The sequence below is a fragment of the Antennarius striatus genome, chromosome 4 (assembly GCF_040054535.1).
Source record: "Antennarius striatus isolate MH-2024 chromosome 4, ASM4005453v1, whole genome shotgun sequence".
Lineage (NCBI taxonomy): Eukaryota > Metazoa > Chordata > Actinopteri > Lophiiformes > Antennariidae > Antennarius > Antennarius striatus.
In genome coordinates this window covers 611,755-755,000 of record NC_090779.1, presented here as the reverse complement: position 1 = coordinate 755,000, position 143,246 = coordinate 611,755, and the positions used below count along the sequence as shown (strand labels likewise).

At 47.8% G+C, this 143,246-nt stretch overlaps 5 protein-coding genes across 12 annotated transcripts in view; 3 read left to right on the top strand and 2 right to left on the bottom strand.

Moving 5' to 3' along the window:
* carmil2 (capping protein regulator and myosin 1 linker 2) overlaps nucleotides 1-19,528 on the top strand; it is a 58,758-nt gene extending 39,230 nt beyond the window's left edge. For 2 of the 6 annotated variants that reach the window (XM_068313510.1, XM_068313508.1), the window contains exons 29-36: nucleotides 3,862-4,672; nucleotides 4,898-5,002; nucleotides 5,449-5,485; nucleotides 5,818-5,886; nucleotides 10,572-10,834; nucleotides 13,091-13,226; nucleotides 15,858-15,947; nucleotides 16,336-19,528. In XM_068313510.1, the coding sequence (XP_068169611.1) occupies nucleotides 3,862-4,672; nucleotides 4,898-5,002; nucleotides 5,449-5,485; nucleotides 5,818-5,886; nucleotides 10,572-10,834; nucleotides 13,091-13,226; nucleotides 15,858-15,947; nucleotides 16,336-17,099 (2,275 nt within the window). In that variant the 3' untranslated portion in view covers nucleotides 17,100-19,528. The remainder of the gene's footprint in view (nucleotides 1-3,861; nucleotides 4,673-4,897; nucleotides 5,003-5,448; nucleotides 5,486-5,817; nucleotides 5,887-10,571; nucleotides 10,835-13,090; nucleotides 13,227-15,857; nucleotides 15,948-16,335) is intronic. The other 4 variants (XM_068313513.1, XM_068313511.1, XM_068313512.1 and 1 more) reach the window with 4 other exon arrangements.
* A 12,646-nt stretch (nucleotides 19,529-32,174) lies between these two features.
* On the bottom strand, nucleotides 32,175-52,098 carry ric8a (RIC8 guanine nucleotide exchange factor A). The gene is made up of 14 exons (XM_068313710.1): nucleotides 51,918-52,098; nucleotides 45,495-45,542; nucleotides 44,457-44,667; nucleotides 42,908-43,023; nucleotides 42,753-42,833; nucleotides 41,618-41,717; nucleotides 37,181-37,371; nucleotides 36,757-36,851; nucleotides 36,536-36,686; nucleotides 35,416-35,511; nucleotides 35,192-35,336; nucleotides 34,068-34,212; nucleotides 33,494-33,613; nucleotides 32,175-32,454 (listed from the first exon to the last, which is right to left on the bottom strand). The coding sequence occupies exons 1-14, from the start codon at nucleotides 51,999-52,001 to the stop codon at nucleotides 32,313-32,315; spliced, it is 1,725 nt and encodes a 574-aa protein (XP_068169811.1). The 5' UTR covers nucleotides 52,002-52,098; the 3' UTR covers nucleotides 32,175-32,312.
* Nucleotides 52,099-59,632: 7,534 nt separating this feature from the next.
* ppp6r3 (protein phosphatase 6, regulatory subunit 3) lies at nucleotides 59,633-95,735 on the top strand. Of its 3 annotated transcripts, none has more exons than XM_068314104.1 (25): nucleotides 59,633-59,820; nucleotides 68,877-69,021; nucleotides 69,145-69,378; nucleotides 72,410-72,596; nucleotides 73,819-73,956; nucleotides 74,923-74,988; nucleotides 76,704-76,816; nucleotides 77,046-77,159; nucleotides 78,308-78,434; nucleotides 79,326-79,478; nucleotides 79,925-80,074; nucleotides 80,235-80,299; nucleotides 80,385-80,500; nucleotides 81,331-81,416; nucleotides 81,546-81,632; nucleotides 84,198-84,244; nucleotides 85,430-85,484; nucleotides 85,789-85,919; nucleotides 87,867-87,982; nucleotides 88,080-88,275; nucleotides 88,364-88,461; nucleotides 89,668-89,890; nucleotides 91,261-91,368; nucleotides 93,079-93,147; nucleotides 95,097-95,735. In XM_068314104.1, exons 3-25 carry the CDS (start codon nucleotides 69,152-69,154, stop codon nucleotides 95,146-95,148), a joined length of 2,724 nt encoding a protein of 907 aa, XP_068170205.1. In that variant the 5' UTR covers nucleotides 59,633-59,820; nucleotides 68,877-69,021; nucleotides 69,145-69,151; the 3' UTR covers nucleotides 95,149-95,735. The 3 variants fall into 3 exon arrangements, with proteins under 3 accessions (XP_068170205.1, XP_068170204.1, XP_068170203.1); XM_068314103.1 differs by having other exon boundaries at nucleotides 84,165-84,244; XM_068314102.1 differs by having other exon boundaries at nucleotides 84,147-84,244; nucleotides 95,097-95,734.
* A 3,508-nt stretch (nucleotides 95,736-99,243) lies between these two features.
* Nucleotides 99,244-101,959, bottom strand: tmem170a (transmembrane protein 170A). Its single transcript, XM_068314106.1, has 3 exons — nucleotides 101,768-101,959; nucleotides 100,832-101,002; nucleotides 99,244-100,073 (listed from the first exon to the last, which is right to left on the bottom strand). Exons 1-3 carry the CDS (start codon nucleotides 101,907-101,909, stop codon nucleotides 99,943-99,945), a joined length of 444 nt encoding a protein of 147 aa, XP_068170207.1. The 5' UTR covers nucleotides 101,910-101,959; the 3' UTR covers nucleotides 99,244-99,942.
* Nucleotides 101,960-110,691: 8,732 nt separating this feature from the next.
* Nucleotides 110,692-143,246, top strand: part of LOC137593462 (complement C3-like) — a 258,735-nt gene continuing 226,180 nt past the window's right edge. The window contains exons 1-2 of the mRNA XM_068312167.1: nucleotides 110,692-110,764; nucleotides 111,528-111,726. Coding sequence (XP_068168268.1) covers nucleotides 110,694-110,764; nucleotides 111,528-111,726 — 270 coding nt within the window. The 5' untranslated portion in view covers nucleotides 110,692-110,693. The remainder of the gene's footprint in view (nucleotides 110,765-111,527; nucleotides 111,727-143,246) is intronic.

Genomic DNA, 143,246 nt, shown 5'->3' with positions numbered 1-143,246 from the left:
GAGGTAAGCTGAAGAGAACCAGATCTGCAGTTGTTAACTGGTACAGATTGAGTTTGATCATACAGATATGATTCAATCCATCTCACAGCGTTGTGAGAGAAGTTGAATTTTAAGAGTGCTTTAATGTATCAAATGCTTTCCTGAGGTCCAAAAATACCGCCCCTATAACTCCACCCTTGTTGAGAAAAGATTTTGTTTTCTCAATGAGGAAAATAAAATGTGTATTAAGGTAATTTAACAAGGTTTTCAAGTATTGAAAGAAAGAGAAACTGGGTTCTTGTAGAAATACAAGAACTCACATCCCGATGTGCAGCGTTGAAGGGGTCCGATTATGACAAACACATTTTATCAGGTCTCTACATAAACGTTGTGGTCCTCCCTAACCCTACCAACTCTTAGAATCTGGAAAACAAACGCTTTCTGCATCATTAAATAAATGGAATTTTGTGCCAGACAGCTGCTATCAATCCATTTAGTCACAGCTCCCGTTGATTGACAGAGTGATTGACGTATCCTGACACATATTTGATTGACTGACGTGTACTTACCCCAGATAAGGGCGTGGTCATCCCCAAGGTGGAGTTTGTGTTCAGGCTAAGGGAGCAGTGTGTGGTAACGACCTGGATCAGAGCCACACACTGACAGTTCCTCACAAGCTGTTGAAGTCAGCTAGCATTTAGATAACTAGTTAGCTCCACTTCAATCAGGTGTGTGTGTGTGTGTGTGTGTGTGTGTGTGTGTGTGTGTGTGTGTGTGTGTGTGTGTGTGTGTGTGTGTGTGTGTGTGTGTGAGTGTGTGTGAGTGTGTGTGAGTGTGTGTGTCTGTGTGTGTGTGTGTGTGTCTGTGTGTGTCTGTGTGTCTGTGTGTATGTGTGTATGTGTGTGTGTGTGTGTGTGTGTGTCCACATACGGCATATCCTCAGCGTACACACACATACACACAGATATTTTTATCGTATTTATTTATGACTGAGTAAAGTGCTAAATCGATCTCCGAAGCTGTTTAAATCTATCCACTGGACTTTAAGAAAGTTTCTTGAATACGTTTCTCCTCTCATCCAAGAGTCTTCTTCAGTTCTGGTGGTGATTGGTCTTGTCTTGAGACTTTCCTAAAGTCCAGTGGATGGACTTAAACAGCTTTGGATAACCATGACCTGGATAACTGAGAACCTAAACAGACATCTTGCTATATTGATACTATCAGGGAATTCTTCCTGCTAAATGAGAGTTGCTAATTCTCAGAAGAATTATAAGTTACAAACGTATAACTGTGATCAGTTATTCCTCTTTAATACATACATAGGGGTCAGAGTGATGCTCACACAGTTGTTACAGCAAAGTGTTCTTTCATACCTGCTTCAAGCCCATCCCAACAACAGATTTACATTTTATTGCACAAAAATGTTCACCTTCTAGTTTCCTGGACTTGCTCACTTCTTGGCCCCCCTGCAATCCAGGATGGGTCATCACCTGTTGGGGTCAGAGACACGCCCCTTACTGTATTTACTCAGGCCCAAATCATTTCAACCTGAAATAGCACAATGACTCTGAGAACTTTAATGCAAACATTTCTCACAATACTTTAGTGATCCCGAGAGGGGAACTGCTTTTCGTACTAGTTGTACTGCTCCAGAAAAAAACAGATTGTCAGAATAAGGAAAATTTAAGAATGAAGAACTAAAAGGACCATTATGAATACCGAATAGATAAGAGAATTCAAATGTATACTCAGATATGTACAGTTTTTAGTGCCCTAGCTTCTACTCATCCTCCTCCTCATTGAGATGTAGGTTTAGTGGACAAAGGTAATGTAGGGACGGCGTCCAACAGCCAACAGTTCAATATAGTTCACGAATACAAGTAAAGAAACTCCATATTTCATTTAACCTCTCCAGTAACATCCCATGTTTCATTAGCCTGTGTTAGCTTAGCTTCCTGGTGTTGTTAGCCAGCGGTTTCTGTCCCATTTGTAAACACTATGTTTTTCTGGACAAATCCTTTGTGATGGTTACTGGCTGGTCTCAGTTCTGTCAGCCATCATGTTCACACATCGAGCACGAGTCACGTTCAGCTGACTGCTCAGCACAGAAAAATGAAGTTATGAATGAAAAACAGGAGAAAAAGAAGAGGGAAATTCGTAGTAAGATCTAGACTAAATAAGTGCAAGCGACGTTAGCGCGCACATGCACGTGGCCAATGTGAACAACATCTGGGGGGCAGGGCGGGGGCAGGTGTCGACAGACAGAGATCAGAGGCCAGCCCCTTTAAACGAAGCCTCTGTACCAGAAGTGATTTGATCAATATTCAATCAAAGATATTGGAAAGACATTTCAAATACAGTGTAGTCGTACATCTGGCAGCTGAATGACATGAATTAAAAAAAGCAGAACATGGAACCTTTAAGATTAAAAAAATTAAACTCCCAACAGAACCCTCCAGAGCATCAGAGACAGCGGCAGGGAAAAACTCCCTCATTGAGGAAGAAACTCCGGGCAGGACCCAGACTCTGGAGGGGGGTCATCTATTAGCCTTGACCGGTGTGGTGGGAAAGGAAATATACTGGGGACAGACGGAGACGGAGTGGCAGATATGTCAGATAGGATTTTCAGTCCAAATGGTGCTGTAGATGCTGAAGTGGGGGCGGGACTTCCAGGCCTTTGGATTTCCTGTCTACTTCTTCCCCACCTGTCGAGCAGGAGCACAAAGACAGCAGCAGTATCTTGTAAGCATTTGAAAGGTATAATTTAATATTAGCAGGAAAAACAAAGAAAGAGAAGTGACAGAAGCTCCAAAGTAATTAAAGTAATTAAAGTAATTAAAGTAATTAAAGTAATTAAAGTAATTAAAGTAAGTCCCTTCAATGGTAGAGAGAGAAATACCCTCATCAGTCTAGACCGATAGCAGCTGATCTAGAATCTGTGTTGTTTCTGATTGTAGGCTCTATCAAAGAGGAGGGTTTTTAGTTTACTCTTAAATAAGCTAAGCCCCCCCCCCCCCCCCGGACCGAGGCTGGGAGGTCGTTCCAGAGTAGAGGGGCAGATAGCTGAAGCTTCTGCCTCCTGTTCTACTCCTAAAAACCGAAATCCTGCATCCTCGGATCGAAGAGCCCTGGGGGGGTGATACACTTCAATAAGATATTCACTGTAAGATGGAGCCTTACAGCGGAGAGCTTTACATGTGATCATGAGGATTTTTATTTTTATTCTAGATTAAATCAGGAGCCAAAGTAAGGACAGGTGCTCTCTCCTCCCAGTTCAAGTCAGAGTCAATGCGGTTTGCAGAGACCTGTAATACGCTGGATGGGATAACATCATCACAACCGGTCACAAACCTGAAGCATCAGCATCAGTAGCACCTTCTGTCCACTGCATGGATTGATTAATAGAATGGACCGGACAATCTCAACACCTCACTGCATGCATGAGTCATGAAAATCCAGAAGGTTCACTGCTAGGAAGCCCTCCTTAACCCTGCAAATCTGATGGATATCTGCGTTTACATGTAGCTGTGTCATGCATGCAGTATAAGCTCGAGTTACAGACTCAGGATCAAGCAGGATGTTCTTTTTATGGACTAACCTCAACAAACTCAAGAGGCAACCAAAATAATAAAGCGACCATGACTTTCAAGGCCACATTTCACGGTTACGTGAGCAGCAGTGACGCAGGTCTGTGGTGCAGACCACCGCTGTGAGCAGATGAGGGACAAACTGACACCAGGAGCAGGTTTTTGGTTTCTGTGCTGTTTGCATGATGGTTCTTGTTGTGTTCCTGAGCTGAGCATGTCTTCTGTCCTGTAGCAGTAGTTCAGTATTGAGTGTCTCTTCTTGTCTGTTGCTCTTTCTGCTGTCTCCCTGCTGCAGAAAAGGCCAGTGGGAGGAGTCAATCCCTGTCCAGGCCACTCCCACAGAGTCGAGTCCCACCCCGTCAGCTTTGACCTCCCCTTCATCTTTGTCTGACACCATCACTCCTATCATCATGACTGTGACCTCACCTGTCCCATCTACTGACACCCCCCCCCCCTCCACTGAGGTACCACTGTCTACATCCCCAACTCCCCCTCCCCCCTCCCCTGTCACCATCACCACACCTCCCACCAAAAACATCAAGAAGAAGTTTGGTGACTTCTTCAAGAAGGCTCGAGCCACTCGAGCCCCCAAGGCAGGAGGGGGGGTAGGAGGAGAGGGCGTGAAGGTCAAAAGGACCTCCATTGCAGACCTCATTCGACCCCTCCGTGAGGCCAAAGAGAGGGAGAGGGACAGAGAGAGGGAGAAGGGGAGAGAGGCGTGGTCGGGGGACGATGCTAACCTTTCTAATGATGCCACCACCACAGAAGGAACCGTTGCTACCACCCACCATCTCACGGACGATGTACGGGGGGCGACGACACCTGCATTAACCATGACGACACCTCCCAGTGAGACCATTCCCCCTCACCCTGCCATCAGCAGCAGCCGTGACATCACCACCGCTACGCTGTCCAACCCGGAAGAGGAGGCCGTTTCCGTTCCAGTGGTCACTTCCCCCCCAGCTGAAGCGGACAGGCAGGGGGGGGCTTCACGTGGAGACCCCAGGCTGAGGGTAACCAAGAAGTCTCTGAGGGAGGGCAAAAGCCAGAGTCTGATACTCCTGACGGGATCAGAACCTGAAGACAAAGACAGCACACACAGCAAGGTCAGTCAGTCCATGTGGGGGGGCGGGGCGTGTCTTTCTACTTGAGTACTGTAGATATCCAAATACTGCTTATTAACTGGAGAAAGACCAGCGTGTGTGTGTGTGTGTGTGTGTGTGTGTGTGTGTGTGTGTGTGTGTGTGTGTGTGTGTGTGTGTGTGTGTGTGTGTGTGTGTGTGTGTGTGTGTGTGTGAATGCTGGTCTAATGGTCATGTATCATCTTCCAGAAGTATGCGTCGGAGAGCACGTCTACTTTTGAACAAAGGCTTCAGGTAATGCTACAGAGAATGGGCGTGGCCAAAGCCCCACCTGCAGACACCAAGACCAGCCAGGTAAGACGGATGGGGGGAGGGTTGTACTTGATGCTACATCAGGTAATAAATAATGTGTGCTGTCCCACAGTGATGAAGGAAAAGCCATAAAGACATTTCGTACACTCATACCAGTGGAATATAGAGCGTACACACAGAGCGGTCACCTGATCATGATGGTTAGAACCGATCAGTGATGACATCATATCCATCCAGTCCGTGCCAACACAACGCCAGATGACACAGTCGTGGACACACTAGTGTGACTGTGGTATTGTGACTGACCACAAGGATGGACACAAATCATAAACTGACTGCATCTATATTAAGGGACTTCTGATCAATCAACTCAGTGTAAATAGAATATCAATTTCCATTCACTGTATTGTTAGAGAATCAAAGGATGTGATCATTACAAAGTACCAAACCAAGTTGTTGATTAAATGTTGTGTCTTATTGTGTTGTAGAGTAAAGATGAGGAGCTGAGAAAAGCCACTTCTGAAGGTGAGCTGAAATTGTAAACTTCAACCACAGCAGTTTGTTTTTACTATAATATTTTACTATAACACCTTTTGAAAAACACATTTTATGTTTTCCATGCTCTGACGTGTTTTGCCTACCAAAAATTCGCAATGAGGTGAAGTCACGAGCTTTGGTTCACGAATGTATACAGGGCAGCTTCGCACAATTGCACATCAAAGATTGCCTTAAATGTATCTTCTGAAGTTTGGTGCTGGATAGTTAGATCCATCACTCTCAGCTACGTAACGTCATTACAATGCTTTCAGGTGGCCAGTCCACTGGATCTGACTGTTCTGCTCTCTGCCGTCCCTCAGGTGCCATCCTGGATAATCCTGAAACACCCCCCACATACCTGAAGCCCAGGACTATGTCCACGTCTTCAGGTACACACATGGTCTGATGGTGGGCTGTGTTGGACCTCGTATGTTCTTCATTGCTGCGCACACACACACACACACGCACGCACGCACGCACACACACACACAGACACACACACACACACACAGACACACACACAGACACACACACACACACACACACACACACACACACACACACTGCAGTGTGTGCCATCAGTTTGGCACAACTTAGTCAGCAAACACACCTTTTACACTATGAGCCCAGTTAACAATAACTTTAATTAATAAGTATTAGTACATATTATAGTATTAGTACATATTATAGTATGGTCTGTACCACATGTGTCAAACTGTCAATCTATCAATGGGGGCAGTGTCTCAGCGGTAGAGCGGCTCGTCCAATGTTCCTAAGATCCGCGGTTCGATTCCCACCCAGACACCCGGAGTGTGAGCTGACAGTGGGAGGTGTCAGCTCACCTCCACAGCACTGCCGAGGCGCCCTTGAGCGAGGCGCCCTTGAGCGAGGCGCCCTTGAGCGAGGCGCCCTTGAGCGAGGCGCCCTTGAGCGAGGCGCCCTTGAGCGAGGCGCCCTTGAGCGAGGCGCCCTTGAGCGAGGCGCCCTTGAGCGAGGCGCCCTTGAGCGAGGCGCCCTTGAGCGAGGCGCCCTTGAGCGAGGCGCCCTTGAGCGAGGCACGGTCCCCCTTTACAAAGTTTCTCATTTGGGGTGCACCATGTAGGAGCTGTTCCCCACTCTACCCCCCCTGGATGCCAACAGGCCTCCTCGTGTGTGTTACAGGGGCCTGTACACACTAACATATAGATGCATGTGTTTGTTCAAACTAGAGTGTACTCTTAATTTCCCTTAAGGGATTACTAAAGTATACTAAATTAAAAAAAAAAAAATTAAACTCAACTTCGGGGGCCAGATGTGGCCCTCCACATCATCTTATGTGGCCCACAAGAGCATAAAAGGTTAAAGTGTCTAAAAATAAAGAGGTCAAAAGTGTGCTTTGACCAAAACTACATTTCCCACAATGCCGTTGTTCAGCCCATTTTAACTCTGACTAAACGTAGTGAACAAAGTTAACGTCCTAACTTGTGTCTGATGTTATTTTTCTTTATTGATTGATAGTTTGATCCTTGATTGATGGAGTTCTGTGGGTTTAATAACCTGACAAATGAAAAGGATTTATGTTAGAACAGAGAAACAAACAAACATGTTTTTTCTGTCTAACTGTAATGTTTGGAACTAGAATCAGTCAGAAATTCAGTTATTTAACATTAAGGAGTAGTTACATTTAGTTACATTACACTGAGTTACATTTAGTTACATTTATTAGTTACATTAAGGAGTAGTTACATTTAGTTACATTACACTGAGTTACATTTAGTTACATTTATTAGTTACATTAAGGAGTAGTTACATTTAGTTACATTACACTGAGTTACATTTAGTTACATTTATTAGTTACATTAAGGAGTAGGTACATTTAGTTACATTACACTGAGTTACATTTAGTTACATTTATTAGTTACATTAAGGAGTAGTTACATTTAGTTACATTACACTGAGTTACATTTAGTTACATTTATTAGTTACATTAAGGAGTAGGTACATTTAGTTACATTACACTGAGTTACATTTAGTTACATTTATTAGTTACATTAAGGAGTAGTTACATTTAGTTACATTTATTAGTTACATTAAGGAGAAGTTACATTTAGTTACATTACATTGAGTTACATTTATTAGTTACATCTGGCTCTTTGAGGACAGCCGTGATGCTGATGTGGCCCTCAGTGGAAATGAGTTTGACCCCCCTGGTCTATACATACTATAGTATGGTCTATATATATTATAGTCTTCTTCTTCTTTTCCTTTCGGCTTTTCCCTTCAGGGGTCGCCACAGCGAATCAATTTCCTCCATCTAGCCCTGTCCTTTGAATCCTCTTCTCTCACACCAACTACCTTCATGTCCTCTTTCTCTACATCGATAAACCTCCTCTTTGGTCTTCCTCTAGGCCTCCTGCCTGGCAGTTCAGAACTCGGCATCCTTCTACCAATATATTCACTATCTCTCCTCTGGACATGTCCAAACCATCTCAGTCTGGCCTCTCTGACTTTATCTCCAGAACCTCTAACATGTGCTGTCCCTCTGATGTACTCATTCCTGATCCTATCCATCCTGGTCACTCCCAGAGAGAACCTCAGCATCTTCATCTCTGCTACCTCCAGCTCTGTCTCCTGTCTTTTCCTCAGTGACACTGTCTCTAGACCAAACAACATCTCTGGTCTCACCACAGTTTTGTACACCTTTCCTTTCATTTTAGCTGAAACTCTTCTATCACACATCACACCTGACACTTTCCTCCACCCGTTCCATCCTGCCTGGACACGCTTCTTCACCTCTTTTCCACACTCTCCATTGCTCTGGACTGTTGACCCTAAGTACTTCAAATCCTCCACCTTCTTGATCTCTTCTCCCTGTAACCTCACTCTTCCACTTGGGTCCCTCTCATTCACACACATGTACTCTGTCTTACTGCGGCTAACCTTCATTCCTCTCCTTTCCAGGACAAACCTCCACCTCTCTAGCTTCTCCTCCACCTGTTCCCTGCTCTCACTGCAGATCACAATGTCATCTGCAAACATCATAGTCCATGGAGATTCCTGTCTGACCTCGTCTGTCAGCCTGTCCATCACCATAGCAACAAGAAGGGGCTCAGAGCTGATCCCTGATGCAGTCCCACCTCCACCTTGAACTCCTCTGTCACACCTACACACACCTCACCACTGTCTTACAGTCGTCATACATGTCCTGCACCGCTCTAACATACTTCTCTGCCACTCCAGACTTCCTCATACAATACCACAGTTCCTCTCTGGACACCCTGTCATCAGCTTTCTCCAGATCTACAAAAACACAATGCAGCTCCCTCTGGCCTTCTCTGTACTTCTCTATCAACATCCTCAAAGCAAATACTACATCTGTAGTACTCTGTTTTGGCATGAAACCATACTGCTGCTCACAAATGTTCACTTCTGCCCTTAGTCTAGCTTCCACTACTCTCTCCCATAACTTCATTGTATGGCTCATCAGCTTTATTCCTCTGTAGTTGCCACAACTCTGCACATCTCCCTTGTTCTTTAAAATGGGCACCAGCACACTTCTCCTCCATTCCTCAGGCATCTTCTCACTATCTAAGATCCTGTTGAACAACCCAGTCAGAAACTCTACCGCCACCTCTCCTAGACACTTCCATACCTCTACAGGTATATCATCAGGACCGACTGCCTTTCCACTCTTCATCCTCTTCAGTGCCCTCCTCACTTCATCCTGACTAATCTTTGCTACTTCCTGGTCCACAACAGTCACCTCTTCTAGTCTTCGTTCTCTCTCATTTTCCACATTCATCAACTCTTCAAAGTACTCTTTCCATCTTCCCATCACACTACTGGCACCTGTCAATAGACTTCCATCCCTATCCTTAATCACCCTAACCTGCTGCACGTCCTTCCCATCTCTATCTCTCTGTCTTGCCAACCGGTATAGATCAGTCTCTCCCTCCTTACTGTCCAACCTAGCATACAAGTCATCATAAGCTTCTTGTTTGGCCTTTGCTACCTCTACCTTCACCTTACGCTGCATCTCCCTGTACTCCTGTCTACTCTCCTCAGTCCTCTCAGTGTCCCACTTCTTCTTAGCTAACCTCTTTCTCTGTATACACTCCTGTACCTCCTCATTCCACCACCAAGTCTCCTTATCTACTTTCCTTCCAGATGACACACCAAGTACTCTCCTACCTGTCTCCCTGATCACATTAACTGTAGTTGTCCAGTCATCTGGAAGCACCTCCTGACCACCCAGAGCCTGTCTGAACTCGTTCCTAAAAGTCATGCAACACTCTTCCTTTTTCAGCTTCCACCATTTTGTCCTCTGCTCTGCCTTTGCCCTCTTCATCTTCCTCACCACCAGAGTCATCCTACACACCACCATCCTATGCTGTTTGGCTACACTCTCACCTACCACTACTTTACAGTCACTGATCTCCTTCAGGTTACACCATCTACACCAGATGTAGTCTACCTGTGTGCTCCTACCTCCACTCTTATAGGTCACTCTATGTTCCTGCCTCTTCTGGAAGAAAGTATTCACTACAGCCATTTCCATCCTTTTTGCAAAGTCAACTACCATCTGTCCTTCTGCGTTCCTCTCCTGGATACCAAACCTGCCCATCACCTCCTCATCACCTCTGTTTCCTGCACCAACATGTCCATTGAAGTCTGCTCCAATGACAACTCTCTCACTTCTAAGCATGCCCCGCATCACTTCATCAAAGTCCAATCAGAATTTCTCCTTCTCCTCCAGCTCACATCCTACCTGTGGAGCATACCCACTAACAACATTGAACATCACACCTTCTATTTCTAGCTTCAGACTCATCACTCTATCTGACACTCTTTTTACCTCCAGGACATTCCTAACAAACTCCTCCTTCAAGATAACTCCTACTCCATTTCTCTTCCCATCTACACCATGATAGTCTATATATATTATAGTATCGTCTGTATATATTATAGTGTTGTCTATATATATTATAGTCTTGTCTATATATATTATAGTATGGTCTGTATATATTATAGTATGGTCTGTATATATATATATATATAATATTATGGTCTGTATATATGTTGTCATGGTTTCCAGTAGACCCCAGGCATCCTGTGACACCCCTGGACCCTCTCCGTCCAGACCCCCACCTTCACCAGAAGCCCACCCCCCCTGAACACTCAGCTGGCTCCCTCCCACCAAAACCTGCCATCGCTGCTAAGCCTTCCATTCCAATCCCAGCTGCTCCCGTGGGAGGGGGGGTCCGTCCATCATCTGCCCCTCCATCCAGCAGCTCAGGGGTCAGAGTTCAGCTCAGACGTCACACTCATGACGGCAGCCCAGTGGAGGTGAGAGCACAGGTATCCTGACCCCCCCAAACAGACTGACATTAAATCCACTCTGTGCCCACTCCCCTCATCAAGTTTAACAGTTTGTTACTATTATGATCCTACCAATTGCAAATTAAATGAAAGGTTAACAGGTACGAACTACATGAAGCCAGCATATAAACCAGTTAGTCACCGGATATAAACCAGTTAGTCACCATATAAACCAGTTAGTCACCATATAAACCAGTTAGTCACCGCATATAAACCAGTTAGTCACCGGATATAAACCAGTTAGTCACCATATAAACCAGTTAGTCACCGGATATAAACCAGTTAGTCACCGGATATAAACTAGTTAGTCACTGCATATAAACCAGTTAGTCACCGCATATAAACCAGTTAGTCACCGCATATAAACCAGTTAGTCACCGCATATAAACCAGTTAGTCACCGCATATAAACCAGTTAGTCACTATATAAACCAGTTAGTCACCATATAAACCAGTTAGTCACCGGATATAAACTAGTTAGTCACTGCATATAAACCAGTTAGTCACTACATATAAACTAGTTAGTCACTACATATAAACCAGTTAGTCACTGCTAAAGGAGGTCAATCCTCCAATAGTTTATTTAATATTAAACCTCTGTAATTTTCTCCATTTTTGCTTCTATTCTTAAATGTTTAGTTTGTGTTCAACATAATGTAAAGCTGTTATATATCAGTGTATAGAATACAAAGCTGTTATTCTGTATATTAATGCATAGAATACAGCTCTGTGTGAAATAATTACACAACAGTCCAACAGAGGAAACCCACACAAATCCACACACAAGGAAGTGTGTTAAGAGAGCATGGAGCTTTAGCTATAGCATGATGAAAGTCATGTGACTCAGAGTAGCATCAGACTCCGCCCTCTAATACACAACTATCACAAAACTCTTCCTAAAACAATCATCCCTTTGACGTAGACTGGAGTTAATGGAATCACTGGTGCAGAAGTAGCTCATCAATAAACTGGAATAATGCTAAATCAAGACCTGAAACATTCATTCATTCATCTTCTTCATCTTCTTATTCCTCTCTGTGGGTCACGCGGGTTGCTGCAACCAATCAGCGAGAAGATTTGAAACATAGAAAGGCATAAAAAAACCCAGATCCATTTTCATTGGCCAATGCTGATGTGGCATTATGGGAAGAAAAACAACAGACTGAAACTCATACGACATGAAATCAGGTCACCTGACCGTGTTCAACAGCAGCAGTGATGGGGGGGTGGAGCCACACGAGGAGTCACTGCAGAACCAGACAGGAACTCCTGTGTGCTCATGTCTCACCCCTCCTGTCTCACCCCTCCTGTCTCACTCCTCCTGTCTCACCCCTCCTGTCTCACTCCTCCTGTCCCACTCCTCCTGTCTCACTCCTCCTGTCTCACCCTCCTGTCTCACTCTTCATGCCGCAACACCCCTGTCTCACTCCTCCTGTCTCACTCCTCCTGTCTCACCCCTCCTGTCTCACTCCTCATGTCGCACCACCCCTGTCTAACTCCTCCTGTCTCCCTCCTCATGTCTCACTCCTTCTGTCTCACCCCTCCTGTCTCATTCCTCCTGTCTCACCCCTCCTATCTCACTCTTCATGTCTCACTCCTTCTGTCTCACTCCCACTGTCTCATTGCCCGTCTCACTACTCCTATCTCACTCCTCCTGTCTCACTCCTTCTGTCTCAGCCCCCCTGTCTCATGCTCCCTGTCTCACTCCTCCTGTCTCATTCCTCCTGTCTCACCCCTCCTGTTTCATCATTCCTCCTGTCTCACACCTCCTGTGTCACCCCTCCTGTCTCACTCCTCCTGTCTCACTCCCCCAGTCTCATTCCTCCTGTCTCACTCATCCTGTCTCATTCCTCCTGTCTCACCCCTCCTATCTCACCCGTCCTGTGTCACTCCGTCTATCTCATGCTCCCTGTCTCACTTCTCCTGTCTCACTCCTCCTATCTCACCGCCCTATCTCACTCCTCCTGTCTCACTCCTTCTGTCTCACTCCTCCTGTCTCACCGCCCTTGTCTCACTCCTCCTGTCTTATTCCTCCTGTCTCACCCCTCTTGTCTCACTCATTCTGTCTCACTCCTCTTGTCTCACTCCGCCTGACTCCACCATCCTGTCTCACTCATCCTGTTTCACTCCTCCTGTCTCATTCCTCCTGTCTCACTCCTCCTGTCTCATTCCTCCTGTCTCACTCCTCCTGTCTCACTCCTCCTGTCTCACTCCTCCTGATGGTCTCTGTCCCCAGAACAGCAGCGAGGACGGTGGACAGGGTGCAGCCAGAGTTCCCCCCCCCAGGACGGAGCAGCTTCCATTGAAGTCATCTCCATGGAGGGGCCCCAGCACACAGGGCCGCTCTGACAAGGCCCAGTCGGTGACTGATGGTGAGTTCTGGTGACCTCAGCTGAGATGTAGTCACTGCACAAGGAAGGAAAGAAAGGAAACGGGTTGATTTAATCCTGAGTTTATCAGAGGGGATATTTAGTGTAGGACTTTAATAACTTCGTAAGTTTCTCCCGACTCTGCGACGCGGCACAGCGGTGCAATGGGTATCGCAATCACAATCCTTTATTAATCCCCTGAAGGGTAATTGTTTTTCATCACAGTCACTCCGCAGTAGAACAATCACCCTCTGCCTCACAGCAGAGCGGGTTGCTGGTTTGAATCCTGTTCTGTGCAGAGATTGCTGTTTCTCCAGTGTCTGTGTGGGTTCTCTCCGGCTTCTCCCACCCCCAAAAACATTAAAAAGAAAACTGATGGATGGATGACTCAGGGACAAACCGGATGGAGTCTGAGTGATCAGACATAAACGCGCCCTTAGGACTCGTTCACACTGGTCTCCTATATCTGATTTTCATCCCATCCAGATTGATATCAGATATCTCGTTTGTAGTCTGAACAGTCCCATACCACATGATATCTGATTTTTGCGGGACGGACTGAAAGCAGATTCTGGAGGTAGTTTCATATCAGATATGGACAGATGCGTCTCAGTCTGAACAGCTCCAAACACTCTGATTGGATACGGTGGACCGTGATGTCATATCCGTGACGCGAGAGCAAGGAGAAGAAAGAGTGTCGCGTTACGGAGCGGTAAAACACGGAAGAAGAAGTTGATGATGTCTGGTTTGTGTGTGTTTTCTCCACCTCTACCAACATCCCATCCAGATAACAAAATAACAAAACTTCACGTTCGTCGTTGTTGTTCCATCCCGCTTCACAGCGGTGATGTCTTGTTACCGTCAGTGTCCGTTTGTCCGTTAGTCACCAAACATCTTCACGACCGTTCAGATAGAAAGATGAAACAAAAGCTCATGACTCAGGCAGCAGAGGGGATGAAAAGGAGATGATGACCTTGACCTTGAGAAAACTAGGTCAAGGTCAAATTTCAACTTTTGTACACTCAGGAACCGGATAAGATAGAAAGACGAGGGAGAAGGCCAGTGTGAGTAAGACCATAGATCAAAACTACAGGTAGTCGTCGACTTACGACCTATGCAACTTACGACCGATCGACTTTACGACCACAATGTCCGGGTAGGGCGGGGCATTCCCTCCAGCCACAGTACTCACGCTCTGAGGCTCCCGCGCTCTCTTCAGTCCCCACGGCGCACACACGCTGTTCAGTCACACTGAGATCAGCAGCCCAGCCCACTACTGATGGGCTGGGCTGCTTAGGAGGCTGTGACGGAGAAATGTATGAATGGCGTATGGAAAAACTGTCAAGCGTTACGTGAACTCTTCTGCTGGATTTGAAAGTGACGAAGAACTTGATCAGATTCGGGAGAAAATAGTGAAACTGGCAAAAAACCTCTCCTTGGAGAACTGACGAATGATCGCGCTGGAAGAAGAACTGATCGCGCTGGAAGAAGAAAGAGTGGAAGAAGAAGAGAGAAGAGAAGCAGAGAAAGAAGAGGAGGAAACAGAAAAAATGTTCACCACCAAAGGCTTGTCAGAAGGCTTTTCCCTGTTAAATAAACTCCGTGCACACTTTGAAGAAATGGACATAGAACATAGAAACATTTGCAAGGATTGAACGGATGGCAAACGACGCTTTCCGTCCATATCGTGAAATTTATGAGGAGAAAAAGAAACGAACAATTCAGACAAAGCTCACAATGATTATGAAAAGATGGTCTCCCGCTCCCACCAACCCACACGCTGCCCCAGCTGACGATCCGGACGACCCCCAGCCAAGAACCAGCGCTGCTGGATTGAATTTTTACGTAAGAGTCGATTTACGACCAAGTCGAGTTACGACCGATCTGTCGGTCCCAATTGCGGTCGTAAGTCGACGACTACCTGTATTGCTTTATGATCTGTATGATCTGAGATATTTTTTATCCTGAGATATTTTTGCACATATCTCAGGAACCGGATCAGATAGAAAGACAAAACAAAAGGCGTTACATTCAGGGGGGTAAGGGGATGACAATTAAACCACAACCTTGACCTTGAAAAACTAGGCCAAGGTCAAATTTTCACTTTTATACCTTTTTGGCTACACATCTCTGAAACCTCAGGACAAACAGAATGCACCAGGTACACGTTGGATCAGGGGTCTTTTATTAAATGACCCTGACCTATGACAGAAGTTCAGGGTAAAATGTTGAACTCAGGGGTGTCGCGGGATGTTAGTCTCTGACTGCCTTGTTGCTGTTGACACACAGATTACACACACTGAACGACACCTCCGCCCCCAACGTCATTGTCACGACAAATGGTCAATAATGAGTCCCAGTCTGAACATTTGGACACTTACTAAAAACGGTGTGAACAGTCATCCCTAAAAATTGGATATGGAAGGAAATCTGATATGCCTGCAGTCTGAACACAGTTCGCTGTAACAGTCATCATCTGAATGGCAGCACTACCACCAACCAAACAACAGAATTATGTGAAATGAAACGTCAGCCATTTGTGTGTGTGTGTGTGTGTGTGTGTGTGTGTGTGTGTGTGTGTGTGTGTGTGTGTGTGTGTGTGTGTGTGTGTGTGTTTGGTTTGCATACTTCTAGAGAGTCTTCTTCAGCCGTGCCATTACAGGAAGTCCGTTCCACAGCGCAGAGCTGTTTCTGTCCATGAGGACGCGATGGCTATGACACAAGGTGAGGTCTGAGGCCCCTGAACCCCCCCTGCAGAAAGTTTCAGTTGGACCAAGACCCGAGACACACGGGCAGGTCTTCAGATGTCCTGCTGTTCAGGTCAGGTGTGCTCCTCTAGGTTCTATTGAACCAGGTTCTCTCAAGACCACCAGTTAGAAATACCGTGACACCAAACCCATGACCAGTTCAGCTTACAGGTCAAATGGCTCCAAATGGCACCTGAGGTCAGGTGACCACCAGACCTCAGGTGCAGTTTCCAAAAACAAGACTTTCACCATTATCCCCTGAATCATCCTGGAGACCAGCTGGACATGCAGCCCTCCTCCACTGGATCAACGGAGGTGAGCTCTTGTCTCACACGAGTCCCTCCATCTCTACCTCTGTCTGCTAGAGCTGAAGGCGGTGTTGCAGAGGTCACCCATCCGGAACCGGGGAACCAGAGCTGAGCTGCCCGTCTGCACCGAACACCCTCCCAACGTAGAGGAAGCACAAAGAGCTGACAGAGGTCCACCAGGCAGTGTCACCTTCATTTCTATTTGGTCTTTTCACCCGTGTGTTGTTTGTCCTCCTGCAGTCTACTTCCTGTCTAACCCTCCATCTCCATGTCTTCTCTTCAACCACCCAGCCAGCCACGCTGGGAAACAGACCACCAAAGAAAAGGAGGAGGTCCAGAATGAGCAGCTGATGGCAGACGGGGGGAGGATAGCCTACAGAAGGACATCAGCTCAGACAAAGCAGCCCCCTCCAGGAATGGATGACACCTCACAGTCAACGTGTCCCGCATTGACAGCTCAGGCGTCTTCACTCTCCAGTCCTTATGAAGTTCCATCCCACCTGGAAAGGCCCCCAGCCCTCACCCCATTCCTGGAAAACCCTCTTTTTACCTCCACGTCCCACAAGAAGAGCCCCAACACCATCCCAACGTGTTCCCAAACTCTAGAACAACTGCTGGTGTCCTCCCCACCCCAGGAAAAGGTCCTCAGCACAATCCAAGATGTTTCTGCATCCGCAGAAAGCCCTCCAGCGAGTCCTGGGCCCCAGAAGGACGAGGCCCCTGGAACAGGTTCAGCCACGGTGGATTTGAGACACGCGTCACCGGACAGAGGACAGGTGGTGCCACCAGACCCAAGAACTGAACCCCCCCTGTCTGAGTAGAACCTGGAACTGACTCACATGAGGCCCCCCCTTCGGAAGAGAGAGGAGGACGAGTCTGACACCACTGGTCTGAGAGTAACGTGAACATCGGTCCTGGTAGAAACAAGAGTTGTGGGCGGTTCCTGACCTTCGCTGGTTCTGACCTGGGGGCCAGCAGATGTGGGTGTTTGTCGGAGCTCAATCACACCTGTTGAGGTCCTGGAAGCGTGATTTCTGTCAGAAGTGACAAACAGGAAGTGTCCAGACGTACCATGTAGCTCCTGACCAGGTGTCTCCAGCAGGTCCACAGATCATCTTCACACTGCTGGAACTAAATTAGCACAATAGCAGATATTTTTCTACAGGCTATTTTCTCATGTACAGATATTGATCAGATTGAACCTGATCAGATTGAACCTGATCAGATTGATCCTGATCAGATTGAACCTGATCAGATTGAACCTGATCAGATTGATCCTGATCAGATTGATCCTGATCAGATTGATCCTGATCAGATTGATCCTGATCAGATTGAACCTGATCAGATTGATCCTGATCAGATTGAACCTGATCAGATTGAACCTGATCAGATTGATCCTGATCAGATTGAACCTGATCAGATTGATCCTGATCAGATTGATCCTGATCAGATTGAACCTGATCAGATTGATCCTGATCAGATTGAACCTGATCAGATTGATCCTGATCAGATTGAACCTGATCAGATTGATCCTGATCATCAGGCTGTGGTTTTATTCTCACAGGAAACATTTACCTGATTTAAGTCCTGACGACATTAAACCCCCCAGCACAAATACTTAGACACCACCAGGCTATTCCTGCTGTCTGATCACACCTGTAGACACCACTAGGCTCTGTCTCACACCTGTTGACCCCAATGGGCTCTGTCTCACACCTGTTGACACCAATGGGCTCTGTCTCACACCTGCAGACACCAATGGGCTCTGTCTCACACCTGTAGACACCAATGGGCTCTGTCTCACACCTGTAGACACCGCTGGGCTCTGTCTCACACCTGTAGACTATAGCGGGTGCTGGGGTTCTGTTAGCACACTGTGACATCACACAGGTATGATGTCATCATGTCATTCTGTCTACACTGTGTGTGTGTTGTGTTATGTGTGGCGTCAACTGGTTCTCTCTACACACCACACACAGGTGTAATCACCACACACAGGTGTAATCACCACACACAGGTGTAATCACCACACACAGGTGTAATCACCACACACAGGTGTAATCACCACACACACAGGTGTAATCACCACACACAGGTGTAATCACCACACACAGGTGTAATCACCACACACACAGGTGTAATCACCACACACAGGTGTAATCACCACACACAGGTGTAATCACCACACACAGGTGTAATCACCACACACAGGTGTAATCACCACACACAGGTGTAATCACCACACACAGGTGTAATCACCACACACAGGTGTAATCACCACACACAGGTGTAATCACCACACACAGGTGTAATCACCACACACAGGTGTAATCACCACACACAGGTGTAATCACCACACACAGGTGTAATCACCACACACAGGTGTAACCACCACACACACTCATGGTGAAAACGGTCCTATAGGTCCACGATGTTAAAGGTGAGGACAATATAAGATGAAATATAATATTCAATAGTTCCCAAACAGAATATTGTGTTTGATGAATGAACTGAAACATGACTGATAGTTTTCAATCACAACTGTTAACGGGCATTTTTTATTTTTTTAAAACCTGTTTTTCTTTAAACTGTCTGGAGCGGCTGACTTCACCTCACTTCCTGTCTGATTGGTTTCCCTTCATGTTCACTAAATATGCAAGAATGTATAACTGTTGTTCATGGATGAGCCACAGGTTTGACCACACACTCAGTGTTAGCATCACATCAGCCCACTGAAGGTGTGTTACCCTGGAGCACAATGGGGGCGCCTGCTGGACCCGCCCTACATGCACGTAACTCCAGACATGGTTCCTACCTGTACATTAGCAAAATTATGGTTGGCTCGTCGGTTTAGCATCTTATGGGGAGACTTCAGAGGTTATCAGTGTCTGATTGATCGATCCCGTCCCTGATCACGTTGGGGCCGTGCACGCTGTGCACCAGATGACGTCCAGACGCACGTCTGACTCTGATGAAACAGAAGAACCCATCGACCAAACTCAGGGTGGTTGTGGTGAACGGTGTGTGCTCACGTCAGAGCAGACCTCCGATCAGCGCCTGTGTCCTCAGGGACCTGAGCCTCGCTCCAGGGAAGAGTCCATTCTCTCATGACTATCGCTGCCTTGCACGCAGAGAATATGTACAGAACCTCACACGACGCTATGGAGGGTGTGAGCAGAGAGTAAATCACACCTATGCTTGTTAAACAATTAAAACTACCAGCTGTCATCATCTTGTTTGCATGGTTTTCATTTGGGAGTGGGTTTTATCATTGTGTCCACACACTGAGCACTTTGTCAAGTCTCAGAAACTAATGAGGTTGTTGCCATGGTGACGTCACAAGGCTTTCATTAGTTCTGAGTCAGACTCCAGATTATATCCAAAAATGCTGTTATCACTGAGGACGAGCCTGACACACTAACAGGAGGAGGGCTGTCTCAGCCGGCCCCCGCCACTGGAACCACCCCCGGGACAAAAAGTATTGAGTTACCCACTGACAGTGATGGCTGGTTGTCCCACCTAGAAAGATAAGTGAGGTCTTTAATGATCATCATAGCTACACTCCAACTATGAGACAAAATGAGAAAAAACATCTAGGAAATAAGATAATAGGATTCTTAAACTACCTGTAAATTATGGTGAAGCAAGACGCCTGGACCTTCTCCCCCAAGAAGATGTGGAGTAATGGACCCTGTCTGAACTGGTGTCTGGATGGATGGATGGATGGATGGATGGATGGATGGACGGACACTCGAGAACTTCATTCATTAATGAACTCTTCATGTCTCGTTCAGCTACATCAGGCCTCAGCTTCCTTCAGCGCCATCCTCCTCAGGATCGGCTGCAACAGAAGCAAACCTGACCTGTACATCCTGTAGTCCTCAGAATGCCAGCATGTTATTTAAACATGTTTATTACTGTATTTAAACATGTCAGCATGTTATTTAAACATGTTTATTACTGTATTTAAACACAGCATGTTATTTAAACATGTTTATTACTGTATTTAAACATGCCAGCATGTTATTTAAACATGTTTATTACTGTATTTAAACATGTCAGCATGTTATTTAAACATGTTTATTACTGTATTTAAACACAGCATGTTATTTAAACATGTTTATTACTGTATTTAAACATGTCAGCATGTTATTTAAACATGTTTATTACTGTATTTAAACATGTCAGCATGTTATTTAAACATGTTTATTACTGTATTTAAACACAGCATGTTATTTAAACATGTTTATTACTGTATTTAAACATGTCAGCATGTTATTTAAACATGTTTATTACTGTATTTAAACACAGCATGTTATTTAAACTTGTTTATTACTGTATTTAAACACAGCATGTTATTTAAACATGTTTATTACTGTATTTAAACATGTCAGCATGTTATTTAAACATGTTTATTACTGTATTTAAACACAGCATGTTATTTAAACATGTTTATTACTGTATTTAAACACAGCATGTTATTTAAACATGTTTATTACTGTATTTAAACATGTCAGCATGTTATTTAAACTTGTTTATTACTGTATTTAAACACAGCATGTTATTTAAACATGTTTATTACTGTATTTAAACATGTCAGCATGTTATTTAAACATGTTTATTACTGTATTTAAACACAGCATGTTATTTAAACTTGTTTATTACTGTATTTAAACACAGCATGTTATTTAAACATGTTTATTACTGTATTTAAACACAGCATGTTATTTAAACATGTTTATTACTGTATTTAAACATGTCAGCATGTTATTTTTTCAGTGCACGCACCACTCCAAGGCCTGCTGACATCCCAGCTGACTACTGAGGAAAACGCACCAATGTTTATTTATTCAGTTTATATTTCTTTCCAGACATGTTATTACAGTGTGTTATTACAGCAGACATGTTATAATAACAGATGTCACCTTCATCACATTTACAACTTCAACAAAATCATCCACACAAGGTAAGGCTGACGGGTAGAAGCCATTTGGTTTGTAGAATTCACGTCCCCAGAATCAACAACACGTCTCTCAGTGCAACACGTTATCAACCAAATTCACACATTACATTTAACATGTGATTCGTTTTGCACATTGCTGTTTTGAACCGTCCATTAAGTCCAACAGACGTGTGTGTTTACGTATGTGTGTTACAATGGACATGTGTGTTTACATCTGTGTGTTACAGGCTGTATGGAAGAAACAGGGTTAGGGCTAGGCGCTATACAAATAAGGGCGGAAAATGTAGTTTGCAGCATCACATGTGATCTGGACAGATGTTAGTTTATCTATGATGCGGTCTTTAACATGTTGAAAGAGTAGTGTTAATGTTTTTTATGGTGTTAGCTCTTAGTTTATCAGACAGTGCTGTGCTTTGTTTCAATGTATATACTGTACACATTTCAATATGCTGTATATATTTACCTGCAACATACACATATCTTGGATCCAACACCTGACACCTCAACATCGTGATGTGCATAGGTCAGAAAGATCACTCAGACACGCAATGAAATTATGTTACATCATCGTTAATCTGAAGACAGAATATTTATCCTTATGTCTAAATTTAGTTTCCTGGAATGTACACGGCATACTCTCACAGACAAAAAGAATGAAAACTATGGACTATGTCTTCAAAGGAAAAGCAGATATTCTCCTCCTACAAGAAACACATTTACTACAATCTGAAGAAAAATGTCTCACCGGTCCAAACTATAATATCATCTTTTCATCTTGTTATAACAAGACAAAGAGGAGTCTCTACTCTAATCCATAAGAGAGTTCCTTTCACTTTAAACAGTACAGTTACAGACCCTGAGGGCAGATACATTATTATTCAGGCAACAATCTTTGATAAACTATACACAATCCGTAATCTATATGCACCCAATAATGATGATCCAGCCTTTTTTCCATACAGTCTTCTCTCATTTAGCTGACCTATCAGCTAACTCAACAACTGTTATTGGAGAGCACTTCAACATAGTTCTGAATCCCTCAGTGGATCGATCTAATATTTCAATAATACAAGTAAAACAACTACAATCAGTTAAAGTTTTACAGGATTACATGAAAGATTTTGAATTAGACGACATTTGGAGACTTAAAAACACAACAAAAAAGGAATACACTTTCTTCTCTGCGGTGCATCAGTCATTCTCAAGAATTCCCTCAGGCTACAAACACTTAACCACCATAAACCTCCACAGACTTGGTGATTCAACATTTCTCAGCTTAAAGATCCAGAATTTGATAAAATAATAAAGCAAAATGCGCAGCATTTTTAAAATATAATGAATTCCCCAATTCCTCCCCTTCCTTACTTTGGGAAACTGGGAAGGCTGTAATCAGGGGTAAAATAATATCATACTCCTCATTCAAAAAAAAAAAACAGGAACAACAAACAGAAATTGAAGAAAAACTCAAACGTCCAATTGAGGATTATGCTGTAAATCCAAATGAAAAATTATGGTCTGAACTACAAAATGCAAAAATAAATCTTCATAACATCCTGTCAAAGAAAACAGAATTCTTACAACATCAACTAGATATAACAATTTTGAGCAGAACAATAAATCAAGCAAATTTCTTGAGAACCAACTCCAACGCAACAGAGAAAAATCTTTAATATCAACAATCCAGGATCCCTCTGGTCAGTATTCACCATCACCTCGAGAAATGAATGACGTCTTCTATAGATATTTCCATAACTTATATTCAACTTCTGTAAAACCGAACAAAGAAGATATCCACAATTTCCTCGCCAACCTAAACCTACCCAAACTAAAATCTGAAGACACAGACATCGTAGACGCTCCGCTTACTATCAGTGAATTACAGAGTGCGCTAGACAGTATGCCAGCAGGCAAGGCACCTGGTCCAGATGGTTTCCCTGCTGAATTTCTCAAACATTTCTGGTCAGTGTTAGCCCCTCTCTTCTTCAGAGTAGTAATAGAAATTAAAAATAATGGTTATATAAGTGGTTACATGAATACAGCCACAATAAAATTGTTATTAAAACCAGATAAAGATCTCACTCATCCTTCTAGCTATCGACCTCTTTCACTAATCATCACTGACATTAAAATAATATCTAAAGCACCTGCCTCCAGATTGGAGAAAATTATTCCTTCAATAATTCACAGTGATCAAACAGGATTTAATAAGGTTCGACACGCTACCAACAATATTAGAAGACTACTCAATCTGATTAGCTTGACACAGCGCAACAACAGGAAAGCAATTGTTATACCACTTGATGCTGAAAAAGCCTTTGACAAAGTTAATTGGACTTTTCTTTTCACATTGCTTCATAAATCTGGCTTTGGTGGGTCATTTATCCGGTGGGTATCAACCTTATATAACTCACCTAAGGCCACAGTCACCACTAATGGGATAGTTTCACCAAATTTCACTTTAGAAAGAGGAACCAGACAGGGATGCCCTCTATCTCCCCTATTGTTCACAATATTTATTGAACCACTGGCAGTAGCAATACGTCAAAACCTGAATATTAACAGTATCTGCTCTCAGGTTTTGGAACACAAAATTAACTTACTGTATATGCGGATGACATTTTACTTTATCTAGAAAATCCAAATACATCAGTGAGGGAAGTATGAACACTAATTACAACCTTCTCTGGTCTTTCAGATTATTCCATTAACTGGTCAAAGTCAATCACACTTCCATTAACAGAGAACTCGTGGAACCCTGCAGTCCACAACTCACTTTATTCTTTTCCCATGGATGATATTAGATATCTGGGTTTAAATATTTCTAATAAACTCTCTGATCTAGTCCACTTGAACTTCACCCCACTTTTAGAAAAAGTCTCTGGTGATCTAAGACGTTGGAACAACCTCCTCATCTCCCTTCTGTTAAAATGAAAACATTACCTCAAATCAACTAGCTTTTTTCAATGATCCCATTTAAACCGACATCAAAGTTGTTCCAATCATTAGATTCTGCCATTGGTAAATTCTATTCAAAAAACAAAACAGCTCAAATTAGCCTGACAACTCTCCAAAAAAATAAATCTGAAGGTGGTCTGGAGGAACCCAACTTTATGCAGTACTACTTAACGAACCAACTACAGTATCTGATCAAGTGGATCCTTCCACATGAGGACTATAACTCCTGGCTGGATCTAGAACAGAGAGACTGTAATCACATCAGTCTCTCCGATCTTCCTTTTACAACCACAACCCTTCATTCCCGTCGCCGTCATTCCCCTCTGTGTTGCCATGGTGGTGCGTCTCTGGGTTGTTGTTGTTGCGGGGCGGGTTGGTGGCTTGGGCCGGTTGCCAGTTGGTCAGTGATTGGTGGTCATTGGTAGCTTTGGGGGGCACCAGGTGCCTGTGGCCTTACCGGGGCCCTGGTGGTTGTGGCCGGGCCGGGTTGCGGGCTCGGGGTGGTTGACCGGCTGTGATCCTGGTCCCCCTCATGGCCCTGTTCATGTGGGCCAGGCCCCCACCAGATTGCCTCCTAATGTTCACTACACATATCTCACACTGCAGTATACAGGTAGTCGTCGATTTACGACCGCGATTGGGCCCGACAGATCGGTCGTAACTCGACTTGGTCGTAAATCGACTCTTAGGTAAAAATTCAATCCAGCAGCGCTGGTTCTTGGCTGGGGGTCGTCCGGATCGTCAGCTGGGGCAGCGTGTGGGTTGGTGGGAGCGGGAGACGATCTTTTCATAATCATTGTGAGCTTTGTCTGAATTGTTCGTTTCTTTTTCTCCTCATAAATTTCACGATATGGACGGAAAGCGTCGTTTGCCATCCGTTCAATCCTTGCAAATGTTTCTATGTTCTATGTGCATTTCTTCAAAGTGTGCACGGAGTTTATTTAACAGGGAAAAGCCTTCTGACAAGCCTTTGGTGGTGAACATTTTTTCTGTTTCCTCCTCTTCTTTCTCTGCTTCTCTTCTCTCTTCTTCTTCCACTCTTTCTTCTTCCAGCGCGATCAGTTCTTCATACAGCGCGATCATTCGTGAGTTCTCCAAGGAGAGGTTTTTTGCCAGTTTCACTATTTTCTCCCGAATCTGATTAAGTTCTTCGTCACTTTCAAATCCAGCAGAAGAGTTCACGTAACGCTTGACAGTTTTTCCATACGTCATTCATACATTTCTCCGTCACAGCCTCCTAAGCAGCCCAGCCCATCAGTAGTGGGCTGGGCTGCTGATCTCAGTGTGACTGAACAGCGTGTGTGCGCCGTGGGGACTGGAGAGAGCGCGGGAGTCTCAGAGCGTGAGTACTGTGGCTGGAGGGAATGCCCGCGTTACCCAGACATCGTGGTCGTAAAGTCGGTCGGTCGTAAGTTGCATAGGTCGTAAGTCGACGACTACCTGTACATGATAACTTTTAGGCACTTGCAGGGCACAGTTAGGGCTTTGGGAATGGATGGGGGTGAGGGCAGTGGGCATGGTTGTGGGGCGGATTGCAGTGCTCTAGGGTGCTGCATCCTCCCCATGTACGCCTCGCTTGTCCTCCCCCATCCTCCAATTTTAATGCAACACACACAAACACACTTTGGAGGGGGCCCTGCAATGTCTGGAGTCGTCTGGACAGTGCTGGGCCCCCCTTCAGACTTTTAATGCACCACATCCCACAAAGGCTAGCACAGGAGCACAGGTTCGGGGGGTCGCTTCCTCGTCAGGGATCGAGGAAGCATAATAACAGGGAGGGTAGCAGGGAGGGTCTGCTTGACCTGGGCCTGCGGCTCCGCTTGGGCTGCTGGGGGTTGGGCTTGGTTGCGGGCTGTTTATGGCGACTGAATGGTCGTTGATGGCTGCCGGTTGTCGGTCGTGGCCGTTGACTCCCCACGCAGCGATGGTGACCGGGGATGTGGCGCTGGGGTGCTGATGTGGGGGTGGGGCGATGTGTGGGCCATCTGGCCTGGCCTGGGGGTTGGGCTGCAGGGGGATGGCCCGTGGGTGCGGGGGTGGTTGGATGGTACTGAGTCGTTCATTTGGGGGCGGGATGGTTGCTGGGCGGCTTGGCTCCTCCCCCGCGGACACGGTCTCCCATCTACCTGCGGGTGATGCACGGCTCACCTGCAGGCCTATCGGGGGGGGGGGGGGGGCACGTTAGGTCGGCTTTGTGGCATGTGCCTGGCCACCGCTGTTAGTCGGGGGGCAGGGGTTGGTGGCCGGCGGTTGTTTTACTTTGCTGGGTGCTGGGGGGTGGGATGGCGTCGCCATCGGTTTCCCAGTGGACCTGGGCAATGGGCGGGGCACGAAGTGGGGGCACCTTTGGGCAGGTTGGCTGCGGTGGGCCTCTGATAGGGCCTGGCATGGGCTGCCAAGGGCGGCCGGCGGTGTGTGGGGGCTGGCTGCCTCTGGTCGGCTTTCCTCTGGGGGCGGCGGCGCAGGGGGGCTTGCGGCCCGCTGGGGATCTCTGCCGTATCTAGAGGATTGGTGTGTCCCCTGTCTCTGGTCTGCCCGCGCTTGCAGGAGGCATGACGGGCATGTGGGGTTGCAAGACCCCATGTCCGGTCAAGGGGGGCTATGTGGGGGGGTGGGACACATGTCGCCCGGTCACTGCGGCTGACCCCTAGTGCTGTGGGGGGCATTCCTGTCTCCTGGGGTTGGGGGATTGGGCGGGATGTGGGCGTGGCGGATGGGGGTGGGGGGTTGGGGGATGTGGCGGGGGTGCGGTGGGTGGGGCCCCCCTGCCCTGTGCCCCTTGGGCCTGTCCCGTGCGCCCTGGTGGTGGCAGCCGTTGCCTCCTCTGGTCTCTGGGTCTGCTTGGTTCTCGGTGCCCCCGGTGGCTCTGTGGGTGATGGCGTCTGGATGCTCCTGGCTGCCGGGGTTGGGGGTACTCAGCTAGCGTGGCCCTGTTGAGTTCTGGTAGCCTCTCTGGGTGTTGGTTTCATCACACATGCATGTTGGGTCAGGGTTTACCAGCTCCTGTCGAGTCCAATTATTGAGAACCGTTGGGTCCTGTCAGAAGGTGATGAGTCTCTCTTCAGACATCACACCTATCTCAGGCCCTCTGTCTTCCTCCTACACTGGTCTCCTCTGGTGGTCTATTCTATACTGTCAGGACCTCCACTAGTCTGGTGTTTTGTAACGTTGGTGTTGAGATATCAGTTCTAAGATAGAATAAAACAGCCCAAACCTTTTTCACTCCAACAGCACTGCCTGTCTATCCACTACCTTGTTTGTGTTTTCTCTCCCTGTCTCCTTTTGCTCCCCCCTTACCTCACAGAGGTGCAGCACCCCCTCTCTGGCTCAAAATAGGAAATTCTAATAAAGACTGACAATTTAGTTCCCAGAGAGGACTGGTGACGGTCACATGTACACATTAAAATATATAAAAGATTTTGCTGCAAGACTAAAACAAGCATTGATCTGATAAAAGGTTGACCCCCTTCTATGGGGTTAAACTATGAGAATACATGCAGACAAGACAACAACAAAAAAGAAACAGTAATCAATCTATTTGTACCTGCATATATTTGCTGTGAATTGTCATCCTCTTCACATCATCACCTTCATTATGTGAGGGAGCCTTGATGGGAATATGGGTACCATCTATGGCAGCGAATTACATTGGGACATCTGAAAAGACATTAATGTTACTAACATTTCAGCACAATATCATTGAGAACATACTTTCAAATTGATCAGATTTCTACATCATTCACCTGCAGTCCTGTGGAACTCCTCCTTGATGATCCTGACGGGTTTCTCTCCAGGGAAACAGAAAAACTTGGGTCAAAGTTTAAAGGCGAGACGCACTGAGCATCTCTCACATTATATAGGAAAATTACCGTTTGCTAATAAAAAATGAAAAACTTAACGGAGCGATCATACAGAGAACTGTCTGGATATGACGGGACATCTGAACGCGATACATCTTTAATTCTCTGTGAATGAATGCAGAGACTCCATCAAGGGGCTCCACGTCAAACGGACATGACATGTTCGCCTCTAAAACACCTCTGAAATACAGAGTTATTTATTAAACCTTACGTCGGTAAAACTCTCCGTCCGACAGAACCAGGAAATGAAGCCGCGCGAGCGGCGTTGAAAGGGGGCGGAGTCAAAAGAAACCCTGGGTATGTGGAATAAAACCTTCTCCCGACCAGGTTCAGAGAGTCTGTTACTGCGGTAACAAATCCAGAGGTTCAGTTTACCTCACTACGTGAAACAGGCCAGGGTTACTGCTCTAACTCTGGGTTAAGTTACCTCCCTTTGTGAAACCGAAAACCCTGGTTTTCCCTGATTTCAGGGTTAACTTACCCAGAGTTTCCACTGAACCTGCTTCGTGAGGCTAGCTTCAGAGTCTGTTACTATGGTAACAAACCTAGAGGTTTACTCTACCTCGCCTCGTGACACAGGCTAGGTTTACTCCTCTGACTCTGGATTAACTTACCTCCCTTTGTGAAACCGAAAGCCCTGGTTTTCCCTGATTTCAGGGTTAACTTAACCAGGTTTTCCACTAAACTGGCTTTGTGAAATGGGCCCTGTGTTAACGTCTGTATGTTACTACAGACGTGTGTGTTTACGTCTGTATGTTACAACAGACGTGTGTGTTTACGTCTGTTACAACAGACGTGTGTGTTTACGTCTGTATGTTACAACAGACGTGTGTGTTTACGTCTGTATGTTACAACAGACGTGTGTGTTTACATCTGTGTGCTACAACAGACGTGTGTGTTTACGTCTGTATGTTACAACAGACGTGTGTGTTTACGTCTGTATGTTACAACAGACGTGTGTGTTTACGTCTGTGTGCTACAACAGACGTGTGTGTTTACGTCTGTATGTTACAACAGACGTGTGTGTTTACGTCTATGTTACAACAGACGTGTGTGTTTACGTCTGTATGTTACAACAGACGTGTGTGTTTACGTCTGTTACAACAGACGTGTGTGTTTACGTCTGTATGTTACAACAGACGTGTGTGTTTACGTCTGTATGTTACAACAGACGTGTGTGTTTACATCTGTATGTTACAACAGACGTGTGTGTGTTTACATCTGTATGTTACAACAGACGTGTGTGTTTACGTCTGTATGTTACAACAGACGTGTGTGTTTACGTCTGTATGTCACAACAGACGTGTGTGTTTACGTCTGTGTGCTACAACAGACGTGTGTGTTTACGTCTGTATGTTACAACAGACGTGTGTGTTTACGTCTGTATGTTACAACAGACGTGTGTGTTTACGTCTGTATGTTACAACAGACGTGTGTGTTTACGTCTATGTTACAACAGACGTGTGTGTTTACGTCTGTATGTTACAACAGACGTGTGTGTTTACGTCTGTATGTTACAACAGACGTGTGTGTTTACGTCTGTATGTTACAACAGACGTGTGTGTTTACGTCTGTATGTTACAACAGACGTGTGTGTTTACGTCTGTATGTTACAACAGACGTGTGTGTTTACGTCTGTATGTTACAACAGACGTGTGTGTTTACGTCTGTATGTTACAACAGACGTGTGTGTTTACGTCTGTATGTTACAACAGACGTGTGTGTTTACGTCTGTATGTTACAACAGACGTGTGTGTTTACGTCTGTATGTTACAACAGACGTGTGTGTTACAGGCTGTATGGAATAAACACTGTTGACCTCGACTGAAGAGGCTTTTGGTGGAGGAGGGCAGCCTGGGGTGGTGGTTCCTCTTTTTCAAAAGGGGGACCAGAGGGTGTATGCCACCTGCAGGGGCATCACACTCCTCAGCCCCCCTGAAAAGTTGACTCTAAGGTGCTGGAAAGGAGGGTCCGGTTGTCCAATCTCAGTATGAGGAGGAACAATGTGCGTTCCATCCTGGTGGTAGACTTGGAGAAGGCGTACAATCGGGTCCCCGGGTGTACACTGTGGGGGGTACTCCAGGAGTATGGGGTGGGGGGGGTGTCACTCAGGGCCATCCAATCCCTGAAGGGAGAAACAAAAAGCTGTCTCTACATGGGAGGGAGACCATAGGACCTCTCCATTTCCATCTCTCATGTCCACCAAAAGGTGTTCGATTCCAAAGCCTCTTCCTCCTCTTCCTCCTCCAGTATACGTTCCTCACTGGGATCCTCCTGTGTCCATGATGACTCATTACTGAGAGTCATCAGAGGGATATTTCTGCTAGCAGGAGACTGTAAATGTGTGGACCATGTCTGCTGTAAACTAAGATGTCACTTCATCGCTGGTCCCAGAGAAATCTGATCATGTGTCAGGATTCCTCTGATCAAACAAATTTTCCTTGATCACAGTAAGCCTCCACTCACCAACTGGATGTATGGAAGGTATGTTAATGCAGGAGTGTGAACACCGACAGGGTGTGTGTCTGGGCTGTGGGGTGATTGTGGGTTCATTTAAGGGGCGGTGTCTTGCTGCAGACAATGAAGATTATGTTTCATGTCAGCATTATTGTATATAGTAATTTATTGTATATCATATACATACATTATATAAAGACATATTATAGTATATGAAAAATATGTGGTTATAATGGGAGTCAGTTGGGCCATTTTTGACAATGGTAGCTCTTGTGTGCACACAGTGAACATGTATTATATACACTTCCAATGACAGGCATTAAGGACTTTAGAAAACAAAGAAAATTACCCACAAATATATTTAGCCTTTTGACTAATTTATTGCAAGAGAAACATAAAAACAACAAAATTGTCAAACAGTCCCTGAGAGTTAAGGATCCTGGGGGGTCCTGTTCACGAGTGAGGTAACAATGGAGTGTGAAATTGGACGGAGAATTGGGGCAGGAGGAGAGGTATTGCAGTCGCTTGACCGTCGCTTTATGAGCGATGGGTCAGACCCAGGACCAGGTGGAGGGATTACATCTCAACACTGGTCTGTGAACGCTTAGGAACCCCCCAGTCAGAGCTGGTGGATGTGGGGTGAAAGGGAAGCTGCTGCCCCCACGACCTGACTATGGATGAGTGGATGAAGATGAATAGATGGATGGAGTTGGTGGATGGATACATCAGCTGAGACAGGATCTCTGTCATTGGTGGAGTAAAGACGTAGCTCATGTGTTCTTGTGATTTCTGGGGCTTTTTCTTTGTTAAGGTAACTTAAGGTAATTTGTTAGGGTAATTTATAATTAATTATACACAGGTGAGGTTTGCATGTCCATTGGTTGATGTTTTTTCATAATTTATTGGGTTTGGGGCTTTTTCACAAGGCTGGAATGGATTAAAATGTTATTTGACTTAGAGCTCAGTCACAGAACAGATTCAACTCGTTTCTCCAGGTTCTACTGTAGACCACTGGCAGGCCGTGCATTTCACAACTAGCCCTTCAGTGATGCCCTAAGTCAAACTAGCATAAATGCATCCCATAATATGGTAAGCCCCTCCCACCGCTGCCATCAATGTAACATTCAGGACTGAGGTGTTTGTAACGACTCTCAAATGGGACAGGTCATCTTGTTCTGGGATGACCAAATCTTCATTTTGTCCTCCAGTGTTGACATTTATATTTTTTATTCTATAACATTGTGAGAGGCAAAGTCCTAGTTCCTGTGCTTTGACAGCGCTATTGTGACTGAAAATATAAATACCATCAGCTCCTTTAGTAACCGTCTTTGGGCCCATCAGAGGGTCCAGTCAGGATCACAGCATCTTGACCACCTGACAAACCAGAACCTGACTTTAACTACAGCCACAAGGAGGCCTTCATCTGAACATGTTTGTTAGAACTGACATTCAGTAACAATACACTGTGGGAGCTGTTAAGGTTCTGTATTACTGCATTTCAGGTTAGAATCACCTCGCATTAGAATCACGTTTTACTGTAATTTAATGTTACACTTTGATCAACCTGCTATATAATGTGTGATTTAGAAATACTTTTGGAGTGACAAAAGAAAAAAAACCGAATTGTTCGTGCAATTAAACAACTAGAAACATGGATGCATTTAAAAGACGAAATGACCTGCTTCCATCATCAGTTTATTTCATGGTGACTTTGAACACGTTCCTACTCTCTGCAGGTTTGCTGTCAGAACAAGTGTAAAGGACAGGATATGACATCACTCAGCATCCCGTCTGCTTCACTAAGCCTCATCTTCACTGCCTGAGTCAGCATCATCATCAGGAGGGAGCAAAGGATTGTGGGCCACTTTCTGCAGATCCTTTGAAGTCATCTCTCTCATCTTGCCATCCATCCCGAGCTGCATGGGTTGGATCACGCTGGTCCTGCAGGTGTAACGTGTGTGTGAGTGTTAACACACCAAACATTCTGAATGAGTGGATTCTCTGAGTCACCTGTGACGCATGAGGAGATGCTTACCTCGGTCACATGACCACCTTCTTAAAGGGGCCGCTCCGGCTGCTAACAATACTTTACCGCTAATCTCAAACTCCCAAGCTTAAAAACCAACAACAACAACAAAAGACTGCAATATCCCGCGACACCCCTGAATTCAACATTTTACCCTGACTGACACATTTTTGTGCCCCAGGCTTCCTGAAAATGTTGCTTTTTGTTTTGTGATTATATCTCAACAGGTTTCAGAGATTTGGACCTAAAAATTAATTAAAGTGAAAATTTGACCTTGACCTAGTTTTTCAAGGTCAAGGTTGTGATCCAATTTTTATCTCCTTGGCCTCCCTGAATATAACGCCTTTTTTTTCCGTCTTTCTATCTTATCCGGTTCCTGAGATATGTGCAAAAAATGTACAAAAGTTGAAATTTGAACTTGACCTAGTTTTCTCAAGGTCAACATCTCATTTTCATCCCCTTTGCTGCCTGAGTCATGTGCTTTTTCTTTCATCTTTCTGTCTGAACGGTTGTGGAGACATTTGGTGGACGAACGGACCACCAGCTGACAGTAACAACACGCCGCCGCTCTGAAACAGCTTGAATCTCCGTTAATGTGATTGAGTGCTTTACAAATAAAAGCTGATCATTTTATTTTGTTGCATTTCTCCACCACACCTTAAAGAACGGTCCACAAAAACATGGACATTAAACCGGTTCATGATGCAAAAAAGGTTGGGGGCAGGTAGTCTAGACCCCCCCAATGAATACCCCAACACCCAGACTGTCAGACCGGTGTTTGTCCAGACGTCTGACGCAGCTTCAGGTTTCACTGTTTGAACTTCAAATTATAAAAAAGTCCACAATTATTATGATGAATTAATCACTAAGCATGGGTTTGGAAGTAAATACATTATTTAGTAAATAATGCGTGATGTGTGTGTGTGTGTGTGTGTGTGTGTCCAGCTCTCCAACCTGGACAGTTTATCCAGCATGTTGACCAGTTTCATGGCTTCATATTCCTTCTGCTCTTCTGTCATTCCCTCCATGGGGTCGGGCTGCTCCTCCTCTACCACACCTGTGATCAGGTTAATGCTGGAGAAGAAAACAGTTTTAAAGAAGCAGCTGCTTTAAGCTACATGGGTCTGCAACGGGTGCTTTTTATTCATAACACTGAAGTTACTCCTGACTGAAACAATCTACGTGAATTTTCTGGGGAAGAGTCCCTACAAGGAAGGAAAAAGAAAACCAGTAACATTAAAGGAACACTGAAGCAAAGGGAGGACAAATCACAGCAGGCAGCCAACAAACAGCCAACAAACAGGCCTGTTTACGACCCAGAGCCACGGCTAAAGGCAGCACATGTACAGCCTACACAAAACACATGAAATAGCATTAAAGTGGCTAACAGCTAACAGTAATCACTGGGATCATTGGGTACACCCGAGACCAGCGTTAGCGTCCTTCACCACATGTGACCTGTGTCTGCCCTAGTGAACATGGTGACACTGACTGGCCCAGGGCTGAGGAGAGACCCGTCGGTCCTGACCTGTCCTTGGCCTCTCGGTACTCCTCTGTCTCAGAGTCTTCCTCTTCAGAGTAGATCCCAGAGTCTCTGCCCCCCCTGAGCAGTCCTCTGGCAGCCAGCAGGCCTGCAGCGTTACCATACCCGGTGTACTTGATGAACCTGGAAACTACAGAACAGAAAATAGTTTAACAATCTGAACAAATATCAAAATTATACAGCTAAAGGGTCACATTTATAAAAAGGACTTGAAATAGAGTCCAGTGATCCCTCGTTACCCGCTGTTAATGCAGTCCAGGAAGCACCTGGAATAGAAAAACTATCTTATTACTCTGTTTAAAACACTTTTGTGTGTCATGGAAGTCAGACTCATGGAACGTAACGCACTTCAGGATGTTGTCAGCCAATAGAATGTGTGTACGGTATCACATGACTACCTACTAAAAATCCACGTTGAGGTGAAGCCATGCATGTTGAAGCTTTAATACACGAGGGATTACTGTACATCAACCCAACCAGTGGTGCTGGTCCGGACAGCAGCAAAGGTATTCAAACCTTGTGCTGACCAACGTTCAACAAGCCCCCCCCTCCAGAAGTTAACCTCCTCCACCTAAAGTCAACGGGCATTGGTCCATTAAGGAGAAACCAACAGGACAGTCTCAATCTCAGTCTCACAGGTCATCAAGTGTTCCACAGGCTGGGATTAAAACCAGTGCTTTCACAGACTGGGATTAAAACCAGTGCTTTCACAGGCTGGGATTAAAACCAGTGCTTTCACAGGCTGGGATTAAAACCAGTGCTTTCACAGACTGGGATTAAAACCAGTGCTTTCACAGACTGGGATTAAAACCAGTGCTTTCACAGGCTGGGATTAAAACCAGTGCTTTCACAGGCTGGGATTAAAACCAGTGCTTTCACAGGCTGGTCCTGAGTCTCTTCTGGACCAGCCTGCAGGGATAACGTCACCAGCATCAGGTTCACTATTGATGGGGCGGATCAACAGAAAACCACTCACACAGCTTTAAATTGTGATCGGTCATTTTTTGTATACATTTGTGTCTAGGTTGTTCAGGATTATACTAAATAAGCATAAAACAGGAAATGTTCAGTGTAAGGCCTTCACCACAGCGGTTCACTAGTGTTCTCACCACTTTCTTTGCAGAGAACAAAGAGGAATTCAGCAGCACAGTCCTTGACGTCGGTGTCGATGTGAGTCATGAGACGGACCAGTTTATTCCTCAGAGAATCGCCCACCTCTGGTCGGGTCTTCACGTCACGCAGGGGGGGCAGCACCTACATGAACACACGGACATCTGAGTCATGAACACAAGACTTCCTTCCTGATGGGGGACTCTTTCAGCCTAACACTGACCTTTGACCTGAGGAACTTCCTGGTCTCCCGATGGATGCGGGAACTCTCAGTCAGTAAATTCAGAGCTGGGATCAGGGTTTCCTTCAGCTTCTGTCCCTGGTGGACGAGCAGAGAAACACAATCCAGCAGGGCCAACAATATGAATGAGTCTGGTTCATCACACTGGTCTCATTTCACATGAACAGAACTGCAAAATGTCCGAGTGTGGACTCAGTCACCAAGACAACTTTAGAGGAGAAAGGCTTCTCTTGACGGTGTCTCCTCGTCTGTAGAAGAGTTAAAGAATGTTAGGAATCTAAACTGATTCAGAAGGTTCTGGAAGAAATGAGGCAGGAGATGAAGCAAACAGAACGAAGGAAAGAAAGACTGGCGCTTTGTTGTGTTGGAACAGAGTGGAGAAACGTGTTCGTATGAATGATGTGTCGACCTGACGCCGACCTGACGCCGACATACAGACACGTCTGTTGGGATTGAATGGACGCTTTGAACAACAATGTCCCACAATCACCGTCAACATTTATGGTATTTATTATAGGAGTTGGTTGAAAACGTGATGAGGACTTTGGTTGATTCTGGGGACAGGAGCTACACAAACCAGACGGCTTCTACCCATCAGCCCTTTTTCTGGATGTTGGTGTCACAAATGAGATGAAGGTGGTGAAGTCTGTTGTAATGATATGTCCAACAGATAAACCCGGGAACATTGAGGAGTTGACACAGACTCCTTTTAAAGCTCCAGAATGCCAGCTATGCTGAATAAAGGTAAGGATGTGTGTTGTTGGGGGGGTCCAGTTTAAACGAGCCAAACAGGGGAATTTATTTAGATGCAGTTTTATGATAATGGTAATTAGCTTTATTTCCACTACTACCTGTTAGATGTCTGTGTGCATTGACCACTGGCTTAACAATCAATGGCCTTTGCAAAATGTGCACTTTAGAAAACTTTAGGAATCATTCAATCTGCAGCAACATCCAACTAAACCTTAAGATAAATAGAAAAAGGTTTGCCCCACTGCAGTCAGAAGAGACTTTAATCCAAACACATTTACTAGTAATAATAATCCGTCCCTCAATCTATCAGAAGTATTTTTTGGCCATTTAAGACTTGTAGAACACTCACTCGATCCAGTCTTCTCTCCATGAACTCCAGCAGCATGTGGACGGCGTCCATGTTGACCCCCAGGTACTCTGTGGAGCTCTGCTGCACCTTGGGCATCAGCAGCACGTCCAGACAGGGCAGAGGGACGTTCCCCAGCAGGTTGATGGTGTGGCTGGAACAGGGGGGGAAGGGGGTGTCAGGACACCATGTGGACTGTACCAGTCAGCTGTGTGCCGGCCAACCTGTGGAACTCCTCCGTCCGCTCCTCTCCGTCTGCACGACTCAGGAGACAGTGTCTTAGCATGGCCCCCACACGCCTGAACCCCGCTGCCTCCTCCTATAACGTCACACACGTCCACACACACATACACACACACACACACGCGTCCACGTCCACACACACACACACACGCGTCCACGTCCACACACACACACACACGCGTCCACGTCCACACACACACACACACACACGCACACACACACGCAGAGCAATATCTGGATGTTAATTGGAATAACTAAACTTAGTTTCATTCTAGTTAATACAGTTGGATGTGTAAACCACAAGAGAACTTTTCTGGAGCCCTGACACACGTTCTACTGCTGAGGTGACAGAGGAACAAAGATTAGATAATAATTCTGGTGACTGCAAATGCAATTCTTTAGTACCTCGTCAATCTGCTTCCGTGTGTTTGTGTCAAATGTGACATTAAACATAATTTTCAGTATTTCCATGGCTAGTTCCGTCTGCTCTCGGGTCAGTGGGGGCAGGTCTTCTGGTGGAACCCCCTCCAATCCAGCCCTGGCTGTCTCCAGAGAATCTGGCCAAGACAAACCCAAAGTGGCCTCCAGATGATTGCCTAGAAAGACAGAGCGACACACCACGTCACTGAACTCTGACATTGGGGAACCATTGGGGAACCATTGGGGAACGGGTTTTCCTGGTCCTGACGTTTGTTCAGAGTCATCCATTATCTTCTGTCCTCTAACAGTTGGTGGAGGTCTTACCTGCATCACTGCAGACTAACATACCAACATTCACTTGTAGACAATATATGAAACTCATGTGAGCCGCGTGTGGGGGCTCCCATGAGCCTTTGCTGCCATCCAACCTCACATTGTTCACCCCATTTCCTCTCAGCTGTCTCATCTAAAAAAACAAGTCTAAAAAGCAATGTTAAAAACAAATCTTGTTAACTGGCATCCGTGCTCACACCACAAAGAACTGGTGTTTCATCTAGGGTGTACCCCACCCCTTGCCCTTAGCCAGCTGGGATAGGCTCCAGCAGACCAGTAAGGAGTAAACGTGGCTGAAGACGAATTGATAATTGTCTAGATGGAATCTGCTCTGTATTTGGTCTCGATGAGTCCTTTAGGAAGCGAATGTAGCCACAAGAGGACACAAACCAGTGTCTTATTGTGCCGGTCCCAAGCCCGGATAAATACAGAGGGTTGCGTCAGGAAGGGCTTCCGGCGTAAAACTTTTGCCAAATCAAAGATGCGAATCAAACCTATGACTTCCATACCGGATCGGTCGAGGCCCGGGTTAACAACGACCGCCATCGGCGCTGTTGACCTACAGGGCCCCCGTGGAAATTGGATTACTGTTGGTCGAAGGAGGAAAGTGCGTTCGCTCGAAGAAAGAGGAACACCAAGAGTATAGGACTAAGAGTAGGGACGTTGAATGTTGGAACTATGACAGGAAAAGGTAGAGAGTTGGTTGACATGATGCAGAGGAGGAAGGTAGACATACTGTGTGTCCAGGAGACCAGGTGGAAAGGTAGCAGGGCTAGAAGTTTAGGAGCAGGGTTCAAGTTGTTCTATCATGGGGTAGATGGGAAGAGAAATGGAGGAGGAGTTATCTTGAAGGAGGAGTTTGTTAGGAATGTCCTGGAGGTAAAAAGTGTCAGATAGAGTGATGAGTCTGAAGCTAGAAATAGAAGGTGTGATGTTCAATGTTGTTAGTGGGTATGCTCCACAGGTAGGATGTGAGCTGGAGGAGAAGGAGAAATTCTGGTTGGACTTTGATGAAGTGATGCAGAGCATGCTTAGAAGTGAGAGTTGTCATTGGTGCAGACTTCAATGGACATGTTGGTGCAGGAAACAGAGGTGATGAGGAGGTGATGGGCAGGTTTGGTATCCAGGAGAGGAACGCAGAAGGTGGTTGACTTTGCGAAAAGGATGGAAATGGCTGTAGTGAATACTTTCTTCCAGAAGAGGCAGGAACATAGAGTGACCTATAAGAGTGGAGGTAGGAGCACACAGGTAGACTACATCTGGTGTAGACGGTGTAACCCGAAGGAGATCAGTGACTGTATAGTAGTGGTAGGTGAGAGTGTAGCCAAACAGCATAGGATGGTGGTGTGTAGGATGACTCTGGTGGTGAGGAAGATCAAGAGGACAAAGGCAGAGCAGAAGACGAAATGGTGGAAGCTGAAAAAGAGTGTTGCGTGACTTTTAGGAAGGAGTTAAGACAGGCTCTGGGTGGTCAGGAGGTGCTTCCAGATGAATGGACAACTACAGCTAATGTGATCAGGGAGACAGGTAGGAGAGTACTTGGTGTGTCATCTGGAAGGAAAGTAGATAAGGAGACTTGGTGGTGGAATGAGGAGGTACAGGAGTGTATACAGAGAAAGAGGTTAGCTAAGAAGAAGTGGGACACTGAGAGGACTGAGGAGAGTAGACAGGAGTACAGGGAGATGCAGCGTAAGGTGAAGGTAGAGGTAGCAAAGGCCAAACAAGAAGCTTATGATGACTTGTATGCTAGGTTGGACAGTAAAGAGGGGGAGACTGATCTATACCGGTTGGCAAGACAGACAGATGGGAAGGACGTGCAGCAGGTTAGGGTGATTAAGGATAGGGATGGAAGTCTATTGACAGGTGCCAGTAGTGTGATGGGAAGATGGAAAGAGTACTTTGAAGAGTTGATGAACGTGGAACGTGAGAGAGAACAAAGACTAGAAGAGGTGACTGTTGTGGACCAGGATGTAGCAAAGATTAGTCAGGATGAAGTGAGGAGGGCACTGAAGAGGATGAAGAGTGGAAAGGCAGTCGGTCCTGATGATATACCTGTAGAGGTATGGAGTGTCTAGGAGAGGTGGCAGTAGAGTTTCTGACTGGGTTGTTCAACAGGATCTTAGATAGTGAGAAGATGCCTGAGGAATGGAGGAGAAGTGTGCTGGTGCCCATTTTAAAGAACAAGGGAGATGTGCAGAGTTGTGGCAACTACAGAGGAATAAAGCTGATGAGCCATACAATGAAGTTATGGGAGAGAGTAGTGGAAGCTAGACTAAGGGCAGAGGAAAGTGTCAGGTGTGATGTGTGATAGAAGAGTTTCAGCTAAAATGAAAGGAAAGGTGTACAAAACTGTGGTGAGACCAGCGATGTTGTTTGGTCTAGAGACAGTGTCCCTGAGGAAAAGACAGGAGACAGAGCTGGAGGTAGCAGAGATGAAGATGCTGAGGTTCTCTCTGGGAGTGACCAGGAAGGATAGGATCAGGAATGAGTACATCAGAGGGACAGCACATGTTAGAGGTTCTGGAGATAAAGTCAGAGAGGACAGACTGAGATGGTTTGGACATGTCCAGAGGAGAGATAGTGAATATATTGGTAGAAGGATGCAGAGTTTTCAACTGCCAGGCAGGAGGCCTAGAGGAAGACCAAAGAGGAGGTTTATGGATGTAGTGAAAGAGGACATGAAGGTAGTTGGTGTGAGAGGAGAGGATGAGAAGACAGGGTTAGATGGAGGAAATTGATTGGCTGTGGCGACCCCTGAAGGGAAAAGCTGAAAGGAAAAGAAGAAGAGAGTCCTTTAGGAAGCGGGCACACAGACACAACGTTCAGGTTTGGATGCAGTCATCAATGTTTGGCACACCTTGTTCTCTTCAGTATTTCAGGTTAGGCATTATGCCTTTCTGCCAACATAATTGTTCAAATCTGATTTTTCAACCTTTAGACATCATCGCTATGCTGACATGATGCTCTGCATGAGATTGACCAATGTAACTCCTTTCAAACGAGATTGAATGAACTGCTGTTCTTTGAAAATTAAAAGGACAAATTACAATATTATAGTGACTAAATCAGTGGTCCCGAACCGGACCGGCTTCATCTAGTAGTCTAACAGAAAATTTAAAGTAAAATGCAGACAACAGTCAATAAGCCTTTTTTTCCATAAATTGATAATGTAAATAATTATATTAAAATAATTATTAAAAACTCAATTCAAGTGACTGCACTGATGGTTTATTATAGTATAGAGACTTGCAATCAGCACATTCAACCTACATTCAAATAACAAATTAGGTTCTGAACTAGCTAGGTTTTGATTTAACATAAACATTTATATATTTATATGCTTTGTGTGCTTTCAATTGCCCCTTGGGGACTTAATAAAGTTTTTTGAATTTTAGGAGAAATACTGATCATTTCGATAAAAGGGTGAACAAGTCAATCAAATAATAATAATGACAATAATGAATTAGTGGTGGGGGGCCTCTGATCTCGGGGTAACGGAGACAATGACACTTGAAGTGTGTTCAGACGTCCGGTCTACTCCAGTTTGGTTTTCTTTACGGTCACTGCAGAAAATCCCACTTGACAGAGACAGGAGGTGGAAATGGAAGCAGGGATTAAGATTCTTTTTGGGGGATCTCAGGATAATCTACCTTGACTTTAATCCAGAACACTGGAGCAGTTGTGGGCGCTTCATTTAGGGGTAACGGCTGGTAGCATTCACCTCCGTGTCATTCAGCACAGATGTCACTTTTCAAAATAAAACATCTTTAGACCGATAATCAAATAAAAAAATTAAAACGTTTTGTGCCGCCCGCTCCCTAACGGTTCAGTACCTAACGGCCCACAGCCCAGTGGTTGGGGATCGCTGGGCTAAATTCTAGAATTTACTAATACAACTGTTCCATCTTTTTGGAATTTGTCTGACACTGACAACCCTGAGCATTTGGAGGTCAGCGATACAGATTTTTACTGAATGTTTAACTTTGAAAGTGATCAGACACTGCTACAGTGAACCGGTAGGAGACTTGTCTTGTTGAATTGAACAGACACTGGTCTCCTCTGTACGTAGTTCCACAGGTAGTGTTCTACCTAGCAGACTGATGCCGGAGAGCTCCTGAGCAAGTTGTGTCCTGATGTCCACTCTCTGGGCCGTCAGCAGAAAGGTGAGGCGCAGGTCAAAGAAACGCACCTGAGCAGGAGACAACAGCATGTGATGAGTACTCACAAAAATGGAAATAGAAGTTACCCCTTGGGGGACTAAAAGATCTTTAAGCAGACACCCACCTGCAGCACCTGAATCACTACAACCAAATGACATTTGGTCCTGCTGGGGTGTTAATTCACCATTTCTTTGCCCCTATTGTTCACTTGGTGGCAGCTGTCCTACGTCCAAATTAAAGGTTTAAAGTCTGTTTGAAATGCTCTTCCTTTCATAATTAAACAAACCTGTGGTGAACTTCTGATTTTTTTATGATCTCATTAAATGAAATATCTATGCTTAATGTTCAGTTTTATTAACTCTCAACTATTTGTTTAGTTAAATCCAGGTGACCTTTCTGAGGGCTAGGCAGTGTACTGAATATTACAGTATGAAGTGCCAAAGATGTTCAATTACATCACAAATAACTTCACACAATCAGGACCCTGTATTCCTTAATTGACCATTTCCTACAGTGGATTGATCAGATCTATGATCCTAAAAAAGTGCAAACCTACCAACGCTAGAATTAAACCTTATGGAACCACATAAGCACCAATTGTTAAATTCTTTCATGTCTTTTAGTAGTTCTCTTAACATACTTAAGGGATTGTCCTCAAGTCACATTTACACTGAAAACACTCAGTTTGGGCAAAGTCTTGGTTTGAGCTGAGAAAGCATCAACATAATTGGATCTGAGAAGAGTGTTACTGTGAATAAAAACGGCTCAACCAGAAAACACTCAATCAGTTGGCTCAGCAGACACGTGGTCTACATTTAAGGGTAGGCTTGAAAAATCCTTTTAATGAAGTTTATACTTAAGGCTACTTAGCTTTGCAGCTATTAGTTTAGACAGCTGGTAGACTTCCCATGATGCACAGAGCTCACCAATTCCTTTCACTAACAACTTCTTCCAGAGTCCTTGTGCTTCATCATGAAGCAGGTTAACAATCTAATGCTGGGAGGGTAGGTGACATGCACTGACATCATCAGTTGTCCTCACGGTTATCACGTTCTAGTCTTTACCTCGTGGTTCCAGGTGGGGTCATTGCACTGCTTCATCCTCTCTGCCACTCCCTTAATCAGCTGGAGCTCTGCTGCTGCCGCCTGTCATCCATCCAGAGATAAGAATTACCTTCTGCTTATACATGAGGGACAGATGGAAATGGACAGCAACTGACCAGTCCCGTTTCGTTGTGTAGCAGGATGTTACAGATAGACTTCAGACTCTCAACAATTACTTCCTGGTCAGCGCTCTTTGAAGGAGGGGCAATTTCTTCCACCGCCTTACTGCATACTAGCAAAACAAAGAATATCAAAGTCAAACATAGTTTAAGGATAATTCTGTAATTTAAACAAGGACTTACACGCTGAACTGCTGAAGGTCTAGTGTTCTTCTGTTTCTGTGATACCGCTTTAGATTTTTGGCCAAGCCAGAACGGACGACATGGGCCCAACCTCTGGTGGACTCACCACCCGCCGAGGAAACCGTAGGGGGCGCAGTGTGGATTGGGTGGCAGTAATCAGCATGGGGCTTGACGACCCAATCCCCAAAGTCTAGCTCTAGGGACATGAAATGTCACCTCGCTGGGGGAAAGGAGCAAGAGCTTGTGAGGGAGGTTGAGAGGTACCGACTAGATATAGTCGGGCTCACCTCCACCCACAGCTTGGGCTCTGGAACCCAAACCCTTGAGAGGGGCTGGACTCTCCACTTCTCTGGTGTTGTCCAAGGTGAGAGGCGGAGGGCTGGTGTGGACTTGCTTGTGGCCCCCCAGCTCAGCCGTCATATGTTGGAGTTCACCCCGGTGAACGAGAGGGTCGCGTCCCTGCGCCTTCGGGTTGGGGACAGGTGTCTCACTGTCGTTTCAGCCTACGGGCCAAATGGCAGTGCAGAATACCCGGCCTTCTTGGAGTCCCTGGGAGGGGTACTGGATAGCGCTCCGACTGGGGACTCCATTGTTCTATTTGGGGACTTCAATGCTCGCGTGGGCAATGACAGTGAGACTTGGAGGGGGGTGATTGGGATGAACGGCCTCCCCGATCTGAACACGAGTGGTGTTGTTATTGGACTTCTGTGCCAGGCAGTTTGTCCATCACAAACACCTTGTTCATCCACAGGGATGTCCATCAGTGCACATGCCCACCAGGACACCCTAGTCTGGAGGTCGATGATCGATGATTGTCGTATCATCAGACCTCTGACTGCGTGTGTTGGACACTCGGGTGAAGAGAGGGGCAGAGCTGTCAACTGATCACCACTTGGTGGTGATCTGGATCTGCTGATAGAGCAGGAGGCCGAACAGACTCGGCAGGGCCACACATGTTTTGAGAGTCTGTTGGGAACGTCTGGCAGAACCCTCAGTCAGTGAGGTCCTCAAACTCCCTCCTCCAGGAGAGCTTCTCCCAGATCCCGCAGGAGGCTGGGGACATTGAGTCAGAGTGGACCATGTTCTCCACTTCTACTGTTGAAGCGGCTGCTTGGAGCTGGATACTTAAGAATATGGATGTGAATGTGTCTGTAGTTGAGTAGACCTAACTTATACAGTAGTTGGTAACTAGTTTTGGGATCAACCTGCAATTAAGGCATGCAATATAAATCAATTTATTTTTATTTCATCTATCCACAGCCCGTCTGCTACATGCAGTTGATGGGACACAACATAAGGAGATAGAGACATGGAGGGTCCACATCTAGAACTACATCCTTGTCCCTCAGTGACCAGAACTGACCTTCACGCTCCACCAGTTGGCATTGGTTGCAGACAGGTGTGTTCAAAAAGATGCCAGCATAGTAAGCCAGAGTGGACATGGCAGAGACGCTAATGAAGGGATCCAAGCAAAGTTTGTCTCTGGACAGGATTCGAACAGTTTCCAGACAGGCCAACTGACAGGAGGGCTGCAGATCCCTGTTCAGAAATGCAAACACCAACTCCCCCAGATGCTGCAACAAAAGAAATGTCATTTGGAAATATCATTTATGAATACCTCATGTAGCAAATTTTCCAGTTTAAGATCAATAAAGTTTATGTCAATTTAGGATCCTTTTTTATATACAATAAAAGTAGATCTGAATTTTTGATTTCTTCAAATGTTGAAGTGTTTCTCCACCACATACTCACTGGATTTGTTCTAGGAAAATACAGAAAACAGTGAAAGGCATTACTTCAGTCATACAACAGTCACACCTGTTCTAAAGGTAACTGTGGCCAACTCCAAGACAGATGACCAGTCTTCCCATTCATGTTCGATTCCCTGGTTTTAGCCTGTTAATCACTACCAGATTAGTTCAATCTCTTCCAAAGACAACTGTAGGATCAGACCTTCAGTAACGCTCATGTGACCGTCAGGTGGTGTGGTAGCATGTCAAGTGAGTAGGAAGCCTCTAAATGCGAGTAGATAAATATAACTCGAAAATATTCCCATCATAAGTTTAGGACAAATAGTTTTACTATTACAACACTGTAGGATATACATTAGCCTCAAGTGTCCAGACAAAGACGTCACTTCTGTAAACTCTGGCCACTGATTTAAGGACTAACATGTTGCCGATTGCTCACCATTTGTGCCGTACTGTTAGTTTGATTTTTAAAGCACATACAGGCAGCACATTGTAGGTATGTGCTGCTTAATGCTGGGACGACTTTCCATGTGAGCTTTATTCAGTCCATACTGTTCTGTTTACATCGGTTATTTTTTTTGCAGAACATATTGTTTTTTCCAGACGCATGGAATTATGTCACTGATTTTAGATAGCAATGTTAGGAATACCTGTCTGTCCAGCTCATCATCTTTGTTGAAGGTAAAGCACTGGTTCATCTGAAAAAGGAAACAAAGCAAAAGCAGAAAAGAATAAACTAGTACAGGAGAGAGGCAGAGAAAGAAAATCTAGCTGGAATGTGTGACAAAGACTAAGGACTCAAGTTTCATTACAATCAAAATATCTCCAAATCACAAACATGTCTGATTGAAAATAGCATAAATACAGGAGACATTACAAAAGCTTGAAAAAGAAAATGCGTCATGTCTTTTTTCCCGACTGGAGGTTCTCAGAATGCTCCAGACATTTTTTTGGGTGATGAGTCCAACTTCCAGAGCAGTTTAGGCACCAGGCTCTGTCACTGTGGAGTCATGCTATTGTCAAAGAAGGAGAATGTGCGTCATTGTTGAAACCAACATGGCCTTCTCTCGAAAAAGTGGCAAAATATTTTGCTTCAAAAACTAAACATAGCTCAGCATTAACCCTTTCCTCCATCTTGGGTTACCACCCTACATGAGTTTCCCCATGTGCATGAGTCAATACGGCTAATAAAGAAACATCCATACCCAATAATTATTAAAATAACTAAATTTGAACATTAAACTCCAATTACAGTACAGACCAAAAGTTTGGACACACCTTCCCATTCGATGAGTTTCCTTTCTTTTCATGACTGTTGACATTGTAGATTCACACTGAAGGCATCAAAACTATGAATTAACACATGTGGAAATATGTACTTAAAAAAGTAAAACAACTGAAAATGCGCCTTATATTGTAGTTTCTTCTAAGCAGCCACCTTTTGCTCTGCTTACTGCTTTGCACACATTCTGCATTCTCTTGATGAGCTTCAAGAGGTAGTCACCTGAAATTGTTTCCACTTCACAGGTGTGCCCTGTCAGGTTCAATAGGTGGGATTTCTTGCCTTATAAATGGGGTTGGGACCATCAGTTGTGTTGTGCAGAAGTCAGGTGGATACACAGCTGATAGTCCTACTGAATAGACTGTTAGAGTTTGTATTATGCTAAGAAAAAAGCAGCTAAGTGAAGAAAAACGAGTGGGGGGGTGAAATGAAGGTCAGTCAGTCCGAAAAATGGGAAAACTTTGAAAGTGTCCAAGTGCAGTCGCAAAAACCATTAAGCGCTACAAAGAAAGTGTCTCACATGAGGACCGCCCCAGGAAAGGAAGACCAAGAGTCACCTCTGCTGCGGAGGATAAGTTCATCAGAGTCACCAGCCTCAGAAATCGCAGGTTAACAGCAGCTCAGATTAGAGACCAGGTCAATGCCACACAGAATTCTAGCAGCAGACACATCTCTAGAACAACTGTTTAGAGGAGAATGTGTGAATCAGGCCTTCATGGTAGAATAGCTGCTAGGAAACCACTGCTAAGGACAGGCAACAAGCAGAAGAGACTTGTTTGGGCTAAAGAACACAAGGAATGGACATGAGACCAGTGGAAATATGTGCTTTGGTCTGATGAGTCCAAATTTGAGATCTTTGGTTCCAACCACCTTGTCTTTGTGCGATGCAGAAAAAGTGAACTGATGGACTCTACATGCCTGGTTCCCACCGTGAAGCATGGAGGAGGAGGTGTGATGGTGTGGGGGTGCTTTGCTGGTGACACTATTGGGGATTTGTTCAAAAGTGAGGGCATACTGAACCAGCATTGCTACCACAGCATCTTACAGCGGCATGCTATTCCATCTGGTTTGCGTTTAGTTGGACCATCATTTAGTTTTCAACAAAACGATGACCCCAAACACACCTCCAGGCTGTGTAAGGGCTATTTGACCAAGAGGGAGAGTGATGGGGTGCTGCGCCAGATGACCTGGCTTCCACAGTCACCAGACCTGAACCCAATCGAGATGGTTTGGGGTGAGCTGGACCGCAGAGTGAAGGCAAAAGGGCCAACAAGTGCTAAGCATCTCTGGGAACTCCTTGAGGACTGTTGGAAGACCATTTCTGGTGACTACCTCTTGAAGCTCATCAAGAGAATGCCAAGAGTGTGTGAAGCAGTAATCAAAACAAAAGGAGGCTACTTTGAAGAACCTAGAATATAAGACATTCTCAGTTGTTTCACACTTTTTTGTTAAGTATATAATTTCACATGTGTTAATTCATAGTTCTGATGCCTTCAGTGTGAATTCACAATTTTCATAGTCATGGAAATGAATAAAACTCTTTGAATGAGAAGGTGTGTTCAAACTTTTGGTCTGTACTGTACATTTTGGGCTCATATGCAAGTGTCTGGTGCCCGGGCCCCTGCCCACAGGACCCGGTCAGACATGAGTGAACTCAACCGCCAAGGGAACTGTAGGGGATAGGTGCAATGGGGATTGGGCGACAGTCGACGGCAGGGGGATCGGTGATCCAATCCCTGAACAAAGAGACTGGCTCTTGGGATGTCACTTCGCTGGGGAATAATGTTTAGTATCTTTTTCAGTCATGTCATTACATCAGTCTTGACCACCTTCATCTCATTTGCAACATTAACATTTGAAAATAAGGCTGATGGATGGAAGCCTTTGGCTTGGGTAGTACCCGTCCCCAGAATTCAATTCAAACACTTCTCTCATCACAATGTCTTTAAACCAATTCATACATTGAATTGACAGTGATTGTGTTGTTTCAAACTTCTATTCCCTTATCGGTGTAGTCATAACATCCTACATCCAGTTTTCTCCAGATATTAGCCTTTGTCCAGATGTAACCCACCGCTTAACCATGTCCACAATCTTTGTAGGAACAGTTAGGTTAATCTACATTTAGTTGGGCTAACCACTCACAGCTTGAGCTCTGGAACCCAACCTTCTGGCTGGACTCTCCACTTGTCCTTCTCTAGCCCCACAGCTCTGGCAGTGCATAACACCTAGCATTTTTGAGAGTCCCTGGGAGGGGAGCTGCATAGTGCTCTGACTGAGGACTCCATTGTTCTTTTGGGGGACTTCAATCACAAAAGTAGTGACGGTGAGACTCGGAGGGTGGTGATTGAGATCAACGTCCTCCCTGATCTAAACGCAAATGGTGTCCTGTTGCTGGACTTCTGTGCTTGTCAATTTGTCCATAATTAACACCTTGTTCAAGCACTCCTGGGACTCTGGAAACAGCCAATGTGTACCTGCAGGCCAGGTGTATCGCAGCCTGAAAAATCAGGTCTGGAAGGAGTTTGGAGGAGGCCGTGGTGGAAGACCATCAGTCAGCCTCGCCTCAAAAAATTTTTGGCGAAGTGTTTGGCACCTCAGGAGGGGAAAGCGGTGCACACTGTGGAGGCAGAGTGCTGCTGACCTCAACTGGGAATGTTGAGTGGTTGAAGTCATAATTTGAGGACCTCCTCAATCCTACTACCATGCCTTTAGGGGAAGCAGAGACTGAGGTCTCTGAAGTGGTTAATAAGCTACTCAGTGGCACGGCACCAGGACTGCATGACCTTCACCCTCAGTATCCAGGGTCTCTGGATGTGCAGGTAGTGTCTTGGTTGACACTTCTCTAACATCCCATGGGTTTCAGGGACAGAACCTCTGGACTGGCAGAGCGGGATGGTGGTATTCAGGATACTCGAGGAATAAACCAATGGACTCTTGGAATCAGAAGGAACACTGAACATGTTTCAGCTCCCTGAACCAGGTTTTCCCTATATGAGCGTCACAAATTGTATTACCGCCATTTATCCATCTATCCCATCAGGGATGAAAAAATCCCTTTGTTTCAAATCGGTCCTCAATATATTCAGGTAGACAGCTTATTGTTTATGTAGCATTGATGAACCTAGACCGCGCTCTAGACCCAAACCTAATTGATTCCTGATTATTTAAAGGGTACATCTGGATTCAATGCACTCGAGTCCAGTACTCCACTCCCTAGACAACTGAAGTCTTTATTTTGATTAGCCTCACCAATAAATGGTTTTTCTAAAGCTACACTGCTGTTCTTTGTTTTCTTTGCATTGAAAAAGGTTCTTTAATTTTCAAGACAGTCGGGTGTTATGATCTTATTTCCGTTTATACTTTCCTCATTATTTTGTCCAATGTTGGAAGGTATGTTGTTAAGTCCATGAAAATTAGGGCCAAATATGGATTAGATAAATTAGAGGGGGAAAAAGTTTAAGATGGTCAATGTCTCGAAATGAAGATGCACAACAAAAAGGATTAGTAAAAAGACAGAATTACCTGGTACTCATCATAGTGGATGAGATACATTGAGCTTAGAAGACCACAGGGTCTACAATAGTTTTTCTGGACATTGTGTTTGGTCTGGACTTCTTGAGCTTGCCCTGCCAAAGGAAGGGTCAATCCATCTAGGACTTGGGACAGGGCTAAAAGCACTTCAGACTTAAGTTCCAGCAGGTTACAGTGGTTTAATCTGACCAACTGATTTATTCTCTCCCCTCTAAAGGTTTTAGTTAGATCGCCTCAGCGTTGAGTTTAATAGTTGATTAGTTACAACAATTTGATTTAATTTGTATTTGAATGCAGATGATTTGTTCCTGTTAAATCTTATTGAATTTCCTGCATTTAAAGGTTTAAAAGTTCTAGACACTCAGTCATGTTTTCTCCATCAGTGAGTGTGTTATGTGATTGTGTCCATCACCAGTGTCAAACTCTAAAAGTTCACTACTCTGAGGGCTGCTCTTCACAGATCGTACTGTGGTGACATTTCACCAGTTTGTTACGTCGCTTACAGCATATTTAGGGAACTGAACTACATTGGTCTCAGAGTTACACTCTAAAAACCACATGGTAGACTGAATAGAAGTGTATATACCTGACACCAGGCATATAGTACAGCAGTTGAATGACACATGAAGCTCTTCACAGAGCTTTGAAGAAGTGTAGGATTTGGCTATTATGTCGGACTCTATTTCTGTATCAGAGAATCTAATCCTATTGCCTTGAAGACCAACGTCCCCACAGCTGAGTGGACACACAAGCTGATTTAAAAATGCCCTGGAAAAAGAACAGCAACAAAGTAGTGACGTGTAACTGGGCAACTTGGCATTAAACTATAAATCAACGTAAAAATGTGATTCTAGAGCTTTATGCTGAAAAGTTAACTATATTTTTAACTTTTGAGAACATCGAAAACACAGAAAAACCAAACATGTACCTCAGCAGAGGAGCAATCCCCGGCTTTGAAGCTCATCTATAATTATAAAAGTGCCACTGACTTTCTTCATTTGTACATCATTCTGAGTTGAAGACATGCATTGCTATTGTTAGCTGTCCACTGGCCATGATGAAGTCTTGGTTATGTTGACTAATCAAAGCTTGTGGTTCATCCTGTCGTAACCACAGCGTCCCCGTTAAGCCGGTTGGTGGTGGAGGGCTCCATGGTGATGACATTTGGCCAATAGCATCATCAGGCGTGCCATGGGAGCAATGGCTTCATTTATTCGTGGAACCCAACAGTACTCAAGATACTTGTTTGAACATCTGGACACTCCAAGGACAACAAATGGAGTTAATAGTCATTATACTCCAACAATCTATTTTCTTGAAGACGAGACGACCGACATCGTCTCGTCTCCAGCCACCTTCCTGCCATGCGGGTCACAGGTGACGCTGGAGCCTATCCCAGTGTGCTATGGGCGAGGGGCGACGTACGCCCCGGATGGGCTGTCAACACATCATGGGCATCATTGTACTCTCCAGTTATTTATCAATGCTTAACAGAATTACAACTGTTTAATCCATTTGCAATCAGGATGTACTGTATTCTTCTAAGCAGGAGTTTCTCATACTTGCCAATACCTAGAAATGAAACATTGCTGCCTAACAGTCTGTCCTGACCAGCTCTAGGAGCTACTGTTAAATAAAACTCCACAGTCTTGTTTCTATAAGTATTACATATATAAGGGTCCACACTCATGTTAGACAAAACAAATGGAATCTTCCAAAGTGCCACATCTGTTTAGTATAAACCTGGAATTTTTTCATTTTATTTTCATCACTTCTACTTCCCCAGTCCTAGACTTGTACTACCTGTAACTACAATTCATTTCATTTTTACATTGTGTTAATGGTTTTCAAAACTAAAAAAAAAAAACCTTGAATGCAGTAAAAGCTATTTTTTTTACTTTAAAAATATGAAGTCAAACCTTGTAGCTTGAAAAAATGACAACAACCATGTCTTGATGTAAAACTATATATGCTGAAAATCCCATTTCAAACAGAATAAACTCAGCTGCTGCTTGATGCTGCTTGAGGACAACGCCTCGTTTCACACCTTTGTGATGCAGCTGTCTCAGAAATGAGAATCACTGATTCAGGCTATGAAGTCAGCATTTCAATAGTATTTTGTTGTGAATTTACATTTATTCTGAATTGACCTGAAGGAATCTCATTTACTCTTCTGGGTCACAACCTCACGGGGAGACCAGATCTCCCCCTGCCCTCCTGCCCCCCTCCTGCCCTTCCCGTCCAGTGCGACTCTCACCTCCTGGTTGTAGCCCCGCAGAGCCGCCAGAACACCGTCCTGGTCTCCGGTCTCCAGACGCTCCACGATGGCGTTCAAATCCATCTCCAGTGGCAAAACTGAGGTTCTGGACCCGCGGTGTGAACAGGACTCACCTGTGTGAACGAGACTCACCGGTGTGAACAGGACTCACCTGTGTGAACGAGACTCACCGGTGTGAACAGGACTCACCTGTGTGAACGAGACTCACCGGTGTGAACAGGACTCACCGGTGTGAACAGGACTCACTTGTGTGAACAGGACTCACCGGTGTGAACCTGTATGACTGAGCAGCGGCTCCACACCGGCAGCTTGATGTCTTAATCCCGTTCAGCCGGTGAGGCGATTAGCGGACCGGATTGGTGGCAGAGGACTGGTGCGTTCACGTGTCCCTGAGAAAGTAGGACGAAACGCTTTCCTCAAACCAGTCTGTTCCATCCCGCCTCATAGCGGTGATGTGTTGTAATGTCAGTGTTCATGTGTTTGTCCGTTACTCCACCAAATATCTTCACAACCGTTCAGATAGAAAGATGAGACAAAAAGCACATGACTCAGGCAGCAGAGGGGATGGAGATGAGATGATGACCTTGACCTTGAGAAAACTAGTTTAAGGTCAAATTGTAACTTGTACACTCAGGAACCAGATAAGACAGAAAGACCAGAGAGAAGGCCAGTATGATTAAGACCATAGATCAAATCTAGTGCTTTGATCAATGACAGTAGGTCAGAGCACTAGCTTTGATCTTTGACGGCACGGTGACGTAGTGGTTAGCACTGCTGCCTCACAGCAAGACGTCAGGGGTTCAAACCCCATCATTTCCAACACGGCCTTCCTGTGAAGAGTTTGCGTGTTCTCTTCGTGTCTGACTGGGTTTTCTCCGGTTCTCCGGTTTCCCCCCATTATCAGGAAAAACATGCATCTAAGGAATATTAGCTCATGTTGGCCCGTAGTGGCGGCGCACCCAGGGTGCAGTGGCTCTAGACCGACTTTCCATCTGGCCTTTCAATTTCATTGTACCATCCCTGTGTATAATGACAAATAAAGCTCTTTGTCTTGTCTTGTCTTAACCTATGCAAGTAGGTCGGGGTAAAATTTTGAATTCAGGGGTGTTGCGGGATGTTGCAGTCTGTGACTGCCTTGGTTCTAGTTGGACTCGTGGAAATCCAGGTGATGCCACTGTGCACTGATAAAGGTGATCTTCTGGCTTCCAGCTGACAGCTGCTTACATCTGGATGATTGTGTCGTGGTCAAAATGTTCATGTCAGAGCGGCCCTGTCTCTGTACCATCCATACACACCTGTGCAACCAAGTTGTCCAATCAGCATCTTGTTTTACCAACACCTGCTCAGTGGTTTTTATCATCTCTACCTTGGATAAATGCTCACTGGTACAGCTTTAAACAATGAGTGAACACTTGAGGGGAATAAACCTTTAGCATGCAGAGACATGTCTGGGATGCAATTCAGGGAATGTTGGAGCGGACATTTGTATTTTAAACATACAGTATATTAAATGTATACACTGATTTAAAAAGTCAAAGGATCATTTGTATCACACATTGGATCTTGATGAGGAAGTTATTCAAGAATACAAGTATAAATAGTCAAAAACAAATATCATCAACCTACTGAGGGCTGGATTTAAAATCACATCAAAAATCAAGGAAAAATCCACATACTTGTTCTGTCCGTAACACCAACCAAGGAGAATCATCTTTGAACTGACTTAGATAGATAGATAGATAGATAGATAGATAGATAGATAGATAGATAGATAGATAGATAGATAGATAGATAGATAGATAGATAGATAGATAGATAGATACTTTATTAATCCCGGAGGAAATTGCATATATCCACTGCTCAGGCATTAAATAACAAATAATACTGGATAAACACCAGGAGAAAAGGAAACATTGACATCACAGGACATACCACAAGACATACATTACACTAACAGACAGACACATGCAGCACTAACAGGACTTATATACTAAACTATAACTAAAATATAAACAGTATAAAATTTAAAAATATTACAGTATTAAAATATAAACAGTATAAAATAAAATCTAAACAGTATAAAATTGAATTAAAATATAAAACAGTATAAAAAATAAATAAATTATATATATATATATATATATATATATATACAACAGTATAAAATTAAATTTAAATTAAATTAAATTAAATCCATATTCAACCCCGTGCTGACCTCGCCACCTCCCCCCCGCTCCTCCTGAGAGAGTCATTGTACCCCCTGATGGCACGGGGCACGAAGGAGGACCTCAGCCTCTCTGTGGAGGCGCTGTGTGACAGCAGTCTGCCGCTGAAGGTGCTTCTCTGCTGGGAGAAGGTGGTGTGTAGGGGGTGCCTGGTGTTGTTCATGATGGCCTTAATTTTAGACATGGTCCTGCTCTCCAGAAGCATGTCCACAGAGTCCAGGCTCAGCCCGACCACTGAGCCCGCTCTGCGGATGAGTCTGTTCAGACGGTCCATATCTCTTTTCCTGGCCCCCCCACCCCAACACACAATGGCGTATGACAGCACACTGGAGACTACGGACTGATAGAACATGAAAAGGAGCTTAGGACAGATGTTGAAGGAGGCCAGCCTCCTCAGGAAGTACATCCTGCTCTGCCCCTTCTTGTACACACAGTCCGAGTTGAGTGACCAGTCCAGTCTGCTGTCTAGCTGCAGTCCCAGGTACTGATAGTTTCCTACCACCTCCACCTCACTGCCTTTGATGATCACCGGCTGTGGAGAGGGAGGTGCCCGCCGGAAATCCAGAACCATCTCCTTTGTCTTGGAGACGTTGAGTTGGAGCTGGTTCTGTTGGCACCACTCCACGAAGTCAGCCACCAATCCCCTGTACCCCCCCTCATCACCCTCCCGGATACATGCCACTATCGCGGTGTCATCGGAGTACTTCTGTATGTGGCATGTATCCGAGTTGTGCTTGAAGTCTGATGTGTAGAGGGTGAAGAGAATGGGGGATAGAACGGTCCCCTGTGGCGCCCCCGTGCTGCTGGTCACCATAGAAGACAAACAGTCCCCCATACGGACGTACTGGGGTCTGTCCGTTAGGTAGTCCGTAATCCAGCTCACGAGGTAGGGGTCCACAGCCATGGAGGTCAGTTTATCCTGCAGGAGCTGGGGCTGGATGGTGTTGAAGGCACTCGAAAAGTCGAAGAAGAGCACTCTGACGGCACAGCCCCCGGCGTCCAGGTAGGAGAGTGTGCGGTGGAGGAGGTACATGACAGCATCGTCAACCCCAACCTTGGCCTGATAGGCAAACTGGAGAGGGTCCATAGCACCCTGCACCTGTGGACGCATGAGCTCCAGGACCAGTCGCTCTAGGGTCTTCATTACGTGGGAGGTAAGAGCGACCGGTCGGTGGTCGTTGAGCTCAGTAGGGCGTCCTTTCTTGGGTACAGGGACAATGCAGGAGGTCTTCCACAGTGACGGGACCCTCCCCAGCCGCAGACTGAGGTTGAACAATTGTTGCAGGGGGTCCCCCAGTTCCGAAGCACAGGCTCGGAGGAGTCTTGGGGAGACCTTATCTGGTCCAGCCGCCTTGTAGGGACGGAGCCTCCTCAGCGTTGTCGTCACCAGGTCTGCAGTGATGATGGTCTCGGTCGTGGTGGGAGCAGGAGGTTGTGGCGAGGTTGGAAGTCCAGTGGTTGAGGTGGGGCCGTTGAGCTTCGCAGTTCTTGGAGTGGGCTCGGGAGAAGTGGCAGGGGTGGAAGGAGAGGAAGCACAGGAGGAGGGAGCATCAGTGGAGCGGTGTGTAGGGCCAGGAGAGGCCTGTAGGCCAGGAGAGGTCTGTAGGCCAGGAGAGGCCTGGGACGAGGAGCCGGAAGTGGTGGGGGAGCTGAACCGATTGAAAAAGCTGTTAAGTTCATTCGCACGTTCAATATTCCCCTCCACAGTGCTGCGCCCTTTCCCGTGTCCGGTGATGGTTCTCATCCCATTCCAGACCTCCCGCACTTGGTTGCGCCCCAGCTGCTTCTCCAGCTTCCTCCTGTACGCCTCCTTGGCCTCCCTCAGGCAGAGTCTCACTTCCTTCTGGGCCTTCCTCATCTCCTCCTCGTTCTTGCTCCTGAACGCCCGCTTCTTCCTGTTCAGGACAGCCTTGACTTCCTTGGTTACCCATGGTTTGTTGTTGGGGTAACACCTGATTGTCCTGACAGGGGCCACGGTGTCCACACAGAAGTTTATGTAGTCTGTAAAACACTGAGCTGCCCCCTCAATGTCCTCCCCATGTGAGCCCACAATAACATCCCAATCGGTGATCTGGAAGCAGTTCCTCAGCATCTCCTCTGTTTCCGGGGACCACCTCCTGACCTGTCGTGTTGTTGCTGGCAGCCGTTTCACCAGCGGGATGTAGGTGGGCTGTAGGTACACTAGGTTGTGGTCTGATTTACCTAGTGGAGGGAGGGGGGTGGCGGTGTATGCCTCCTTAGCATTAGCGTAGAACAGATCGATGGTTCTGTTCTTCCGTGTGGGACAGTCTACACACTGGACCATTGTGGGGAGAGATGAGTCCAAGGTGACGTGGTTAAAGTCACCGGTGATGATGACGACTTGATGACGACTTGACTTCATTTATTCAACTAGATGAAAAACCTATATATAAATAAATGAATAAATATCAAACATAAATAGCAAACAGATCAAATTAATCATAGATTAGATTTATATAGCACTTTTCTGGACACTCAGAGACACTTTACATTGGATTCATTATTCATCCACTACTCATTGGTACTTGGTGATGGTAAACTACGTGTACCAAAAGCTGCCCTGGGGCTGCCAATCCATGCCTACTCCAGTCACCACCTGAACAATCACACACATTCACACACCAGTGAGTCCCTCCCTGGGGGCCAGGAGGATAAGGTGTCTTTCCCAAGGACGCAATGACAAGGGGAGCAGGAGCGGGAATCGAACTGCCAACCCTACGATCATTGGACAACCTGCTTCACCAACTGAGCCAATGCCCCCCGTGTCAATGTGAGTCTTAATGCTTCCTGTGTTTCTTTACGGTAGAAGCCCTGCCCGTTCTGACGAGGATTATGGATCCAGATAGTTTAGCTGCTTCAGCTGATCCACATACAGGAACTGATGATGATGATCTCTAGTATGTCTATTCCTATTGGTTCATGTTAATATTATGTGTTTTTGGTTTTTATTTTAAAAAAAACTTGAATGGGGTAAGAGTGGAGTTTCTTACTACTTTGGCAGATAAAGTTAGAATTCTTTCATATTGATAATTTTAAAACATAATAGCTTTGAAAAATGAAAGCAAATATACAGTATAATGATGTAAAAGCTGACTGAAAATGGCATTTTAAAGAAACTGTCTGCATTAAAGCCAACTTACGTTCTATGACATAGGACAAAAAGTTAGGAGAGCTAAGTCTAAGTCAAACACTGGTAGGGGCTTGTTTTTTGGGCGCTGGGCCCCTTTGAGTCATTGAACAGAATTCTTAATTCTTCAGTATACCAAGACATGTTGCCTCCAACATTGTGGGAAAGGTTTTTCTCTTTCCCAGCAAGAGCTCACTGCATGAAGTAATTTCCATAAAGACGTGATGAGTGAGTTTGATGCGTAGGAACTTTGCTGGCTGTGACGTGGGATGAACAGGCGGTGCCTGTCTGACCTCACAGATGCTCCTCTAATGGTCTATAATCCCCACACAGGCGCTCCACAGTTTTGTAGAGTTTCTTTCCAAAAGAAAGGAAGTTGTTACATCTGCAAAGGATAGAAAAATGATTAATAAATGTGAACATAGAATGTTGTAAAACTTCCTTGTGTAAGAGTGAGGTGTCTTAATACTTCTTTATATTATTTGTACATATAATATGTATTTTCAGAAAAGCAATTTTCACTTGACAAAATTCCTTCACATGACTTTGTTTACATCATTACATAATTACTCTATCGTCAGCTGCACGGTCTGCCCGGTCTCCACGGTTCGGTTATAAAAGTTACAGATGATTCATCTGCATCAGTGACATGCAGTCAGGGGAGGCGGGGGGGGGGGGCACGGCCTGACCTGCCATCATTAAAGACAAAAAATGGAAATGGAAGAAATAAATTAAATGGTTATATTTATTCAGTGAAGTGAATTATATAGTTATTTTCCATACATTATTTTTACTTAAAATGGCTGAATTTCCACATTTACCAGACACGGGAAGGGCATACAAACTCCACATAGAGCGGAACTCGAACCTGGAACCACCTTGCTGTGCGGTGACAGCGCCATCTGCTAGACCACCGTGTGAATAAACATGTGTGTTTGTCACAGCTTCATTGTGATATGATCCTGAGATTGTATAATTATGGGGAAAGTGTGTCAGGCGAAGGCATAAAACCTGCAGTCCATCACTGAACTTCAACCAGACTTGTGAACATAGTAATACACTATTTGGATCTTGATTGACATACTTTGTTATTGGGCGGCCCGGTGGCACAGTGGGTAGTGCTGTCGCCACACAGCAAGGCGGTTCTGGGTTCGACTGACCGTCCAATGCTGTGCGATTGGTTGGGCGGTAGAGGGTGGAGTTAAAACGTGACACCGTGAGGTTTTCAAGTGAGCTTATTCAAATATATAGGTGACGAGATGACACTATGAGTAGAAAAACAGTAATATTGATATCCACCCATCCATTCATCCATTTTCAACTGCTTATCTGGGGCCGGGTCGCGGGTGGAACAGTCTCAGCAGGGATGCCCATACTTCCCTCTGTCTGTCCGGCCTCCTGCTCTACCAGCAGATCCAGCTCACCACCAGGTGGTGATGGTTGACAGCTCTGCCCCCCTCTTCACCTGAGTGTCCAACACCATGGGTCATGGGTCTGATGACACAACAACAAAGTCGATCATCGACCTCCAGCCTAGGGTGTCCTGGTGCCATGTGCACTTATGGACATCCCTGTGGTTTTATAAAAAAAAGAAGAAGTTTGATTTAATAATTTATTTATTTATTTTTTAAAAACCTTTCAAGTTTGTTTTAAAAAAAGTTGGAAAAGACCTTTTTTAAAAAACATTTTGGCAAAACCGTGAAATGCCTGAAAAAAGGCAATTTCCAAATTTTATGCGTGAATAAAAGTGAAAGTACTGAGATGAAATGTAAAATGACACAGAGATCTACGTCCATGAATGGATCCATGTAATAATTTTAACTCGACCTTGGCTCCAGATGTATGAGGATAACACTGAAAACTGAATGTTCCAACCATCTTTGCATAAAAAATATTGTTTGGTGCAGCCTTTCCACATCAGGGACCTCTGAACACACACACACACACACACACAGACACACAGAGACACACACACACAGACACACAGAGACACACACACACACACACACACACACACACACACACACACACACACAGACACACACAGACACACACAGACACACACACACACACACACACACACACACACACACACACACACACACACACACACACACACACACACACACACACACACACACAGATAAAACGCACAAAACAGGCGCACAAAACTGTATTTTTATCTCCATTGAATGACGTAAGGGATTGGCATACTTCGTAGCCAATCAAACTTCAAGGCTAGTGTGAGCGACGGGACTGCAGCCAATAGCGTTGTAGGACGCGTTTGATTGATAGGTCTGTACTGTGTGGGGGAAGGGGCGCTGAAGTTGACGGAACCGCCATCTTGAAAAGTGACCACCGATGTTCTGCCTTTTCGCGCCTGTCAGACCAGTTTTAAACGTTTAGTTTTACTCGCCGGAGGTTCGAGCTGTGTTCCTGCTTCCTGTTCAGGCCCGGAACCGATGGTGGAATAAGCTACATGCTGGAGACCCGCCGGTTCCCGCTGTCGGTGGGTATCTGGTCCATGTTGAGACACGATTAGCCGTCAGTCCTCACGCAGCCGGCTAATGGCTGCTAATGGCTGCTGAGCTAGCAGCTCCTCCAGCGTTTGGCTCACTGCTAGCGGCTTCACCCTAACATGAGGACGGGAACGTTTAGCTCACTGCTAGCGGCTCCACGCTAACGGGAGGACGGGAACTCCTCGTTAGCGTGTTGCCGTGAGGAACCGGTGATGTGTAGCTGCCCGTCTTTAGCTTCATTAGCTTCACCGCACTCAGACCGGATCGCTGGTCAGTAGCTAGCATCGGTAGATACTGACGGTAGCTGAGCCAGTTTAGCCTAGCCGGGTTAGCCTAGCCGGGTTAGCTGAGCCGGGTTAGCTGAGCCGGGTTAGCTGAGCCGGGTTAGCTGAGCCGGGTTAGCCGGTGTGTCCCTGGAGCAGCAGCCTGATCTCAGGCCTGGGGGGCCAGCGTTACTGCGTTACTCTGACGTTACTCCAGACGGTACAGGAGTACTAGTTTGTGTTCCTGTTTAAAAGCCAGAATTAGTTACGTAAACTAGGTTGACCTCAGATCCACGTCAGAATCGTTCCCTGATGTTGTTCTGATCCACATCAGACCATCAGACCTGCCGTCAGGTGAGTGTTTGGGTCCATCTGACAGCAGGTGAAGGACTTGTTACCTGCTGATAGCGATGCTGTTTGGGGCCTGAGACTGTGAGCAGCTCCCTCTTGGAGAAGGAATCACTGCAATGAATGATTTCAGCGTTAAGGAAACAAGCTGTGTGGAGTTACGTAAGGAAAACTTTCTGTGTGTGTGTGTGTGTGTGTGTGTGTGTGTGTGTGTGTGTGTGTGTGTGTGTGTGTGTGTGTGTACAACACGTAGATACGTTATAGTCCATTTCTTCCATGTGCGACTGTGGGTCAGACACTAGTGCCCGTTGCTCACAGGCGTGAACATCAGTGATCTGATCTGATCACTGGACAGACACCATCCAGCAGCTCAGACCTGCGTCACGACGGCTTGATCTCAAGTCGGCTCCTAAAATAATTCACCAGTAATGTATATGACTGTTTAACATGTTAGAAGGCGAGATCATTCAGACAACGTTTCACAAAGTTAAGAATTTTTCTGGTGACTCAATTACTCACAATCTTTTCTCTGGTGGCTTTACTTGTTCTCCATCAAAGATGTGAGAGAGCATTGGTTGTAAAGTTGGTGGAGCTTATGAAATCCACAGATGGAATCTACAAGGTCGGCTGGGAAGACAAAAGCAAATTTACCGACCTATTCTCTTTGGAAAAGCCATCATTAATAAGTTGTATTCCTGGCCTTAAACCAGGAGCCAGTATGACTAAGGCCCCGTCCACACGATGACGGATTTTTAAAAAATCTTTTCGTCGCAGGCAAGATGTCAGCGTTTTTAAAAAGTTGCGGATACCCCGTCCACACGACAACGCAGACCCAGCGTTTTTAAAAAAATGCACCTCGGCCAGCGTTTTCAAAAAGTTGCGTTTTCGTTCCAGATATCTCCTTTGTCGTGTGGACGGAAGGCCTAAATGTAACAGAAAAGTTGCATTTTCAAAAAGTTCATGCATCGTGTGGACGGGACCTAAGCCACTGGGGCTTAGTGTAAACGAATTGAGTAAGCCACAAAAAGCCACAGTCTGTGTCCAAGACAGCAGCTTGCTATAATAGCAAGTAAAACTTACAAGTAAACATTGAGTGATATTTTGTATGACTTTATCTTCACACAGTGAATGCAAGTTTTCAATTGTTGGGTGGTGTAAAACCACACCTGTCGTGGAGGGGAGTGTGTGGGGGGAGCCCCCCTGGGAAATTTTTTATAAAGTGGAGTTGTTTTCCTGCATTCTGAGGGCAAAATCTTCAGTTCAGTTTATGTACAAAAATACACTAAAGTCAATAGTTCAAACTTCAGTCAGACTAGTTCAAACTTAACTATCTTTATTTCTGTCCTACTTTATGCAGGTATAAATGTGAGATTCAACAATTGAAAACTTGCATTCAATATGTGAAGATACAGTCATACAAAATATTACTCAATGTTTACTTGTAAGTTTTACTTCGACTAGAAGACATTTTAACTTTGACTTTGATTGACACTTTGATTTTAATAAATTTGATTCCTGGTATTACTCAATGTTTACTTGTAAGTTTTACTTGCTATTATATCAAGTGAGGTGAATACACGTTTACATGCATCGCTGGTTATTTCTGCCGGTCATAGTGAACAAGATTCTAAGAGTACAAAAAAAGTATTGATAATATTTTTACCTTCTGATCGGTCTGTCACCACTCCTACCCCCTCTCAGCATTCAACATTTGCTGATTAATTAGTATTTTTACACAAACTCTACTGTATGACACTGGATTCTTTATTTAGATCGATCGTCCTCGCCTTGTTGTACACCAATTCACGGGCTTAGCTTATAAAAAAAGAATCTTTTTGTTTTTCATGGGACGAGAGGAGGTTATGGCCAGAGTGCATATTTAATGATCGGGAGCGTTCGGGTCACTTCGGCTATTTCCTTCGGCATGCGGACATAGCGGCGCAGGCGGAAATAGCGGCGCTAGTGAGCGAAAAAGTTTTAAGTTTTAGCCTTTTTTTCTGTAAAAATAAGGACGCCACTGTGGCTACACAGTCTAAAAACCTTGTAGCCAATCTGGAATTTATTTCGCCTATGGCGAAGTGGCGAATGGCTAGCGCAAGCCCAGGATTCAATGTAGAATTTACAAGAGAAGTTAATTTAAAAAAAAAATTGTATATACTATATTAATCCCCAAAAGAAAATTAGTTGCACTCTTTCACACGGCTAATTATTAGTCTATATATATATATATATATATATATATATATATATATTAGTGTGTGTGTGTACAGGCTCGTAATGCACACAATTAGGGAGCCTGTAGGTGTGCAGGGGGAGATAGAGTTGTGGTCAGGTCCTGCCTGGTTCGCCTTAATGAGCAATTTGTAAAGGGGACGGCACCTTGCTCAAGGGCGCCTCGCTCAAGGGCGCCTCGGCAATGCTCGGGAGGTGAGCTCACACCTCCCACTGCCAGCTCATACTCGGGTTGGCTGGGTGGGAGCAGGAATCGAACTGCCGACCTTGTGAGTAATGTCTGATTTGGGATGGTTGTCCTCATCGGCAGCTGTCAGCGTTGTGTCAGTTACTTTATTTTTTCAGGGAATGTCTCTCTGTTCAGGATGTGTGTTGAGTAGGCAGTTCCATACCGTAGGGGTGGCTGTTTCTCAGTGGTAGCATGGTCTTCATCTTACCAGTGGATTGGTGGTTCCACACCCTGCTTATGTCCTTGGGCAAGATCCTGAATCCATATCCTCCCAGTGGTGTGTGAAGGGTCATTGGTCCTGCTAAACACGTGTGAATGTCACCACTGTAATACTTTGTGTGAATGGGTGACTGTTGGCTTTTGAGTGGACAAACTAGAATAGTGCTATGTAAGTAAATTCCCTTTTATCATTTATAATGTCAAAAGAATGTGGCATTAAGTAATATATAACATCTCTCCATGTTTGCAGAGTGTTCTCAGTGTGTTTTGGTGCGTTCACACCTGTATTAACTGTGCTGTGTGTAATCAGTCAGGGTGGATCTTGGACAGACTCTCAGGCGCTATGAAATTATAAAAGCTGTAAATGTTTTTTTTCTTGATGTTCTGGGGGTGTGTGTTACATTTGGCCTCTTCAGGATTTCTCAGTTGTGTTGTTTTCACAGGTTTATTAAGCTTTTGTTATGCTACAGGAGGGATGATTATGTCTATTGATTTGGAATATTTAAAGACTAGCTGTGTAATTTCCACGATAAAACAATATCAGACTTCATACCAAACATATGAAAACAAATGTATTGGTATTATAAACCAGGCGCACCCATTAGAGTTCTCCACCAGGGGGCAATGCATCTCAGTCTGACCCAGAACTGGTGTCAGCGTCTTTGGTGACGGACGTGAATGAATGAATGAATATATAAACTTTATGACTCATAAAGAAAGAAACAGACGAATAAATATCCAACCGTTAGCATGTTTATCAACGCGTCTTCGACGTGGAGCTGTTATACGTTAGAAAATAGCCGGTTTTAACTGTCCATTCTGTGTGTATATGTAGACACGGGTCACACACACTGATGTCACAGCGGTTTTCGTCGCAGGGAGACGCCCCCCCCGGGTAGAAAAAGTTTCGGTTACGGCGTCCACACGACAATGCAGACCTGGCATTTTCAAAAAACGTTGTCCAGGTTTTCCTCCCGGATATCTGCGTTGTTGTGTGGACAAAAGGTGTAACGAAAACAAAAAGCCTCGCTGCCTGATGCCTTACGCCATATTGCCTTACACGCTGATTGGTTTGGTGCTTGATTGACAGGTAGTGGGTGGAGTTAAAATGTGACACCGTGAGGTTTTCAAGTGAGCTTATTCAAATACATAGGTGGGAGATTTGGTGTGATTGTGGAGTTGTTGTTGAACTACCTGTCACTGCTTGACACCTTTTACTTAGTGCATCTTGCAGAGGAAGACATTTCTACCTGCCTGTAATTCATCTATTCTGAGGACTGTTCATCTGATCTTCACCCAGAGAAGCACATTGTTGACTTTGGTGCAGTTTAAGTGTGTGACAGGTTCTGGATTAATACACTTAGAGTAAACAGGCTAACAGCACTCTGCACAAGTGGTTGCCGGAATGTGTTGATGTAAGTGAAGGGATCAGTAAGAAATATGGCACTTCACCAGGGCTGCAGCTATTATGTTCTGAATCGACCGATCTATTCATTACATTATTGCATTATTATGGCACATATTTAGCAACTTCATGTAGGTTTAGCTGAAGGGTTAGGGTTGTTGGAAGACCGTCCTTCGTCTGCTGTTGTGTGGACCCACAACCATTTATCTTCTTAATGTCTTTAATAGGTAGGTCTTCAACTGTCCCTTGCACACTTGTGTCATATTTAACTCAAAATTTAGCTTCCAGAGTCTTGGGTCAAGGGTATCTGCAAAGAGACGTAGGTTGTCTCTGCTGAGAAGATGCTCAGATGCTGGTCTTTGTTGTTCCTTCTCCTCCTGGGCTTATTTGAAAATTACTTTGCAGTCTGGACCACTGCTGTTGTTAAGTGTTTGCTGACTCTTGTCCTCCAAGGTTAACAGTATCCCATTCAAAAGATTGCTAACCTTGCACCATGTGATCTATGTTCACGTCGAAGTAACGTTGGTCCCTCTTGGGTTACTGCATGATAAAAAAGAGTTGCAGTAATGGCCTTTGCGTTCCAGGAGTCTCCCTACCATGTCGTATGTGCCGTTCCATCGTATGCTGTCTTACTTGCGGGAATCCTTGGAAATTCCATGATAATGTCAGACTTCGTTTGTTTTGTTTTTTTCTTCATCACAAGAAAGCAAACTACTGTGTCCGGCGAAGCCATGACAGACGAAAGCGAAGACGAAGGCCGCTTCGGCATTATGGTCCGGCCATCCGGGTAGATGCCGGCTTCGTGAGTTCGGTCCTGGTAAATAAACATCGGGGTTTCCGACACGACAACGTGAGGTCCGTCACAATCAGAGAATATAAACCGCTATGTTTGACAAAGACAGAACGGCTCCATAAGTGAGAGACATGGACAAATGTGAAGACCAGAGCTAACTCGGCTAGCGGCCCCAACTTCCGGGTAGACACCGGAAGCGTGACAGCGTGAGGTTTTCAAGTGAGCTTATTCAAATATACAGGTGGGGATACTAATAATTTGGAAGTTTGTGCACTGGTGTTTTCATTTGCTCCTATTTCACCTTCAGCCTTGTATTGGCCTGCTTCCTTCTCCTGAAGCGATCCACAAATTTTCTTGCATCAGCTACAGCTCTGGTGATGCTGGGTTCTGTTTTGAGAGAACTGTAAACTAGGAGCTGGAGAGTGTGTCCAGTGCAGCCAGCAGTGGTTGATTTAAGTTGTTCTTCCAGCATTCACCTAGGGTCATGAACAACTGCTGGCCTAGTGTTCGACTCACCAGCAAAGTGGATTGGTAGAAAAAAAAATCTACTGGCCAAGCGTGTTATTAAAGTATAACTTTATTGACAGAGGTTCCGTCAGGGAAATTGACATCTCCGTCACACACAGCACAACGAGGACATAACACAAAGAAAAAGCACACAGAAAGCACCAGCACATAGAAAGTAGTACCAACACCAAATATAAAGAGTAATAAATCACCCATCAAGAATATATAAATAGAAAATCATAAGTAGGCATAGAAATAAAAAAATAAACAGGCCTAGTTGGGTATGGGTAGAGTGAAATGTCTATAGTGTTGTATTACCAGCCAAAACACTAAATTGCCTTTTGTATTCCATGTACTTTATTTTCCAGACATTTCATTGAGAAACTTAAATGTGAAATACAAACTTAAAGGTTTGTCATGGGTCCCTGAACAGAGCTTGAGATGCTTCATTATTTAATCTCCATCTTCTGATCTGGCTCTACACTCTCCTTCTTCTGACAGTCCTTTTGCTCTGGTGTCCTGGTGCTACAACACCATGGCTTTTGTTGGATCAGAACACATTCTACTTTAAAACATTGATAATGGTAGGTTACTAGTATGGGACCAGAGTTAAGTGATGACATTCCTGATTAGCTGTCTCAATATGTCATCCAATCAGAGGCAGAGAAGGAACGAAAGGGCAGCCATGACTGGCTGGTCTGCTGCTGTGTGTTTGTGTGCTTTTGTCTTGGGCACATAAATGTCCCATTACGCAGTTTTACCTGCCATTGGTAAAAATGTTGACCTGCTAGTGAAGCAGATAACCTCCACAATCTACTACTGGTAGGCAAGATGTCAGATGTATTACCTCCTCCATCCATGTCTTCATGCTTGCAGCTGTACGCCTCTCATCCAAAAGCAGGTGGCAAGATTCAAACTCTCCATCTGTTAATCTTCACTGATGAATTTGCAGGACACTGTAAGGTGTTTCCGTTACATTAGCTGTCGACCTCTTTCATGATCTTGTTTGCCTTTTTTAAAGAAGGTCGTCTTGAACTTGTTGAGATGGGAATAAATCAATACGCTTTTATTTGTAAAGCGTTTAATCACATCCGCAGATGTTTCAAAGCACTTTAACAGACAGAGAAACCCAACAGAACCCTCCAGGCAAGACCAAGACTCTAGAGGGCGGTCATCCTCATTGACTGATTGGGTGGAAAAGAAATAGAATGGAGATAGAGACAGGGCACGAGAAAGAGAGACAGGCCAGATTGAGTCACTGTCTTCATAGTTAGTCAGGAGTTTTGATCCTGACATCCAAGCATTCAGTCAAATGCCCCTCCCCCACTAGATGTTACTGATTCCGTAGGGAAGTTCTCTCAGGCCCCGTCCACACGTAGCCGGATCTTTTTGGAGTGCATCTTTTTTCCCTACGCATAGAAAAAAATTTGCGTCGACACGACATAGTTTTCAAAAAAAATCTCTGTCCACACGTAACTGTGTAAGTGTTTTGATCAACACATTTAGGAGCAGAACAACAACAGGAGAGAGGACCGGGACGTATGGAAATTCACACTGTTCCTCCTGGAGGACGACCTCCATCAGAGTGCTCCACCAGGGGGCAGCGCGTCCCAAAATCTCCGACTTTCATCTGATCAGTGTGAAGCAGCAGCATTTAGGTATGAAAGAAGAATGAATGAAAACGACCGGAGAGTTGTTGCTGCCAACACGATTTGAACTCCGTCCATTCTGTGTGTACATGTAGACACAGGTCACACACTAACGTTACTGCGGTTTTGGTCGCAGAGAGACGCAACCGGACAGAAAAACCTTCGGTCACAGCGTCCACACAACAACGCAGACCCAGCGTTTTCAAAAACTCCTGTTTTCGTCCTGATATCTGTGTTGTCGTGTGGATGAATTGCCTAGCCGGAGGATAAAAGATGCATTTTCAAGAAGATCGGGCTACGTGTGGTTGGGGCCTCAGGGGAGGTGGGGGTCTCTGGGTTTCACCCGTGTCTGACAGGGGTGGGCCGCCCTGCTAGCACCTGGGCAGTTGCGTATCTTCGTCTAGGACACATCAGGATGTAGACTGGCTGACTGGGGCTCCAATCACCAACTTTCCGATAAGTGAATGACGTTCTCAACACCTAAGCCACTCCTACCCATTTTATTTTAATTACAGTGTTCATCACCACTCTTGTGATTTATTTTTTTCTTTCATAAATTCTGTTGAATATTAACTTGGTCAGGGCTTTCCCTTATTGTGGAGAACATGTCTCCTTTTGCAGACAGGCATCCATTGAACCTTTTCTCTTCTTGTGACTTCATGAATTTGAAGTATTTTATTACATTATGCAACCCATAGTTTTTGGTTTTGAGTGCAGTCCTACCCTCAGGTAGACGCTCTTGTCTTTCTGTAATTTTACAGTATATAGAGTGGTCTTTGGCGCATGTGTTCATTAACCTCATGCTATATTTAATTATTCACACACACACACACACACCCAGATATGTACGCCTCGTGTATGTTTGTGTGAACAGGAAACTAATTGGATCCCTTTATCCTCCAAATAACCAGTAGACAGGCCACAGCCTGGAACCTGAAGGGTTAAACTGAAACCAGGCATTTCTTCTTTTTTTGGTTTCTCTTGAGCTTGGAGACGATGTATGGATGTATGGATGGATGTATGGATGGATGGATGGGTGGATCTAACCCGAAACTCATCCAGATAATTTAGCTGAAATAAGCAATAACCCAAACATAGGATGTCTGAGGCGTTCTTTAAAGTATCCCTGGCCCTTCACTTCCTGCAAACAGTTGTCTTATAAATAGAAATATGAGATTTGAAAGTTTTCTTTTAATCTAGAAAAACTTAGAATGTATTTAAGACAAAGACACACTGACCCTAACCCAGAGGGGAATAAGGTAGCCAGTGAAGTAATCCATTGTGTGAAATTTGAAGCATTCCAGACTAGTAATAATCAGGATGACCAATGAAATTATTGATGAAAAGCAGTGGAATTTTCCATTTTAAAGATCTCCATCTGTGTGTGTCCTGCTCTCACAGGGGTCTGCTGCTAAACTGCTGTATTTGTGCTGTATGTCAGTCCGTCCATCACCGCTGTAGCCTGGAATGGGCCACGACTCCCAGCGACTAGAACACACCTCTTTCTAACCCGAGTTCTGCTCTCTGGACTCCGACATACTCACAGGTAGGAAGTCTTGTTTATGAGACTTAACGATGACTGTCAGTTCTTTTCTGTATCCTCTAGTGAACGTGATCTTGGACCTCACTGATGAGTTGTTGGTGACCTCTGCACAACCTTTTTCTTTAGAGCCATCATGTTTTGGAAGTTCGACCTCCACACCACATCACACATTGACACGCTACTGGAGAAGGAGGATGTGACGCTGACAGAGGTGATGGACGAGGACGACGTCCTGCAGGAGTGTAAGGCCCAGAACCATAAACTGGTGGAGTTCCTGCTGAGACCCCAATGCATGGAGGACCTGGTTACGTTCATCACACAGGAACCCAGTACTGACGTGGAAGAGAAGGTTAAATACAAGTAAGACCAGAGTGTGTGAAGGATAAGAGGGCCAATAATGTGGTGTAGACATCTCTATAAAACTCATGCCACTCTGTGAATCTGGAATAGACATGTTTCACACCTTTTGCTCTCTTTTTGGCAGCGTTTGCTTTAGGTTTTGGATTTCTGGGTTACACCACGGGGTTAATGTCTGTTTTTCAGTCATATTCTCTTTTAGAGCAGCAATAAAGTGTTTCTGAGTGCGCCTGCAGCACTATCAACACGATTAGTTTGGAGGCGACTTAAGGGCAAATTAGTCTGTTTCTAACAAAATTAAAATTTGGGTCAGGGTTAAGTTGAGATGTTAAACGAGTGCTGGAGAGTACGAATCTGTCAAAGCCGTGATGTTTGGAAGGGTTTGTAGAGGACTTTCAATATGTTCTTGATGGGACATCATATCTGAGCACTGGACCGGCCTTTGAGGGTGTGGCGGATAAACACAATAAAATAAAATTACATGACAGCATAAAAACAGCTTCATCTCTTTCCTTGAAGGCGTAGGTTCTGCTGTCTCCTCTCTGCCTCCTTCACCCTGCGCTCAGACACTTTTACGCATTTTTCTTGCATTTCAATTTTGCGGTAACGTATTCTATTTTTTGGCTATAGTGGCCCCTTTAATAATATAGTCATGTGACCGAGGCGGTCACATGATGTGGAGCGGAGAAACTGGTCATTTTATAAAACAAACCTTTCGTTCAGAATCAGCTAAAGAGTAAAACAGAAACCATGTAAATTCTGTATTGTTCCTGAGCAGCCCAGTACCAGTTGACACACGGACTGGTACCGGTCCACGACCCGGGGGTTAATCACCACTGATGTACAGTAATCCCTTGTTTTTCACGGTTAATGCATTCCAGGACCACCCATGAAAGATGAAATTCTGCGATAAACTTTTATTATTTATGGTAATTTAAACGTTTCTGAACACTCCACATACTGATATTAAACCACCTCCTATCTTTTACCTTCAAAACACTCTGATAGACTGCTTAAAGCACTTCTGTGTTAACGAAAAGGCCCAGGAGGAACCGTGAGTCTGAACGCAGCGCACACGTGGAATCTGTCTGCCAATAGCATGCGTGTATGTTATCACGTGACTACCTACTAAAAATCCGATGTAGTGAAGCCATGCATCTTGAAGCGTGAACAAGCGAGGGGTTACTGATCGCTCTCCATCCGTTGTGGCTGCAGCAGAACCCCCTAGCGTGACAACAGACTGTTGTGTTGGCCACAGGGTGAAAATGGGGTCTTTGAATGGTGTCTCATCATCAAAGCTGTTCCTGGAATGATCTGCAATGATAAATATATTCATGGTCCTTTTTTCTTTCAGTTTTGATAACATACTGTTTTTCTATTTTTTTTTTTACATTTAACATAACGTTCCTAATATATTCTACTATTTTATGTTCATGACCATTCCCATAAGTGCATATATGTGAGAACTGGATGTTGTTAAAGTCAATACAACCTGTATAGACTTGCTTTAACTCTACAGCCCCTACAGTATTTCTGTCAAGGCCTACTGTAAATTTTCATGAGGGCTCTATTCCACCAGGCTGACTGACAGTTATTGAAAATACAAAATAAATAGACTTGGCATAAATGAAAAAAAAATGACTGAAATGCAAAACGTGCATGTTGGAAAGTAAAAAAGTAACTATCAGAATGATGTGACGCTTGTCAGAATTCACTGATACTGAAGATGAGCAGCATGTTGGACAGGGCTCGAAATTGCGACCATCTTGGTCGCATATGCGCCCAAATTTATATCAGTGAGACTATTAAATATATTTGGGAGCACTGGGAGTCGTCTGGGTCTCACCATCTTGCTGTGATTATTTCCCAGATTCGCTGATGTCTTTATTTATTCTTTACATTTGACATCGAGCTTAATTTGCCAACAAAACTAGACCGACTGTTGGCTTGCGGCTGCAGCGCACCTTGCTCCAACATGAAATGAAATAGAAGAAGAAAAAGAAGTATACTTTATTAATCCCTGCAGGGAAGTTACATTGTCACTCAGGTGTATACATGTTTTTGTGTTAGTTAACAGTCAGTGTATACACAAATAAGATGAATGTACATTGTTGTGATCACTTGTGATAAGATTTACTTGTTTTATGTTGAGGGGTTTCCCAGTGGACTTTAAATTAGTTTTGGTGCTGTTGTTCAGTATCTGTCTGAAAAGAGGAAAGGGATGAAGGTACAAGCAGAGAGGAAGACAACAAATACAATCACTGCTGATTAATGTATACTACTGTGCACTAATGCATTTAAAGCTATTAATTATTCATCTTATTACCTACAATAGAAATTAGGGAAATTCTTTTTTTTCTCTGAAAGCATTGTGATCCAGTAATTAGTACTGTACCTCAGAGCTGTTTGCATGTTGTCAGTGCACATAGACGTACGGGTCTGAGCAGTTCTTATGCATGAAAATTTACGTGACCATCACCATTAAAATAAGTGATTTTAAGCGCTGAATTGGCTAAAGAAGACATGACTGATGGATTAATCAGTGAAACGTGACCATTTGGTACAGCCCAGTTGATTATTTGATAAGAACAGTGGAACACAGAGGCTTCTTTTCTCACTGGGATTGTAAGAGGACAGGAACAGCAGGTAAACCAGGAATACTGCAAAACACAGAATTTCCATCCGGAATGGGCTGAAATTCTTCAACACCACAGGAAGCTGGTATTCAGATGTACTTTAGGTTTGCAGCATCTTTAAAGGGTTTCTGCAGAGAACTGGAGACACTGGTTGATGAGGTTGGATCGTTAGAGACTCCAGTTGGCACAAGAGCTTTGTGTTATATTTTGTGAAAATACTTGATGTGATGTTTAATGGAACTATTTTTTGGTAACCGCTTACGAGTATGGTAGCATATTTTGACATGACATATAAAGCGCTTTGGGGTTAAATAATTTTTTTACCAACTGTAAAATGGCCACTTGTCTAGCATTTTAACATTGTAGAAATCTAAGGAATGGTGTTTTTTCTCTTTCAGGTATCCCAACATATCCTGTGAGCTGCTAACGTCAGATGTGAGCCAGATCAATGACAGACTGGGAGAAGATGAGAAACTGCTCCTGAAACTCTACGGCTTTCTGCAGAACGAGCCTCCCCTCAACCCTCTGTTGGCTAGTTTCTTCTCCAAGGTCCTGTCTATTCTAATAGGACGGAAGCCTGAACAGGTGAGTGGCCGATAAAGGTTCTAACTGGGGGGGGAAAGTGGATAAAGGATAAGAGTTCTACTAAAGTTACAGTATCCCAGAAATGGCAAGTCCTCTCTACACAATGTAAAAGATCATCGTATTTTTGTTTTCTCTTGCTGTTAATACTTGATTTTTGTATATAATTACTTATCAAAAAGTAAGGGATATTTGGATTTCAGTCAATTTATGGAAGAGGTCATGCTACAGTGATATTGTATCATGAAAATAAGGCACTTAAATAGAAGCACGCAATGATTATCTCAGTCTCAAATAATTTATTGAAATAGAAGCCAACAACAGTGGAGGATATACTGTAGCACAACAGACTGTATGAATGTCTAAATAATGTGTCATGTGATTTTGAACATCAACAGCTTGACAATAGTGCAGTTCACTAGTCAGTGTATTATCTGCTGTTGAAGGCCCTCAGGTCATTGGGTTATGAGCTCTACATGGTGACTCAGCTGATTCCTGGGTTTTTTAGGGGGTTCAGGTCTGGAGAAAGTTCTGAAGAATAGACACACCTGCCCACACTAACACCCCCACCACCGAAGGCTGATCTGGTTCAACAGCAGCTGAACCGTGTAGCATGTGGCATCTTCATCTCTGGCAGCATCAGTTCTGCTACATGTGGATCGTCTTCGGAGAGCAGCTCTGGGGCCCACTGACCCCTCGTCCAGAGTCGCTCCTAGCCCTCACACACCCATGACGCCTGTGCCTGGTGGTGTGTTCAGGTACCCTTGGAGGTTGTCTAGCACACAGACCTCGCTGATGTAAATGGTTTTCAGATGGTCTGATGTGACACTTGGGGGGCCTCTCCCCTCCCTGAAACGGGCCTGGAGTTGACTGACATCATCTGGTTCTGAAGGGCACTGGTCTCAATGAAGGGGTCATCAAGGCGGGATCTGGCCAAAGGATGTCCACTTCTGTTGTCCTGACTCTTCAAGTCTCTGATGACACTTTGTGGCCCTCTGAGCACAGGGGACAAACCCAGGACAAACCCGTTTGAGGCGTTCAATATGGACCAAGGATCAAACACCTGCAGTGAACGTTGTCCTGAAGCTCCTTATTAGAGAACAGCAAGTTGTTCAACAATGACAGAAACATTGAACAGTAGGAGATGGGCATCCCAACGTGTAGAGACGGATATTCAGTCCACTTCCTATGTGCTGGTTTGATTTCTGTTTTGTTTGTCTTTTAGATTGTAGATTTTCTGCGAAAACAGGAGGATTTTGTGGATTTGATGATCAAACACATCGGGACGTCTGCCATCATGGACCTGCTCCTTAGAATGCTCACCTGCATCGAACCACAACAGCTACGACAGGACGTCCTCAATGTCAGTAGTGTCACATCCTCCTAGTGCTGTCCAAAGACAAGGGGACTTGTCATTTAGTCAAACTGTTTTGCTTAACTTCATGAACAAAATGAATTTATACAATGTGGTTACAGAACACGTGGTTATGTAAGACATGACTCTTCTGAATTATATGCCACTAATGTTTTAAAATGGTTGGAACAAAGGGCAATAAATGTCAGAGGAGATTGTGGGGAGTCTCCCAAGCACCTTTGGACCAGAGTCATTGCTGATGTTATGACTCGGTTGTTGTTTTGGTGTCATTCACCAACGGGACCAGGTTCACCACTCTTTCACAAGTACAGATTGGTTGAGGATGATTGGTTCTTGTTATATATATTTTACATCCAACTTGGACCACTGTTTTTTACCCCGAGATGAAAATGACAAGTGTGTTACAGTATCTTTCATCATGCTTCTCTCTGACGCACGTTGTGTGATTCATACATATTTTTTCACCTTGATATGTAAATTTTAGTTGTGCCTTTTGGTGTGTAGATTTTTTCTGCAGTTTTCCATTGAAACTTTTAAAGTGATTCTAAAGCTTGCTCATTGTCTCCAACGTGAGACCCATTACCTTAAATCAGAGGTCATCAACCCATCAGTCGCAATTGACCAGTAGATCTTTGAGTACTTCTCAGGAAATGATGCATTCTCCAAGACCATGAAGCATGATAAAGTCCCATTTATTCTCCAGTGCTGCAGCAAGAGTGTGGAGTTGATCCAGCATTCTGTGGCCGGAACCAGAAACACGATTTTTATTTAGAGCCCTCAAGCCTGGATTGGTCAAAGTACACTGACACAATGAAATGGGTTTTATTAGTTAGGTAATACAGACTTTCTACTTTAGGGCAACTACCAATCAGAAGTAATATATCCATTTGACTTTGAATTTAAGGCCTGGTGTCCTTGATTTCTGCTGTCCTGACCATCTCTTTCCTCTTTCAGTGGCTGAACGAGGAGAAGGTGATTCAGAGACTGGTAGACATGGTACATCCTTCACAAGACGAGGATGTGAGTGTCACTTTACTGTGGATTCGGTGGATCACCAGTTTTTCAACGCTTTTGATAAACCACAGAAGGTTTTGTTGGTGTTCACTAAATTGTTAAGAACATTCTATTGAATGTTCTTAACAATTAGGATTTGTTGAACAATAGGATTTTTTTCTTCTTTTCTACATGGTATTTACAGTTAACACATATTACAAAGAAATCAGCTTAACTAGACAGCACCAATAATGTTCTGTGTTTACTGTGTTACAATGGCTTTGTGGGGCCTTTTGGTAGGTGTGTTCAATCAATTCATTAACTTTATTTGTAAGGCATTTAATCAGACATTCAAGCGCTTTAACAGACAGAAAAACCCAACTGAACCCTCCAGAGCATAAGCGACATTGAGGAAGAAACTCCAGGCAGGACCCACTCTTTTGGGCAGTTATCCGCCTCGACCGGTTGGGTGGAAAAGAAATAAAGGAAGATCAGGACAGGGTCAGAGAGAGGGATAGAGTGTCAGACAGTCCAGATAGAGTCAGTGTCTTTATGGTTATAGTTAGAATATTTGATGCAGGAGCTGAATTGGGGACCAGAAAGTCGGGCTGTGTTCACCGACTCCTGGGTTGTTGTCTTCATACATGTTCTCCATCATCACCAGTAGGCCAGCATGTTAGGGGGTGCAGAAATTGCTGAATTTTGGTAACACTGTCATGTGTTTGAGATCAAAGGTGAATCTATGTTAGGTCATGATTCTGTCACTGCAGTGTTTTCATTGGCTTAGCTTAGTCAGCTTTTGTTCAAAGGTGTAAACTATTGGTGACAGAACTTGACTGATGAGAGAACCCCCTTGTGGAGCGTCACACAGCAGTCTGGTCAGACTCCAGACGTGTCTTCTGTTGTGGAGTTATAGTGACATGAGATTGTGGGAACCTACAGACGTCCTGGACAGCAGAGTGTGTGTGTCTGATGTGTGAAGATGACTGAGGACCAACACTGAATGGAAAAAGAAAATTCATGTTGGTTAGTGGAATGGGAAGCCCAGCTTGATTGCATTTTAGACCAATCAGATTTGTGATAGATTTTTCTTTACTTACAGTATTAACTGTCTGTATTCCTGAGATCTGAGTGGAGACTGATCTCCAGGTTTAGCTACAATGACCGGATGATGAGACCTTTACAAACTCTAACATGGGAAATGTCTGCTTTTCTTTTTTCTTTTCTTTTCTGTAAACCTTTACGGGTGTTTAACTACATGTCACAGTTCCATCTTCAGTGAAATGGTATTGATTGGTGATCAGCGTGTCTGTTAGTCTGTCATCATTTTAATATCTGAGCACAGTTCAAGGACCATTGGACATATATTTTAAAAGACATATTTTCACATTTAAAAATGTCGACTCTTGTCCACATCAGGTTAAGTCCTGAAAACAGATGAAAGTCATTTGACAAACGTTCTGGAGTAAAACTCTAAAAGCAAACCGTACCTTCTGATGGCTGATGCTCATTCAATCATGTTAACGAACTGAGAAGGAGATGGATTTTCCAGAAATTCTTCCAGAGCTTCCCGATGCGTAGGCCTGGTCGAGGTCAGCGTGTCGGTCGTCAGATGTGAGGCTTTCACTAAATGGATGCAATTCAGAATATTGATCATCTATTAACTATCTGAGATTGAAAAACTGAACACACAAAATGATGAATCCAGGTGAGTCATTGTTCTTCTCCTTTCTGTCTGACAGAGACACTCCAATGCCTCCCAGTCCCTGTGTGAGATCATCAGGCTGAGCAGAGACCAGATGTTCCAGGTCCAGGGCTGCTCAGAGCCCGACCCCCTTCTGGCCACGCTGGAAAAGTAAGAACTCAGTTCACAACCTCACCAGACACTGAGATCAGGTCACAGGGCCTGACTTCTGATGACAGTTTTCAACATGCTGAGAGAATTAAATGTTCCTTTTTCAGTACATCAAACAGATGACCTGTCTGGCTCACTATTCATTTTTTTAAACATGTTTGTGATAACCTGCTTATTCCAAACACACGGCCTGTCAGAGCTCTTCTCTGGTCTTCATTCCATCCCCCAGGCAGGAGACGGTGGAGCAGCTGCTGTCTAATATTTTCGACAAGGAGAAGAACGAGTCGGCGATCGTCAGTGTGATCCAGATCCTCCTCACGCTGTTTGAGACCAGGAGACCAGCGTAAGTGGGACCCGTTGCCTTTGGTGAAGCTGTTGGAGCTGACAGGACCAGTTCCTCACTGACTAATGACTTTTATTGACAAGAGTGAACCAGGAGAACAGAATGCTGTGAACGGAACAGAGATCAGACACACAGCTGTAAACACACGGATGATCTGAACGAGTTCACTGGACTGATGGTCAGAGTTCATGAAACAGAATAAATGCTGCTTATTAGATGAATAATGAACACACCATTAATGTGTGTGTGTTAGTGTGTGCATGCTTTATCATCAGATGACCCCCCCATTAGTTTTCATTGTGACTTCAAACTGGGACACACTACAGACTGAAGACGTGTGTTTGTTTGACGGTCACAACACATGGGGGTGTTTGTTTGACGGTCACACCACAGGGGGTGTTTGACGGTCACACCACAGGGGGGTGTTTGATAGTCACACCACAGGGGTTGTTTGTTTGACGGTCACACCACAGGGGGGTGTTTGTTTGACGGTCACACCACAGGGGTTGTTTGTTTGACGGTCACACCACAGGGGGGTGTTTGTTTGACGGTCACACCACAGGGGGGTGTTTGTTTGACGGTCACACCACAGGGGGGTGTTTGTTTGACGGTCACACCACAGGGGGTGTTTGTTTGACGGTCACACCACAGGGGGTGTTTGTCACACACTTGACCTGCTGTGGGACCGGTTCGTCAGCCGCCCCCACCCTAGTGAAAGCATCAGCTCTCACCATGTTGTAGTTGTTGCTTTGACAGCTCATCTGTCGTCTGTCCCACCTTGTTTTTCATTGGCTGTTGGAAACACGTGTTTGCAGTGGGATTAGTAATCTGTTCACAATAACCAATCGATCAATATTGGGCCACGTTTGATCGACTTCCACTGAAGTTGGATCTCTTCTCTAAACAAATGTAAAGATTTATCTGGTCACATTGTTCCCACCTGGAGCGGACTGGAGCGGACTGGAGCGGACTGGAGCGGACTGGTGCGGACTGGTGCGGACTGGTGCGGACTGGTGCAGACTGGTGCGGACTGGTGCAGACTGGTGCAGACTGGAGCAGACTGGAGCAGACTGGTGTCCTCAGTGTTAGGACCCGTCCAGGAGAGACTCTGCTGTGTGTCTCATGACGTTGTTCTTCTGTTGCTGTAGCTTTGAGGGCCACATGGAATGCCCCCCAGGGATGTCTCACCCTTCATTCGCCGTCAACCACAGCATCCTGGAGGCTGTGAGACCTCGACTCAAAGACTTCAACCAGCTGCTACTGGAACCCCCCAAGGTAAAAGCTTGAGAAAACACAAGTGTCTTTTTTATTTTATATACTGTTTATTTAGCTTTTTCTTCAATGTGCTCTTTTGAATTTTGTAAATTGATAAATATAATGTTTTATATTCTGTAAACCATTGCTGCATCAGGTTTCAGCATTTCTTCACACCCACTGACTTTCACATAGTATTAGTCGTACCTAATGTGTCCCAAAAATGTATACACCCTTTAGCAGCTGGTAACTAAACTGTTTGTGGGTTTTTTCAGATTAAATGCATTAAAGTGAATGATGTCAGCCAGAATAAAGTACAAAGACAGGGAATCCATTCTAAAATTCTACTGAAGAATGAAAATACAGTAAACGTGCAAAGAGAATTTAGTCGGGAGTGCCTTCCTCACAACAAGCTGCACAGACGTTCTTGGACTTGGCTGAAACCTTCCAGGACTCCTTCTTTGTGGGGCTTCTTGACGTTGATGGTCTTCGTCACGGATTTTTTTGGGGTCACCTGTCAATAGGTCCAGGTCACGGTTCTCCAACGCTGTTTAAAAAGAACTGAAGAAGCCTCTTGAATGAGAGGAGAAGCGTCTTCAAGAACTTCCTCAGGTCCAGTGGATTGATTTAAACAGTCTGAATCACCTTCAACTGTATTTCATTCCTCCAGTAGATTTAGAATGAATTTCCTTTAAAGTTTAGCCTTGTTGCCACCATTAATGCCTTTAATCTGCTCACACTAGCAGGTGTGACCTGAAGGTTTGTAGTTGTGTGTCAGATGAAGTTCCTGCTGAGGTGACCAGGTTGAAACAGACCAATGGTATCGGCCCAGTGGAGTCGTTCAGACTGATGCTGTGTGTGTATTGGCTCTCTGTTAATGATGTGTTTGTGTTTGTACCTTTGAACCAACAGAGGAACGTGATGAAGACCACCTGGGGGGTGCTGGATCCTCCTGTGGGCAACACCAGACTCAACGTGGTCAGACTGGTGGCCAGCTTGTTGCAGAGCAACACACACACCATCAACACAGAACTGATTAACCTCAACACACTGGGAGTCATACTAGTGAGTCTGTGCACGTGTCACACCTGAGAGCTTTGGACAGGTGTGGTCCAGGAGTCTCATCCTCCTGGTCTTTGTGTGTCTGTGGGGAATGTCATGACATGACACGTTTCATGTGGGTCCTAATACATCTTCACATGACGTTACATGACATGACATGACACGGGTCCCAGCTGGATTGTCTGTGTGACCCAACAACACACTCTGGGTTACAGTTCAAGGTTTAGTCGACTAAACTCACCAGAGTTCACACGTAGAATGAAGTTACCGTAAACAGCTTTACAATGAAACCCATCTGATCTGAAGGTCAGCGGTTATTGGTTATCTAGTGTCACATGATTATGTCTGATAAGTGAACAGCTGGTAGCTGTGATGTTCTTTACCTGTGGTCACCATCATGTTCATCGTGTTCACCGCTCTGACTGACGTGTCGTCTGTTCACTCCACAGGATATGTACTTCAAATACATCTGGAACAACTTCCTTCACATTCAGGTGGAAATCTGCACGGCCATGATTCTGGCAATGCCCCCCGCCCGCACTGACTCGCAGCCAGAGGCAGAACCAGAGCCCCCCAGGGAGAGCATCCTCATCAGACACGTGAGTCAGAGCACCAGAACAGTACATTCATTCTGTCACCACTTCACCCACTGGGTTAGTTCGTGAGGCGGGGGACACTCTAGGCGTGACGCCAGTGCACTGCAGAGCCACACACACACACACACACACACACTTAACGTTCTTTATGTTTTCTCACCAGCTGTTTCAGAAGTGCCAGTTCATTCAGAGAATCATTGATGCCTGGAGCTCCAATGAGAAGGAGCAGTGAGTATTCTGTGTGGGGGGCACCGCCACACCCTTCATGACATCATGGTTTTGGTGCTCATCATTCCTTTGATGTGTCTTTCAGAGTGGAGGGGGGTCGGCGGCGAGGTTACATGGGTCACCTGACCAGAATAGCCAACTCCATCGTTCATAACTGTGACAAAGGCCCCAACGGAGCAGAGATACAGCAGCGTGTCTCTGGTAGCGCACACACACACACACACACACACACACACACGAAGGCCTCTGCCCCCAGCGCGCCACTCTAGCTTCATCCTGAAGTCAGTGTCACATGATTGGGTCCTGGTGGGGGCCGTTTGGTATAAACCAGCACCAACACGCTAGCTGTGCTTAAGAGAAAGCAGCAGTTTAGGGGTTAACTGGAGAAAATGGTTTAACTCTGAACTCAGAAACAACATGAAGAAACACGTCAGTGGTAACGACCACTAGAGAGCAGCACCACCTGTTAACGACCACTAGAGAGCAGCACCACCTGTTAACGACCACTAGAGGGCAGCACCGCACCTGTTAACGACCACTAGAGGGCAGCACCGCACCTGTTAACGACCACTAGAGGGCAGCACCACCTGTTAACGACCACTAGAGAGCAGCACCACCTGTTAACGACCACTAGAGGGCAGCACCACCTGTTAACGACCACTAGAGAGCAGCACCACCTGTTAACGACCACTAGAGGGCAGCACCGCACCTGTTAACGACCACTAGAGGGCAGCACCACCTGTTAACGACCACTAGAGGGCAGCACCGCACCTGTTAACGACCACTAGAGGGCAGCACCGCACCTGTTAACGACCACTAGACTGATGGTCACACACACCGATGGTCACACACACCGATGGTCACACACACTGATCTGACAGAATGTTCTGATCCAGTCCCTGATTGGCTGTCATATTGGAAGTACATTGTTAGTCACTCGACTCCACTCAGCACATTTCTGTTGTATTTACCGTGTGTGTGTGTGTGTGTGTGTGTGTGTGTGTGTGTGTGTGTGTGTGTGTGTGTGTCAGAGCTCCCAGCTCAGGACAGAGAGCGGTGGGAGGCCTTCATCTCGGGGCCGCTGGCCGACACCAACAAGAGAAACACTGTTGACCTGGTGAGTGACCTCAGAGCTGCATGCGCGACATCACACCCTGATGGTGATGTCATGGTTCTGTAGTGCAGTGTGTTGTGAATACACACTGTGTGTGGGTCAGACTGATGACCCTAATGACCCTGTGTGCAGGTGAACACACACCACATCCACTCAGCCAGTGACGACGAGGTGGACTTTAAAGACAGTGGCTTTCACCAGGACTCCTCTTTACAACAAGTAAGGCGTGCACTAGTAGACGTGCACAGTCACCGCGCTGCCAGCAGACCCATAGACACACACCTCCTTCAGACACACACCTCCTTCAGACACGCACCTCCTTCAGACACGCACCTCCTTCAGACACACACCTCCTTCAGACACACACCTCCTTCAGACACACACACACACACACACACACACACACACACACACACACACACACACACACACACACACACACACGCCTCCTTCAGACACACACACACACACACACACACACACACACACACACGCGACTCCTTCACACACACACACACACGCCTCCTTCAGACACACACACACGCCTCCTTCAGACACACACACACACACACGCCTCCTTCAGACACACACACACACACACACGCCTCCTTCAGACACACACACACACGCCTCCTTCAGACACACACACACAAACACACACCTCCTTCAGACACACACACACACACACACACACACGCCTCCTTCAGACACACACACACAAACACACACCTCCTTCAGACACACACACACACACGCCTCCTTCAGACACACACACACACACACACACCAGTGTTGCTCTGAAGGACGCTGTGTGACTATGGGTCATCATTGTGTGACAGTCAGCATCAGTGAATTAAAGTGTTACTAGAGTCTCATCGTTACAAAAGAATGAATTATCTGTAAACTGTAAAACATTTGTTCTGTTTTAACATCAGACTGTGTGTCGTACGTCAGTGACTGTGTGTGGTACGTCAGTGACTGTGTGTGGTACGTCAGTGACTGTGTGTGGTACGTCAGTGACTGTGTGTGGTACGTCAGTGACTGTGTGTGGTACGTCAGTGACTGTGTGTGGTACGTCAGTGGCTGTGTGTCGTACGTCAGTGACTGTGTCGTACGTCAGTGTGTGTGTGTCGTACGTCAGTGTCTGTGTGTCGTACGTCAGTGACTGTGTGTCGTACGTCAGTGACTGTGTGTGGTACGTCAGTGACTGTGTGTGGTACGTCAGTGACTGTGTGTGGTACGTCAGTGACTGTGTGTCGTACGTCAGTGGCTGTGTGTCGTACGTCAGTGACTGTGTCGTACGTCAGTGTGTGTGTGTCGTACGTCAGTGTCTGTGTGTCGTGCGTCAGTGACTGTGTGTCGTGCGTCAGTGACTGTGTGTCGTACGTCAGTGACTGTGTGTCGTACGTCAGTGACTGTGTGTGGTACGTCAGTGACTGTGTGTGGTACGGCAGTGACTGTGTGGTACGGCAGTGACTGTGTGGTACGTCAGTGACTGTGTCGTACGTCAGTGAGTGTGTGTCGTACGTCAGTGACTGTGTGTCGTACGTCAGTGACTGTGTGTCGTACGTCAGTGACTGTGTGTCGTACGTCAGTGACTGTCAGTGACTGTGTGTCGTGCGTCAGTGGCTGTGTGTCGTACGTCAGTGACTGTGTGTCGTGCATCAGTGACTGTCGTAAGTCAGTGACTGTGTGTCGTACGTCAGTGACTGTGTGTCGTACGTCAGTGACTGTGTGTCGTACGTCAGTGACTGTGTGTCGTACGTCAGTGACTGTGTGTCGTACGTCAGTGACTGTGTGTCGTACGTCAGTGACTGTGTCGTACGTCAGTGACTGCGTCGTACGTCAGTGGCTGTGTGTCGTACGTCAGTGACTGTGTGTCGTACGTCAGTGACTGTGTGTCGTATGTCAGTGACTGTGTGTCGTACGTCAGTGACTGTCGTACGTCAGTGACTGTCGTACGTCAGTGACTGTGTGTCGTGCGTCAGTGACTGTGTCGTACGTCAGTGGCTGTGTGTGGTACGTCAGTGACTGTGTGTCGTACGTCAGTGACTGTGTGTCGTACGTCAGTGACTGTGTGTCGTACGTCAGTGACTGTGTCAGTGACTGTGTGTCGTGCGTCAGTGGCTGTGTGTCGTACGTCAGTGACTGTGTGTCGTGCGTCAGTGGCTGTGTGTCGTACGTCAGTGACTGTGTGTCGTGCGTCAGTGACTGTCGTAAGTCAGTGACTGTGTGTCGTACGTCAGTGACTGTGTGTCGTACGTCAGTGACTGTGTGTCGTACGTCAGTGACTGTGTGTCGTACGTCAGTGACTGTGTGTCGTACGTCAGTGACTGTGTGTCGTACGTCAGTGACTGTGTGTCGTACGTCAGTGACTGTGTGTCGTACGTCAGTGGCTGTGTGTCGTACGTCAGTGGCTGTGTGTCGTACGTCAGTGGCTGTGTGTCGTACGTCAGTGGCTGTGTGTCGTACGTCAGTGACTGTGTGTCGTGCGTCAGTGGCTGTGTGTCGTACGTCAGTGACTGTGTGTCGTGCGTCAGTGACTGTGTCTTGCGTCAGTGACTGTGTGTCGTGCGTCAGTGACTGTGCGTCAGTGGCTGTGTGTCGTGCGTCAGTGACTGTGTGTCGTGCGTCAGTGACTGTGTGTCGTACGTCAGTGACTGTGTGTCGTACAGTGATAACCGCTGTGTGTAGCCAGACTGTGTGATTGTCGTTGGTCCTGGGTTCTGCCAGGCCTTTTCTGATTATCAGATGCAACAAATGACGTCCAATTTTATTGAGCAGTTCGGCTTCAATGACGAAGAGTTTGCTGGTCAGGACGATGTTGTGGAGTGAGTATTCATCCCGCCTGACGGGAGTTCTTCATGTTCCTGTGTGACATCATGGACAGACACTGACACATGTCAAAGCTGGTGTTTCGTTTTCATTCAGTAAATACAGAACTCCCCCCGTCACAAGGACAGGTGTTCTTGTCTTCGTGGCGGTCGAAGCTGAACACGAGTAAACACGACTGACCTCTGCTCATCAGACATGTTAAACCTCTGGTTTGGGAAACACACATTTAAACTGCAGTAACATAAATGTTCATATTTCCAGCTCCTGATTACATACGTGTTGTTGTTTGTGTATCAGTGCATTTATTTAACTCAATTATTCATAAGACAAATAAGCAAAGAACTAATAGGTTTATCCACAACAGTAGAACGGTCACACGACTGGTCACATGACCACATTGTCACATGACCTTTACACTGATGACACTAATAAGATGTTTTCTACTCAGAGAACCAGTGTGATGGATCATCTACCCTGTGTGTAACAAACCAGTATGGAACGTGGCCCACTGTCAGCTTCATTTAAACACAACACCAGCTTTAATGATCTGTGCTCTGTCTCTTGTGTTATTTGGGGGGGGTTCAGAGTTGTGAGTATTGTTCATGTTGTTTGTTGTTCTGGGGGATGAATCTATTAAAAGTCTGGTCGGTTCATTCAACCTGACAATCTTAAAAATTAAAAATGTATTCATCATTTCTGCAGTTAATTGATCAGAACTACATTAAATCAATGAAGTCTGATTTGTTTCACCAGTTAATGACAGTTCAGTGGATCCACATGATTTATGTGTTACCAAGTAATTATAAACTAATGTTTGAATGGAATGAAGAATGTGTCATGGTCAGATGTAAGGGACCCACTGGTCTCTACGCTCACGTGTGTGTGTGTGTGTGTGTGTGTGTGTGTGTGCGCGCGCATGTACAGTGTAGATTTATTCAACTCAAACACAATGCAAACAGAAGAGAAACGGTATTTATTGCTAATATAAATCTAGTAAACCTGAAGACAGATGTGAGTCTGTTCTACAGACGCAGCCTGTGTGTTTCTGCCGTGTGATCCACTCAGTCTGCGTGTGGAGAGCAGCCGTGTCACAGACGTGTCACTGATAGAACATGTGTGTTTCACTGCTGACTGTTAATGAGCCCTAACTGAACTGAACTCTGTTCTCTGTCACCCTGCAGTATTCCCTTTGATAGAATATCAGACATCAATTTTTCACTGAATACAAATGAAAGTGTGAGTATTGTTGATTTTTATTTCATGTGTGGTCAATAAATTACCAGTTGAACTGCATTATTTCCTGTTTAGAATCTGATCACAATACAAACAAAACCTGAAACACAATCTCAGACCCCAGAATGTGTTTTTTCTGTGCAGCCGTGTGTGTGTGTGTGTGTGTGTGTGTGTGTGTGTGTGTGTGTTAGACAGATGTATTCACACGTACATGTGGGGTGCAGCTGTGGTGCACTGACTCGTCTTCATGCCTTCCAGTCGTGTGAAGGTGTGTGTTGAAGGTGTGTGTGCTGTGGTGTCTCCTCAGGCCAACATCGCGCTGTTTGAGGCTCGCTGTAAGGAGAAAATCCAGCAGTTTGAAGATGCTGGTTCGGACGAGGAGGACATCTGGGATGAGAAGGACGTGACCTTCGCACCAGAGGCACAGAGACGCCCCAGGTCAGTTCTTCACACACAACGGTTCATGTTGCTGTGGCCGGAGTTCGGTCACCATCCTGGAATCCCTCAGGAATACAGTGGTACCTCTTTCTTACCAAATTAATTGGTTCTGGAAGAAATTACGTAAGTAGAAAATTTCGTAAGTAGAAAATTTCGTAAGTCGAGACGCTTTTTCAATGCAAATGCCCTAATCCGTTCCAAGCCCCCCAAAATTCAGACATAAATGTTTTATAAAGCATAAAAATGCATCAAAACATGTAACAAATACATGTTACAATTAGATTATTACACAATAAATGAGAGTTGTGTATAACGTAAAAAACAAAGAATAGAATAAAGAATAAAAATGCTGGTCATTTACCTTTTAACAGCTGTCCTCATTGTTTTTTGCCCTCTTTGGTTCATGCCGTCTTGCCCCCCCATGAACAACAGAGTGAATTCCAGTCCTCCTTCTGAACTTCTCCAACCACCCACGCGACGCCTTAAACTCCTTAAACTTCCTTTAGTTTTAATAACGTGGTGATTGTAGATGCATTACGGCCATATTCTTTGGTGAGATCAACCAAACGCATCCCTTTTTCAGGCTTTTCTATCATCTCTTGATTTGTTTGTACGGACAAAAAAACTCTTTTCTTCGTCTTTTCTTTTCCTCTTTTCTTCGTCACTTTCTTGGGGTCCATAGTGAATACTCTAAAAGTTAATATATTTACCTAAAACTATCAGAAGACCTCATGGGTCGAGGGCCGAATGACGAGGACGCTGCATAAACACCGATCTAGCTCCACACAGAGGTCCCTCTGAGCCAATGGGATGCCAGGAAGATACTAGGTAAAAGCCAATGGCAGAGCAGCTATGAGAGTGTTGTGTTCAGGAACCTATGGGAGCTGCGATTGTCAGCACATACTGTATTTTTACCTTTCGTAACTCGAAATTTCTTTCATAACTAGAAGAAATATTTTCCTGTTGAGGCGTTTCATAAGTAGAAAATTTCGTAAGTAGGGACGTTCGTAAGTAGGGACGTTCGTAAGTAGGGACGTTCGTAAGTAGGGACGTTCGTAAGTAGGGACGTTCGTAAGTAGGGACGTTCGTAAGTAGGGACGTTCGTAAGTAGGGACGTTCGTAAGTAGGGACGTTCGTAAGTAGGGACGTTCGTAGGTAGGGACGTTCGTAGGTAGGGACGTTCGTAGGTAGGGACGTTCGTAGGTAGGGACGTTCGTAGGTAGGGACGTTCGTAGGTAGGGACGTTCGTAGGTAGGGACGTTCGTAGGTAGGGACGTTCGTAGGTAGGGACGTTCGTAGGTAGGGACGTTCGTAGGTAGGGACGTTCGTAGGTAGGGACGTTCGTAGGTAGGGACGTTCGTAGGTAGGGACGTTCGTAAGTAGAGGTACCACTGTACTAATTGTCAGGTCACATGACCCATGTGAGTACACCCTGACAGTATTAGCAGTTAGCAGGGAGGATTAACGTAAATGATATTTATCTGTTTATCTATCGGTTGTTGTGATAAATAATTGATTAAAATATATTGTGCTCATCAATAATAATATACAGAAGAGTACTGGGCGGGTCTCTGTGATGAACTACTGAACCTTGAACCCCTGCAGGCTGTAGGACTTAGTCCTGTTTCCTTTAAGCAGCTGTTAGTGGGTTCGTTCAGGTCCGTCACTGGACTGATGATAAATGTGTTCAGAGTGTTTTCACTGCAGAGCACTAAAGTGTGTAAAGAACACACACACCAGTTTAATGGAGGATGAAACTGAACCGCGGGACAGCGTTTTACGTTCTGAGGGTTATTATTCTGAAACCTTTAATAAATGAGGGACAGTAGTGGTTACACCAGCGCTCTGCATGTGGCTTCAGGTTGTTAGCAGTGAACCTTCGCATCACTGCAGCCAGATGTTCACTGTGTGTGTGTGTGTGTGTGTGTCCGTGTGTGTCCATCTCAGGAGCTCAGGCAGCACGGACAGTGAAGAGAGCACCGACTCAGAGGAGGAGGATGTGAAGAGAGATCCGTTTGAGGCGTCCAACCCCCCCCCTGATGACAGGATGGAGGTGGATGCAGGTGGGGGTCCCCCTGAGGGCTGGTTTAACCCACTGGTTAATGGAGACAATCACGGCCTCTGGTTCTGGATTCCAGTGTGTGTGCTGGTCTGTTCCAGGCCCGGTGTGGACAGCCAACTTTGACGACATCCCCATGGACACGGGAACGTCCACAGCTTCAGCTCTGACCCCCAGCAGCCCCCCAGCCCCGTCCTCCTCAGACAGCCCCCCTGAGGCTGGGTGGAGCTCCTCCCCCGCAGCCACCTCCAACTCTGAGACCGGCTGGGCAGACTTCTCCAACTTCACCCCCATCAGGTAGAACCCCCTGACACACACACACACACACACACACACACACACAAACTCCTTTTTTTTAACAATGAAGGAAATTCTTCTCTTTTAGCCCCAAAGACCCCCTGAGATGCAACTCTCCTGTTGCTATGGAAACCAGCATAGAGACAGTGGACCCTCTGGGGGTCAATGCCCCCATGCAGCCTGAAGGTGAGACATGTACATTATGTAACCACAGGCAGGAGCAGACGTGCTGTAACTGGTGTGGAATCAGTAAAGGAGAGTGAGCACAGGCCAGAGCAGCACCAGTAGGAGGAGGTTCTCCCTCCAGCAGCACCAGTAGGAGGAGGTTCTCCCTCCAGTAGCACCAGTAGGAGGAGGTTCTCCCTCCAGCAGCACCAGTAGGAGGAGGTTCTCCCTCCAGTAGCACCAGTAGGAGGAGGTTCTCCCTCCAGCAGCACCAGTAGGAGGAGGTTCTCCCTCCAGCAGCACCAGTAGAGGGAGGTTCTCCCTCCAGTAGCACCAGTAGGAGGAGGTTCTCCCTCCAGTAGCACCAGTAGGAGGAGGTTCTCCCTCCAGCAGCACCAGTAGAGGGAGGTTCTCCCTCCAGTAGCACCAGTAGGAGGAGGTTCTCCCTCCAGCAGCACCAGTAGGAGGAGGTTCTCCCTCCAGCAGCACCAGTAGGAGGAGGTTCTCCCTCCAGTAGCACCAGTAGGAGGAGGTTCTCCCTCCAGCAGCACCAGTAGGAGGAGGTTCTCCCTCCAGCAGCACCAGTAGGAGGAGGTTCTCCCTCCAGCAGCACCAGTAGGAGGAGGTTCTCCCTCCAGCAGCACCAGTAGGAGGAGGTTCTCCCTCCAGCAGCACCAGTAGGAGGAGGTTCTCCCTCCAGTAGGAACTAGATGATGGTGATCCGTGTGAGCTGGAGGCTCAGGTGTTCCTGTGTGATTGGTTCCAGTAGTCAGGTGGGTTCAGGTGTGTCTCTGAAACGTTTCTAGACCCGTTATTAACCTGTTGTGGCCGTTTTTTGGTACTTTAGATATTTGTCTATTACCACATTAAAATGATTTAACAGACCCATGCTTGGTATGTTTATCTTCAGCACAACTTCAGCTACATTTCAGCTACATTATTTCCCTATAACTTACTATATCCACATGTTGGGGCAAAATAGACACAGTCAAATTCGAAAATGGACCAAATTGTATTTTATTGCACATAAAAACCAAAAACATGCTCATGGAATTGACTGTGAGCTCCAAAAGGTTTCCATAGGCTCCTGTCAGGACTGTACACAGTTGTGTCACTGGTGCCGCTCTTCAAAGCACTTTTTTCAAAGTAAGACTATTTGCACGATTTGTGCATAAAAAGGTGTTTGGTTAGATCTCTCAGTGGCGTCACCCCTCTCTCCCCCCACAGAGTGTGATGGCTGGCTGGGCACCAGCGTGTCCTCCTCCTCCTCCTCCTCCTCTTCCTCGTCCTGCTCCTCCTCAGCCCCCCCCCAGGGCTGTGAGTGTACCAGAGCGGAGGAGACGACCCCCAGCGAGCAGCGCAGCATCACAGAGACGGTCATCAACGGCTCCATGAAAGAAACCGTCAGCCTCACCGTCGACGCCAAGACGGAGACGGCCGTGTTCAAGAGGTCCGACACACACACACACACACACACACACACACACACACACACACACACACACACACACACACATGAAACAGTGGTTTTATTCTTTTCTAACCATGAACACGAGACTAAAGTCCATGACCTCAAGGCGACTGTAACCCCCCCTGTTGAACTGGTCACCATTGACGCTATTGGCTGTCTGATGACATGTTTAAAGGCTCCTGTCCTTCTGTCTGTTTGCTGATGATGAACTGTCTGTCTGAGTTAACACCTGTGACAAACTGAGCTTCCCCTCCTCTCTCTTGCTGTGCGTTGTGGGTGTGGTCTTCCTCAGAGTATTGAAATCTTACCGGTATGTACAGCCAATCAGAGATCAGCCTGCAGCCGTGATGTAGTCTTCTGTCACGTCCACCACCAACTTTTCTTTTCCAGTTCTGATCTTGTTTGGTTTCAGCTCCTGTTTGTTTCATCACCTCCATTCTGCATGTTTCTACCTGAAGTCTCGTCCCAGTACAGTTTGATTCCAGTTCATCCAGTTTCAGATGGGGTCCATCATTACAGACCGCCAGGCTAAGTCTTTATTGTTCTGAGCACATGAGTGGAAACCAGTAACATCTACGTAACTGGGGTTTGACTGGTTTTCTTAGGCTGTGTTCAGACTGCAGCCAATCAGATTCCAGTCAGATCTGATTTCCAGGGCCGACTGTTCACACTGTTTTTAGCAAGTGTCCAAATGCGATCTGGCTCTCTTCAGGCGGGGCCACATCATTGGCCGATCTGACGGTTTGCCATAGCAAACTCCACCTCCGTTGGGGCGGAGTCGTCCTGCTCCAGCAGTGTTTAGTGTTACCCTCCCCAGCACAGAGGAGACGTGGCCCCCCCATCACGTTCTTCTAGAGCTGAGCTGATTCTTTACATCAAAGCATTATTGTTCTGTTATCACCATGGTTATGTTGGTTCTTGTACTCAATCTTTATTGCCGATGTTCTCTGCTGGCAGTCAGTGGTGGTGTTCGGTGGGAGGGGGGCAGAACTCGTCATAGGTTAGATGTCTGGGGGTCTAGAGGCCTCAACAGGATGATTGGTGGTTCTGAGACGAAGCAAGACTGACGGCTGGACCAATCCCACCCAATCGGTGTCAGTTTGTACGCCTGCCTGTGTGCTGGCTCTGCAGCCACCAACCAATCAGAGACTTTCTCCATTTGCTGTACATGTGGTGCTTGTTTCACCTTCTGTCATAGCCCCCCACCCCCATCGCCACCCTCCATCTGTGTGCTCCATCCGTTCAGCATGCCTCACATGTGACTGTGTTTCTGTGGGGAGAGGTACTGTTATGAGTCATCTCACGAGATATTAATGTACATGTGTGTGTTGTGTACCTGTGTGTTCCAGTGATGAAGACAAGAGTGTGTCATCAGAGACATGTTCAGTAGTGGAGTGTGTGGACACGGAGAACTCAGGCTTCATCAGCGCAGCCGCAGCCTGCTGTCCAAAACCAGGGTCAGACTCGTCAAACACACACCCCCACCAGTTCCTGATGAACACACACACACACACCCCCACCAGTTCCTGATGAACACACACACACACACCCCCACCAGTTCCTGATGAACACACACACACACACCCCCACCAGTTCCTGATGAATACACACACCCCCACCAGTTCCTGATGAACACACACACACACCCCCACCAGTTCCTGATGAACACACACACACACCCCCACCAGTTCCTGATGAACACACACACACACACCCACCAGTTCCTGATGAACACACCCCCACCACAGGTCTGTCTGGACTGTGGGGGTAGATGCTGATGAGACACTGAAATGAACAGAGAATGGCTGCGCCAGACGGCCTCAGGGATGACCCAACTCTCTGTGATGTGTTTACATCAATGTGGTTCTCCCATCTGATCTGAGAACACCCCCCCCCCCAAACACACACACACACGATCGGTGTGTGTACAAGTTGCTTCACATGTGTTGTTGTGTAACCTGAGATCCAGAAGAAAACGTGGAAAACAGACGATACACAAACTGTCCAGCGGAGGGCGCCACACGGTGAAAAGAGAGGAACGTCATGCAGTGGGACGAGAAACAGAACAAGAAAATGTCTTCAGTACAGACCAGACACAACCAGCTGTTAGCAACGGGTTAGCATTAGCACCAGGAGGGATTCTAGGAGTATTCAGATGGCGTGACCAGAACCTGGACATGGGGGGAGGGGCAACGGACACCTTGTTTCTGCAGAAAGTTAAATGAACATCTACTGACAGAAATGACTTCCATTCACATTAAAATGCTTTATTTACATTAAGCTTTCACACAATTATTGTCCATTGTCTTATTTTGTCTGTTGGACATTACTATTGATGAACACTCTGTTTCCTACTGGTTTACTGGGTAAATCATCAGAAATCACTGATCACACTGATCAGTTGGTAAAGTGACTGACTGGTAGCTCCAGTCGTGGCCGAGGCTGGACTTTAAACCTCCAGCGTCAGGAGTTTTTGTTGTCACCAGAGGGGAGTGTTAGCACACGTAGCCTGTTAGCTCCAGGGCTATGGTCTGATCAGTTTCCATGCAGCCATCTGTGACCCTCCCCCTCAGTGGTCAGTTTGGACCAGCCGGGTCAGGGTCAGGTTGGGTCTGTACTCCGGCCCTGACTTGGGTTAGAGCTGAACGTGGTTCTACTTGGTGCAGCAAATCAGTTCTCTTCTCAGGAGCGATGCATCACCTGTGCCACAGGTGTGGGTCCTAATGTTACCTGAATGCGTCCTGGACAGTGTGGAGGCACCACACCCTCAGCAGATCTACTGAATGGAACATCACCCCTGCTCAGAGTTCTGTCACAACAAAAGGTTGATTCGACCCAACGAGCCCCTGATTGTGGCCCCTGGCGTGATAGTAGTTAATAGATAGAAGTCATGATAGGTGTTTGTTCTGTTGGAGGGCGTGGCCTGACATTCTCACACACAGATAACCAATGAGGTGCAGCATCAGTGTTTGTTGTCCTGCATGTTCTTTATGAAGGCTCCATGAGAACTGCTCAGGTTCTCACCACGTTCTGGGAGTGACATGTTGACCCATCTTAGAATGACCCAACAACAGCTTCTATAAGAACATCAATCCATGCTAATGCTAATGCTAATGATCTAGGCTAGAGATCTGGTGAATGTTCTTTCTCATGTGTTCTGTCTCCAGTGAGAAGAGTCGGTCAGCTGTGGAGCTCCCCAACGGCCCTTTAGAAGACATGGCTACCATAGAGACCAAGTAAGGCCGGCTGCTCGTAGCCTCTGTTCAGTAGTCCAGCTGTTAAAAAGTCCAGGATGACGTCACAGAGCTGATGCCATCCCATTCATCTTCATCCATCCAGTCCCAGCATAAAGCAGAGGGTGGAGAGGAGCCATGGTGTTCAGTGGGTGGGCTTGCCCTGGGAGCTAGTATGACTAAGTCACGGTGGCTCAGTGTAAAAGAATAACCCTAAGCCACAAAAAGCCACGTTCTGTGTCCAAGACTGTCCCTCCCCCGGGAAATGTTTTAGAAAATGCGGTTGTTTTCCTGCATTCTGAGGGCAAAATCTTCTGTTCAGTTTACCTCCAAAAACCCACTAAAGCCAACAGTTGAAGCTGAACTCTCTTTATTTCTGTCCTACTTTATGCAGGAATGAATGTGAGATTCAACCATTGAAAACTTCATTCACTCTGAAGATACAGTCAGACTAAATATTACTCAGTGTTTACTGGTAGTTTACTGAGACTAGAAGACACTTTAACTTTGACTTAGACACTTTGATTTTAATAAATTTGATTCTTGGCAAGATATGAGACATACCAAAATTAAAAGTCTGAATGTCACTTCGACTTTGACAGATCTATGGGAAGATCATCCTCTTCCTCTGTAGAATCTTCCTCCTTGGATTGACCTTCTGATCAGTCTGTCACCACTTCTCCCCCCTCTCTACATCACCATTTGTTGTTCAATTAGGATTTTAACACAAAATGTAATATAAAACACTCTATTCTCATTTTCTTTTGATCGATCGTCCTCGCCTAGTCGTACACCAATAGACGGGTTTAGCTTGTAAAAATAGAATCCTTGTTTTTTCATTGGACGAGAGGTGGTCATGACCCAAGTGCATATTTAATGATCGGGAGCGTTCGGGTCACTTTGGTTATTTCTGTCGACATGCGCACCGCCTAGCGGAATTTTTGTGAGTCCAAAAAATAAAAAATAAGAATGCCACTGTGTCTCCACAGACTAAAAACCTGGTAGCCACTCGAATTTACTTCGCCTATGGCATAGTAGCGATCGGCTAGCACAAGCCCAGAGTGTGTGAAACTAGAATCACCAGTGTGGAACAGGTGCATCCCAAACAGCAGCACCGTGTGGACGCGTTCAGCATCCTATCAGTGACTCTATTCTAGACTTGATACTACAGCTCAAAAATGAATCTCAAATTTATAATATTTGTACCAAGGTTAAATAAATACCACGAATCAGTTTCAGTACACACTGCCACAGTCAGAGGACTCTGCTGACTGACAGGTGTCCAGACTCCCTCTTTAAGGAGAAGACACAGAACATCACTGATGAACGGAATGATGTTCAGAGAGCTCTGGATCAGAGATGTTCCCGGAAGTCGTCACCTAGCAACAGGGATGACGAGAGAAGTGGAGACGCCCATGGAGAACCAGCACAGATGTGACCAGAAACGGGATCAGTGTCAGGTCCCTCCTGGACCAGAGCCCGTGTAGGAGTCTCCTTCAGATGGTGTGGTTCCAGGTCTTCTGCTGCTCCACTGGCTTTGGTCAGGTCTCTAGGAGAGGCTGGAGAACTTCTGTCTGCTGAGCAGCTCCATGGAGGAGGCTCCACCAACGAGGCACCCTGAAGGAGCATGTCAGGACTTTGACTGTCCTCTGAGGAATCCTTTTGACATCATGACATCTGCATTTCTGATGTTCATGAGCTGTAAGATGTGATTGTTGGGATGAACAAGTCTTTAGAGACACATCCAACCTGGAGAGGGACGCAGCTTCAGACACACCACATGACAGCTGAGGGTCGTCTGTGGTGCCCCAACAACCCTCCTGGGTTATGGGATAGGCGAGGGTATTAAATCTGATGTGAGCTGTGACTGAAATGAAGGTGTTGTTCCAGATACTGTAGTGATGTTCACTCACATCTCCTCTGGTTCACCTTCACCGTCTTTGTGTCTCCAGACTGGACCAGAGCGTCGTGTCTTCAGAGCCAACCGTCAATGGGCCCGTGTGAAGGTGTCCCAGATGCCAGCCAGGGGCCCCCCGGGTCCCCCCCAGTGGTCAGCCGGTGCTGATCCGATCACACGCCACCACCAGGACCAGCAATACCCCCGTCAGCTCAGAGCTGGCGGACAGACAGTTGTACAGACAGGATGAACTGAAGGAACATGTGAGACAAACTCAAGTGTATACAGAAGCTTTTTCAGCGTTTGTTTCTATCCTGTTGTTCTTATGAGGTGATGTGTGACTGATACCTGCCACTCAAATGAAATAGTAATGTTGCTATAGTAAAGAAATGATTGTATGAATAAAATATTTTATAAAAAGAAAAGTGTATACAGAGACATGAGAAGGCTCCACGGGAATCTGGTGACCAGTCCACCACTGGGTGGCTGTTACTGGCTGGATCTGTTCTGCAGGCCAACACAACACACCAGCTGATATGCTTCATGTAGTCATCTGCACACTACTATTCACCACTTCATTTAGCTGTTCACTAGTTCAGTCATTAGCAGTTTAACCATTATTTACCAGTTCAGTCATTATTACCAGCTTAGTCACATGTTGACCGTTTACTTATTACCCCTTTTTTTCATTATTTATTACCAGTTTATTCACATGTTGAGGTTCATCAATTACCATTTTATTATTAGCAGTTCATTATCAGTTTATTTATAACCAGTTTTTTTTAATCAGCCGTTTATTCATAATCAGTTATCAGTTTATCCATTTACCAGTTTTTTCAGTATTACCTATTCATTATTTATTACCAGTTTATTTGCTACCAGTTTATTCACATGACCGTTTATTCATCAACAGTTCTTTCATTATTAACCAGTTTATTCATTTATTACCAGTTTCTTGGTTATTACCAGTTTCTTCATGATTTATTACCCGTTTATTCATTACTAGTTTATTACCAGTTCATTTATCTGTTTATTCATGTGTTTACCATTTACTCAATTACTACCAGTTTCTTCATTTTATATTACCTGTTTATTCATTATTACCAGTTTACTTATCACCAGTTTATACATTATCAGTTCATTTATTACCAGGTTTTTCATTGTTTATTCCTGTGTCGACTGTTCAGTCATGATTATTTACCAGTTGATTATTTCTCGTTGACCGATGCATCTGACCGATGTTCTTTCTCAACCAGCTGAACCTGGGCTGATACATCAGCCTCATCATGTTTGCTCCAGGACCTCTTTTGTTACTGGTGTTGAACTTCTTTTACTGATCACTCTATTTTATAGCTTACACCTGTTGAGCAGCAGGAAATACCCCGAGCCCCTGGATCCAGAGACCTGCACAAACACAGCTCAGTTCCATGGTTCTTACAGGCCAGGGCAGCTGTGACTCCAGAAGAGCAGGTCGGCCAAGAACCGGCTGGTTAGCGGTTTGAATCCTGTCCATCAGCCACTCTTCTTTTGTGCCCTTGGGCAGGACACTTCACCCACTTTGCCTCCAGTGTCCAACTGGTGTTTGACTGTTTGCTGGTCGGAGACGCCGATGTCCATCAAGCTGTTCTAGAGCATTTGTGGTTACAGTTGTAGTTTACTGTCACCGTGGAGACTGGATGAACGAGTCCCTAAAAACCACCATTAAATCCAATCCAGGAAAAGGAGGAAGAACATGGTGAGCGTTGGAGTACCGCCCTTAGTGGCTGTAACGCTGGAGCTTCTATTGATGAATTTTTATTTCTTAATACAGCGGTATCCGGACGATTTAGTTGGGGATGAATTTAAATATCTGATCTCATTCAGAGGCCCTCTTCCAACACCCTTTCTCCCATCCACGTGTGATGGACTTATGGTCTCACTGGTTGTCATGGACATAAGTAGTGGAAAATTATTATGCGGTCAATTCAGTGAATGAACGTTTGTTACATATGAATTTAGGGCACAAGAAAAGACTGATGTTCATGGTGTCCTTCCGAACCCCCTCTGCCTCAGGCACAAAAGAAATCGCTTCCTGGGTGGTCTCCCATCCAAACACTAACCAGGCCAGTGGGATGGCCGTGAGAACAGGAGATAAATATACCTGTTCAGACTCGGGGGAGCGCTCCATGCACCCCTGGTAGTTTTACAAATTTTCCTTTATAAATCACTGTTTAAATCAGCAATTTCAGTTAAATACAGGACGAACACAGTGATGTGCAGTAAATATTTGGTGCATACATTTTGGCACCCCAACACAAAATTTACATCAATATTTAGTAGATCCTGCTTTTATAGAAATAGCCTCTAAATGCTTAAGGAGCTTCCACTGAGGGTCTGGACTCTGGTTGAAGGTATTTATCAGTTGGGCCTGATGGTTACCAGCATGGAAACCCATTCCTTCAGGCTCTACACACTGCTCATCTGATGACATGAAGTTTGGAGGTCGGTAGTTAGTGGGTTCAGGGTGGTACAGGGACAGAATGTCACCTGGGCAATAAATCCAATGAGGGCGACTCATTCTTTCACATTTGTTTGTGGAGGCGGTCTGTGTGCCCAGGTGATTGGTTTACCTGTGGACATAGAATTGACACCCAAACTGAACCTTCTGGATTGCTGAGCAAACACTTTTGGCAATAAGGTGTACTGAATTTATTTACCGATGATCCTAATGGCTTTGGCAATGAGGTCAACCACATGACATGTCTACTAGTCTCTCGGTCATTGTAAAGATCCATCCAGGAGAGGCTCATTCAGATGTCACTTCTCTTTCATAAGACACGAGACTGTCAGCAGGAATCATGTCCTGCGCGCAGTACCTCACTAGATTTTAAGCTGTCATTCCTTCAAGCTTGAAAGATTTATTATATACTGTTTTTAATGAAATAGAAATTTGACAACTGAAAATAGTAATTCAGTTTGCTGGTTGACCTCCATTAATTAAACTAGCTGCTGGATTGTGGCAGACACAACCCTCAAACTCACAAAGGAGATGCTTGTTGGTGTGTGCAGACGATTGACCAGGTCGGCCTCCTGGACACCTCCCTGGGGAGGTGTTCTGGGCATGTCCTACCGGGAGGAGGCCTTGAGGCAGACCTAGGACATGTTGGAGAGACTATGTCTATGAGCTGGCCTGGGAAGGCCTTGGGGTCCTCCTGGAAGAGGTTTCTGGGTAGAAGGAAGTGTGGGCATCCCTCTGAGACTGTTGCTACCTGTGCTGGTGGCTGTCCAAGGTGTCTACTGTCGCCATCTGGTGGATCAACCCCTACAAGTACGATCATCTCACCTCCTGGACAATATCTGGCCTCGTGTTCAATCTAAATTTCATCACTGTCAATGCTTGTAGTGTGAATAACTGGCTTGAATCTCGATGGTGACTCCTGAATGACGCGCTAATGTCCTCTTCTAATGAATGCTGATTATTAAAGTTAACAGTGTTTCATGCTGTCTAAATCTGCTTCACCGTGGTGCAGTGGGTGGCGCTGTGGTCTCACAGCTAGACGGTGTCAAGTTCTGCGTGGCGTTTGGAGGTCCTCCCCAAGGTTTGGTGACAACAGCAAACAAGTGCAGTACTTAAAGCATCTGCTACAAAATACCAAATCTTTTAATAAACTAACAGCTTTATTTTAAAAAGACCATAACCAAAGTCCTATGTAATGTCACGGCCTCGGTCATGTCTGCATTCTTGGTCTGGACTCGTTCAGCGGTAGAGGAATGGCTGTTCAGTGATTGGTTAATGTTCAGCTACAGCAGTGTATGAAGCTTCGGTTCACCTGTGAATATGATGCACCTTCATCCTGACAGCCAACATGAACACCGTGTTCTGTGTGCTGCTGAGGGGATTCCTGATGGGCCTTCAGTGAAATCCCATCATGGTGGTGCTCTGGACGTTAGTGACTGATGAAGGTCGGCTGCTGGGCCGGGGGCACCACAGCCAGGATTTCTGACACTCCACTCCTGAGACGGTGGAGGTTCAACAGTACTGCAGGTGACAACCCTCCTACTTCAAATGGAACTGAACACCTGGATTAGTGACAGGATGTGTACTATTAATAAGAACTTCATACGTTCCCTTTGCACCGTCGGAAGTGGCATGAATGACTTGGAAACAGCCTCGACGCGCTGATACCACAGACTTTAGACAAAGAACCTCACATGACTCAAGCTCAGCTGAAGCACACATTTAGTGTAGAAAAATAAAAGTGGTATTTGATCAGAAAAGCTTCCAAGACCTGGAAATCACAAAAAATAGGTACAAGTCATTTCATTGTGAAAGAATAATAGAAACGATCTACAGTTAAAAGCAACAGGCCAGAGAGCCTGTAGTCGTGGGCTCTGATTAGTCGTGACTATCCTGATCAATGTCTGACCTGATGGAACCCCCCCCTCAGGTGTATTGCTGATGTAAAAGGACACATATCAGAACACACAGCTGGTCAGACCAAACTGAAGAAGCAGCTTAGATTGTTAGAAAGTTGACCTGAAGATAAACCCAACGTTAAAGGTAGGAAAGAGTTTAAGGCCACAAGAGGAAGACCAGAGTCCTGCACACCCCCCTCCTCTGGTCTGTCTGAAGTCTTCACGGCTCAGCTCCTGAGGAAGGTCAGTCGCCCTGTTGTTGGTCTGTCACCATGGCGATGGGGGTCTGTTCTGCCTTCATATGGAACCGTTAGAATGACGTGTTTCTGGAGGGAATCCTGGCAGGGCAGCTGGTGGAACCGTGTGTGTGTGGCCGCTTCGCTGTCCTATGTGTCCACAGGTCAGACTCCACCCTGATCCAACATCTGACACCAGGTCCTGGACTGGAGGCCTTCACACGGGTTCTCCAGGACTCGGCCCCGTCCAGAGGAGGGGGGCCTTTCCTGCTAGAGGGTGGCCAGGACCCGCAGGAAGGAGATGAGGAGGACACAGAAGGACTGCCCGACACCGAAGACCAGAGCCTCCAGCGAGATCATCCTCTTCCCTGCTGCCTTGTACACCCCCGCTATGGCAGCACCTTCAGAGGGACAGCAGACGTTTGGACAGACGTTTATCTTATAGCTGCTGACGGGGAGGGGAGGGGGGCGTTTAAGACACCAATGAGTTCCATAAGAGAAACATAATGAAGCCATAAAGGCACGTATTAACAGATGCTTAGTACACTGATATATTACAGTATACTCTATACTTTACTGATTACAGTATACTCTATACTGTACTGATATATTACAGTATACTCTATACTGTACTGATATATTACAGTATACTCTATACTGTACTGATATATTACAGTATACTCTATACTGTACTGATATATTACAGTATACTCTATACTGTACTGGTATATTAGTGTACTCTACTGATATTACACTTTATGCTGTACTGATATATTAGTTAATATATACTGTACTGATATATTACTTTATACATACTGTACTGATATATTAGTTAATATATACTGTACTGATATATTACCGTATACAGAGGGTTTCTCACACACTCCTGGATGAATAAACTTCGAGCAGTTTGTCTCAGGCTGGACAATAAACTTTACAGAAATGGACGTTTGGACACTTCCTGTCAGGTGATCAGATTCTACTCTGAAGAAAACCTTCATCTATGTTCACACGGAAACGCTGCTGTCAGAGCGGTGACATCACTAGAACGCTCCATCACCATGGATACCAACTGCACCGCTCTGTACATTTATGACTGGAAAAGAAACAGCCCCAGCTGGAGGGGGCCAGTGGGCCACTGGACAGACGTGTGACTTACTGGTAAGGACTCCACCTAGAACTGGTCCCAGGATGCCCATGAGGGCGATGGCGAGGGGGGTGAAGCGGGCCTTCCTGTGCTGGTAGAGGGTGGCGAGGGACAGGAGTGCCGCCGGCAGGTGGAAGACCAGCGAGGAGACCACCGCCCACAGGAACACCCCATACCACATCTCTGAGGGGGGGGGGACAGAAACCAGCTAGTCAGCCTGACTGGAACCAGTAGAGACACCAGAACCAGACCTGAACCACCAGCGTCTACAGGACCCAACACCCACACCTACTGCATGACGTCACAACCCCCCAAACTGTCAGCACGTGGACACAGGAGGGATGGACGTGGTGACAGACCGACCGATCGTCCATCCATCCATCCATCCATCCGTGACGTTCACTTCCGTCTCAGCTGAGACGCTTCAGGCCGTGACCTCCACTAGTAACTAGTGCTAACACCAGTGTTCACCAGGTTCACCAGTGTTCACCTGGTTCACCAGTGTTCACCTGGTTCACCAGTGTTCACCAGGTTCACCAGTGTTCACCAGGTTCACCAGTGTTCACCAGGTTCACCAGTGTTCACCTGGTTCACCAGTGTTCACCAGTGTTCACCAGGTTCACCAGTGTTCACCTGGTTCACCAGTGTTCACCTGGTTCACCAGTGTTCACCTGGTTCACCAGTGTTCACCAGTGTTCACCAGTGTTCACCAGGTTCACCAGTGTTCACCAGGTTCACCAGTGTTCACCAGGTTCACCAGGGTTCACCAGTGTTCACCAGTGTTCACCAGGTTCACCAGTGTTCACCAGGTTCACCAGGTTCACCAGTGTTCACCGGCCCTCTGGAGGACAGGTTCCCCCTGGTGTACCCTGTGACCCCCCCCCCCCCCCAGTTACCCGTCCGGCCCCCAGTGGGTCGCCCCCCGGCCAGCGGCGGCCCGCGGCCCACCTGAGAAGTCGCTGAGGGAGGTGTCGTTCCCCCGGTGGGTCCCGTTCCTCCTCGGAACCAGATTGAGGCCCAGGATCTGCTGGACGAACCCGATCTCACTGTACCGATCCTCCATGTCGCAGCTAGCATCAGCAGCTAGCATCAGGCTAACGTCACAACACCTCCTCTTCCTCCTCCTCTTCCTCCCTTCTCTTCTTCTTCTCTTGGTTTGTCGGGCTGCTGCCGCTGGAGGCTCATTACTGCCCTCCTGTGGCTCGCTGCTCACCTGCCCCAGGAACGGCTGTTCTCTAACCTACAGGGAAACGGACTCTGGTTCTGGTTTGTTTAAACACTGGTGGGGGGTCAGGGTCAGCAAAGCCTTCTCTGCTGGCTAACATGACCACAAATCATGATGATATTTATGATACAAGTTCATTATATTTTAATACATTTTCCTTTGATATAACAGTATACCCCCACCTATTTATTTGAATAAGCTCACCTGAAAGTTTCACGCGATCACGTGATTCCTTCTGGCAGCTGCGTCGTGATTGGTTGGGCGCTTGATTGACAGGTACTGGGTGGAGTTGGTGACAGCGTCAGAGACTTTCATGTGACCTTATTCAAATATATAGGTTGATATATATATATATATATATATATATATATATATATATATATATATATATATATATATATAAATGTCCCTCTCACCCTTGTGGGGTGGTATCTGTGTGTCATCCTCAAGCTCGGGTCCTCTACCAGACCCCTGGGAGTCTGAGGGTTCTGTCAGTATCTTAGCTGTTCCTAGGACTGCGCTCTTCTGGACTGAGGCTTCAGATGTTGTTCCAGGAATCTGCTGGAGCCACTCTTCCAGTTTGGGGGTCACTGCCCCAAGTGCTCCTACTACCACGGGGACCACATTAACCTTGACCTTCCACATCTGTTGCAGCTGTTCTTTCAACCCTTGATATTTCTCAATCTTTTCGTGTTCCTTCTTCCTGATGTTGGCATCAGCTGGTGTGGTGGGGTTTCGTTTTTCTTAAGGACAGGAGACAGTGTAAAATACAAGATATTTATTTGTCCATTCAAATCATGTATAGGTTGAGTAGCAGTACAATAATATCATCAATACGTTGAGTATGAGTCCAATAACATCATCGATGATATTGACAGACAGACAGGTTCAACAAATATTTATCTAAGCATGATGAGAGCTCTGGGGACGATGAAGAAGTCCTCCGGTGTGTTGTTGCAGAGTACTCTGGGTACTAAAAAAACTTCAAGTACAAACTAAAAAATGGATCACATCTCTTTTTATACCCTAAAGGTGTGACTAGGGGGAGGTATTAACCTCAGCTCATCTGCTTTCAACCAGTTCTTTACGGCTCTCGGTTGGTACGTCATGACCTCCAGACGTTACCAAAAATATCAAGTCAACAGTTTCACAAAACTTTCTGATGACATAACATAATCAGTCACGTGACCCCTGTGAGGATCTGCTGCAGACATTCTCTGGATGACCCTGTGCAGAAACATACATTCTAATGTCAGGTACAGTGTCTGAAATGATCTGGCTAGCTGCTTCTGTCAGTGTCTAACTTCTTCAAGGAGACCCACAGTCATGCAAGCATTTCCAAATATGATCTAACAGGAATTATTTTCATGCAGCGTCTTCATGACCTCGAGACATCCTGGGGCCACCTTCACAAGAGCTGAATAATATGACACACACAACAATCCAGATCTTTGGTTCACTTAGATGATATTGTTTTACTATATTATTTTATTGTATTAAAAACTTTCCACCACACTGGAATCTCCACATCTATCACCACTGCTCTCTTCTGCTCTTTGTCCATCACCACTATGTCCGGTTTGTTAGCCAGCAGCTGTTTGTCGGTCTGGAAGCTGAAGTCCCACAGGATCTTAGCCTTGCTGTTCTCAACCACCTTCGGTGGTATGTCCCATTGGGATTTGGGTACTTCTAGTCCATACTGGGTACAGATGTTCCTGTACACTATCACAGCTACTTGGTTGTGCCTTTCCATGTATGCTGAGCTGGCAAGCATCTTACACCCTGCTACCACATGCTGGACTGACTCTGGGGCTTCTTTACATAGCCTGCACCTTGGGTCAGATCTACTGTGGTAGATATTGGCCTCTATTGCCCTTGTACTTAGGGCCTGTTCTTGTGCTGCCATGATCAGTGCCTCTGTGCTGTCTGTCAGTCCAGCTTTATTCAGCCATTGGTAGGTCTTCTTGATATCAGCCACTTCCTCTATCTGACGATGGTACATGCCGTGTAGGAGCTTGTCCCTCCATGTCGTCTCCTCCTCCTCCTCCTCTTCCTCCTCAGGTTTCTGCTGTCTAAGGCAGTCACTGAGCAGTTCATCTGTTGGGGCCGTCTTCCTGATGTACTCTTGGATTTTTGATGTCTCATCCTGGACAGTGGCCCTGATGCTCACTAGTCCTCGGCCTCCCTCTTTCCGCTTAGTGTACAGCCTCAGGGTGCTGGACTTGGGGTGAAACCCTCCATGCATGGTGAGGAGCTTTCTAGTCTTGATATCTGTGGCTTCTATCTCCTCCTTTGGCCAGCTTATGATCCCAGTGGGGTATCTGATGACAGGCAGTGCATACATGTTGATGGCTCAGACCTTGTTCTTACCATTCAGCTCACTTCTCAGGACTTGCCTTACTCTCTGGAGGTATTTGGCTGTGGATGACTTCCTTGCGGCCTCCTCATGGTTGCCATTAGCCTGTGGGATTCCAAGGTATTTGTAGCTGTCCTTGATGTCTTCTATCCTGCCCCCTGGCAGGTCAACCCCTTCAGTTCGCTCGCTCATTCCTGGCATACAGCTTGATGTCATCCATGTAGAGGAGATGGCTGATTGTTGTCCCGCTTCGGTATCCGTAGCCGCTCTTTGTGATGATGTGACTGAGGGGGTTCAGGCCTATGCAGAACAGCAGTGGTGATAGTGCATCCCCTTGGTATACGCCGCACTTGATGTTAACTTGGGCAATTGGCTTGGAGTTAGTCTCCAGGGTTGTCTTCCACTTCCCCATTGAGTTCTTGATGAAGGCTCTTAGTGTCCTGTTAATCTTATACAGTTCCAGACATTCCAGTATCCACGTGTGTGGCATTGAGTCGTAGGCTTTCTGGTAATCTATCCAGGTGGTGCACAGGTTGGTCTGCCTGTTCTTACAGTCTCTGTGTACTGCTCTGTCCACCAGTAGCTGGTGCTTGGCTCCCCTGGTGTTACTACCAACTCCTTTCTGTGTCCCACTCATATATTGATCCATGTGCCTACTCATCTTAGCGGCCATGATGCCTGACAGGAGCTTCCATGTTGTATTGAGACAGCTTATTGGCCAGTAGTTGGATGGGGTAGATTCCTTCTGTGGGTCTTTCATGATCAGGACTGTCCTGCCTTCAGTCAACCATTCTGGGTGCGTCCCATCCCTTAGCAGCTGGTTCATCTGTGCTGCTAGACGCTCATGGAGTGCTGTCAGCTTCTTTAGCCAGTATGTATGGATCATATCGGGGCCCGGTGCGGACCAACTCTTCATCTTTGACACTCTTTCTTGGATGTCTGCCATTGAGATGGTTACTGGTTCTTGTTCTGGGAGGCAGCTGTGGTCAGTCCTCAGGTCCACTAGCCACTGGGCATCGGTGTTGTGTGATGCTACTCTTTCCCATATGCCCTTCCAGTATTTCTCCACCTCAGCTCTTGGTGGGTCTGGCCGGATGCTATTTCCCTGCCACTGAGAGTACACCTTTGCTGGTTGAGTGGAGAAGGTCTTGTTTATTCTCCTGGCCTCAATCTCCTTGGTGTATCGCTTCAGTCGGGTAGCCAGAGCTGTTAGTCTCTGTTTGGCAGTTTCGAGTGCTTCAGGCATGGAGAGCTTGCTGTATTTCCTGGGTACCCTTTTTATTCACCATGTTCCCCTTCTGTAGCTCAGCTAGCTGGCTGACTTCTCTCCGTGTCGCCTTTATCTTGGCCTCTAACCGTCTCTTCTATGGAGGGTATTGTTTGTTATGCCCTGTGTTGATCTTGTATCCCAGCATCTCGAGGATTACTGTTGCTGTACTGTGGATCAGCTTGTTGGTCTCAGTTATATTCCCTGTGAGGATGGTTCTTATTGCAGCATTCACATCTTCTAGCAGATCTTCTGAAGGTACTTGACAACTTAGCTTCGGATAGTACAGTAGTTAAGTCAACTGAATTGAATGAAGGAGGTTGTGGGTTTGAATCCCGGTCGGGACAAACACTATCCAGTCAATTTACACAAATGCAGAAAGGGGTGTGGTCTAGAATGCAGGAGGGCATAGTCTGGAATGCAGGAGGGCGTGGTTTTCGAACCCCATGGCGGACACTATCCAGTGAGGGTCCTTAGGCAAGACCCTTAATGCTTTACCAGCCTACCTCAAACATGAGTGAACACAATAAAGACGTCACCCGGGTTAACAAGGTCCGCTTCAGATGCTAGGGAACCAGGGCAATCTGATGACAAATGGGTTACTGGAACAAGACACACATGGACAAGGGCGGAGAATACGGAGTTGTTGGAAAGCTACTACACAAGTAATCCCAGTGAGAGGGGGTATATGGGGCGGATGTATATCCGCCCCATATACTGTATATATATACTCACCGGCCACTTTATTAGGTACACCTGTCCAACTGCTCTAAACACTTAATCAGCCAATCACATGGCGGCAACTCAGTGCATTTAGGCATGTAGATATGGTCAAGACAATCTCCTGCAGTTCAAACTGAGCATCAGTATGGGGAAGAAAGGTGATTTGAGTGACTTTGAACGTGGCATGGTTGTTGGTGCCAGAAGGGCTGGTCTGAGTATTTCAGAAACTGCTGATCTACTGGGATTTTCACGCACAACCATCTCTAGGGTTTACAGATAATGGTCTGAAAAAGAAAATATATCCAATGAGCGGCAGTTCTGTGGGCGGAATTGCCTTGTTGATGCCAGAGGTCAGAGGAGAATTGCCAGACTGGTTCGAGCTGATAGAAAGGCAACAGTGACTCAAATAACCACCCGTTACAACCAAGGTGGACAGAAGAGCATCTCTGAACGTACAGTACGTCAAACTTTGAGGCAGATGGGCTACAGCAGCAGAAGACCACGCCGGGCTCCACTCCTTTCAGCTAAGAACAGGAAACTGAGGCTACAATTTGCACAAGCTCATCGAAATTGGACAATAGAAGATTGGAAAAACGTTGCCTGGTCTGATGAGTCTCAATTTCTGCTGCGACATTTGGATGGTAGGGTCAGAATTTGGCGTCAACAACATGAAAGCATGGATCCATCCTGCCTTGCATCAACGGTTCAGGCTGGTGGTGGTGGTGGTGTAATGGTGTGGGGAATATTTTCTTGGCACTCTTTGGGCCCCTTGGTACCAATTGAGCATCGTTGCAATGCCACAGCCTACCTGAGTATTGTTGCTGACCATGTCCATCCCTTTATGACCACAATGTACCCAACTTCTGATGGCTACTTTCAGCAGGATAATGCGCCATGTCATAAAGCTGGAATCATCTCAGACTGGTTTCTTGAACATGACAATGAGTTCACTGTACTCAAATTGCCTCCACAGTCACCAGATCTCAATCCAATAGAGCATCTTTGGGATGTGGTGGAACGGGAGATTCGCATCATGGATGTGCAGCCGACAAATATGCGCCAACTGTGTGATGCCATCATGTCAATGTGGACCAAACTCTCGGAGGAATGCTTCCAGCACCTTGTTGAATCTATGCCACGAATAATTGAGGCAGTTCTGAAGGCAAAAGGGGGTCCAACCCGTTACTAGCATGGTGTACCTAATAAAGTGGCCAGTGAGTGTATATATCTCCCCAACTATAATGTATTCGCAAGAGGACACAAGCCAGTGTCTTATTGTGCCGGTCCCAAGCTCGGATAAATACAGAGGGTTGCATCAGGAAGGGCATCCAGCGTAAAATTTTTGCCAAATCTAAGATGCGAATCAAACCTATGACTTCAATACCGGATTGGTCGAGGCCCGGGTTAACAATGACCGCCATCGGCGCTGTTGACCTACAGGGCGCCGGTGGAAATTGGACTACTGTTGGTCGAAGAAAGAGAAGAGGAGAGTGCGTTCGCACGAAGAAAGAGAAGAGGAGCGCCAAGAGTATAGGACTAAGAGTAGGGACGTTGAATGTTGGAACTATGACAGGAAAAGGTAGAGAGTTGGTTGACATGATGCAGAGGAGGAAGGTAGACATACTGTGTGTCCAGGAGACCAGGTGGAAAGGTAGCAAGGCTAGAAGTTTAGGAGCAGGGTTCAAGTTGTTCTATCATGGTGTAGATGGGAAGAGAAATGGAGTAGGAGTTATCTTGAAGGAGGAGTTTGTTAGGAATGTCCTGGAGGTAAAAAGAGTGTCAGATAGAGTGATGAGTCTGAAGCTAGAAATAGAAGGTGTGATGTTCATTGTTGTTAGTGGGTATGCTCCACAGGTAGGATGTGAGCTGGAGGAGAAGGAGAAATTCTGGTCGGACTTTGATGAAGTGATGCAGAGCATACCTAGAAGAGAGAGAGTTGTCATTGGTGCAGACTTCAATGGACATGTTGGTGCAGGAAACAGAGGCGATGAGGAGGTGATGGGCAGGTTTGGTATCCAGGAGAGGAACGCACAAGAACAGATGGTTGTTGACTTTGCAAAAAGGATGGAAATGGCTGTAGTGAATACTTTCTTCCAGAAGAAGTAGGAGCATAGAGTGACCTATAAGAGTGGTGGTAGGAGCACACAGGTAGACTACATCTGGTGTAGACGGTGTAACCTGAAGGAGATCAGTGACTGTAAAGTAGTGGTAGGTGAGAGTGTAGCCAAACAGCATAGGATGGTGGTGTATAGGATGACTCTGGTGGTGAGGAAGGAAGAGTGTTGCATGACTTTTAGGAAGGAGTTAAGACAGGCTCTGGGTGGTCAGGAGGTGCTTCCAGATGACTGGACAACTACAGCTAATGTGATCAGGGAGACAGGTAGGAGAGTACTTGGTGTGTCATCTGGAAGGAAGTCAGGATGAAGTGAGGAGGGCACTGAAGCCAATGAAGAGTGGAAAGGCAGTTTGTCCTGATGATATACCTGTAGAGGTATGGAAGTGTCTAGGAGAGGTGGCAGTAGAGTTTCTGACTGGGTTGTTCAACAGGATCTTAGATAGTGAGAAGATGCCTGAGGAATGGAGGAGAAGTGGGCTGGTGCCCATTTTAAAGAACAAGGGAGATGTGCAGAGTTGTGGCAACTACAGAGGAATAAAGCTGATGAGCCATACAATGAAGTTATGGGAGAGAGTAGTGGAAGCTAGACTAAGGGCAGAAGTGAACATTTGTGAGCAGCAGTATGGTTTCATGCCAAAAAAGAGTACTACAGATGCAGTATTTGCTTTGAGGATGTTGATAGAGAAGTACAGAGAAGGCCAGAGGGAGCTGCATTGTGTTTTTGTAGATCTGGAGAAAGCTGATGACAGGGTGTCCAGAGAGGAACTGTGGTATTGTATGAGGAAGTCTGGAGTGGCAGAGAAGTATGTTAGAGCGGTGCAGGACATGTATGAGGACTGTAAGACAGTGGTGAGGTGTGCTGTAGGTGTGACAGAGGAGTTCAAGGTGGAGGTTGGACTGCATCAGGGATCAGCTCTGAGCCCCTTCTTGTTGCTATGGTGATGGACAGGCTGACAGACGAGGTCAGACAGGAATCTCCATGGACTATGATGTTTGCAGATGACATTGTGATCTGCAGTGAGAGCAGGGAACAGGTGGAGGAGAAGCTAGAGAGGTGGAGGTTTGTCCTGGAAAGGAGAGGAATGAAGGTTAGCCGCAGTAAGACAGAGTACATGTGTGTGAATGAGAGGGACCCAAGTGGAAGAGTGAGGTTACAGGGAGAAGAGATCAAGAAGGTGGAGGATCTGAAGTACTTAGGGTCAACAGTCCAGAGCAATGGAGAGTGTGGAAAAGAGGTGAAGAAGCGTGTCCAGGCAGGATGGAACGGGTGGAGGAAAGTGTCAGGTGTGATGTGTGATAGAAGAGTTTCAGCTAAAATGAAAGGAAAGGTGTACAAAACTGTGGTGAGACCAGCGATGTTGTTTGGTCTAGAGACAGTGTCCCTGAGGAAAAGACAGGAGACAGAGCTGGAGGTAGCAGAGATGAAGATGCTGAGGTTCTCTCTGGGAGTGACCAGGATGGATAGGATCAGGAATGAGTACATCAGAGGGACAGCACATGTTAGAAGTTCTGGAGATAAAGTCAGAGAGGCCAGACTGAGATGGTTTGGACATGTCCAGAGGAGAGATAGTGAATATATTGGTAGAAGGATGCTGAGTTCTGAACTGCCAGGCAGGAGGCCTAGAGGAAGACCAAAGAGGAGGTTTATGGATGTAGTGAAAGAGGACATGAAGGTAGTTGGTGTGAGAGAAGAGGAGGAGAAGACAGGGTTAGATGGAGGACACTGATTGGCTGTGGAGACCCTGAAGGGAAAAGCCCAAAGGAAAAGAAGAAGAAGATCCCCTCCAATATATACTGTACATATATATGTGTATATATGTATATATATATATATATATATATATATATATATATATATATATATATATATATATGTGTGTGTGTGTGTGTGTATATATGTATATATACACACACATACACATACATACAGTATATACATACACATACATATATATATATATATATATATATATATATATATATATATATATTTCTGGATAGGCTCCAGCTCCCCGTGACCTGTGACAGCGGATGAAGCGGTTGCGAAAGTGACTGAATGGATGAATGAATGAATGAATGAATGAACAGATGTGACAATGGTGAAGAGCAGTACGTGAACAGGAGGAGGGACAGGAGTGTCAGCGGAGAGAGCTGGACTGGAGTGTCCACATGGAATCAGGTAGGAGAATGGACAGAACTCGGCTCTGGCTGCTGGCCTTTCTGGGGTGTTTCACTGATCTTTCTGGCGGCTCCTCGTTGTAAGTTGACATGTCTGCTGTTCACACTCGAGCCTGGAATGTTTGTTCAGAGTGATGGTCGAGGAAAAGATTCATGTACAAAGATTAACCGTCAAATGGTTTTGACAAATCGATGAATACTTTCATATTTACTGAATAATCACAATGCCTGTTCTGGTTTTAAGTTCCCTAAATGTGTATTGAGATGTTTTTCTTTGCTGGGACAGGAGGATGCTGGGAAACAATCACAGATGTGATTCCAGATTCAAGTGGTTGTCTCAATGAAAAATCCAATTCAACTTGATGCAATCATTTCCCAGACTATTTTTCACTATTTGCTTGAGCTGTATTGAAAAAGCCACCTTGTGAAGGTGAACAACAATGACATGTTGTCATGGTGACTGCGTATAATGTAACAAACTGTTGAGATAAAAAGGTTAGTCCATGAAATAAATGAAGGTACTCTGGTCTTTTTAGACGATGCCAGTAAACACAAATTCACAGCACTGGTGTGACTTTGCACAGGGACAGTTTGATCAGACGCAGCAATCAGAGTCCACATTTATGATGAAATCAATATTGAACTCTCCCAGAATAAACATTATATCACTCATTAAGTTGAAGCTCATGTGGAAATCCTTCCCTGACAAGTAAACAGCCACCAGGACAAACCCACGTGATACAACATTCTGCCAGGATTCCATCTTCTGGGCATCAGTACATCTTACAGTATGAACTGGACTGAGGACATTCCTAATTCTTGTTGTTTCTCCCTGCTTCACAGGAAGGTGATGTCTTCCCCCAATGTACTGCGGGTAGGAACACCTCAAAACATCTTTGTGGAGTGTCAGGACTGCTCTGACCTGAATGACTTCAGTATCAGGATCCATGTGCTGAATCATCCAGCCAAAACCAAAAATGTGTCATCCACGTCTGTGACGCTCACAAGAGCAAGAAACTTCCAGGGCTTTGGACAAATCGTGGTAATTTAGAAATACTAAAATGTATGTTTCTCCAGTTTCAAAACAAGATGGTGCCAATAAGATGGCAGCAAGTTACACACAGAGAGAGTAGTGTATATTGGTTTTTGTTTTCTATTACATTTAGGTTTTTTTCTCACGAAAACGAAACAAGTATTTCACTGTATTCTGAACAGCTTTAATTGGGAAACATTTCTTCTGAAGAACTTCAGAGTGGAAGGAAAATGGACAGTTGTAACACCAACTGAATGTCCTGTTAGTGGGATTGCCTGACCCCCAGGGAGTGGAACCAGGTACAGCAGACTGATGTTTGCTAAGGAAGCTGGGATACGACACTACGTACCTGCTGATGTGCTCTGGAGGACAGAGTGGGGACTAAGAGCCCAGAACAAAGAAAAAAGTGGCTGACGCAGAACAAAGAGGAACACTGGTCTGATCAATTAGCTCTAATAGAGCATGTGTGATCGGTATCAAAAATTGAATTAAAGATACTTCATTGATTCCATCAGTGGAAAGAAACCAGCAGTGGACAGAGAGACCAGCAGTGGACAGAGACACCAGCAGTGGACAGAGACCAACAGTGGACAGAGGGACCAGCAGTGGACAGAGACCAGCAGTGGCCAGAGACCAGCAGTGGACAGAGACCAGCAGTGGACAGATGGACCAAAAGTGGACAGAGAACAGCAGTGGACAGAGACCAGCATTGGACAGAGAGACCAGCAGTGGACAGAGACCAGCAGTGGACAGAGACCAGCAGTGGACAGAGAGACCAGCAGTGGACAGAGACCAGCAGTGGACAGAGACCAGCAGTGGACAGATAGACCAGCAGTGGACAGAGAGACCAGCAGTGGACAGAGAGACCACCAGTACATAGACACCTTAAGTGGACAGAGAGACCATCAGTGGACAGAGAGACCAGCTGTGGACAGAGAGACCAGCAGTGGACAGAGACTAGCAGTGGACAGAGAGACCAGCAGTGGACAGAGACCAGCAGTGGACAGAGACCATCAGTGGACAGAGAGACCAGCAGTGGACAGAGAGACCATCAGTGCATAGAGATCATCAGTGGACAGAGACCAGCAGTGGACAGAGGGACCAGCAGTGGACAGAGGGACCAGCAGTGGACAGAGACCAGCATTGGACAGAGACACCAGCAGTGGACAGAGACCAGCAGTGGACAGAGACCAGCAGTGGACAGGGAGACCAGCAGTGGACAGAGACCAGCAGTGGAGAGAGACCAGCAGTGGACAGAGAGACCAGCTGTGGACAGAGAGACCAGCAGTGGACAGAGAGACCACCAGTACACAGAAACCAGCAGTGGACAGAGAGACCAGCAGTGGACAGAGAGACCAGCAGTGGACAGAGAGACCAGCAGTGGACAGAGACTAGCAGTGGACACAGACCAGCAATGGACAGAGACCAGCAGTGGACAGAGGGACCAGCAGTGGACAGAGGGACCAGCAGTGGACAGAGACCAGCATTGGACAGAGAGACCAGCAGTGGAAAGAGACCAGCAGTGGACAGAGACCAGCAGTGGACAGAGAGACCAGCAGTGGACAGAGACCAGCAGTGGACAGAGAGACCAGCAGTGGACAGAGAGACCAGCAGTGGACAGAGAGACCACCAGTACACAGAAACCAGCAGTGGACAGAGAGACCAGCAGTGGACAGAGAGACCAGCAGTGGACAGAGAGACCAGCAGTGGACAGAGACTAGCAGTGGACAGAGACCAGCAGTGGACAGAGACCAGCAGTGGACAGAGGGACCAGCAGTGGACAGAGGGACCAGCAGTGGACAGAGACCAGCATTGGACAGAGAGACCAGCAGTGGACAGACACCAGCAGTGGACAGAGACCAGCAGTGGAGAGAGAGACCAGCAGTGGACAGAGACCAGCAGTGGACAGAGACCAGCAGTGGACAGAGAGACCAGCAGTGGACAGAGAGACCAGCAGTGGACAGAGAGACCACCAGTACACAGAGACAGTAGTGGACAGAGACCAGTAGTGGACAGAGACCAGCAGTGGACAGAGAGACCATCAGTGGACAGAGAGACCAGCAGTGGACAGAGAGACCAGTAGTGGACAGAGAGACCAGCAGTGGACAGAGAGACCAGCAGTGGACAGAGAGACCATCAGTGGACAGAGAGACCAGCAGTGGACAGAGAGACCAGTAGTGGACAGAGAGACCATCAGTGGACAGAGACCAGCAGTGGACAGAGAGACCATCAGTGGACAGAGAGACCAGCAGTGGACAGAGAGACCAGCAGTAGACAGAGACCAGCAGTGGACAGACACCAGCAGTGGACAGAGACCAGCAGTGGACAGAGAGACCATCAGTGGACACAGAGACCAGCAGTGGACAGAGAGACCAGGAGTGGACAGAGAGACCAGCAGTGGACAGATAGACCAGCAGTGGACAGAGACCAGCAGTGGACAGAGAGACCAGCAGTGGACAGAGACCTGCAGTGGACAGAGAGACCAGCAGTGGACAGAGACCAGCAGTGGACAGAGAGGCCAGCAGTGGACAGAGACCAGCAGTGGACAGAGAGATCAGCAGTGGACAGAGAGACCAGTAGTGGACAGAGAGATCATCAGTGCACAGAGACCATCAGTGGACAGAGAGACCAGCAGTGGACAGAGACCAGCAGTGGACAGAGAGACCAGCAGTGGACAGAGAGACCACCAGTACACAGAGACCATCAGTGGACAGAGAGACCAGCAGTGGACAGAGAGACCAGTAGTTGACAGAGAGACCAGCAGTGGACAGAGACCAGCAGTGGAAAGAGGGACAAGCAGTGGACAGAGACCAGCAGTGGACAGAGAGACCAGCAGTGGACAGAGAGACCAGCAGTGGACAGAGACCAGCAGTGGACAGAGACCATCAGTAAACAGAGGGACAAGCATTGGAAAGAGACCAGCAGTGGACAGAGAACCATCAGTGGACAGAGAGACCAGCAGTGGACAGAGAGGCCAGCAGTAGACAGAGACCAGCAGTGGACCGACACCAGCAGTGGACAGAGACCAGCAGTGGACAGAGAGACCAGCAGTGGACAGAGAGGCCAGCAGTGGACAGAGACCAGCAGTGGACAGAGAGACCAGCAGTGGACAGAGAGACCAGTAGTGCACAGAGAGACCATCAGTGCACAGAGACCAGCAGTGGACAGAGACCAGCACTGGACAGAGAGACCAGCAGTGGACAGAGAGACCAGTAGTGGACAGAGAGACCAGCAGTGGACAGAAACCAGCAGTGGACAGAGGGACCAGCAGTGGACAAAGACCATTAGTGGACAGAGACCAGCAGTGGACAGAGACCAGCAGTGGACAGAGGGACCAGCAGTGGACAGAGACCAGCAGTGGACAGAGAGACCAGCAGTGGACAGAGAGACCAGCAGTGGACAGAGACCAGCAGTGGACAGAGAGACCAGCAGTGGACAGAGACCAGCAGTGGACAGAGACCAGCAGTGGACAGAGAGACCAGCAGTGGACAGGGAGACCAGTAGTGCACAGAGAGACCAGCAGTCGACAGAGAGACCAGCAGTGGACAGAGAGACCAGTAGTGGACAGAGAGACCATCAGTGCACAGAGACCATCAGTGGACAGAGAGACCAGCAGTGGACAGAGAGACCAGCAGTGGACAGAGAGACCAGCAGTGGACGGAGACCAGCAGTGGACGGAGACCAGCAGTGGAAAGAGACCAGCAGAGGACAGAGAGACCAGCAGTGGACAGAGACCAGCAGTGGACAGAGAGACCAGCAGTGGACAGAGAGACCAGCAGTGGACAGAGACCAGCAGTGGACAGAGAGACCAGCAGTGGACAGAGACCAGCAGTGGAAAGAGACCAGCAGTGGACAGAGAGACCAGCAGTGGACAGGGAGACCAGTAGTGCACAGAGAGACCAGCAGTGGACAGAGACCAGCAGTGGACAGAGAGACCAGGAGTGGACAGAGAGACCATCAGTGCACAGAGACCATCAGTGGACAGAGAGACCAGCAGTGGACAGAGAGACCAGTAGTGGACAGAGAGACCAGCAGTGGACAGAGACCAGCAGTGGACAGAGAGACCAGGAGTGGACAGAGAGACCATCAGTGCACAGAGACCATCAGTGGACAGAGAGACCAGCAGTGGACAGAGAGACCAGCAGTGGACAGAGAGACCAGCAGTGGACAGAGAGACCAGCAGTGGACGGAGACCAGCAGTGGACGGAGACCAGCAGTGGAAAGAGACCAGCAGAGGACAGAGACCAGCAGTGGACAGAGACCAGCAGTGGACAGATAGACCAGCAGTGGACAGAGAGACCAGCAGTGGACAGAGAGACCACCAGTACATAGACACCATAAGTGGACAGGGAGACCATCAGTGGACAGAGAGACCAGCTGTGGACAGAGAGACCAGCAGTGGACAGAGACTAGCAGTGGACAGAGAGACCAGCAGTGTACAGAGACCAGCAGTGGACAGAGACCATCAGTGGACAGAGAGACCAGCAGTGGACAGAGAGACCATCAGTGCATAGAGATCATCAGTGGACAGAGACCAGCAGTGGACAGAGGGACCCGCAGTGGACAGAGGGACCAGCAGTGGACAGAGACCAGCATTGGACAGAGACACCAGCAGTGGACAGAGACCAGCAGTGGACAGAGACCAGCAGTGGACAGAGAGACCAGCAGTGGACAGAGACCAGCAGTGGAGAGAGACCAGCAGTGGACAGAGAGACCAGCTGTGGACAGAGAGACCAGCAGTGGAAAGAGAGACCACCAGTACACAGAAACCAGCAGTGGACAGAGAGACCAGCAGTGGACAGAGAGACCAGCAGTGGACAGAGAGACCAGCAGTGGACAGAGACTAGCAGTGGACAGAGACCAGCAGTGGACAGAGACCAGCAGTGGACAGAGGGACCAGCAGTGGACAGAGGGACCAGCAGTGGACAGAGACCAGCATTGGACAGAGAGACCAGCAGTGGACAGACACCAGCAGTGGACAGAGACCAGCAGTGGAGAGAGAGACCAGCAGTGGACAGAGACCAGCAGTGGACAGAGACCAGCAGTGGACAGAGAGACCAGCAGTGGACAGAGAGACCAGCAGTGGACAGAGAGACCACCAGTACACAGAGACAGTAGTGGACAGAGACCAGTAGTGGACAGAGACCAGCAGTGGACAGAGAGACCATCAGTGGACAGAGAGACCAGCAGTGGACAGAGTGACCAGTAGTGGACAGAGAGACCAGCAGTGGACAGAGAGACCAGCAGTGGACAGAGAGACCATCAGTGGAAAGAGAGACCAGCAGTGGACAGAGAGACCAGTAGTGGACAGAGAGACCAGCAGTAGACAGAGACCAGCAGTGGATAGAGAGACCAGCAGTGGACAGACACTTGCAGTGGACAGATAGACCAGCAGTGGACAGAGACCAGCAGTGGACAGAGAGGCCAGCAGTGGACAGAGACCAGCAGTGGACAGAGAGATCAGCAGTGGACAGAGAGACCAGTAGTGGACAGAGAGATCATCAGTGCACAGAGACCATCAGTGGACAGAGAGACCAGCAGTGGACAGAGACCAGCAGTGGACAGAGAGACCAGCAGTGGACAGAGACCAGCAGTGGACAGAGACCTGCAGTGGACAGAGAGACCAGCAGTGGACAGAGAGACCACCAGTACACAGAGACCATCAGTGGACAGAGAGACCAGCAGTGGACAGAGAGACCAGCAGTGGACAGAGAGACCACCAGTACACAGAGACCATCAGTGGACAGAGAGACCAGCAGTGGACAGAGAGACCAGTAGTGGACAGAGAGACCAGCAGTGGACAGAAACCAGCAGTGGACAGAGGGACAAGCAGTGGACAGAGACCAGCAGTGGACAGAGAGACCAGCAGTGGACAGAGAGACCAGCAGTGGACAGAGACCAGCAGTGGACAGAGACCATCAGTAAACAGAGGGACAAGCATTGGACAGAGACCAGCAGTGGACAGAGACCATCAGTGGACAGAGAGACCAGCAGTGGACAGAGAGGCCAGCAGTAGACAGAGACCAGCAGTGGACCGACACCAGCAGTGGACAGAGACCAGCAGTGGACAGAGAGACCAGCAGTGGACAGAGAGGCCAGCAGTGGACAGAGACCAGCAGTGGACAGAGAGACCAGCAGTGGACAGAGAGACCAGTAGTGCACAGAGAGACCATCAGTGCACAGAGACCAGCAGTGGACAGAGACCAGCACTGGACAGAGAGACCAGCAGTGGACAGAGACCAGCAGTGGACAGAGAGACCAGCAGTGGACAGAGAGACCAGCAGTGGACAGAGACCAGCAGTGGACAGAGAGACCAGCAGTGGACGGAGACCAGCAGTGGAAAGAGACCAGCAGAGGACAGAGAGACCAGCAGTGGACAGAGACCAGCAGTGGACAGAGAGACCAGCAGTGGACAGAGAGACCAGCAGTGGACAGAGACCAGCAGTGGACAGAGAGACCAGCAGTGGACAGAGACCAGCAGTGGAAAGAGACCAGCAGTGGACAGAGAGACCAGCAGTGGACAGGGAGACCAGTAGTGCACAGAGAGACCAGCAGTGGACAGAGACCAGCAGTGGACAGAGAGACCAGGAGTGGACAGAGAGACCATCAGTGCACAGAGACCATCAGTGGACAGAGAGACCAGCAGTGGACAGAGAGACCAGTAGTGGACAGAGAGACCAGCAGTGGACAGAAACCAGCAGTGGACAGAGAGACCATCAGTGCACAGAGACCATCAGTGGACAGAGAGACCAGCAGTGGACAGAGAGACCAGCAGTGGACAGAGAGACCAGCAGTGGACGGAGACCAGCAGTGGACGGAGACCAGCAGTGGAAAGAGACCAGCAGAGGACAGAGAGACCAGCAGTGGACAGAGACCCGCAGTGCACAGAGACCAGTAGTGGACAGAGACCAGTAGTGGACAGAGACCAGCAGTAGACAGAGACCAGCAATGGACCGACACCAGCAGTGGACAGAGACCAGCAGTGGAAAGAGAGACCAGCAGTGGACAGAGAGGCCAGCAGTGGACAGAGACCAGCAGTGGACAAAGAGACTAGCAGTGGACAGAGAGACCAGAAGTGCACAGAGAGACCATCAGTGCACAGAGAACATCAGTGGACAGAGAGACCAGCAGTGGACAGAGAGACCAGCAGTGGACAGACGGACCAGCAGTGGACAGAGAGTCCACCAGTGGACAGATTGACCAGTAGTGAACAGAGAGACCAGCAGTGGACAGAGACCAGCGGTGGAAAGAGGGACCAGCAGTGGACAAAGACCAGCAGTGGACAGAGACCAGCAGTGGACAGAGACCAGCAGTGGACAGAGGGACCAGCAGTGGACAGAGACCAGCAGTGGACAGAGAGACCAGCAGTGGACAGAGAGACCAGCAGTGGACAGAGTCCAGCAGTGGACAGAGAGACCAGCAGTGGAAAGAGGTCAGCAGTGGACAGAGACCAGCAGTGGACAGAGAGACCAGCAGTAGACAGAGAGACCAGTAGTGCACAGAGAGACCAGCAGTCGACAGAGAGACCAGCAGTGGACAGAGAGACCAATAGTGGACAGAGAGACCATCAGTGCACAGGGACCAGCAGTGGACAGAGAGACCAGCAGTGGACAGAGAGACCAGTAGTGGACAGAGAGACCAGCAGTGGACAGAGACCAGCAGTGGACAGAGGGACCAGCAGTGGACAAAGACCAGCAGTGGCCAGAGACCAGCAGTGGACAGAGACCAGCAGTGGACAAATGGACCAAAAGTGGAATGAGAACAGCAGTGGACAGAGACCAGCATTGGACAGAGAGACCAGCAGTGGACAGAGACCAGCAGTGGACAGAGACCAGCAGTGGACAGAGAGACCAGCAGTGGACAGAGACCAGCAGTGGACAGAGACCTGCAGTGGACAGATAGACCAGCAGTGGACAGAGAGACCAGCAGTGGACAGAGAGACCACCAGTACATAGACACCATAAGTGGACAGAGAGACCATCAGTGGACAGAGAGACCAGCTGTGGACAGAGAGACCAGCAGTGGACAGAGACTAGCAGTGGACAGAGAGACCAGCAGTGGACAGAGACCAGCAGTGGACAGAGACCATCAGTGGACAGAGAGACCAGCAGTGGACAGAGAGACCATCAGTGCATAGAGATCATCAGTGGACAGAGACCAGCAGTGGACAGAGAGACCAGCAGTGGACAGAGACCAGCAGTGCACAGAGACCAGTATTTGACAGAGACCAGCAGTGGACAGAGACCAGCAGTGGTCAGAGAGACCATCAGTACACAGAGACCATCAGTGGACAAAGAGACCATCAGTGGACAGAGAGACCAGCAGTGGACAGAGAGACCAGCAGTGGACAGAGACCAGCAGTGGACAGAGAGACCAGCAGTGGACAGAGTCCAGCAGTGGACAGAGACCAGTAGTGGACAGAGAGACCAGCAGTGGACAGAGAGACCAGCAGTGGACAGAGACCAGCAGTGGACAGAGAGACCAGCAGTGGACAGAGACCAGCAGTGGAAAGAGACCAGCAGTGGACAGAGAGACCAGCAGTGGACAGAGAGACCAGCAGTGGACAGAGACCAGCAGTGGAAAGAGACCAGCAGTGGACAGAGAGACCAGCAGTGGACAGGGAGACCAGTAGTGCACAGAGAGACCAGCAGTGGACAGAGACCAGCAGTGGACAGAGAGACCAGGAGTGGACAGAGACCAGCAGTGGACAGAGAGACCAGGAGTGGACAGAGAGACCATCAGTGCACAGAGACCATCAGTGGACAGAGAGACCAGCAGTGGACAGAGAGACCAGTAGTGGACAGAGAGACCAGCAGTGGACAGAAACCAGCAGTGGACAGAGAGACCATCAGTGCACAGAGACCATCAGTGGACAGAGAGACCAGCAGTGGACAGAGAGACCAGCAGTGGACAGAGAGACCAGCAGTGGACGGAGACCAGCAGTGGACGGAGACCAGCAGTGGAAAGAGACCAGCAGAGGACAGAGAGACCAGCAGTGGACAGAGACCAGCAGTGCACAGAGACCAGTAGTGGACAGAGACCAGTAGTGGACAGAGACCAGCAGTAGACAGAGACCAGCAATGGACCGACACCAGCAGTGGACAGAGACCAGCAGTGGAAAGAGAGACCAGCAGTGGACAGAGAGGCCAGCAGTGGACAGAGACCAGCAGTGGACAAAGAGACTAGCAGTGGACAGAGAGACCAGAAGTGCACAGAGAGACCATCAGTGCACAGAGAACATCAGTGGACAGAGAGACCAGCAGTGGACAGAGAGACCAGCAGTGGACAGACGGACCAGCAGTGGACAGAGAGTCCACCAGTGGACAGATTGACCAGCAGTGGACAGAGACCAGCAGTGGACAGAGAGACCAGTAGTGAACAGAGAGACCAGCAGTGGACAGAGACCAGCAGTGGAAAGAGGGACCAGCAGTGGACAAAGACCAGCAGTGGACAGAGACCAGCAGTGGACAGAGACCAGCAGTGGACAGAGGGACCAGCAGTGGACAGAGACCAGCAGTGGACAGAGAGACCAGCAGTGGACAGAGAGACCAGCAGTGGACAGAGTCCAGCAGTGGACAGAGAGACCAGCAGTGGAAAGAGGCCAGCAGTGGACAGAGACCAGCAGTGGACAGAGAGACCAGCAGTAGACAGAGAGACCAGTAGTGCACAGAGAGACCAGCAGTCGACAGAGAGACCAGCAGTGGACAGAGAGACCAATAGTGGACAGAGAGACCATCAGTGCACAGGGACCAGCAGTGGACAGAGAGACCAGCAGTGGACAGAGAGACCAGTAGTGGACAGAGAGACCAGCAGTGGACAGAGACCAGCAGTGGACAGAGGGACCAGCAGTGGACAAAGACCAGCAGTGGCCAGAGACCAGCAGTGGACAGAGACCAGCAGTGGACAAATGGACCAAAAGTGGAATGAGAACAGCAGTGGACAGAGACCAGCATTGGACAGAGAGACCAGCAGTGGACAGAGACCAGCAGTGGACAGAGACCAGCAGTGGACAGAGAGACCAGCAGTGGACAGAGACCAGCAGTGGACAGAGACCTGCAGTGGACAGATAGACCAGCAGTGGACAGAGAGACCAGCAGTGGACAGAGAGACCACCAGTACATAGACACCATAAGTGGACAGAGAGACCATCAGTGGACAGAGAGACCAGCTGTGGACAGAGAGACCAGCAGTGGACAGAGACTAGCAGTGGACAGAGAGACCAGCAGTGGACAGAGACCAGCAGTGGACAGAGACCATCAGTGGACAGAGAGACCAGCAGTGGACAGAGAGACCATCAGTGCATAGAGATCATCAGTGGACAGAGACCAGCAGTGGACAGAGAGACCAGCAGTGGACAGAGACCAGCAGTGCACAGAGACCAGTATTTGACAGAGACCAGCAGTGGACAGAGACCAGCAGTGGTCAGAGAGACCATCAGTACACAGAGACCATCAGTGGACAAAGAGACCATCAGTGGACAGAGAGACCAGCAGTGGACAGAGAGACCAGCAGTGGACAGAGACCAGCAGTGGACAGAGAGACCAGCAGTGGACAGAGTCCAGCAGTGGACAGAGACCAGTAGTGGACAGAGAGACCAGCAGTAGACAGTGACCAGCAGTAGACAGAGACCAGCAGTGGACAGACACCAGCAGTGGACAGAGACCAGCAGTGGACAGACAGACCAGCAGTGGACAGAGAGACCAGTAGTGGACAGAGACCAGCAGTGGACAGAGAGATCAGCAGTGGACAGAGAGACCAGTAGTGGACAGAGAGACTATCAGTGCACAGAGACCATCAGTGGACAGAGAGACCAGCAGTGGATAGAGAGACCAGTAGGGGACAGAGAGACCAGCAGCGGACAGAGACCAGCAGTGGACAGAGGGACCAGCAGTGGACAAAGACCAGCAGTGGACAGAGACCAGCAGTGGACAGAGAGACCAGCAGTGGACAGAGACCAGCAGTGTACAGAGACCAGCAGTGGACAGAGGGACCAGCAGTGGACAGAGACCAGCAGTGGACAGAGAGACCAGCAGTGGACAGAGACTAGCAGTGCACAGAGACCAGTAGTGGACAGAGACCAGTAGTGGACAGAGACCAGCAGTAAACAGAGACCAGCAGTGGACAGACACCGGCAGTGGACAGAGACCAGCAGTGGACAGAGAGACCAGCAGTGGACAGAGACCAGCAGTGGACAGAGAGACCAGCAGTGGACAGAGAGACCAATAGTGGACAGAGAGACCATCAGTGCACAGGGACCATCAGTAGACAGAGAGAACAGCAGTGGACAGAGAGACCAGTAGTGGACAGAGAGACCAGCAGTGGACAGAGACCAGCAGTGGACAGAGGGACCAGCAGTGGACAAAGACCAGCAGTGGACAAAGACCAGCAGTGGACAGAGACCAGCAGTGGACAGAGACCAGCAGTGGACAGAGACCAGCAGTGGACAGATAGACCAGCAGTGGACAGAGAGACCAGCAGTGGACAGAGACCATCAGTGGACAGATAGACCAGCAGTGGACAGAGACCAGCACTGGACAGAGAGGCCAGCAGTGGACAGAGACCAGCAGTTGACAGAGAGACCAGCAGTGGACAGAGGGACCAGCAGTGGACAAAGACCAGCAGTGGACAGAGAGACCAGCAGTGGACAGAGACCAGCAGTGGACAGAGAGACCAATAGTGGACAGAGAGACCATCAGTGCACAGGGACCATCAGTAGACAGAGAGACCAGCAGTGGACAGAGAGACCAGTAGTGGACAGAGAGACCAGCAGTGGACAGAAACCAGCAGTGGACAGAGACCAGCAGTGGACAGAGGGACCAGCAGTGGACAGAGACCAGCAGTGGACAGAGACCAGCAGTGGACAGAGACCAGCAGTGGACAGATAGACCAGCAGTGGACAGAGAGACCAGCAGTGGACAGAGACCATCAGTGGACAGATAGACCAGCAGTGGACAGAGACCAGCACTGGACAGAGAGGCCAGCAGTGGACAGAGACCAGCAGTCGACAGAGAGATCAGCAGTGGACAGAGAGACCAGTAGTGGACAGAGAGACCATCAGTGCACTGAGACCATCAGTGGACAGAGAGACCAGCAGTGCACAGAGACCATCAGTGGACAGAGAGACCAGCAGTGGACAGAGAGACCAGCAGTGGACAGAGACCAGCAGTGGACAGAGAGACAAGCAGTGGACAGAGACCAGCAGTGCACAGAGACCCCATAGTGGAGAGAGACCAGTAGTGGACAGAGACCAGCAGTAGACAGAGAGACAAGCAGTGGACAGAGACCAGCAGTGCGCAGAGACCAGTAGTGGAGAGAGACCAGTAGTGGACAGAGAGACCAGCAGTGGACAGAGAGACCACCAGTACACAGAGACCATCAGTGGAAAGGGAGACCATCAGTGGACAGAGAGACCAGCAGTGGACAGAGAGACCAGCAGTGGACAGAGAGACCAGCAGTGGACAGAGACCAGCAGTGGACAGAGACCAGCAGTGGACAGATAGACCAGCAGTGGACAGAGAGACCAGCAGTGGACAGAGAGACCACCAGTACATAGACACCATAAGTGGACAGAGACCAGCAGTGGACAGAGAGACCAGCAGTGGACAGAGAGGCCAGCAGTGGACAGAGACCGGCAGTGGACAGAGAGACCAGCAGTGGACAGAGAGACCAGTAGTGGACAGAGAGACCATCAGTGCACAGACACCATCAGTGGACAGAGAGACCAGCAGTGGACAGAGAGACCAGTAGTGGACAGAGAGACCAGCAGTGGACAGAGACCAGCAGTGGACATAGGGACCAGCAGTGGACGAAGACCAGCAGTGGACAGAGACCAGTAGTGGACAGAGACCAGTAGTGGACAGAGACCAGCAGGGGACAGAGACCAGCAGTGGACAGAGAGACCAGCAGTGGACAGAGACCAGCAATGGACAGAGACCAGCAGTGGACAGAGACCAGCAGTGGACAGAGAGACCAGCAGTGGACAGAGAGACCATCAGTACCAGAGACCCTCAGTGGACAGAGAGACCATCAGTGGACAGAGAGACCAGGAGTACACAGAGACCGGCAGTGGACAGAGAGACCAGCAGTGGACAGAGACCAGCAGTGGACAGAGACCAGCAGTGGACAGAGAGACCAGCAGTGGACAGAGACTAGCAGTGCACAGAGACCAGTAGTGGACAGAGACCAGCAGTGGACAGAGACCAGCAGTGGACAGAGATCAGCAGTGGACAGAGAGACCAGCAATGGACAGAGACCAGCAGTGGACAGAGACCAGCAGTGGACAGAGAGACCAGCAGTGGACAGAGAGACCACCAGTACACAGAGACCCTCAGTGGACAGAGAGACCATCAGTGGACAGAGAGACCAGGAGTACACAGAGACCAGCAGTGGACAGAGAGACCAGCAGTGGACAGAGACCATCAGTGGACAGAGACCAGCATTGGACAGAGAGACCATCAGTGGACAGAGACTAGCAGTGCACAGAGACCAGTAGTGGACAGAGACCAGTAGTGGACAGAGACCAGCAGTAGACAGAGACCAGCAGTGGACAGAGAGACCAGCAGTGGACAGAGACCAGCAGTTGACAGAGAGACCAGCAGTGGACAGAGAGACCAGCAGTGGAAAGAGACCAGCAGTGGACAGAGACCAGCATTGGACAGAGACCAGTAGTGGAGAGAGACCAGTAGTGGACAGAGAGACCAGCAGCGGAAAGAGACCAGCAGTGGACAGAGGGACCAGCAGTGGACAGAGACCAGCAGTGGACAGAGATTAGCAGTGGACAGAGGGACCAGCAGTGGACAGAGACCAGCAGTGGACAGAGAGACCAGCAGTGGACAGAGACTAGCAGTGCACAGAGACCAGTAGTGGACAGAGACCAGTAGTGGACAGAGACCAGCAGTAGACAGAGACCAGCAGTGGACAGACACCGGCAGTGGACAGAGACCAGCAGTGGACAGAGAGACCAGCAGTGGACAGAGACCAGCAGTTGACAGAGAGACCAGCAGTGGACAGAGAGACCAATAGTGGACAGAGAGACCATCAGTGCACAGGGACCATCAGTAGACAGAGAGACCAGCAGTGGACAGAGAGACCAGTAGTGGACAGAGAGACCAGCAGTGGACAGAGACCAGCAGTGGACAGAGACCAGCAGTGGACAGAGGGACCAGCAGTGGACAGAGACCAGCAGTGGACAGAGACCAGCAGTGGACAGAGACCAGCAGTGGACAGAGACCAGCACTGGACAGAGAGGCCAGCAGTGGACAGAGACCAGCAGTTGATAGAGAGACCAGCAGTGGACAGAGAGACCAATCGTGGACAGAGAGACCATCATTGCACAGGGACCATCAGTAGACAGAGAGACCAGCAGTGGACAGAGAGACCAGTAGTGGACAGAGAGACCAGCAGTGGACAGAGGGACCAGCAGTGGACAGAGACCAGCAGTGGACAAAGAGACTAGCAGTGGAAAAAGAGACCAGAAGTGCACAGAGAGACCATCAGTGCACAGAGAACATCAGTGGACAGAGAGACCAGCAGTGGACAGAGAGACCAGCAGTGGACAGACGGACCAACAGTGGACAGAGAGTCCACCAGTGGACAGATTGACCAGCAGTGGACAGAGACCAGCAGTGGACAGAGAGACCAGTAGTGAACAGAGAGACCAGCAGTGGACAGAGACCAGCAGTGGAAAGAGGGACCAGCAGTGGACAAAGACCAGCAGTGGACAGAGACCAGCAGTGGACAGAGACCAGCAGTGGACAGAGGGACCAGCAGTGGACAGAGACCAGCAGTGGACAGAGAGACCAGCAGTGGACAGAGAGACCAGCAGTGGACAGAGTCCAGCAGTGGACAGAGAGACCAGCAGTGGAAAGAGGCCAGCAGTGGACAGAGACCAGCAGTGGACAGAGAGACCAGCAGTAGACAGAGAGACCAGTAGTGCACAGAGAGACCAGCAGTCGACAGAGAGACAAGCAGTGGACAGAGAGACCAATAGTGGACAGAGAGACCATCAGTGCACAGGGACCATCAGTGGACAGAGAGACCAGCAGTGGACAGAGAGACCAGTAGTGGACAGAGAGACCAGCAGTGGACAGAGACCAGCAGTGGACAGAAGGACCAGCAGTGGACAAAGATCAGCAGTGGCCAGAGACCAGCAGTGGACAGAGACCAGCAGTGGACAGATGGACCAAAAGTGGACAGAGAACAGCAGTGGACAGAGACCAGCATTGGACAGAGAGACCAGCAGTGGACAGAGACCAGCAGTGGACAGAGACCAGCAGTGGACAGAGAGACCAGCAGTGGACAGAGACCAGCAGTGGAGAGAGACCAGCAGTGGACAGATAGACCAGCAGTGGACAGAGAGACCAGCAGTGGACAGAGAGACCACCAGTACATAGACACCATAAGTGGACAGAGAGACCATCAGTGGACAGAGAGACCAGCTGTGGACAGAGAGACCAGCAGTGGACAGAGACTAGCAGTGGACAGAGAGACCAGCAGTGGACAGAGACCAGCAGTGGACAGAGACCATCAGTGGACAGAGAGACCAGCAGTGGACAGAGAGACCATCAGTGCATAGAGATCATCAGTGGACAGAGACCAGCAGTGGACAGAGAGACCAGCAGTGGACAGAGACCAGCAGTGCACAGAGACCAGTAGTGGACAGATACCAGCAGTGGACAGAGACCAGCAGTGGTCAGAGAGACCATCAGTACACAGAGACCATCAGTGGACAAAGAGACCATCAGTGGACAGAGAGACCAGCAGTGGACAGAGAGACCAGCAGTGGACAGAGACCAGCAGTGGACAGAGAGACCAGCAGTGGACAGAGTCCAGCAGTGGACAGAGACCAGTAGTGGACAGAGAGACCAGCAGTAGACAGTGACCAGCAGTAGACAGAGACCAGCAGTGGACAGACACCAGCAGTGGACAGAGACCAGCAGTGGACAGACAGACCAGCAGTGGACAGAGAGACCAGTAGTGGACAGAGACCAGCAGTGGACAGAGAGATCAGCAGTGGACAGAGAGACCAGTAGTGGACAGAGAGACTATCAGTGCACAGAGACCATCAGTGGACAGAGAGACCAGCAGTGGATAGAGAGACCAGTAGGGGACAGAGAGACCAGCAGCGGACAGAGACCAGCAGTGGACAGAGGGACCAGCAGTGGACAAAGACCAGCAGTGGACAGAGACCAGCAGTGGACAGAAAGACCAGCAGTGGACAGAGACCAGCAGTGTACAGAGACCATCAGTGGACAGAGGGACCAGCAGTGGACAGAGACCAGCAGTGGACAGAGAGACCAGCAGTGGACAGAGACCAGTAGTGGACAGAGACCAGCAGTAGACAGAGACCAGCAGTGGACAGACACCGTCAGTGGAGAGAGACCAGCAGTGGACAGAGAGACCAGCAGTGGACAGAGACCAGCAGTTGACAGAGAGACCAGCAGTGGACAGAGAGACCAATAGTGGACAGAGAGACCATCAGTGCACAGGGACCATCAGTAGACAGAGAGACCAGCAGTGGACAGAGAGACCAGTAGTGGACAGAGAGACCAGCAGTGGACAGAGACCAGCAGTGGACAGAGGGACCAGCAGTGGACAAAGACCAGCAGTGGACAAAGACCAGCAGTGGACAGAGACCAGCAGTGGACAGAGACCAGCAGTGGACAGAGACCAGCAGTGGACAGATAGACCAGCAGTGGAAAGAGAGACCAGCAGTGGACAGAGACCATCAGTGGACAGATAGACCAGCAGTGGACAGAGACCAGCACTGGACAGAGAGGCCAGCAGTGGACAGAGACCAGCAGTTGACAGAGAGACCAGCAGTGGACAGAGGGACCAGCAGTGGACAAAGACCAGCAGTGGACAGAGAGACCAGCAGTGGACAGAGACCAGCAGTGGACAGAGACCAGCAGTGGACAGATAGACCAGCAGTGGACAGAGAGACCAGCAGTGGACAGAGAGGCCAGCAGTGGACAGAGACCAGCAGTTGACAGAGAGACCAGCAGTGGACAGAGAGACCAATAGTGGACAGAGAGACCATCAGTGCACAGGGACCATCAGTAGACAGAGAGACCAGCAGTGGACAGAGAGACCAGTAGTGGACAGAGAGACCAGCAGTGGACAGAAACCAGCAGTGGACAGAGACCAGCAGTGGACAGAGACCAGCAGTGGACAGAGACCAGCAGTGGACAGATAGACCAGCAGTGGACAGAGAGACCAGCAGTGGACAGAGACCATCAGTGGACAGATAGACCAGCAGTGGACAGAGACCAGCACTGGACAGAGAGGCCAGCAGTGGACAGAGACCAGCAGTCGACAGAGAGATCAGCAGTGGACAGAGAGACCAGTAGTGGACAGAGAGACCATCAGTGCACTGAGACCATCAGTGGACAGAGAGACCAGCAGTGCACAGAGTCCATCAGTGGACAGAGAGACCAGCAGTGGACAGAGAGACCAGCAGTGGACAGAGAGACCAGCAGTGGACAGAGACCAGCAGTGGACAGAGACCAGCAGTGGACAGAGAGACAAGCAGTGGACAGAGACCAGCAGTGCACAGAGACCCCATAGTGGAGAGAGACCAGTAGTGGACAGAGACCAGCAGTAGACAGAGAGACAAGCAGTGGACAGAGACCAGCAGTGCACAGAGACCAGTAGTGGAGAGAGACCAGTAGTGGACAGAGAGACCAGCAGTGGACAGAGAGACCACCAGTACACAGAGACCATCAGTGGAAAGGGAGACCATCAGTGGACAGAGAGACCAGCAGTGGACAGAGAGACCAGCAGTGGACAGAGAGACCAGCAGTGGACAGAGACCAGCAGTGGACAGAGAGACAAGCAGTGGACAGAGAGACCAGCAGTGGACAGAGAGACCAGCAGTGGACAGAGACCAGCAGTGCACAGAGACCAGTAGTGGAGAGAGACCAGTAGTGGACAGAGAGACCAGCAGTGGACAGAGAGACCACCAGTACACAGAGACCATCAGTGGAAAGGGAGACCATCAGTGGACAGAGAGACCAGCAGTGGACAGAGAGACCAGCAGTGGACAGAGAGACCAGCAGTGGACAGAGACCAGCAGTGGACAGAGACCAGCAGTGGACAGAGAGACAAGCAGTGGACAGAGACCAGCAGTGCACAGAGACCCCATAGTGGAGAGAGACCAGTAGTGGACAGAGACCAGCAGTAGACAGAGAGACAAGCAGTGGACAGAGACCAGCAGTGCACAGAGACCAGTAGTGGAGAGAGACCAGTAGTGGACAGAGAGACCAGCAGTGGACAGAGAGACCACCAGTACACAGAGACCATCAGTGGAAAGGGAGACCATCAGTGGACAGAGAGACCAGCAGTGGACAGAGACCAGCAGTGGACAGAGGGACCAGCAGTGGACAAAGACCAGCATTGGACAGAGACTAGCAGTGGACAGAGAGACCAGCAGTGGACAGAGACCAGCAGTGGACAGAGACCATCAGTGGACAGAGAGACCAGCAGTGGACAGAGAGACCATCAGTGCATAGAGATCATCAGTGGACTGAGACCAGCAGTGGACAGAGAGACCAGCAGTGGACAGAGACCAGCAGTGCACAGAGACCAGTAGTGGACAGATACCAGCAGTGGACAGAGACCAGCAGTGGTCAGAGAGACCATCAGTACACAGAGACCATCAGTGGACAAAGAGACCATCAGTGGACAGAGAGACCAGCAGTGGACAGAGAGACCAGCAGTGGACAGAGACCAGCAGTGGACAGAGAGACCAGCAGTGGACAGAGTCCAGCAGTGGACAGAGACCAGTAGTGGACAGAGTGACCAGCAGTAGACAGTGACCAGCAGTAGACAGAGACCAGCAGTGGACAGACACCAGCAGTGGACAGAGACCAGCAGTGGACAGACAGACCAGCAGTGGACAGAGAGACCAGTAGTGGACAGAGACCAGCAGTGGACAGAGAGATCAGCAGTGGACAGAGAGACCAGTAGTGGACAGAGAGACTATCAGTGCACAGAGACCATCAGTGGACAGAGAGACCAGCAGTGGATAGAGAGACCAGTAGGGGACAGAGAGACCAGCAGCGGACAGAGACCAGCAGTGGACAGAGGGACCAGCAGTGGACAAAGACCAGCAGTGGACAGAGGGACCATCAGTGCACAGGGACCATCAGTAGACAGAGAGACCAGCAGTGGACAGAGAGACCAGTAGTGGACAGAGAGACCAGCAGTGGACAGAGACCAGCAGTGGACAGAGGGACCAGCAGTGGACAAAGACCAGCAGTGGATAAAGACCAGCAGTGGACAGAGACCAGCAGTGGACAGAGACCAGCAGTGGACAGAGACCAGCAGTGGACAGATAGACCAGCAGTGGAAAGAGAGACCAGCAGTGGACAGAGACCATCAGTGGACAGATAGACCAGCAGTGGACAGAGACCAGCACTGGACAGAGAGGCCAGCAGTGGACAGAGACCAGCAGTTGACAGAGAGACCAGCAGTGGACAGAGGGACCAGCAGTGGACAAAGACCAGCAGTGGACAGAGAGACCAGCAGTGGACAGAGACCAGCAGTGGACAGAGACCAGCAGTGGACAGATAGACCAGCAGTGGACAGAGAGACCAGCAGTGGACAGAGACCATCAGTGGACAGATAGACCAGCAGTGGACAGAGACCAGCACTGGACAGAGAGGCCAGCAGTGGACAGAGACCAGCAGTTGACAGAGAGACCAGCAGTGGACAGAGAGACCAATAGTGGACAGAGAGACCATCAGTGCACAGGGACCATCAGTAGACAGAGAGACCAGCAGTGGACAGAGAGACCAGTAGTGGACAGAGAGACCAGCAGTGGACAGAAACCAGCAGTGGACAGAGACCAGCAGTGGACAGAGGGACCAGCAGTGGACAGAGACCAGCAGTGGACAGAGACCAGCAGTGGACAGAGAGATCAGCAGTGGACAGAGAGACCAGTAGTGGACAGAGAGACCATCAGTGCACTGAGACCATCAGTGGACAGAGAGACCAGCAGTGCACAGAGTCCATCAGTGGACAGAGAGACCAGCAGTGGACAGAGAGACCAGCAGTGGACAGAGAGACCAGCAGTGGACAGAGACCAGCAGTGGACAGAGACCAGCAGTGGACAGAGAGACAAGCAGTGGACAGAGACCAGCAGTGCACAGAGACCCCATAGTGGAGAGAGACCAGTAGTGGACAGAGACCAGCAGTAGACAGAGAGACAAGCAGTGGACAGAGACCAGCAGTGGACAGAGACCATCAGTGGACAGAGAGACCAGCAGTGGACAGAGAGACCATCAGTGCATAGAGATCATCAGTGGACTGAGACCAGCAGTGGACAGAGAGACCAGCAGTGGACAGAGACCAGCAGTGCACAGAGACCAGTAGTGGACAGATACCAGCAGTGGACAGAGACCAGCAGTGGTCAGAGAGACCATCAGTACACAGAGACCATCAGTGGACAAAGAGACCATCAGTGGACAGAGAGACCAGCAGTGGACAGAGAGACCAGCAGTGGACAGAGACCAGCAGTGGACAGAGAGACCAGCAGTGGACAGAGTCCAGCAGTGGACAGAGACCAGTAGTGGACAGAGTGACCAGCAGTAGACAGTGACCAGCAGTAGACAGAGACCAGCAGTGGACAGACACCAGCAGTGGACAGAGACCAGCAGTGGACAGACAGACCAGCAGTGGACAGAGAGACCAGTAGTGGACAGAGACCAGCAGTGGACAGAGAGATCAGCAGTGGACAGAGAGACCAGTAGTGGACAGAGAGACTATCAGTGCACAGAGACCATCAGTGGACAGAGAGACCAGCAGTGGATAGAGAGACCAGTAGGGGACAGAGAGACCAGCAGCGGACAGAGACCAGCAGTGGACAGAGGGACCAGCAGTGGACAAAGACCAGCAGTGGACAGAGGGACCATCAGTGCACAGGGACCATCAGTAGACAGAGAGACCAGCAGTGGACAGAGAGACCAGTAGTGGACAGAGAGACCAGCAGTGGACAGAGACCAGCAGTGGACAGAGGGACCAGCAGTGGACAAAGACCAGCAGTGGATAAAGACCAGCAGTGGACAGAGACCAGCAGTGGACAGAGACCAGCAGTGGACAGAGACCAGCAGTGGACAGATAGACCAGCAGTGGAAAGAGAGACCAGCAGTGGACAGAGACCATCAGTGGACAGATAGACCAGCAGTGGACAGAGACCAGCACTGGACAGAGAGGCCAGCAGTGGACAGAGACCAGCAGTTGACAGAGAGACCAGCAGTGGACAGAGGGACCAGCAGTGGACAAAGACCAGCAGTGGACAGAGAGACCAGCAGTGGACAGAGACCAGCAGTGGACAGAGACCAGCAGTGGACAGATAGACCAGCAGTGGACAGAGAGACCAGCAGTGGACAGAGACCATCAGTGGACAGATAGACCAGCAGTGGACAGAGACCAGCACTGGACAGAGAGGCCAGCAGTGGACAGAGACCAGCAGTTGACAGAGAGACCAGCAGTGGACAGAGAGACCAATAGTGGACAGAGAGACCATCAGTGCACAGGGACCATCAGTAGACAGAGAGACCAGCAGTGGACAGAGAGACCAGTAGTGGACAGAGAGACCAGCAGTGGACAGAAACCAGCAGTGGACAGAGACCAGCAGTGGACAGAGGGACCAGCAGTGGACAGAGACCAGCAGTGGACAGAGACCAGCAGTGGACAGAGAGATCAGCAGTGGACAGAGAGACCAGTAGTGGACAGAGAGACCATCAGTGCACTGAGACCATCAGTGGACAGAGAGACCAGCAGTGCACAGAGTCCATCAGTGGACAGAGAGACCAGCAGTGGACAGAGAGACCAGCAGTGGACAGAGAGACCAGCAGTGGACAGAGACCAGCAGTGGACAGAGACCAGCAGTGGACAGAGAGACAAGCAGTGGACAGAGACCAGCAGTGCACAGAGACCCCATAGTGGAGAGAGACCAGTAGTGGACAGAGACCAGCAGTAGACAGAGAGACAAGCAGTGGACAGAGACCAGCAGTGCACAGAGACCAGTAGTGGAGAGAGACCAGTAGTGGACAGAGAGACCAGCAGTGGACAGAGAGACCACCAGTACACAGAGACCATCAGTGGAAAGGGAGACCATCAGTGGACAGAGAGACCAGCAGTGGACAGAGAGACCAGCAGTGGACAGAGAGACCAGCAGTGGACAGAGACCAGCAGTGGACAGAGACCAGCAGTGGACAGAGAGACAAGCAGTGGACAGAGAGACCAGCAGTGGACAGAGAGACCAGCAGTGGACAGAGACCAGCAGTGCACAGAGACCAGTAGTGGAGAGAGACCAGTAGTGGACAGAGAGACCAGCAGTGGACAGAGAGACCACCAGTACACAGAGACCATCAGTGGAAAGGGAGACCATCAGTGGACAGAGAGACCAGCAGTGGACAGAGAGACCAGCAGTGGACAGAGAGACCAGCAGTGGACAGAGACCAGCAGTGGACAGAGACCAGCAGTGGACAGAGAGACACGCAGTGGACAGAGACCAGCAGTGCACAGAGACCCCATAGTGGAGAGAGACCAGTAGTGGACAGAGACCAGCAGTAGACAGAGAGACAAGCAGTGGACAGAGACCAGCAGTGCACAGAGACCAGTAGTGGAGAGAGACCAGTAGTGGACAGAGAGACCAGCAGTGGACAGAGAGACCACCAGTACACAGAGACCATCAGTGGAAAGGGAGACCATCAGTGGACAGAGAGACCAGCAGTGGACAGAGACCAGCAGTGGACAGAGGGACCAGCAGTGGACAAAGACCAGCAGTGGACAGAGACCAGCAGTCTACAGAGACCAGCAGTGGAGAGAGGGACCAGCAGTGGACAGAGACCAGCAGTGGACAGAGAAACCAGCAGTGGACAGAGACTAGCAGTGCACAGAGACCAGTAGTGGACAGAGACCAGTAGTGGACAGAGACCAGCAGTAGACAGAGACCAGCAGTGGACAGACACCGGCAGTGGACAGAGACCAGCAGTGGACAGAGAGACCAGCAGTGGACAGAGACCAGCAGTTGACAGGGAGACCAGCAGTGGACAGAGAGACCAATAGTGGACAGAGAGACCATCAGTGCACAGGGACCATCAGTAGACAGAGAGACCAGCAGTGGACAGAGAGACCAGTAGTGGACGGAGAGACCAGCAGTGGACAGAGACCAGCAGTGGACAGAGACCAGCAGTGGACAGAGGGACCAGCAGTGGACAGAGACCAGTAGTGGACAGAGACCAGCAGTGGACAGAGACCAGCAGTGGACAGAGGGACCAGCAGTGGACAGAGACCAGCAGTGGACAGATACCAGCATTGGACAGAGGGACCAGCAGTGGACAAAGACCAGCAGTGGACAGAGAGACCAGCAGTGGACAGAGACCAGCAGTGGACAGAGACCAGCAGTGGACAGATAGACCAGCAGTGGACAGAGAGACCATCAGTGGACAGATAGACCAGCAGTGGACAGAGACCAGCACTGGACAGAGAGGCCAGCAGTGGACAGAGACCAGCAGTTGACAGAGAGACCAGCAGTGGACAGAGAGACCAATAGTGGACAGAGAGACCATCAGTGCACAGGGACCATCAGTAGACAGAGAGACCAGCAGTGGACAGAGAGACCAGTAGTGGACAGAGAGACCAGCAGTGGACAGAGACCAGCAGTGGACAGAGACCAGCAGTGGACAGAGGGACCAGCAGTGGACAAAGACCAGCAGTGGACAGAGACCAGCAGTGGACAGAGACCAGCAGTGGACAGAGGGACCAGCAGTGGACAGAGACCATCAGTGGACAGATAGACCAGCAGTGGACAGAGACCAGCACTGGACAGAGAGGCCAGCAGTGGACAGAGACCAGCAGTCGACAGAGAGATCAGCAGTGGACAGAGAGACCAGTAGTGGACAGAGAGACCATCAGTGCACTGAGACCATCAGTGGACAGAGAGACCAGCAGTGCACAGAGTCCATCAGTGGACAGAGAGACCAGCAGTGGACAGAGAGACCAGCAGTGGACAGAGAGACCAGCAGTGGACAGAGACCAGCAGTGGACAGAGACCAGCAGTGGACAGAGAGACAAGCAGTGGACAGAGACCAGCAGTGCACAGAGACCCCATAGTGGAGAGAGACCAGTAGTGGACAGAGAACAGCAGTAGACAGAGAGACAAGCAGTGGACAGAGACCAGCAGTGGACAGAGACCAGCAGTGGACAGAGAGATCAGCAGTGGACAGAGAGACCAGTGGTGGACAGAGAGATATCAGTGCACAGAGACCATCAGTGGACAGAGAGACCAGCAGTGGATAGAGAGACCAGTAGGGGACAGAGAGACCAGCAGCGGACAGAGACCAGCAGTGGACAGAGAGACCAGCAGTGGACAGAGACCAGCAGTGGACAGAGACCAGCAGTGGACAGAGACCAGCAGTGGACAGAGAGACCAGCAGTGGACAGAGAGACCATCAGTACCAGAGACCCTCAGTGGACAGAGAGACCATCAGTGGACAGAGAGACCAGGAGTACACAGAGACCAGCAGTGGACAGAGAGACCAGCAGTGGACAGAGACCAGCAGTGGACAGAGACCAGCAGTGAACAGAGAGACCAGCAGTGGACAGAGACCAGCAGTGGACAGAGAGACCAGCAGTGGACAGAGAGACCACCAGTACACAGAGACCCTCAGTGGACAGAAAGACCATCAGTGGACAGAGAGACCAGTAGTGGACAGAGACCAGCAGTGCACAGAGACCAGTAGTGGAGAGAGACCAGTAGTGGACAGAGAGACCAGCAGTGGACAGAGAGACCACCAGTACACAGAGACCATCAGTGGAAAGGGAGACCATCAGTGGACAGAGAGACCAGCAGTGGACAGAGACCAGCACTGGACAGAGAGGCCAGCAGTGGACAGAGACCAGCAGTGGACAGAGACCAGCAGTGGACAGAGAGACAAGCAGTGGACAGAGAGACCATCATTGCACAGGGACCATCAGTAGACAGAGAGACCAGCAGTGGACAGAGAGACCAGTAGTGGACAGAGAGACCAGCAGTGGACAGAGGGACCAGCAGTGGACAGAGACCAGCAGTGGACAGAGACCAGCATTGGACAGAGAGACCAGCAGTGGACAGAGACCAGCAGTGGACAGAGACCAGCAGTGGACAGAGAGACAAGCAGTGGACAGAGACCAGCAGTGGACAGAGACCAGCAGTGGACAGACACCAGCAGTGGACAGAGACCAGCAGTGGACAGAGAGACCAGCAGTGGACAGAGAGACCAGTAGTGGACAGAGACCAGCAGTGGACAGAGAGATCAGCAGTGGACAGAGAGACCAGTGGTGGACAGAGAGATATCAGTGCACAGAGACCATCAGTGGACAGAGAGACCAGCAGTGGATAGAGAGACCAGTAGGGGACAGAGAGACCAGCAGCGGACAGAGACCAGCAGTGGACAGAGGGACCAGTAGTGGACAAAGACCAGCAGTGGACAGAGACCAGCAGTCTACAGAGACCAGCAGTGGACAGAGGGACCAGCAGTGGACAGAGACCAGCAGTGGACAGAGAAACCAGCAGTGGACAGAGACTAGCAGTGCACAGAGACCAGTAGTGGACAGAGACCAGTAGTGGACAGAGACCAGCAGTAGACAGAGACCAGCAGTGGACAGACACCGGCAGTGGACAGAGACCAGCAGTGGACAGACAGACCAGCAGTGGACAGAGACCTGCAGTTGACAGAGAGACCAGCAGTGGACAGAGACCAATAGTGGACAGAGAGACCATCAGTGCACAGGAACCATCAGTAGACAGAGAGACCAGCAGTGGACAGAGAGACCAGTAGTGGACGGAGAGACCAGCAGTGGACAGAGACCAGCAGTGGACAGAGACCAGCAGTGGACAGAGGGACCAGCAGTGGACAGAGACCAGTAGTGGACAGAGACCAGCAGTGGACAGAGACCAGTAGTGGACAGAGAGACCAGCAGTGGACAGAGACCAGCAGTGGACAGAGACCAGCAGTGGACAGAGGGACCAGCAGTGGACAAAGACCAGCAGTGGACAGAGACCAGCAGTGGACAGAGACCAGCAATGGACAGAGGGACCAGCAGTGGACAGAGACCATCAGTGGACAGATAGACCAGCAGTGGACAGAGACCAGCACTGGACAGAGAGGCCAGCAGTGGACAGAGACCAGCAGTCGACAGAGAGATCAGCAGTGGACAGAGAGACCATTAGTGGACAGAGAGACCATCAGTGCACTGAGACCATCAGTGGACAGAGAGACCAGCAGTGCACAGAGTCCATCAGTGGACAGAGAGACCAGCAGTGGACAGAGAGACCAGCAGTGGACAGAGAGACCAGCAGTGGACAGAGACCAGCAGTGGACAGAGACCAGCAGTGGACAGAGAGACAAGCAGTGGACAGAGACCAGCAGTGCACAGAGACCCCATAGTGGAGAGAGACCAGTAGTGGACAGAGACCAGCAGTAGACAGAGAGACAAGCAGTGGACAGAGACCAGCAGTGGACAGAGACCAGCAGTGGACAGAGAGATCAGCAGTGAACAGAGAGACCAGTGGTGGACAGAGAGATATCAGTGCACAGAGACCATCAGTGGACAGAGAGACCAGCAGTGGATAGAGAGACCAGTAGGGGACAGAGAGACCAGCAGCGGACAGAGACCAGCAGTGGACAGAGAGACCAGCAGTGGACAGAGACCAGCAGTGGACAGAGACCAGCAGTGGACAGAGACCAGCAGTGGACAGAGAGACCAGCAGTGGACAGAGAGACCATCAGTACCAGAGACCCTCAGTGGACAGAGAGACCATCAGTGGACAGAGAGACCAGGAGTACACAGAGACCAGCAGTGGACAGAGAGACCAGCAGTGGACAGAGACCAGCAGTGGACAGAGACCAGCAGTGAACAGAGAGACCAGCAGTGGACAGAGACCAGCAGTGGACAGAGAGACCAGCAGTGGACAGAGAGACCACCAGTACACAGAGACCCTCAGTGGACAGAAAGACCATCAGTGGACAGAGAGACCAGTAGTGGACAGAGACCAGCAGTGCACAGAGACCAGCAGTGGAGAGAGACCAGTAGTGGACAGAGAGACCAGCAGTGGACAGAGAGACCACCAGTACACAGAGACCATCAGTGGAAAGGGAGACCATCAGTGGACAGAGAGACCAGCAGTGGACAGAGACCAGCACTGGACAGAGAGGCCAGCAGTGGACAGAGACCAGCAGTGGACAGAGACCAGCAGTGGACAGAGAGACAAGCAGTGGACAGAGAGACCATCATTGCACAGGGACCATCAGTAGACAGAGAGACCAGCAGTGGACAGAGAGACCAGTAGTGGACAGAGAGACCAGCAGTGGACAGAGGGACCAGCAGTGGACAGAGACCAGCAGTGGACAGAGACCAGCAGTGGACAGAGAGACAAGCAGTGGACAGAGACCAGCAGTGGACAGAGACCAGCAGTGGACAGACACCAGCAGTGGACAGAGACCAGCAGTGGACAGAGAGACCAGCAGTGGACAGAGAGACCAGTAGTGGACAGAGACCAGCAGTGGACAGAGAGATCAGCAGTGGACAGAGAGACCAGTGGTGGACAGAGAGATATCAGTGCACAGAGACCATCAGTGGACAGAGAGACCAGCAGTGGATAGAGAGACCAGTAGGGGACAGAGAGACCAGCAGCGGACAGAGACCAGCAGTGGACAGAGGGACCAGCAGTGGACAAAGACCAGCAGTGGACAGAGACCAGCAGTCTACAGAGACCAGCAGTGGACAGAGGGACCAGCAGTGGACAGAGACCAGCAGTGGACAGAGAAACCAGCAGTGGACAGAGACTAGCAGTGCACAGAGACCAGTAGTGGACAGAGACCAGTAGTGGACAGAGACCAGCAGTAGACAGAGACCAGCAGTGGACAGACACCGGCAGTGGACAGAGACCAGCAGTGGACAGACAGACCAGCAGTGGACAGAGACCTGCAGTTGACAGAGAGACCAGCAGTGGACAGAGACCAATAGTGGACAGAGAGACCATCAGTGCACAGGGACCATCAGTAGACAGAGAGACCAGCAGTGGACAGAGAGACCAGTAGTGGACGGAGAGACCAGCAGTGGACAGAGACCAGCAGTGGACAGAGACCAGCAGTGGACAGAGGGACCAGCAGTGGACAGAGACCAGTAGTGGACAGAGACCAGCAGTGGACAGAGACCAGCAGTGGACAGAGGGACCAGCAGTGGACAGAGACCAGCAGTGGACAGATACCAGCATTGGACAGAGGGACCAGCAGTGGACAAAGACCAGCAGTGGACAGAGAGACCAGCAGTGGACAGAGACCAGCAGTAGACAGAGAGACAAGCAGTGGACAGAGACCAGCAGTGCACAGAGACCAGTAGTGGAGAGAGACCAGTAGTGGACAGAGAGACCAGCAGTGGACAGAGAGACCACCAGTACACAGAGACCATCAGTGGAAAGGGAGACCATCAGTGGACAGAGAGACCAGCAGTGGACAGAGAGACCAGCAGTGGACAGAGAGACCAGCAGTGGACAGAGAGACCAGCAGTGGAAAGAGACCAGCAGTGGACAGAGACCAGCAGTGGACAGATAGACCAGCAGTGGACAGAGAGACCAGCAGTGGACAGAGAGACCACCAGTACATAGACACCATAAGTGGACAGAGACCAGCAGTGGACATAGAGACCAGCAGTGGACAGATAGGCCAGCAGTGGACAGAGACCGGCAGTGGACAGAGAGACCAGCAGTGGACAGAGAGACCAGTAGTGGACAGAGAGACCATCAGTGCACAGACACCATCAGTGGACAGAGAGACCAGCAGTGGACAGAGAGACCAGTAGTGGACAGAGAGACCAGCAGTGGACAGAGACCAGCAGTGGACATAGGGACCAGCAGTGGACGAAGACCAGCAGTGGACAGAGACCAGTAGTGGACAGAGACCAGTAGTGGACAGAGACCAGCAGGGGACAGAGACCAGCAGTGGACAGAGAGACCAGCAGTGGACAGAGACCAGCAGTGGACAGAGACCAGCAGTGGACAGAGACCAGCAGTGGACAGAGAGACCAGCAGTGGACAGAGAGACCATCAGTACCAGAGACCCTCAGTGGACAGAGAGACCATCAGTGGACAGAGAGACCAGGAGTGGACAGAGAGACCACCAGTACATAGACACCATAAGTGGACAGAGACCAGCAGTGGACATAGAGACCAGCAGTGGACAGATAGGCCAGCAGTGGACAGAGACCGGCAGTGGACAGAGAGACCAGCAGTGGACAGAGAGACCAGTAGTGGACAGAGAGACCATCAGTGCACAGACACCATCAGTGGACAGAGAGACCAGCAGTGGACAGAGAGACCAGTAGTGGACAGAGAGACCAGCAGTGGACAGAGACCAGCAGTGGACATAGGGACCAGCAGTGGACGAAGACCAGCAGTGGACAGAGACCAGTAGTGGACAGAGACCAGTAGTGGACAGAGACCAGCAGGGGACAGAGACCAGCAGTGGACAGAGAGACCAGCAGTGGACAGAGACCAGCAGTGGACAGAGACCAGCAGTGGACAGAGACCAGCAGTGGACAGAGAGACCAGCAGTGGACAGAGAGACCATCAGTACCAGAGACCCTCAGTGGACAGAGAGACCATCAGTGGACAGAGAGACCAGGAGTACACAGAGACCAGCAGTGGACAGAGAGACCAGCAGTGGACAGAGACCAGCAGTGGACAGAGACCAGCAGTGGACAGAGAGACCAGCAGTGGACAGAGACTAGCAGTGCACAGAGACCAGTAGTGGACAGAGACCAGCAGTGGACAGAGACCAGCAGTGGACAGAGAGATCAGCAGTGGACAGAGAGACCAGCAATGGACAGAGACCAGCAGTGGACAGAGACCAGCAGTGGACAGAGAGACCAGCAGTGGACAGAGAGACCACCAGTACACAGAGACCCTCAGTGGACAGAGAGACCATCAGTGGACAGAGAGACCAGGAGTACACAGAGACCAGCAGTGGACAGAGAGACCAGCAGTGGACAGAGACCAGCAGTGGACAGAGACCAGCATTGGACAGAGAGACCATCAGTGGACAGAGACTAGCAGTGCACAGAGACCAGTAGTGGACAGAGACCAGTAGTGGACAGAGACCAGCAGTAGACAGAGACCAGCAGTGGACAGACACCGGCAGTGGACAGAGACCAGCAGTGGACAGAGAGACCAGCAGTGGACAGAGACCAGCAGTTGACAGAGAGACCAGCAGTGGACAGAGAGACCAGCAGTGGACAGAGAGACCAGCAGTGGACAGATAGGCCAGCAGTGGACAGAGACCGGCAGTGGACAGAGAGACCAGCAGTGGACAGAGAGACCAGTAGTGGACAGAGAGACCATCAGTGCACAGACACCATCAGTGGACAGAGAGACCAGCAGTGGACAGAGAGACCAGTAGTGGACAGAGAGACCAGCAGTGGACAGAGACCGGCAGTGGACAGAGAGACCAGCAGTGGACAGAGAGACCAGTAGTGGACAGAGAGACCATCAGTGCACAGACACCATCAGTGGACAGAGAGACCAGCAGTGGACAGAGAGACCAGTAGTGGACAGAGAGACCAGCAGTGGACAGAGACCAGCAGTGGACATAGGGACCAGCAGTGGACGAAGACCAGCAGTGGACAGAGACCAGTAGTGGACAGAGACCAGTAGTGGACAGAGACCAGCAGGGGACAGAGACCAGCAGTGGACAGAGAGACCAGCAGTGGACAGAGACCAGCAGTGGACAGAGACCAGCAGTGGACAGAGACCAGCAGTGGACAGAGAGACCAGCAGTGGACAGAGAGACCATCAGTACCAGAGACCCTCAGTGGACAGAGAGACCATCAGTGGACAGAGAGACCAGGAGTACACAGAGACCAGCAGTGGACAGAGAGACCAGCAGTGGACAGAGACCAGCAGTGGACAGAGACCAGCAGTGGACAGAGAGACCAGCAGTGGACAGAGACTAGCAGTGCACAGAGACCAGTAGTGGACAGAGACCAGCAGTGGACAGAGACCAGCAGTGGACAGAGAGATCAGCAGTGGACAGAGAGACCAGCAATGGACAGAGACCAGCAGTGGACAGAGACCAGCAGTGGACAGAGAGACCAGCAGTGGACAGAGAGACCACCAGTACACAGAGACCCTCAGTGGACAGAGAGACCATCAGTGGACAGAGAGACCAGGAGTACACAGAGACCAGCAGTGGACAGAGAGACCAGCAGTGGACAGAGACCAGCAGTGGACAGAGACCAGCATTGGACAGAGAGACCATCAGTGGACAGAGACTAGCAGTGCACAGAGACCAGTAGTGGACAGAGACCAGTAGTGGACAGAGACCAGCAGTAGACAGAGACCAGCAGTGGACAGACACCGGCAGTGGACAGAGACCAGCAGTGGACAGAGAGACCAGCAGTGGACAGAGACCAGCAGTTGACAGAGAGACCAGCAGTGGACAGAGAGACCAGCAGTGGAAAGAGACCAGCAGTGGACAGAGACCAGC

Excerpts from the sequence above, each read along its gene's own strand:
- ppp6r3 (XM_068314102.1), top strand. The coding sequence starts at position 69,152 with ATGTTTTGGAAGTTCGACCTCCACACCACATCACACATTGACACGCTA. Across the intron at positions 74,989-76,703 it reads ATCCTTCACAAGACGAGGAT|AGACACTCCAATGCCTCCCA; the intron begins GTGAGTGTCACT and ends TCTGTCTGACAG. Across the intron at positions 84,245-85,429 it reads GGTCAGGACGATGTTGTGGA|TATTCCCTTTGATAGAATAT; the intron begins GTGAGTATTCAT and ends GTCACCCTGCAG.
- tmem170a (XM_068314106.1), bottom strand. The coding sequence starts at position 101,909 with ATGCTAGCTGCTGATGCTAGCTGCGACATGGAGGATCGGTACAGTGAG. Across the intron at positions 101,003-101,767 it reads CTCCCTCAGCGACTTCTCAG|AGATGTGGTATGGGGTGTTC; the intron begins GTGGGCCGCGGG and ends CCCCCCCCTCAG. Across the intron at positions 100,074-100,831 it reads TCTAGGTGGAGTCCTTACCA|GTGCTGCCATAGCGGGGGTG; the intron begins GTAAGTCACACG and ends GTCCCTCTGAAG.
- ric8a (XM_068313710.1), bottom strand. The coding sequence starts at position 52,001 with ATGGATTTGAACGCCATCGTGGAGCGTCTGGAGACCGGAGACCAGGAC. Across the intron at positions 43,024-44,456 it reads CCAACTGGTGGAGCGTGAAG|TATGCAGTAAGGCGGTGGAA; the intron begins GTCAGTTCTGGT and ends TTGTTTTGCTAG. Across the intron at positions 36,852-37,180 it reads CACGGAAGCAGATTGACGAG|GAGGAGGCAGCGGGGTTCAG; the intron begins GTACTAAAGAAT and ends GTGACGTTATAG.